This window comes from Meles meles, chromosome 4, assembly GCF_922984935.1.
Source record: "Meles meles chromosome 4, mMelMel3.1 paternal haplotype, whole genome shotgun sequence".
NCBI classification, from domain to species: Eukaryota; Metazoa; Chordata; class Mammalia; order Carnivora; family Mustelidae; genus Meles; species Meles meles.
The window spans coordinates 78,605,257-78,749,435 of NC_060069.1; the positions used below are offsets into that span (position 1 = coordinate 78,605,257).

Genomic DNA, 144,179 nt, shown 5'->3' on the forward strand with positions numbered 1-144,179 from the left:
CTCCCATTCTGTCAGTTGTCTTTTGGTTTTGTTAATTGTTTCCTTTGCTGTGCAAAAGCTTTTGATCTTGATGAAATCCCAATAGTTCATTTTTGCCCTTGCTTCCCTTGCCTTTGGCGATGTTCCTAGGAAGATGTTGCTGCGGCTGAGGTCGAAGAGTTTGCTGCCTGCGTTCTCCTCAAGGATTTTGATGGATTCCTTTCTCACATTGAGGTCCTTCATCCATTTTGAGTCTATTTTCGTTCGTGGTATAAGGAAGTGGTCCAATTTCATTTTTCTGCATGTGGCTGTCCAATTTTCCCAGCACCATTTATTGAAGAGGCTGTCTTTTTTCCATCGGACATTCTTTCCTGCTTTGTCGAAGATTAGTTGACCATAGAGTTGAGGGTCTATTTCTGGGCTCTCTATTCTGTTCCGTTGATCTATGTGTCTGTTTTTGTGCCAGTACCATGCTGTCTTGATAATGACAGCTTTGTAATAGAGCTTGAATTGTGATGCCACCAACGTTGGCTTTCTTTTTCAATATTCCTTTGGCTATTTGAGTTCTTTTCTGGTTCCATATAAATTTTAGGATTATTTGTTCCATTTCTTTGAAAAAAAAATGGATGGTATTTTGATAGGGATTGCATTAAATGTGTGGATTGCTTTAGGTAGCATAGACATTTTCACAACATTTGTTCTTCCAATCCAGGAGCATGGAACATTTTTCCATTTCTTTGTGTCTTCCTCAATTTCTTTCATGAGTACTTTATAGCTTTTGCATATAGATTCTTAGCCTCTTTGGTTAGGTTTATTCCTAGGTATCTTATAGTTTGGGGTGCAATTGTAAATGGGATTGACTCCTTAATTTCTCTTTCTTCTGTCTTGTTGTTGGTGTAGAGAAATGCAACTGATTTCTGTGCATTGATTTTATATCCTGACACTTTACTGAATTCCTGTACAAGTTCTAGCAGGTTTGGAGTGGAGTCTTTTGGGTTTTCCACATATAGTATCATATCATCTGCAAAGAGTGATAGTTTGACTTCTTCTTTGCCGATTTGGATGCCTTTAATATCTTTTTGTTGTCTGATTGCTGAGGCTAGGACTTCTATACTATGTTGAATAGCAGTGGTGATAATGGACATCCCTGCCATGTTCCGGACTGTAATAGAAACGCTTTCAGTTTTCTCCATTGAGAATGATATTTGCGGTGGGTTTTTCATAGATGGCTTTGATAATATTGAGGTATGTGCCCTCTATCCCTACACTTTGAAGAGTTTTGATTAGGAAGGGATGCTGTACTTTGTCAAATGCTTTTTCAGCATCTATTGAGAGTATCATATGGTTCTTGTTCTTTCTTTTATTAATGTGTTGTATCACATTGATTGATTTGCGGATGTTGAACCAACCTTGCAGCCCTGGAATAAATCCCACTTGGTCGTGGTGAATAATCCTTTTAATGTACTGTTGAATCCTATTGGCTAGTATTTTGGTGAGAATTTTTGCATCTGTTTCATCAAGGATATTGGTCTGTAGTTCTCTTTTTTGGTGGGATCCTTATCTGGTTTTGGGATCAAGGTGATGCTGGCCTCATAAAATGAGTTTGGAAGTTTTCCTTCCATTTCTATTTTTTGGAACAGTTTCAGGAGAATAGGAATTAGTTCTTCTTTCAATGTTTGTTAGAATTCCCCTGGGAAGCTGTCTGGCCCTGGGCTTTTGTTTGTTTGGAGATTTTTGATGACTGTTTCAACCTCCTTACTGGTTATGGGTCTATTCAGGTTTTCTATTTCTTCCTGGTTCAGTTGTGGTAGTTTATATGTCTCTAGGAATGCATCCATTTCTTCCATATTGTCAGATTTGTTGGCATAGAGTTGCTCATAGTATGTTCTTATAATTGTCTGTATTTCTTTGGTGTTGGTTGTGATCTCTCCTCTTTCATTCATGATTTTATTTATTTGGGTCCTTTCTCTTTTCTTTTTGATAACTCTGGCCAGGGGTTTATCAATCTTATTAATTCTTTCAAAGAACCAGTCCCTAGTTTCCTTGATCTCTTCTATTGTTTTTTTGGTTACTATTTCATTGATTTCTGCTCTGATCTTTATGATTTCTCTTCTCCTGCTGGGTTTAGGGTTTCTTTCTTGTTCTTTCTCCAGCTCCTTTAGGTGTAGGGTTAGGTTGTGTACTTGAGACCTTTCTTGTTTCTTGAGAAAGGCTTGTACTGCTATATATTTTCCTCTCAGGACGGCCTTTGCTGTGTCCCACAGATTTGGAACCGTTGTGTTTTCATTATCATTTGTTTCCATGAGTTTTTTCAATTCTCCTTTAATTTCCTGGTTGACCCATTCATTCCTTAGAAGGATGCTGTTTAGTCTCCATGTATTTGGGTTCTTTCCAAATTTCCTCTTTTGATTGAGTTCTAACTTCAGAGCATTGTCATCTGAAAATATGCAGGGAATGATCCTAATCTTTTGATACTGGTTGAGACCTGATTTGTGACCCAGGATGTGATCTATTCTGGAGAATGTTCCGTGTGCACTTGAGAAGAATGTGTATTCTGTTGCTTTGGGATGAAATGTTCTGAATATATCTGTGATGTCCATCTGGTCCAGTGTGTCATTTAAGGCCTTTATTTCCTTGTTGATCTTTTGCTTGGATGATCTATCCATTTCAGTGAGGGGAGTGTTAAAGTCCCCTACTATTATTGTATTATTATTGATATGTTTCTTTGATTTTGTTATTAATTGGTTTATATCATTGGCTGCTCCCACATTAGGGGCATAGATATTTAAAATTGTTAGATCTTCTTGTTGAACAGACCCTTAGAGTATGATATAGTGTCCTTCCTCATCTCTTATTATAGTCTTTGGCTTAAAATCTAATTGATCTGATATAAGGATTGCCACCCCAGCTTTCTTCTGATGCCCATTAGCATGGTTAATTGTTTTCCACCCCCTCACTTTAAATTTGGAGGTGTCTTCGTGTCTGAAATGAGTTTCTTGTAGGCAACATATAGATGGGTTTTGTTTTTTTATCCATTCTGATACCCTGTGTCTTTTGATTGGGGCATTTAGCCCATTAACATTCAGGGTAACTATTGAGAGATATGAATTTAGTGCCATTATATTGCCTGTAAGGTGACTGTTACTGTATATTGTCTCTGTTCCTTTCTGATCTACTACTTTTAGGCTCTCTCTTTGCTTAGAGGACCCCTTTCAATATTTTCTGTAGAGCTGGTTTGGTGTTTGCAAATTCTTTCAGTTTTTGTTTGTCCTGGAAGCTTTTTATCTCTCCTTCTATTTTCAATGATAGCCTAGCTGGATAGAATATTCTTGGCTGCCTGTTTTTCTCGTTTAGTGCTCTGAATATAACATGCCAGCTCTTTCTGGCCTGCCAGGTCTCTGTGGATAAGTCTGCTGCCAATCTAATATTTTTACCATTGTATGTTACAGACTTCTTTTCTCGGGCTGCTTTCAGGATTTTCTCTTTGTCACTAAGACTTGTAAATTTTACTATTAGGTGACGGGGTGTGGACCTATTCTTGTTGACTTTGAGGGGGGTTCTCTGCATCTCCTGGATTTTGATGCTTGTTCCCTTTGCCATAGTAGGGAAATTCTCTCCAATGATTCTCTCCAATAGACCTTCTGCTCCTCTCTCTGTTTCTTCTTCTTCTGGAATCCCAATTATTCTAATGTTGTTTCGTCTTATGGTGTCACTTATCTCTCGAATTCTCCCCTTGTGGTCCAGTAGCTGTTTGTCCCTCTTTTGCTCAGCTTCTTTATTCTCTGTCATTTGGTCTTCTATATCACTAATTCTTTCTTCTGCCTCATTTATCCTAGCAGTGAGAGCCTCCATTTTTGATTGCACCTCATTAATAGCTTTTTTGATTTCAACTTGGTTAGATTTTAGTTCTTTTATTTCTCCAGAAAGGGCTTTTATATCTCCAGAGAGGGTTTCTCTGATATCTTCCATGCCTTTTTTGAGCCCAGGTAGAACCTTCAGAATTATCATTCTGAACTCTAGATCTGACATATTACCAATGGCTGTATTGATTAGGTCCCTAGCCTTCGGTACTGCCTCTTGTTCTTTTTTTTTTGTGGTGAATTTTTCCACCTTGTCATTTTGTCCAGATGAGTATATGAAGGAGGAAGTAAAATACTAAAAGGGTGGCAAAGACCCCAGAAAAATGCGCTTTAACCAAATCAGAAGAGACCCCAAATTGTGGGGGTGACAAAAGGGATAAAAAGAGGTTCAGAAAAAAAAAGAAAAAATTTTAAAAAAGAAAACAAATAAAGAAAAATATATATATTAGATAAACTAGTTAAAAAACGTTAAAAAAGAAAAGGGTGAAAGTTTTTAAAAAATTAGCAGAAGAAGAAAAAAGAAAAAAAAATTGAAAAAAAAATTAAATTAACTGCAAGGCTGAAGAATCATGGGGAGAAATCCATGAGTTCCATACTTTGCTTTCTCCTCCTCTGGAATTCTGCTGCTGTCCTAGGTATTGAACCTGCTTTCCTTGGTAAATGAACTTCATCCTGGCTGGATTTTTTGTTGATCTTCTGGGGGAGGGGCCTGTTGTAGTGACTCTCAAGTGTCTTTGCCCGAGGTGGAATTGCACCGGCCTTACCGGGGAGCCGTACTAAGTAATCCGCTTGGGTTCGCTTTTGGGAGATTTTGTTCCCTGAACACTTTCCGTAGAGTTCCGGAGGACAGGAATGAAAATGGAAGCCTCCCAGTCTCCAGCCCAGAGGAGCCGAGAGTCCAGGGCCCCACTCCTCAGTGCGCCCCCAGAGAACAGCACCCAATCACTCCCGTATCCCAGGGCTCCAGCCGCGCTCCGAGCTCACCCAGCCTGCAACCGGTTTAAGGTAACCCCGAGCTGAGAGCTCAGTCCTCGGCTCTGTCTCTGTAGCCGGCTTCCCCATTCTAATACCTGCAAGCTCTGCGACACTCCGACACCCCCGATCCTTCTGTAACCCTGAGGGACCTGGGGCCACGCTTACCCCGTGGGGGCTTCACCCCGGTTTAGCCTCTGGAGCAATGTCCCTCAGTGGAACAGACTTTTAAAAGTCCTGATTTTGTGCTCCGTTGCTCTGCCACTTGCCGGGAGCCGGCCCCTCCCTTCGTGGTCTATCTTCCTGTCGTTTTGGATTCACTTCTCCGCCAGTCCTACCTTTCAGAAAGTGGTTGATTTTCTGTTTCTAGAATTGCTATTCTTCTTCTCTTCGATCTCCCGTTGGATTTGTAGGTGTTTGCAATGTTTAGATAAGCTATCGAGCTGATCTCCTGCTACCTGATGAAGTCTCAGCCTGCTACTTCCCCGCCATCCTGACTCCTCCTTTCTGGTTGCTCTTTTAAATCTGACTTTTTTTTTTTCTGTGCCCCAGGGTGACCAGGGCTATATGGGCTGGGGACTTAGGGGTTGCTAAGTTGACAGACTGGCTATGGCACCTGGACCCTGCTCGCATCTGCACTGTCAAGGTGGAAAGGGAACATAAACTGTGGTGCTCATCAGCTCTCCTGAACCTGAAAGAGTTTCAGAATCTCCCCTGCCATTTGCCAAGGTTCTAAGGATGGTTGCTTTATATTCTAGTTGCAGCATTTTTTTCTGTGCTGCAAAGCAGATGAATTTACTCATGGTCCCTAGGTACTGTCCTTCCCCACTGCAGTTCACGGCATCAGGCATGGGGGTTTCCTTCATTACTGTGTCTCCATCTCTTGCCATTCTCTATGTGGTCTCTATCTTTGGTTGTGCACAAGCTGTTAGGTCAGCACCCAGTTCTTTTTCAGGAGGAATAGCTCTATAAATAGAGCATGTGTCCATGGAAGTGGTAAGTTCAGGGTCTTCCTACGTCACCATGTGGGACCCTCCCACTCAACCATAGAGGCATTTTAAATATAAAAACACAGAAATATTGAAACTGAGAGATTGGAAAAGAGTCACTATGCAAACATTCACCACAAGGAGCTATTATAGCTATCCTAATATCAGACAGAGTAAATTGTGAGGCAAAAAGCATCACCCAAGAGAAAGAGGGACCCTTTATCATAATCAGGGAGTCAGTCCAATAGAAAAATAGCACAATCTCAAATTCTTGCACACCCAATAACTTAGCTTCAAAATACAAAAAGTTAAAAAGACATCTGAAATTGATGGAGGGAAATTGTTGTTCAAGTTCAAAACTGATCTGAAGAGTGAGTTACCACTAATTATACATTTGCCCAACTTTAACCTTCAAAGGATTTGCATCATCCTTTTGGGGTATCTCCTCTCCTACTGCTTCCATGACTTGGGGCTTTGGCCCTGGAGTTCATCCATTTCCTTTCACCCAAGGGGGGAAAAAAGCCTCCCCTTACTTTTCTGTAGTCCCTGGGACCTCCCTTAGGGACTAGCTACTCCTGTCTCCCTAGAATTCTTTGTACTTCTGCTATCTCTGTAGGATGCTGTATAATATGCCTCTAGTGGTTCAGGAAGTAAACTCAGCCTCTCTTGCTGAGGGTAGGACTGGGGGGATGGGTGCAACAATGGGCAGACTGTCATTAACAAACCTAGAAATTACTATCTTGAGATACTAATCTGTGGAGTTTTTCCCCCACTTCCTTATACAATAAGCAAGTAGCCCCATGGAAGAGTAAAGTTAATAGAGAGGGATTAAAAGAGCTGAGAATAATTCATGCTGAGCTTTGTTACTCTGAAACAGCTTTTGAGAATCAAAAAATGAGGTTTGAGTCAGGAATCACATGAAAAAACATGGAGCAAGGAGAGAGACCAGAGGAATTGCCAGACAACCACATCCCAGTGTCTCTAGGGGCACCAGCATAGGTCTATTGAGTGGGCAAGGGGAGGAACAGGGAAGAACACATGGAGAAAAGTAGGTCAGCATTGGGAACCTGGGGAGCATCTTGGAGCATTTCCCATTACCACTGCTTCCCCCAGTAGGCCCTCAGCAGGCTATGTACCCCTGGAGGTGTTTGCCAAGCCCCTTCCATACTCCCCTGGATTGTCATCCTTTCCACTTCAGTGTTTTAGGGTTCTCATGGGCCGCATGTATATGTTAGGAATGCTTGCAGCTGCAAGCAACAAAAAATAATAGCAGTACCTTAAACATTAGAGGTTTATTTTTTCATGTAATAAAAAGGCTAGGGGTGGGTAGTTGCTTTGTAAAAATACAGATTCCCCAAGAATCCTGAGAACAGGATTCAGTTAGTTCTGGAATGATCTCCAGGGATATGTAATTCTAGACTCTTCCCGAGTGATCCTAATTTGCAACCAAATGTGGGAGTCACTCTTCCCTAGTTAACGCACCTGCTGTGCTACCACCTGTTCTCAGTTTTCAGAGTCCTTTAGCTTCCAAAGGAGTCAGCAGAAATACCAGTGAACACTTGATTCATTTATTCATTCAAATGGTCAACAAACAGTAATTGTTCACTTTTTATATGACAGACACCAGCTCTATGAGAGGCTGTGAACTGGGCTTAGAAACATGAAGATTTATTAACATTCTCAAAGTAGGTAGAATTTCTATAGAATCTATTTTTTTTAAAGATTTTATTTATTTGACAGACAGAGATCACAAGCAGGCAGAGAGGCAGGCAGAGAGGGGAAGGGAAGCAGGCTCCCTGCCGAACAGAGAGCCCAACGTGGGGCTCGATCCCAGGACCCTGGGATCATGACCCGAGCTGAAGGCAGAGGCTTTAACCCACTGAGTCACCCAGGGGCCCCTCTATAGAATCTATTTTAAGTACTTTTCTTTTCCCGTTGAGGAAAGATGGGGTAACTATCCAAGTAAACATGATGTATTAAACACCTTTTTTGTCTCCATTTCCTCTCAAAACCTCTTCCCACAATATAAAGATTGTGTTGAAGGCAACAAGAGTGGAAAGGGAGATGTGAACACATCTCCCTTGGCAATTGAAAAACAGATAACCAGTGATGAGTGACTCAGAGACTGTGTGGGGTGCAGAGAGGATGCAGGAAGCTAACAGATTGGCCCCATAAAGCTCCTGAAAGGCACAGGATTGGAGGTACAAGGAACTGTTCCAGAGCTGGGGTGTTGGTTAAAAGCCTATACTAAATGCAGGGAGATCCCTAGATCCCTTCCCCAACCTACCCCATGAGGCATCTCCATCGTCCAACAAAAAACAAAAAAACAACAAAAAAATCTCCTTCTGGAGAAGGAGATTGAGAGCCAGTCCGCATGCTGAATGTATGGTGAGAACCACCAGTAACTTTTCCCCCATTGCTTCTGAGAATCCTAGTGGCCTAGCTTAGACACCTGAGGCAGCAACCTAGGGGAACTGAGTTCTTCAAAGGAAAAATTTATAGATAATGATTACTGGGAATCCTAATAAAACATAGAAATTCAGAGAAAACTGAGACAGCACAAAGAACAGAATAAGCTGTCAGACAAATCATATCTTCAGGGAGGTAATAAAAGATAATTCTATCAACAAAAAAAGAATGGATGGACTCATAGAAAAAAATGAGTTCTCAGTTTTAAAAAATATAAAAGCAGAAAAAAAATTCAGTAGAATCCAAGCATGCTTTAAGTGAAACTACCTGCGGGTGTATTCCACCAAAATGAGGGAATAAATCAGGAAAAAAGAAGACATGGGATTCAAGAAACAGGAATCCAATGCAAAGAAGTTGGATGACACGTCAGAGCAGGAAGCCAGTGGGCTCCAGAGGGAATATGTTAAAAATTTAAAAATCAACAGAATACTTGACATACTTTAGTTATTCTTTTAAAGATTTATTTACTTATTTTAGAGAAGGGGGGACAAAGGGCAGGGGGAGAGAATCTTCAAGCAGACTCCCCACTGAGCACAGAGCCTGATGCAGGGCTCGATCCCATGACCCTAAGATCATGACCTAAGGGGCGCCTGGGTGGCTCAGTGGGTTAAGCCTCTGCCTTCAGCTCGGGTCATGATCTCAGGGTCCTGGGATCGAGCCCCGTATCGGGCTCTCTGCTTGGCGGGGAGCCTGCTTCCTCCCCTCTCTGGCTGCTGCTCTGCCTACTTGTAATCTCTCTCTCCCTCTCAATCTGTAAAAAAGAAAAAAAAAAAATTAAAAAAAAAAGATCATGACCTAAGCCAAAACCAAGACTTGGACACTTAACCGACTAAGCCATCAAGGCGTGCCAAATTTGAACTATTAAGAGGAGAGATTAACAGTTTTGGCAAAGAGTTGAAGGAACATTAGGGATAGGTATAAATCAAAACTTAAGATAATTTTGTACTCAGGGAGGAAAAAAAATTATGTAACAAAGGAAACATTATTAGTGCATGTTGCACGACTTAGCTGGGGAAGATATTTACAATAATCAAAACAGTGTTAACTTTGAATACTGATTTTACCAAATATTATGATATATTTATGTTGGAAGAATGAGGAGAACAAGGGTGCTGAATCTTCATCTTTTATAGGAGGAAGTCAAGAGTTTAACTCTGAAAAGTCAATAGAGAAGCATATTATTTAGATGCATGGAAGAAGGATCCAGAAGAAAGCAGCTTAGCCGGTTGAAAGTGACACTTCCATGTCTCTGATGAGTAGGGCCATGTGGGAAATGGTAGTCTGTCAGACCACAGGGAATTTTTCCGGTCAACAAATCCCAGACTTTTGTGATTCTTTCCCCCGAGTTCACTGGGTTCAGCCAGAGTCCTCCCTTGAGGTTTGCCAAGTGTAAGCTCTAAGGAACACACAAACACACACAATGAACTTCATCTGAACTTTGTTCATCCTTTTTTTCTGAGCCAAAATTGTCATAACAAATAGGGAAAGGGCCAGAGCCCACACAGATAGGTGGAGTGTTAGCAGGTCTGTTTTCTGAGCCTCTTGCATCTGTGTTTTCTATCAACATGAACTCTGAGTGGCTTCACTAGCAACCCCAAACACCAGGCACTCAGTACACATTTGAATGAACGAATGAGTGAATGAATGGACAACAAATGAACCCATCATTTTTCATACATTATGAATGCCTACAAGCTAGGACCAACACTATCTTGCCTCTAATGCTTTTTTCTGATTCACTCAGATTTAATGGCCTATTGTGTGTGTCATTATATATGAAGTGGGCACCTCTAATGTACAAGGAACTCTCCTGCCTTCAAAGATTACGATCTGTTTGGGGAGGCAAAATGTGAATAAACAAGTTTAAGTATACAGCCACGGATAGCTGAGCAGAGGGTGCAAAGAAGCTACTATGGGATTTGAACTCATAACCCGAATATGGCTCTGGTTCAGGCAGGTGTGACTTTCCCAGTACTGGCTGCAAAATCCCTAGGGTGGTTTCCAAGCATTTTGCTCACAGTGGAGATGGGAAATGGGAAGATGGGAAGAAAGTGTCCTACCAAGTAACACTCTTGTTGACAAAAGACAGCAAAGCACATATTTGGTTGGTATCCCACAAGCATTCTCATATTTGCTTTAGTACTTTCACTCTAAAGAAGAAAAATAACAGTTCCTCTGGTGATGAAGTCTCAACAGTCTTTCCCTCCCACCACGAGAGAGGTACCACTGTTTGCCTGCTCTGCTCCCTCCATGACTGCAAACGTCAACTGATTTCCCCATTTGGTTATTTCTTCCCACTGGCACAATGATCAAAGACTTTTTTAAAAAAGATTTTATTTATTTATTTGACATAGAAAGGGAGAGCACAAGCAGGGGGAACAGCAGGCAGAGGGAGAAGCAGACTCCCCACTGAGCAGGGAGAGTGATGTGGGACTCGATCCCAGGACCCTAGGATCATGACCTGAACCAAGGCAGATGCTTTGCTGACTGAGCCACCCAAGCAACCCCAAATGACCAAACCATTATACAGGAGTAGCTAAGAAAACTTCCACTGCTTTGGGCTTCTTTTGTTTTCTAGTTCTGGAACCCTTTGTCTCAACTCTTATGTTCTCCTGTGGCACCACATTCATGGCCAGCCCCACCAATTCGTGTGAGAGTAGCCCCTTCCGTTTTCTAGGAGGAATATCCTGATAGAGTAGAAGTCTTTCTCTTACTCTGCACTTCAGATTTAGAGGTTCAGACCTCAAAACATAAAGTCTTCATTTCTGTAGCTCTGGCTGCTTTACTTTTATTTACTTGTATAGAATATCCAGAGATGCAGTATTCTTTCAGTTTTGTAAATATTTCTTTTTAGCAAAATGCACACTTTTGGCATTTAAATGTCCCTGCCTTTGGGAAATAAGATAATTACAAGAGGAGCTGAACCTTTAAAAGGTCCTTAAACTCTATAGGATGGTTCCTACTGTGTGTGTAGAGTGCTCAGTTCTAACTATGTGCATCCAGAACAGAGCCTGGCATAGAGAAGTCTCTGGATGAGTATTTTTAGATGAATGAAAAATCAGAACCGGGCGCCTGGGTGGCTCAGTGGGTTAAGCCGCTGCCTTCGGCTCAGGTCATGATCTCAGGGTCCTGGGATCGAGTCCCACATTGGGCTCTCTGCTCAGCGGAGAGCCTGCTTCCCTTCCTCTCTCTCTGCCTGCCTCTCTTGTGATTTCTCTCTGTCAAATAAATAAATAAAATCTTTAAAAAAAAAAAAAGAAAGAAAAATCAGAACCTTTCATCTGATGGCCATAAGGTCATCCTATCATAGTATGAGAGAATTAGTTCTATTCCATGTTCTCTTCAAGTCTACTTGGCCATCCTGCAAACTCACATTGATTCTACCTATTTTGTTTGAGGCTGCCCTGGGAACCAGCTTATGATGATTAATCTAGTGCCTATATATCTCAAGTGTAAGGGGAAAGGACTCTGTCCTGGCTCTTTCCAAATAATCTTTTACATAAGGCCAGCTCTAGGAGGACAGGGCTGTAGCTACCACTTTCCATGAACTATACAGGCCATTAGCATGGTTTATCACATAGAAAAATCTCTGTGTAGGAGAAAGCGGCTGGAGGTTTCACCTTAGAATTCACAGGAAGAAGGTCCCCAAAACCCTGGCCCAGTCATGCTCCATTTAAGGATTCTGCTGTGGGGGCTAAGCACCTACTATGTCAGTGGGAAGTGACAGACATGATCTGTGCTTTTAAGGAACTTGCAATCTCATAGAAGAGGCCAGAAGTTAGAGTCCGTGAGGCACCTGAGGTACACTTGTCCCAGACAACCACAGAGAGTGTCCTCCAAGAGCTAAAACCAGGCCAAATCAGGTGGACAACAAGATTGTTCCAGCAGGGGAACAGCAGGTGTTAAGGCTCATCAGTGAGAAATGCTGTAATATATTGGCCTAAGCCTGGAATAGAGAAAGCAACAGGAAGAAGCAGCTGCAGATGAGAAAGGGTGAGGGAAGCAGTGGGCAGATCACAAAGGAATCATGTTAGGAGATTTGGGCTTTATCTTGAGAGTAATGGGAAGTCATTGAAGTATTCCAAGCTGGTTAGAAACATAATTATATTTGCTATTTAGAAATATCAGATAGTGATTTAAACCAGCAGAGCAGAAGTAGAGAAAAAGAAAAGCAACAGAATTTAACAGTCTCTAAGGAGACAGAATATATGGGGGTGGGGGTGGGGACGGGATGGATATGATGGATAAGAAGCAGGGGAAGTCAGGATGAAGCTGCAGGCTCCCAGAATTAACAGCTGGGTGAATGGAGATGCCATTTCCTGACCTAGAGCTCACAGAGGAAGAAGAGATTTGGAGAAGGTAGGAAGATGATTGATTCAGTATGAACCAGTTGAATTCGAGTTACATGTAGGAAAGCCAAGTATAGATAAATAGATAAGTGTCTATTAGATGGTTATGTATTGGGTTGTAGAGTTCATCAGAGAATGTGGGCTGAAGACAAGGATTTGGACAGCATCAGCACAAACATGGCAACAAAAACCATGGAAGTGGATGAGAGTGTGTTAAAGGAGAAGAGAAAACAAGAACAAAACCCTGAGGAGCACCAATATTTAAAGGCAAGATTAAAAAAAGAGAGAGAGGAATCTATAGCATAGATTGAGAGGACACAGCCAGAGTGTTGGGAGAAAACCCAGGAATGTGGAGTCACGGAAACAAGAGAGCTAGAGTTGTAGGTGTGGGTGGACAGCATTGTCCAGTGATGCTGAGAGATTAAGCAGCATAAAGGTGGAAAAGTATGTGTTGGATTTAGCAGCAAAGGAACTCTGTCCCCCCAAATTCATATGTTCTTTTACCCCTAGTACCTCAGAGTGTGACTGTGTATGGAAATAGGATCTTTAAAGAGATAATAAGTTAAAATGAGGTCATATAGGTGGGCTTTAATCCAATATGACTGGTGTCCTTATAAAAAGATATTAGGACACAGACACACACCGAAGGAAGGCTAAGTGAAGACAAAGGGAGAAGGCAGCCATCTTCAAGTGAAGGAGAGGTCTCAGAAGAAACGCACCCCTCCAACACTTTGATCTTGGACTGCCAACTTGCATAACTATGAGAAACTAAATTTCTGTTTACCACAGACTGGGTGGTCATTGTGGTGGCAGCCCTTGCAAACAAACATAGCAGTCGTGGTGACTTTGATGAGAGAAGCTGCTTTGAGAGTAGCATGATGGGAGTTCAGGGGACAGGAACCAAGGAGTGAGTACGTGTGAGAAAATGTCCAATAATTATAGAAAATATTTAAAAATTCTGTCTGTGAAGGGAAAGAGCAGGCATGGGTGATACCTGGAGGAAGCTGTAGGTTAATGGAGGGGAGTTGACTAGTTAATTGCTGGATTAGTTAGTTGATTTTAAATGACAACTAGTCATTAATAGGTCTCCAACTGAAAAATCAGAGCACATTTCAAGAAGGTCAGTTTATGATTCCAAGGCCAGAGTTTAACTAAGACCAAGCCAACACATCCATTCTGGTCAGGTCCCTAGAGCAGCACTCTCTGATTAAGTAGCCACTGGATGCATGTACTTATTGAAATTGAAAATAATTACAATTGAATAAAATTTACAATTCAGTACTTCAGTCATACTTGCCACCTTTCAAGTGTTGGATGGCCGCAAATGGCTAGTGGCTACCATATTAGGCAGTACAGATATCATAGGACATTTCCATCATCATAGAAAAGTCAATTGCCAATGCTGCCTCAGAGTTATAAATTTTTATGAAGTGAAGGGCTGATGCAAGCTCCATTGTTGGCACATGGTACAGTTTAAACGGATGGGGGAAGGTCAGCAAGAGATTGCATATCATTCCCAAGTCATGTGTCATTCAAGAAAGATATGCTTAGGCTAGACACAGATGGACAGAGCCATCCTTATGCTCCAGAACAGAGAACCACTGTGGCTTTTTTTTGCTGTGGACTTTGAGATTGAGAGCAGGTAGTAGAACCTGACGGAGGGTATGACTGGAGATTTTTGTGGTCAGAAAGCCTGGTAGTGGAGATAAACTCCTACCAGCTGACTGGAGGTCCCTCTGCTGGAAGCCAGGAGGGAAATTGAGCCATGAAAATCCCATGAAACTGCTGCACCGAGCAGCTTGTTGCCAGGAACCAAAAAAGACCCTAAAAGGTCATCCAACGTACAAGCCTACTTGGGTCTCCTCACTAAGTCTCTTTATGTTACACAAGGATTAGTTTCCCTGGAATTCCCAATCACTGTCTTTGTCACTAGAAAGGGTTAAATGTTTTAATTTTCTTTAAGCATTCTACTGTACTTGTTGTTGTTAAAATTGATTTATTTGTTCCTTTTCATTGTTTAAGACATAGCCATGTCTGTATTTTTTTTGGTTGAAATACACATAACATAAATTTTACATCTCAACCATTTTTAAAATTTATTTTATTTTTTAAAGATTGTATTTATTTATTTATTTGACAGAGAGAGAGAGCACAAGCAGGGGGAGCAGGAGAGGAAGAAGCAGGCTCCCCACTGAGCAAGGAACCCAATGCGGGATTTGATCCCAGGACCCTGGGATCCTGACCTGAGCCAAAAGCAGATTCTCAACCCACTGAGCTACCCAGGAGACTTTAAATTGATTTTAGAGAAAGATGGGGGAGGGTGAAGCAGAGGGAGAGAGAGAATCCTCAAGCAGACTCCCCAATGAGTCCAAAGCTGGATGAGGGCCTCAATCCCAGGACCCAGACATCATGACCTGAGCCGAAATCAATAAAGAGCTACTTAAACCCACGGAATGGGAGAAGATATTTGCAAATGACAGTACAGACAAAAGGTTGATATTCAGGATCTATAAAGAACTTCTCAAACTCAACACACACAAAACAGATAATCATATCAAAAAATGGGCAGAAGATATGAACAGACAATTCTCCAATGAAGACATACAAATGGCTATCAGACACATGAAAAAATGTTCATCATCACTAGCCATCAGGGAGATTCAAATTAAAACCACATTGAGATACCACCTGACACCAGTTAGAATGGCCAAAATTAGCAAGACAGGAAACAACGTGTGTTGGAGAGGATGTGGAGAAAGGGGAACCCTCTTACACTGTTGGTGGGAATGCAAGTTAGTGCAGCCACTTTGGAGAACAGTGTGGAGATTCCTGAAGAAATTAAGAATAGAGCTTCCCTATGACCCTGCAATTGCACTGCTGGGTATTTACCCCAAAGATACAGATGTAGTGAAAAGAAGGGCCATCTGTACCCCAATGTTTATTGCAGCAATGGCCATGGTCGCCAAACTGTGGAAAGAACCAAGATGCCCTTCAACGGATGAATGGATAAGGAAGATGTGGTACATATACACAATGGAGTATTATGCCTCCATCAGAAAGGATGAATACCCAACTTTTGTAGCAACATGGGCGGGACTGGAAGAGATTATGCTGAGCGAAATAAGTCAAGCAGAGAGAGTCAAGTATCATATGGTCTCACTTATTTGTGGAGCATAACAAAGAACACGAAGGACTTGGGGAGATGGAGAGGAGAGGGAGTTGAGGGAAACTGGAAGGGGAGATGAACCATGAGAGACTATGGACTTAGAAAACAACCAGAGGGTTTTGAAGGGGCAGGGGGTGGGGAGGGAGGTTGAGGAACCAGGTGTGGGAAATAGGGAGGGCATGTACTGCATGGAGCACTGGGTGTGGTGCAAAAACAATGAACACTGTTATGCTGAAAATAAACAAAAATAAATAAGAAAAAAAAATAAAGAGCCACTTAACTGACTGAGCCACCCAGGTGCCATACTCCATTTTTTAAGTGTACAGTTCAGTGGTATTAAATTTCACATTGTTGCGCAGTCATCACCATCCTCCATCCCCATAACTCTTTTCATCTTGTGAAACTGAAACTTGGGGCATCTGGGTGGCTCAGTGGGTTAAAGCCTCTGCCTTCAGCTCAGGTCATGATCCTGAGGTCTTGGGATCGAGCCCCACATTGGGCTCTCTGCTCAGCAAGGAGCCTGCTTCTTCCTTTCCCCCTCTGCCTGCCTCTGCCTGCTTGTGATTTCTGTCTGTCAAATAAATAAAATCTTGGAGAAAAAAAAACTGAAACTCTATATTCATTAAACAATAACTCCCTGATTCTCCTTCCCCTAGCCCCTGCCAACTACCATTATACTTTCTATCTTTATGATTTTGACACTCTAAGTACCTTATATAAGTGAAATCCTACAATATTTGTCTCTTTGTGACTGGCTTATTTCACTTAGCATAATATCCTCAAGGTTTGTCCATGTTGTAGCGTATTTCAGAATTTCCTTCCATTTCAAGACTGAACAGTATTTCACTGCATATATACACCACATTTTGCTTATCCATTCATCCATGGGTGGACACTTCAGTTGTTTCCATGTTTTAGCTATTAGGAATAATGCTGCTATAAACTTGGGCGCACAAATAACTCTCAGTCCTCTGCTTTTGATTATTTTGGGTCTATATGCAAAGTGAAATTACTGAGTCATATGGCAATTTTATCTTTTTAATTTCTTGAGGAACCTCTCTACTGTTTTTCCACAGCTGCTTATCATTTTACATTCCCACCAACAGGAGTTCCAATTTCTCCACATCCTTTCCAGCTCTTTTTTTTTTTTTGTCTTTCTTTTCTTTTCTTTTTTTAAATAGTAGCCATCATAATGAGTGTGTTTTTTGCATACTCTAGTTTAAATGTGTCCACCCAAAATTGACTACAGAGCTGACCAGACCAAGGTCTGTTACCTCAGCTCATGCTATCAATAGGGCTTGCAGCAGCACATCATACTAAAGGGGCCTGTTAAACCGTCTGGCTCTTTTCTAGCTGAACATTGATCTACGTGGACACTTGGACTAGAACTACACTACCAGCTCCCCTGGGTCTCCAGCTTGCAGAGGGCAACTTTATTAATGATTCCTCATAAAATTCATGACCTATTTTCACGGTCCTGACCTCAAGCTGCTCAACATTTTCATCTAATTAGTTTTCTCTCCAAGAATGGGTCTTACCTCTGTGTGGATCATCACCTTAGAGAGGTCACCCTCCGAGCTCCTAGAAAGGCCCCCTGGGGAGAGCAGAGCAACCTACTAATGATCTGCTGGGGAAGTAGAGCTTGGGCAAGTGGAAGGACATTCCAGACAGACTGCCTTTGTGCTATAAAGGACAGGTCAGAAGGAAGGACCCTAATGTGTTGCCCTCCCCTTAAGGCTTGTAGTCCATTGTTTGTCCCTCCCTACACATCAAAATTTGACATCTTTTGTTTTTTTTTCAAGAGTACCAATGCACAATTTTATTTACTTTTTGGTAAATTTAAATCCTTGAGAGGTACAATATTGCAAGGATTCACTGTGCAGTGGCCTTCGCAGGAAGGCTGCTTCATGGTTTGGCAAGAACCGTGCCACTATTTCTATGGCATGAGTTGTCTTTCTCCAGATCCTTCTGGTTTTGTTTGGTTTGCCAGCAGGAGTCACTGTGTTTTGCTTTATGCTCATAAGCACATCTCTCGCCCAAGTAGAATTTAATTTCATGTCAGGCATAAGCAAACACCTTCAATTTTAAAGAGAGTTGTGTGCTCTCTCTGGTTCTGAAGACACTGCCAGCAAAAATAGCCCTGGACCACAGGCTCCCTGACATAGTTACCACTTTAGAAGTCCTATTCCCAGTGGGTTTCCACAGGCTCCAGGATGATGGACAGAGTAGATTTGATCTCTTCTGATAGCATAAGAATCTCTCGCTAATTAGAGAAGAACAAAGTACTTTTTCAATAGTTTGTCCCTAAATAAACTGTGTTAATTGCTGAAACTAAGATGTAGTGTAGCCCTAAATCTTACTCAGTATGTTTAAAAAAAATAAAATAAAACTAGCTTTAATTTGTAGAAGGTTGATATTGCATTATTTTGTTGTTACTATTTATTTTGTGATAAAAATTAACATTACAAAAAATTAATAGTTCCATTAATAATCACCAGAGAAAAATAACGTCACTTCTCCATATTGTGGTTTGAAGGAGCACATCATTTCACATTGGCATTGCCTCAAAATTCATAATTAATCCTGAAATGATGTAAGTAAAAATTCTGCGGGTCAGTAAAGAGAAAAAGAGAAATGATTTTCCTAAAGTATTAAGATTGCTCAAGGCATGGCCAAAAGCCATGCCCCCTTGGGTTTTGTGGGATCATTTTCTCAGGCAAAGTGGAGTTAGGATTGGCAAGAACTCAAGCGGGACAAAGAGCACACAGGGTATAGCAGGACATGGGAGTTACGATTTAGGAGGGCTCATGCCCCTTGAGTCAGTAATAACAATATTTAGCACTCCTGGGGTGCTTTTGAATCCTTGGAAGCCCCTCAAAGTCCTACCATGGGCCCCAGGCACTGGGTGCCTGAGAAAGGTTATTGTTACAAGTATCATGTAACCTGATGTCCTTCACTAATGGGCACACTGGGGGGATGAAGAAACCAATACTGAGCGCCACATGTTACAGTCACACCCTCCTCACTGACACCTCACCGTGCCGGTTTCCCTATGAGCTCAGCAAGGAAGCCAGAGTGACTCCTTGCCCACCGAGTCTGATTATGTCATACCTCTGCTTAAACATTCAGGCCTCCTGTCAACCTTAGAACAAGACAAAATCCTAATATGGTCTTCAGGATTTGGTATTGACTCCAGTCTACTTCACCATCATCTTCCACTTTTTGCTCCTGCACTCTGGTCTTCTGCAAGCTCCTCCAGCTTTCCATGAGAGCACTTTGATGCCACAGAGCTCTGTCCAGGCTCTTCCCTGCCTCCCACCCCCACTCACACTAGTACTTGAGATCTCAACTTAAACGTCTGTTCCTCAATAAACTTTCTGCTCCAAACTACTTTACCTCTTCCAGACCAAGTACCTTTCCCTCAAGAATCTATCACATATGTGATTATACAGTCATGCGTGTGATTATGTGATTAACATCTTTATCCTCCACTTAAGCTGTCATCTCCATAAGGGCAAGGCCCATGTATGTTTTGCTTACCATGTTTTTTCCTAATGCCTGGTAGAGGTACATCATAGACTCTTAATAAATGTTTGGTGCTTGAACAAATGGTAGAGTGCTGCCCCATCCCTTATAAATGTAATATTTGGGTCCACTCCCCACCATTCCAGCACAAGGTATAATCAGCGTACAAACTTTAATCCCAAATACGGTAAAGGTTTATTCACACCCTATTCTCTGGAATTTAAGAGCATATTGATTACTTCAGTTTGTGACTCTCCATCTTTTAGAAGAAAGAAAATCATCATAGACTCATGGTTAAATGGGACTCACTTGTTTTAACTGGATGTTTTAAACATGAAACAAATGTTGAGAAGCCTAGTCAAGATAACTGAGCTTCCTAATTTCTTTCTACTGTTAGAGATTCTCTTCTTGCCCCAGAAGTCTAGTGGATACCACTTGAATATTTATTCACCTTAATAGACAAAGAAATGTCTCCTTGCTTTTCATGTGTTATATCCCTTTGACTGGGAAATGAAGATCAAACACGTGTAGCTCTGGTGTGTTCCTCGTTCTTCAGAGCTCTCTATGTAGCTGATGGATACCAAGCCCTTTTTTCCCAACCACTCCCACTTCTAGCTTAATTTCTTTATTTAAAGGGGTTTTTCTTCTCAACTTTTGTAGACTTGTAGACTCTCAAGGAAAAGACAACGTTGTTTGAAAAGAATAGCAAGAATAAACCAGCTCTGTCAGGGATTAGATATATTTTAAGACTGTGATAACTGATGTGACAGGTGCCAGGACTTCTGTATCCTCGGGGCACCAGAGTAACTGGCATGAATGGGAAACCCATAATGTAAATCCTGCACAGTGCCTGACCAAAGCTGTAATCCACTGTGGCTCCTGGGAAGTAGTTTTTCACTTGACCCACTCAAGGCTGTCTCTAGGCCAAGACCCCTATTTACGGATCACAATCACAGTTTGAGGGGGCCTGGTTACCCTGACTTCTGTGGACTTTATCCTCTCTTGGCCACTACCCCTTTTTATTCTCTGAGCCAAAGCCTTTGTCTCTTCTCTCCCTCGGATTATCTGTGGTTGGCTTATTATTGGGAAGACTCTGAATCACCCTATCAGTGCCAAACCCCAATTGTTAGCAACTGACATCATCATGTTAGTCCTCAAGGGCTGGGGATGCTCATTCTTCATCAAATCCAATAGTGTAATCTTCCCTCCATGGAGAGAAGAAAGATGTTGCCTCTCATCCCTGGAGAATGTTGCCCTCACATCCTGAATGGACCAAATAGCTCTTTACCATCCAGAAAGAAAAAGACAATAAAATTTGAGTATTTGGGGGTTTTAAAAAAAGATTTTATTTGTATTTTTGACAGAAAGAGACAGTGAGAGAGGGACTTTATTTGTATTTTTGGCAGAGAGAGACAGTGAGAGAGGGAACACAAGTAGGGGGAGTGGGAGAGGGAGAAGCAGGCCTCCCGCTGAGCAGGGAGCCCGATGCAGGGATCATGACCTGAGCTGAAGGCAGCCGCTTAACAACTGAGTCACTCAGGCACCCCTTGAGTATTTGTTTAAAGAGAAAGTTTATATCCTGCTTTTAGGCCATAATCCATTTAATACTCGTAAATATCTCTAACACATCCACACACACAAAAAGAGGTGATCACATTCATTATATCTAAGAAATCTCCATAGAAAGAACACTCATTATTTTTATTTAATGCTCAATGTATTAAAGCCTACAAGTTTAATAAACAAAACTTTGAGAATCAAATTTTCTCATACATTTGAGCATTTATTATTTATTTAAATTACCTAAAATTATTTAAGCTATAATGAAATTCTAGCATAACTAATTTCTGAGCAGTTCAGACACAAACATGATGACAACAAAACACGTAAAACTATTTTAAAATATCAACCCAACTTATTTTCTAAGTATTTCTATACTTCTTATGCCTTTTCAACTTCAACTTTGTACAAAATGCAGTATTGCTCATTTCAATTCCTTCCAAGTACTATACAATATTCCAGACCAAAAAAAGAAAAATAATAATAATGGCAATATCACTTGGTGTCCAGCTGGGAAGACCAAACCCACTCAGGGTATTTCAGACATCAGAAATTTAACACAGAGATTGGCAGCAGCAGCAGCAGGAGCACACCATCACTCTCAAGCCCCTGGGAGAACAAGAGGAAAGTGGTGTTACCAGGGTGCATAACGTGGTGTGTGCAAGGCTCCTGATCGCCCCTGCTGCCACCACTGCCTTTCAGGAGCTTTGAAGTCTACTCCCACCAACACACAGAGCCCACCCATCCCATCAGTGTTAGAGCTGAATCCAGTGGTGCTCTTTACCCTCTCTCCTCACTGTCAGTAACAAGCACACATCCATACCCAGTATTGGTAAGGAAATGCAGCCAAGAGGAGAAACAGAAAGCTCACATGTTATTACTGTTTTCCTACTTATTACTACCAACACAAAATTAAACATTCATGATTATCTTCACTCTTCTACTATAACTTCCTTTTGTTCACTCTATATTAACTTTTCTCTTTTACATATCTAACTTTACAAATTCAATAATTTCAATGAACTGTAATCACCATTTTCTTTGTGATATTCATACTGCCAAAGGCAGACAGGAACCCCTCTTAGATCAACCTCTATGTTCTTTCAGCACAGCTCCTCAAGTCCTGGAAATCATTCTTGTTTTGCTCCGTATCAGTCCTGAGGATTTGGCAGGCCAACACATGGAATCAACTACCCCTGGTCTTGGATCCTCAGAGAGACCAATTCTGGGCAGAGGAGTTGTACAAAAGAATGTTGGGGAAAGTACCCCTACTACTGTTCTCCAGCATTAGCTCCAGAAGTGACTTAAATACTTGTAGTCCCAATAATGCTCCAGTTCAGCATATCCTACTGTTAAAACCTACTTTTCTTGGAGTATGAGATTTCATTCACCATTAAAACTTTTTTTTTCTTTTCTACTCTTTGTTTCTTCAAAGCAGCTGAGGTTGTGAGAACATATGTAATATGTCCAGGATGACAACATAAGTTAGCAGCACATGCCATTTCAAACCTGTTTAATCCCAAAGCTCATATTCTCTCCACTACACCGTACTTTGTGAAACAGAAGCTACAGTTCTGGTCATTTGTTAATTTACTCTGTGAATCAGTCCTCCCTTATAGCTTAGGACTTGTCTTTCCTTCTCCATCTTCTGTCATGTGGTTATAGGGTGATTTAAGTATGTCTTGTCCATTCTGGACAAGCTGGTAATGACCAAGGGAAGAAAAACTCCTGTAATTGCATCAGAGTGAGGAAGAATTATTTTAAGAATTATTTTTATACCTTCAAGAATTATCCTTTCAAGGCAATCAAATTACCTTATATTTCAAGGTCAGCATAAAGAGTAAAGCACAACAAAAGGAATTCTCTGAACAGTGCAATCCAGTAGAGCTACAGTAAATGAGAACTGAAGCCTTGCTGAGCTCTAAATTTAAGAATAAAAGATTTGGTGCTGGGGAAATGGTGCTGGGAAAATTGGACAGCCACGTATAGAAGGATGAAACTGGGCCATTTTCTTACCCCATACAAAGATAAACTCAAAATGGATGAAAGACCTAAATGTGAGACAGGAATCCATCAGAATCCTAGAGGAGAACACAGGCAGCTACCTCTTTGATGTCAGCCTCAGCAACTTCTTGCTAGACACATCTCCAAAGGCAAGGGAAACTAAGGCAAAAATGAACTGTTAGGACTTGATCAAGATATAAAGCTTTTGCAGAGCAAAGGAAAACAGTCAACAAAACTAAAAGGCAACCTACAGAATGGGAGAAGATATTTGCAAATGACATTACAGATAAAGGGCTAGCATCCAAGATCTATAAAGAACTTTTCAAACTCAATACCCAAAAAACAAATAATCCTGTTAAGAAATGGGCAAAAGGTGTGAACAGACATTTCTCCAAAGAAGACATACAAATGGCCAATGGACATATGAAAAAATGCTCCACATCACATAGCATCAGGGAAATACAAATCAAAACCTCAATGAGACCACCTCATACTAGTCAGAATAGCTAAAATTAATAAGACAGGAAAAACCGAATTTTGGCAAGAATGCAGAGAAAGGGGAACCCTCTTACACTGATGGTGGGAATGAAGCTTGTACAGCCACTCGGGAAAATAGTAAGGAAGTTCCTCAAGAAGTTAAAAATACAGCTACCCTATGACCCAGCAATTGCACTACTAGGTATTTACCCCAAAGATACAAATGTAGAGATCTGAAGGAGCACCTGTACCTCAAAGTTCATAGCAGCAATATCCACATTAGCCAAACTGTGGAAGAAGCCAGCTAGTATCTTTATAATCATTATTATGAACTCTAGTTCTAACATCTTAATTATATCCACATTGTTTAGGTCTCTGGCAGTCAGCACTGCCTCTTGTTCTCTTTGTTGAGGTGATTTTCTCTGTCTTGTCATTCTTGCAGAAAGTGGTTGCTTTTCTATTTGTAGAATTGCAGCAATTCTTTTCTTGGATCTCTGGTTGAGTTCACAAGTGCTCAAAGTGATTTTATAGCTATCTAGCTGAATTCCTGGGACAAGACAAAACTAAGATCTCCTACTCTTCCACCACGTTGGACTCTTCTGGCTAGGATTTTTTTTTTTAATTTCATGAAAGAACACCATGAACGATATGACATTAAATTATTAGATGTAATGGACAATTTTCTAGTAAAATATAAAAAACCAAAGGACTCAAGGAGAATTAAAAACCTGAAAAGATCTGTACGCATTTTTTAAAAAGTTGAGTCAGTAATTAAAAAAAAAATCAGGGATGCCTGGGTGGCTCAGTTGGTGAAGTGTCTGCCTTTGGCTCAGGTCATGATCCTGGGGTCCTGGGATCAAGTCCTGCATCAGACTCCTTGCTCAGTGGGGACCCTGCTTCTCCCTCTGCCTGCTGCTCTCCCTGCTTGTGCGCTTGCTCTCTCTCTCTCTCTCTCTCACACACACACACAAATAAATAAATAAAATCTTAAAAAAATAAAATTTAAAAATTTAAAAAATCAACCCCTGAAAACAACAGTCCTTCAAAATAGCACAGCTACTTTGGATGTTAGTTTGGTGGTTACTTACAAAGCTATAAACATACTAATATGATCCAACAGTCATGTTCCTTGGTATTCACCCAAAGGAGCTGAAAACTCTTAGCTACACAAAAATATATTCATGAATGTTTATAGTAGCTTTATTTATTATTACCTAAACTTGGAAGCAATTATTAAAACTTGGTAGGCAAATGGATAAATAAAATGGTGCTTCCAGACATGAAAAGACATGGAAAAAAGTTAAATGCATATTACTAATGAAAGAAGTCAATCTGAAAGGGCTATATACTGTACAATACCAAGTATATGACATTCTGGAAAGGGCAAAACCAAGGAGACAGTAAAAATATCAGTGACTGCCAGGGGCTAGGGATAGGAAGTGTTGAAGAGGCAGATCATGGAGGATTTTTAGAGCAGTGAAACTATTCTGTATGAGACTAAAATGGTACATACTTGTCATCATACATTTGTCAAGACCCATAAAGAAATGTAGGACCTCACAAGTGAATCCTAATGTAAACTAGGGACTTTGGGTGATAATGATGTGTTCATGTAGGTTCATCACTTATAACCAATGTACCATTCTGATGTGGGATGTTGATAATTGGTGAGCCGGTGCTGGGGGTCTGCAGATAGAGACAAGGAGTATAGGGGAAATTTCTCTTCTTTCTGCTCAATTTTGCGGTCGACCTAAAACTGTTCTTTTTTTAAAAAATGTTCTATTTAAAATGTAAAAAGGGGCACCTGGGTGGCTCAGTGGGTTAAGCCTCTACCTTCAGCTCAGGTCATGATCTCATGGTCCTGGGATCGAGCCCCACATCGGGCTCTCTGCTCAGCAGACAGCCTGCTTTCCACTCTCTCTGTCTGCCTCTCTGCCTACTTGTGATCTCTCTCTCTCTCTCTCTCTGTGTCAAATAAATAAAATCTTAAAAAAAATTTTTTAAAGCAACAGTATTTGATGGTTTCACAATTGTTTTATCAAACTTTTGAAGAGAGGTAACAAAAATTTAAATAAAACATTAACAAACTAAATCCAGCAATGTATTGAAACTTAAACACACACACACACACACACACACAAGGCTTATTCCCAGAATGAAACAAAGGTTTAACTAGAGAAAATCTATCAATATAGAACACAGACTAATAAAGAAAAAAATAAATAATTTCAAAAGAGAAAACATATAATTATTTGAATAGATCTAGAGAAACTCATTTAACAACTTTAAAGTCCATTAATGATCAGAAAATAAACTTTTAGTAAAGTAGGATTAGAAGGGAAACTCATCACCCTGCAAAAGATGTCCTCCAAAAAATTACAGCAAACATTATACTTTTTTAAAAAAATATTTTATTTATTTATTTGAGTGAGAGAGACAGTGAGAGAGAGCATGAGCGAGGAGAAGGTCAGAGGGAGAAGCAGACTCCCAGTGATCTGGGAGCCGGATGCGGGACTCGATCCCAGGACTCCAGGACCATGACCTGAGCTGAAGGCAGTCGTTCCACCAACTGAGCCACCCAGGCACCCGCAAACATTATACTTAAGAATGAAATATTAGAAGCATTTCCTCACAATCAAGAAAAATTCAAGGATTTTCCAATATTACCACTTCTATTTCACTCAAGGTTTTAGTCAGCACAAGAAGACCAGAGGTGAATATAAAGTGTATAAGGAATGGAAAAGAAGAAACAGCCTTTCCATTAATTGTAGACAATATATTGTTAATGTATATATTTGTCTTCTGTTTCTAGATAAGAAATTACCACAAATTTAGCAACTCCAAACAGCACACATTTATTATCTTACAGTTCTGTCGGTCAGAGCTCTTGTTCTCTGCTCAGGTTGGAAGGAGGCAGAAACCAAAGCGGGGCTCTGCTGCTGTTCTCAGCTGGATCGTAGGGTCCTTTTTCAAGTTCACATCGGTGTTGGCAGGATTCAGTTTCTTGTGATTGTAGGACTGAGGTTTCTCTTTCCTTGACGGCTGTCATCTGAGAGCTGCTCTCAGCCCCCTGAAGCTGGCCACATTCCCTTGCCACATGCTTCCCACTGTGACAGCATATTTATTCGAAGCCACCAGGAGAAACTCTCCTTTCTGTGGACTATGACTGAGTCTTATATGATATATCGTAATAATGGGAGTGACTATCGGATCACCTTTGTCATACGAAATAACCCAACCAAGGGAGTGACCATTCTATCAATTCTCAGGTCCTGCCCACACTCAGGGGAGGGGATTAGATGGGGTTATGTACACCAGATAATAAAAGTCTTGGGGGAGTTCTTAGAGTTTTGCCTACCACAACATGGTACATCCAAGAGATTTTTTAAAACTATTACAACAAATGTGACAGTTTAACAGGTTGCTAAATACACAGTCAACAGACAAAAAGCCAAGGTATTTAGACAGAATCAACTAATAAAAATGTAATAGAAAACAAGATTTCAGTATTAATACAAAATAAAACCACCAGCACCTAACTAGGACAAAACATCTAACAAAAACAGAGCAAGGTCTAGGGAAGACTCTCAAACTATAATGAAGGACATGGAAGGAAACCTGAGCACATGGTCCTGTTTACCACAGTTACCCTTTTTAAGATCTTTAAAAAGTCAGTTTTCTCCAAATTAATAAAAGCAGAGCAATTTAAACAAAACCCCAGCGGACTTTCTTCATGGAACTTGTCAAGTTCATCCTCAAAGGAATAGGAATAGAAAAGTACAGCTAAGAAAAAACTGATGAGGGAGAAGGAGACTCATGTTTCTGGATAATGTGACTTAATATGAAGCTAGAAACTCTGAAATAATGAGTGCCAAGTATTGACCCAGACAAATAGAGCAAGGAGCACATCTAGATACAGGTCCTCACACATAAAAACGCCATTTATGACAGAGCTGGCGTTACAATTTAGGCCAATAAGTGATACTGGGACAACTGGCTGTTGATTTGGGAAGAAAATCACTTTCACACACATATTCAGAATTATGAATGATGAAGACTCAATGTGGAAAACAGCATCTTCATATCTTTAGAAGAAAATAGGAGATTATTTTCATGATACTGAAGTAGGAAAGACATTTCCTAAATGGAATATAAAAGCACAAACCATGAAAGAAAAAAAAAAAATTTAAAGACTTTATTTGACAGAGAGAGAGAGATCGCAGGTAGGCTGAGCAAAAGGCGGGGAGGTGGGGAAACGGCTCCCTGTTGAGCAGAGAGCCCAATGTGGGCCTCAATCCCAGGACGCTGAGATCACGACCTGAGCTGAAGGCAGATGCTTAACCCACTGAGCCACCCAGGCACCCCAGAAAATTTTGATTACATTAAAATGTAAAACATGGGATGCCTGGGTGGCTCAGTGGGTTAAGCACCTGCCTTCATCTCAGGTCATGATCCCAGGGTTCTGGGACCAAGTCCTGCATTGTTCTCCCTGCTCAGCAGAAAACCTGCTTCTCCTTCTCTCTCTGCCTGCTGCTCCCTCTGCTCATGCATGCCCGCTCTCTCTCTCCTTCTCTCTCTCTCTTTCTTTCTGAGGAGTAAGTAAATAAAATATTTTTTTCTTAAAGATTTTATTTATTTATCTGATTACGCTGAGTGGGCAGCCTGAAATGACACTCAATCCCAGAACCTGGGATCATGACCTGAGCTGAAGGCAGATTCTTAACCAGCTGAGCCACCCAGGCACCTAATAAATAAAATCTTTAAAAAAATGTAAAACTGGGGCGCCTGGGTGGCTCAGTGGGTTAAAGCCTCTGTCTTCAGCTCAGGTCATGATCGCAGGGTCCTGGGATCGAGCCCCACATCAGGCTCTCTGTTCAGCAGGGAGCCTGCTTCCCCCTCTCTCTCTGCCTGCCTCTCTGCCTACTTGTGATCTCTGTCTGTCAAATAAATAAATAAAATCTTTTAAAAAATGTAAAATATATGTAGAACAAAAGTCAGTAGACATAAAGTGGAAAAAAAAAAACGATGCACAGACTGGAAGAAGGTATTTTCTGGGCATATAATTGACTATATCAACAGGGTCCCCCACTCTCTTGCTTCCATTGGGTTTATCAGTAAAGAGCCCAATAGACTGGAGGCAGGCAAATATTATGAAGCCAGAGCACCTGTTCTCCCAGGATCCATGGATGTCCCCATAACTGTCTGTGACTCTCAACCAAACACCACAACTCCGAAAGAGCCCTCTTTGCATAGCCTCACTCTCCCTAGGTTCCTTCTCTATCCTATCAGCATAGGGGTACAATGCCCCCATATTAGGAGTCCTTATGGTTTCCCTGAGTCCTGCCCACACTTTTATTATACTCACTTCTAATTGCTCAACTTAAGTTTGCCATCTGATCTCTTCCTGGACACTGGCATACCTAGTACAAATTCTACTTTCAACCTATTAGGCAAGTTACTTAACCTGTCTGACTCCAATTACTTCATCTATAAATGGTTCTACTATGGGAATTAATTTAAATGATCTACATAAGCTACTCAGTGTAGTTTTCAGCATGATGAGCAATCAGTAAATCGTTACTATTATTATCATGATGGTTGGTGATAGTTATTACTATTGTTTCTAATCTTTCTTTTCTGCTACCTAGTGATCTGAGTATCTCATAACCATCTGGGCAAAAACACCAAAGCTGAGCCTACACAGGATAGCTAAAACATAATTTGCTATCAGGCTTAGAGAACTTCTCAAGATTTTCCTAAAGTCACTGTTGTTCTATTAAGTGGGACACACTCTTTATCAACCGGAATTACAGAGAGTTGTCTTCTGTCCACCCACGATGAATGGGGCAGTCCAGTTCTCCCACCTTCATTATCTGCAGACCAGTTGGCACCAATCGCTCACATTCCACAGACACCTGCAGGTGTGTCAGCAACAGAAGTCAGTGATGTTCTTGCCATTGCAGGTCTCCATAAACAGCAGCCAACTCAAATCAGTGGTGGAGGCAGGCCAGCACCCACTCATGCACCTGTGTGCACCTGTCCCAGCTAGAGACCTCATGAGTCAGTTCTGCCAAGCAATTACCATGAAGGTCCTTACATACCTAATGACATTCATGACCAAGCAGGGAGATGGTCTCCATTTCAATTCAATTTCATATGCATATTTGAAAAATACTGCAAGTTAGAACACAGAATAAATTATTTAATTGGTATGACATATTGAACTATTTAAAGAAAATTATGCAATGGAAATGTGGGAAAACTATTGTTAACACTTGGTTACTTGTCTCAGGGAGGGGGATAGGGAATTTTAAACTGTAGGTATTTGTAAATCATGTACATCTGTCTCATTTTATTTTTATAGGATATTTGTTCTCTCCCCCATTATATTTGCATAGGGTCTAAGACCTATTAGAGTTAGAGCTGTAGGACATGTGAGGGATGAGGAAGGAGACCTTTCTAGGGTGATGGACACGATCTGTATTCTGATCAGGATGCTGGCTATGTGGATCTATTCATTTGTCAAAACTCATGGACCTGCACGCTTAAGATCTGGGCATTTCTCTGTAGGTATTAACTCAGTTTTAATTGACATTACGGGAATATGTAGAGGAATAAAAAAGTTAAAACACAAACTCTAAAAGGTTACACTTGAAGGTATATCCCACCAGTTTCTTTATGACGGAATAAAGTCTTGAAGTTTGATAAATAGTTGAAGGTGAGAGGAGGTGACTCAGGGACCTCAGAGTGGCAAAGGGAGTCAACTGAAGATTAGGCCTTTGCTGGGAGTATACCACCAGCATAATTACAGGGTCAATGCCTCAATTATCTGTGCTCATTCAGAGTGGAGTTAACCCGATGACACCCTGGGCTTTCTGGGAAAGGCTTTAACCCCTAAAGGATCCCAATTTTTCGTGAGCATGTGCTCAAAGGCCTCTAGGGTTTACCCCTGGGGGCCCAAACAGAATTCGATGCATTCCTAAGTGGCTTGAGAGGAAAACTATAAATGATGGACTGACAGATCCTCAAGGTTCTTAAACACTTTAATCAACAATTTGGATGAGGGCACAGAAGATGCATTTACCTAATGTTCAGAAGCCACACAGAGGGGTGGGATCACCAGTAAGCTGGGCCACAGGCTCACAATTCATATCACCTAAGTAGGAACACTGACTGGGCCCAAGCCAAAAAGTTAAACTAGAATAAATTAAAAAGTAAACTGCCATTAGCTCCAGGAATGAATTGCCAAATCCAGGGTGGAAGTGGGGAACCTGACCTGAGAGTGGTTTTCACGGATCACATGTGCAGTTCTATGCCAACAGTGGGGTGCCGGTGGTGAAAAACTGAACACACATGGACAGATTCACTAAATTCAACGTTGATTATCTCTTTGGTTACAGATGATGCATTTTAAGAGTGACCTTGACAAACAGAGTGTCTGCCAGAGAGGGGGTCAGGTAGAAGTACATACCTCATTCTACCACAAACATTCTAGGAAATGCATTGCTTAGGCCGAAAAAGAGTAAAGAGGTAGAAGGTAGGTGACCGGCCATCTTGGTTTGCCTGAGACTGAGGGGAGTTTTCAGACACAGAACTTTCAGGTTCAAAACAGGTACAGACTCTGCTCAGCTGCAAAAGGCCACCTTCTCACTGCATCCTCACCTGGTGGAGAGAAGGAGCATGCTCTGGTCTGTCTTCTGCTTATAAAGATACCCTTCCGTCATGGAGAATGGTGTCACCCTCATAACCTCATCTAAACCAGATTATCTCTCCAAGGCTCCACCTCCAAATATCATCACATTGGGGGTTAAGCCTTCAACATATAATTGGGGGTTGGGGGGGGGACAGAAAAGTCAGTTCATAACAGAGAGATATGATCTGTGGGAGTCAGGGTCATGAACCCTGACAACCAACTCCAGACACCGAAGGCAGAGAGGCCTTGGATCCAGAGTTGGAGGGGTTAAGAGTCATGATGGGGAGCAGGGAGCTCAGAGACGCTCAGGCCAGAATCCCAGCTCCATCACTTGACGACTATGTGATTTGGGCTCATTACTAAAGCCCTCTGAGCCTCAGATTCATCGTCAGGAAAATGACCTATCTAGAGCATGGCATTGTACCCACCAAGAAGTCCTCGGGAACAGGTGTTAACACTTGTCTACATCAGCGTCATCAGTGTCGGGAGCACTCTCTTGTACTCTCCCAATGGCTTCTCCTCTTTCCCAGACCTCATGCTCCCTGGGGCAGGCAGAGCCCTCACAAGTACCAACCTGACAGGAAAGGCTCTGTCTAGTCAGAGGTTTGTTTTCTCACATAAGAGGGTCTGGAGTCCTGCAGCTACTCAGGGACGCCGTCAAAGAGGCACATCCTTCTTTCTCCTGCTCCAGCTTCCTTGGTGCATAGCTTCTGTGGTGGCAGAGAGGCTGCTGTGCCTCCAAGCCTACCATCTGCATTCCAGAAAGAAAAAAAAGAAGGGGGTGAAAGGCAAAGGTCTATAAGAACACCCTGGCTAATCCAAAACCCCTTTTTAAATTTTATTTTTTTAATTTAAATTTAATCAACATAAAATGTGTTATTGGTTTCAGGGGTAGAGTTCAGTGATTCATCAGTCTTATATAATACCTGTAATACCCAGTGCTCATTACATCACAGGTTCTCCTTAATCCCCATCACCCAGTTACCCTATCCCCTCCGCTCCCATCCCCCCCCCCCCCCAGCAACCCTCGTTTTGTTTCCTGTGATTAAGAGTCTTTATGGTCTATCTCCCTCTTGGATTTCATCTTGTTTTGTTTTTTACTCTCTTCCCCTATGATCTCTGTTTTGTTTCCTAAATTCCACATATGAATGAGATCATATGATAATTGTCTTTCTCTGATAAGCCAAACCCCTTTTAAAAGCCATTCCCAGAAGCCATGTGTGAAAACTCCTTGGATGTCATTGGCCAGAGTCAGGCCACACAGCTACCCCAGCTGCAGGCCACCGGTGCTGTATTTAGTGGACACACTGCCACCCTGAACAACACTGGGGTTCATTTAGTAAGGAAGAAAAGAAGAACGGATATTGGGTTGGCAGAGAGCAGTGTTACCCCCCACCACCAAAAGCTACCTCCTTTGGGAGGTACATTCATTCATTACCTTCCCACCTTACTTCTCCTTGGGAAACTGAAAAATCAACAGACCTAATGGCACAGCCTGAGTGTGCAGCCCCAAACAGGGGAGCACAAGGCCATCAAGAAGAGAGTGAGTGCGGGTTATCGTGCTGTGTCCTGACAAGGAGCTCTGTGACTACCAAAGCATTGGTGGTCACAGTTAAAACCAGGCCCCAGAGATTTTCCTTTAATAAAAATAGTGCAGTTGGCTTGGAAAAATGATTGGGTAAGTTTTTTTTTTTTCCTCAAGACTCTGGCGGCATTGGCATAGCTATTAGAAAGAATGTTCTACCAGGACCCTCTGTTCTAAAAACAAAAACAAAATGACTGAAGAGTGCGCCAAGAAGAAGCAGCCTTGTGCAGAGTGGGTAAAATTACATGGGTTGTGTCACAATTAAGAAATACAAAAGAAAATATGAAAGAGCTAGACCTGGTTAGATAATTCACAATTCTGAGTCTCTTGCTCACTGTCTGCCCATGTCTAGAAGGTACCAATTAGTATATGTACATTAACCGAGTTGCCTTCTGGCATCCCCCATGCAGGCACCCTGAGACAAGATGTATATGAAGGTGGTTCTCCATTATGCCAACTGCAGCTTCCTGAACCTCTGGTGTTTGATGTCTGATCCCTGGGCTGGTACCAGCAGCTTCCACATCTCCTGGGAACTGGTCAGAAATGCAAAACCTCAGGCCCATCCCAGACCTTCCAGGATTCTGAGACATACACATATTTGAGAACCACTAGCCTAAGCCATGTCCAGCAGGGACATATTCAATAAGAGCTGTCAGTCTGTGGTTTTCCAACACATTTCGTAAGAGACTTATTAAAACCAGTAAAAAGTTAAATCAGGACTCTGAACTATCTAATCAATTCAGAGAATTTAAGGTGGAGATGAATGGGGGAAACCATCCATAGGCCTGTAATTAAATTTGTATTTAATTTTTTTTGTTCTAATCACAGCATCTTTTTATATCTGTCTCAAAAGTTGTAGTAAAAAAATGATTTATTTACAAAAATTGCTCTCATTAGTGTTTTAGCACCAGGTATAGGGATAAAGATGTACTGAAAAGTTTTGTATATTCCTGTCATTGTTAGAGCCTTATTTAATGAGACAGTCTCCAATTTTAGCATCGTTTCTATTATGGCCTGAATTGTGTCCCCCCAAAATTCATGTTGAAGTCCTAACCCCTAGTACTTCTGACTGAATTTGGAGATAGGACCTTTAAGGAGGTAATGAGATAAAATGAAGTCATTAGTGTAGGCCCTAATCCAATATGACCAGTGTCCCTATAAAAAGAGGTGGTTAGGACACAGACACACACGGAGAGATGATCATGTGGAGACACAGAGAAGGCGACCATCTTCAAACCAAGGAGAGAGCCCTCAGATGAAACCACACCTGCAATACCTTAATCTCCGACTTTTAGCCTCCAGAACTGTGAGACAATGAACTTCTGTTGCTTAATCTGCCCAGTCTGTAGTAGTTTGTTCTGGAAACCCTAGCCGACGAACATGACATACAAAAAGACTTATGACTAAGTGGGGCCTTGCCTGATAATTACTGTTGTGGTAGACATTTGTTGCTGTTCCAAATATTTCCAGCTTGCCACCTCCTGGGGAACATAATGTCATTGTACCTCCCCACCCCCTGAGAACTTAGGCATGGCCACATGACCTGCCTTGGCCAATGAAATGTGATGGGAACTTTAATAGCCTGAGCAAAAGCCCCCCCGCCCCGCCCCGGCTCCTTTTTCCCCTCAGGCACAGCAAGGACCCATGCTCCCGAAAAGGCTGTTCTCTCAGCCTGCTCCCTGGAACAAGGGACACAGGCATAGCCCCCAGCCAAACCTCAATGGACTCATAGTGAAAGCAACACTGTTTTAAGTCCTGAGATGTAAGCCTTGTTCCTTATTGCAGCATATCCTAGCCTATCCTGACTGCTAATTCAGTTTATTCACAATCTAAAACATGAGTCATCTCATTAATCAAATCCCAAACATCTGATTATCTCATTTAATCTGGATAACAGGTGTAAAAATTAAACTATGAATCTTTTTTTGGTTTGGATTTTTTAAAATCCAAAAATAGCTGAGAAATACATAAAAAACATGTAAATTAAATAAAAAAGAAGCACTGAAAAAATAACAAGATCAAATATCAGGTAAGTCCATCTGTGATACCTGCATGCTGGCGAGAGAGAATGGGGGCTTCTTGGAGAAGGTAGGACAATATCACTGAGACTAGTCCCAAGAAAGGACAAACCAGCAAGCCTCTCTGCCTTGGGTAGGCGCAGCTAAAGAAGAATATAATCACTGTGTTCCAAACTGGCTCTTCTTTCTGATTATTATCTAATTATCACCCCAAACCCAGCACTTTATGCAGAGGAGACTGAAGCCAGTTAGGGCAGCCTAACTGGGCTAGAACTCTTTCCTCCTTCCTTTCAGATCAGAGCCCTTTGCACTCTTCTGTACTTGTTAGTCCTTTAAGAATCAAAAGATAGAATTTCATATTAGCCCACCCTAGTACTCCTTATTCTAAAGTCTGATTATATTTCTGTTATTTACCAGTGAAGAGAAAATCATTTTTGCCCGAGCATTTCTTTCCAAAAAATAATGATCATACAATCGAACTCACCTTGTGCATTGTCCATTCTTTTCAGCCTAGGTGTGTGGGAACTTCTGGGGAACCTCTAAGAACATAATGCCTCTTTCTGGGCTCAAATCTCCCATTTTTTTCCTTTACTTCAGGTACCCTCTGGCACCATGCCAGCCAGTCTCACTGCTGTCCTGTGCTTGGCCCTCCCTACAATTCATTCAGGCCACCCCTCCTGCCTGGGATGGTCCCCTACCTTGATGTTCTCACAACTTGGTGATTCTTCTAAACCCACTACAAATGCAGTTTTTCTTGAATAACTGCCCAACCTGAAAATCCACCCATGGCATCATTACAAGAAGCTCAACCAACTCTGTAGGTATATAAGTTGTCTGGGTGGTTGCATCATCTATCAGGAAGATGATTTACTTATCAGTACTTTGTTCTATTACATGCATGCCTTGTCATGTCTGTGGAAAGAATGGTGAGAAAGAAAAACAATACAATGTGGGTTTTATAACACATTGTCTTATTATCAAGGCTGCTGTATGTGGGCACATACATTCTTTTTTTTTTTAAAGATTTTATTTATTTATTTGACAGAGAGAGATCACAAGTAGACAGGAGGCAGGCAGAGAGAGAGAGGAGGAAGCAGGCTCCCTGCCAAGCAGAGAGCCCGATGAGGGACTCGATCCCAGGGCCCCAAGACCATGACCTGAGCCAAAGGCAGAGGCTTAACCCACTGAGCCACCCAGGCGCCCAGCACATACATTCTTCTTCTTTTTTAATTATTTATTTCTTTTCAGCGTAACAGAATTCATTGTTTCTGCACCACACCCAGTGCTCCATGCAATACGTGCCCTCTGTAATACCCACCACCTGGCTCCCCCAACCTCCCACTCCCCTGCCCCTTTAAAACCCTCAGATTGTTTATCAGAGTCCATAGTCACATACATTCTTTTGCAGTATGAGGAATTGATTTTAGTTTGCCCTGATAACATACTCTGTGAAGTTTGATTCGTGAACACTAGTGTTCATAACTAGAGTTTCATAAATTAGTCATTCCAGGGAGTTCATGGTATACAAATATTAACAATTACTAGGGATTTTTCTTTGAAGAACATAAAAGTCTAAGTATTACTGCCAGGAGGAAAAACTTTAAAAATTTATTTCACTCTGAATAAATATAGCATCTTTTCAAATAAGAAAGAATAAACTTTACAATTTCAAGCTTTACTTGAATATCCTTTGCTTGGAAAATTAAAACAGTCCCAACCTGTAATTTACTTTACATCGCAGTTTGTAAATCAAGTAGAATGTTAATTCATTCTTGGAATGGCAAATATCCTGTCTTAAATGATTGATGGAAGAACAAAATGCCATGCCAGATTTCTCAGGAAATGTATAATTGATCTATAAAGATGTTGCTTTCCTAATGAGCATGACATGCTAAAAATAAGGGTTTCGTTTGGAAAATTGCAAAATCCAATACATTGGGTACTGACCATGTTCATTACATTTTAAAAACATCTGTTGGCAATTATGTGTCAAAATGGATTTGTCAAATCTTTGCAAGAGAAGAAATTTTTGTCAAGCCACACCGTCTAAATTACTTTCAGTTTTAATTGTGAACACATGGTGGATTTTAAAAGAATTGTTTCATGCTCACAGGTAAGTGGACAGGGGATTGGGTAACAGTTTTATTCATCTGCTCAAATGTAGCAATGACTCTGAATCGAGAGTAGTCAAGCAAATAGGTTGTACCCACTCACTATGTACCATAGCTAACTACCAGTGTTGTGATCACCAAAAATTTTGAATATAGGAATATAGGAATCTTTTTTTAAAAATTTATTTGTCAGAGAGAGCGAGAGGGAGCACAAGCAGGGTGAGCAGCAGGCAGAGGGAGAAGCAGACTCCCCGCTGAGCAAGAAGCCTGATGCAGGACTTGGTCCCAGGACCTCAAGGCAGACACTCAACTGACGGAGGAGCCACCCTGATACTTCTTATCGTCTTTAGAAGCCACCGGTTCTGGTCAGCCCAAATGCTACCCATACAGGGTCCAAAGGCCCAAGCTGACTTCCTTCTGGGACCTCAAGTCTAACCAGGCTTACTGAGGTACAAAGAGAGATGCCCACACATCAGAACCAAAGCTATATTAATTCCCCCATGTCCCAGAGAATAACCCAAATAAATTGAAGCTTTCATTACTGGTAACAGAGACAGCCCACTTACTGTCCTCTAAAAAACCTTTTAATTTAGCACTGAAGATTGAGTAGCTCCTTCAGTATTCTCTTGAAATAAAGTAATCCCAACTCTTCTATTAAATTGTATTTTCACACTCTCCTTTAGCTTTGTTTTTGTGATCTAAACCCCTCCATCTCAAGTCTCTCCTTGTGGAATATACCAAACAGTGCTTGGAGAAATCTTGGGCACACCTGACTGTGGACCGCTTTCCTGATCCTTGCTAGTAAGGCAACCTTGGGCAGGTCATGGAACCTCTCTCTGGCCTGCAGTTTACTCCTCTAGACTGTGGAGATTGAATGAGATAATTCTGTTACAGAAAGCATGTAGCATCGTATCTGAAACACAGCTCCCCAAAATATTTTCCCTCTTTCCCCAAATTACTGCTGTAGTGAAAAGTCAGTTGTCTATAATTGTGCTAATATGACAATCCTCAGCCACACGTGGCTATGTATATTCAAATCAATTAAGATTAAGTATAATTAAAAATTCAGTTCTTCAGTTGCACTAACCACATTTCCAACAGTCAGTAGCTACATGTAACTAGTGGCTACCATATTAGATAATGCAAATATAGAAACATTTTCATTAGAAAATTGTATTGGGTAGTGCTGGTTACCTTATCCACTTGATTTTGAGGCTTTCCAAACACATCTGTGTCAGTCTCTAAGCTATGTTGTGTAAAATCTTTTCTTGGTGACAGGAATAAATGTAACTACTCTATTTTTTTTTTCAATTTTATTTTTTCAGTGTTCCAAGATTCATTGTTTATGCACCAAACCCCGTGCTCCATGCAATACGTGCCCTCCTTAATACCCATCACCAGGCTCACCCATCCCCCATCCTCCTCTACTTTCTATCACATCTCTTTTTAGAAAGAACCTGTCTCCAGTTCTGCATCTCAAAGGATTCATTCTCACTGGTTCAATCTAGAAAGACTCCCTTCTTAACCTCACAAATTCAGAAAACTATCATAGGCCCATCACAGCAGAGACCCATATTCTAGAGCCCTTAGCTCCGCAGGTGCCCCCTTGCTCTTTGCCTTGCTGTTGAGAGTCTGGCGGGGTATAGGTGTGATGCTCCAAGCCCTGGGTCTTGTTACCATCTCTGGGGACTTGCTGCAGACAGTGTGAGCATCAGGTAGCTTATGGGTCCAATGTTGAGGAAAATAAATTCCTCCATGAGTCCTAGGCACCTTCAAGGAAGAGATCAGGAAGCCAAATGTTCTAGGAAACAGTTCCCTCCAACAAACAGGGTTTCTGATCTTTCCATGACCAGCAAAGTGCCTTCCTCCAGGGGTTTTAGGACAAATGTTACAGGCCTGAAGACATAGCATGGACAATATGTAGGTCTCCAGGGCTTAACTGAAACAAAAGCTCAAGTCACCTCAGGGCATGCAAGATGCAGACCCAAGGAACCAGGTGAGCAGTACTTTGTCCACAGGTGCTCCTGGTTCAAAGTCTCCGAGAGAAAGGATCATCTCAGTCATACCTGAGATTTGGTTAATCAGGTTTCAGTAGTCAAATGCTGATTATCTATATTCTCCCAATCCCACCTACCTTCACTTTCACCGGCCAAGAAGAATAGAAAGAGGATATAGATTCACATTTTCTGACTTGCTAATAGCTCTGCTAAAAGGGTGGGTTAAGAAGGTTAAGATTTTATTTGATGGCCCAACATATTGTAGTCCCTGCCATCCCCTCTCATCATTCATGAAAAGAAATCCACAGCTGACTGCATTAGTTTCAAGATTATATCTGATTTTTTAGGTTAATAGCTATAATAATAATAGCAATCACTCACATAGCTATTACTGCACACTTTGCATATGTATAACTATTAGCACAAGCAAACCATTAGGAGGCATTACAAAAGTGCAGAGCAGTCCAGTAACACTGGTGAAGCTGCTCCTCAGACCCTGCAGTCTGGCTCCAAGTCCACACCCCTCGCTGCTGTTACAGAGCTGAGAGCAGGGAATCAAAGACTTGCAGTTCCAGTAATCTCCTCCCACCCCAGCTCCCTCTTCAGAGGCAACTGCTGTTCCCAGTTTCTGATTGTCCTTCCAGATGGTCTGTGCAAGCATCAGCATGTAGGAAGGGGTTGTGGTATTACATCCTGCAGTCTCACTCGTGTATAAATAGGAGTTGTTTTTACCAGTTTTCTAATAATTGATATCATCTGTGCTTTCCAAGCCCCATGGGGGGTGGGGCTTGCACTGGCATGATCAGGTATGAGAGGAGGGGAGAAACCCAAGTTATCAATAAAGAATACTCAGGCCTTTACAAAATATTCCATCCACCCCAGTGATTCCATCATCCCTGGGTGGGACTCAACCCTGGCCCAGGTTCAAGTCTCGAAGGGATTCCTTCCTCTCCTGCAGGGTCTTTTTCCCCCTATCTTCCTCCTGCCCCTGCTTTTCTTAAAGAGCCCGAGAGAGTAGCTGATAGTTGTCCGACTTGGGAGCAGTCACTTCTCTAGGCTCCCAGCCTGGCCTGACCCTTGTGGCTGGCTAGATTGCACAGCCCTAGCTGGGAGTGGATGTGAAAGATGTCCCTTCACCAGCTGGTTCAGCCCAGCTGGTGGGATCTGCCAATATGGTCTTCTCCAGGTAGGGGGCTGCTGAGGTATTCCCAGACTGTGTCCCCCAGTGCTGGTGCAAGCAGACTTCCGACACCGACACACACACACACACACACACACGACAGCCTTGTATCTCTGGTTCCTGCTTCAGCAATGCATTAGGAATTTTTCCACTGGTGTAACAAAATCACGCCCAAGTTGGCTTAAACAATAAATGTGGGTTATTGGTTCTTGTAACTGTAAAGTCTTGAGATAGGGCAGGTTTCCGGGGGGTCCTGAGCCAGCAGATAATATCCCCCAAGGTCTTTCCGTGCCTCATTTCTACCTTCCACGGAGCTGGCTTCATCCTGATGCCTACTTTCTGAAGGGTGGCATGAGGGAACCAGCAGCTTCGGGGCTACAGGCTTCCTCTCAAAGGCGCGGCAGGGGGAGGAGAGAGCACGCTCTCTAGAGAAGCATGGCAGTTCCTCTTCAAGACCTCACCAACAACTCGTGATTCGCTCACGAATAGGGTCCCAAGCCTACACCTGAACCAACCTCCCCCGCAATGACCAAGGGGTGAAGGGCCTTGCTGACCACTACAATCTCTTCTCCAGCCTCAGCCATCCAACGACCTGTCCCACTCCCAACGTCACTGTGCCACAGGGGACCCCCCCCATCAGTGTTGGCTGTGTCCCGCCTCCTTATCCGCGGTCCCCAATTCCATAGTCTGGGAAACCGAAGTTCCAAGCCTTGGAGAACTGAAGCAGGTTCGCTCTGAAACCCAAAGGATTTCGAAATTGAAGCAACGGCAGAGAGCAGCCGGGTCCCCGACTGGGCTGGGGGCGCAGGGCGGTGGCGGGCAAGCTGCGCTCCCTCGGAGGAGGAGTCTCCACTGACCCCGCACCCCCCCACCCCGGTCCCTCTGCCCGCGCAGCCTGGGCCAGACGCCCCGGCCCCGCGCCGCAAAGGCGCCGCCGCGTCGGGGCTTCGAGTCGGCGCAGCTGGGGGCCCAGGCAGAGTGGGGCGGGGCGGAGGGGCCCCGGGGCCGGAGGAAGCGCTGAGAGGGCGCGGCCGAGCGAGGACCCGGGCTCCCGGGAGCGGGCCGCCCCGGGGGCGGAGGGGAGGAGCCGGTCGCGGCCTTATTTCCTCGAGCGCCGGCACAGCCCGCCGGGAACTCGCTCCGTCGAACGCCGCGCCTGCAGTCCGCGTCCATGCCGCCCCGTCGGCAACCGCCGCCCGCGTCTGGGCCCCGGGGCCCGCGCCCCGCTGCCCTGCTGCTCGCGCCGCTGCTGCTGCTCGCCCTGCAAGGGGTGGCGGCGGCACCCGCGGGGGCCGAGGGGCCGGAGGACTCCCCCGGGCTCCAGGACGCGGAGTTCCCGCGCGGACTCCTGCAGCAGGCGGCGCGCGCGGCGCTGCACTTCTTCAACTTCCGTGCGGGCTCGCCCAGCGCCCTGCGAGTGCTGCCCGCCGTGCTGGAGGGCCGCGCCACGGTGAGTGCCCGAGTGACACGGCCGCGCAGCGCGTGGGCAGGACACCTGTGCGCGCGCGCCCGTCCGCCCCGCGGAATACGACGCTGGGGGAGATCCGGCGAGGGCCTCGGCGGCCCCGGAGTGGTCAGGCGGTGCAGGGGCCCATGGTTGCGCAGAGTCCACGGAAAGCCGGCTGGCTCGTTCGCCGTTTATGAGGCCGTAGATTTTTCACAGGGCAGCTCCCATTCCTGGGAAAGAGGTGCATGGGGAAACTGAGGTGCAGGCCCCAACGGCGTGGCTTGATCTTGTCTGGGACTATCCAGAGGTGCTTGCCAAAGGAGTGGTCACTGCGAGACCCACCTGGCTCCAGCAGACGTCCTGGGCGGGACTTCTAAAATCTGTGCCAGTTCCCCTGCAGACCGTGGACGCACTGTCTCTTAACAGCAGGCAACGCTGCTAGGGCCTCGGGATGATGTGGTTGGAATTGGTGCGTTGGCCGGAGGGCAGGAACCTTCCTAATGCTGGCTTCTGGTTTAATGGGCGTGAACCAGGGCTGCTTTCCATGTGAATGGAATGGATGAGAATTTGGCTGCTCCTGATTTGGTTGATTTCCAGGCACTGGCGGTTGGACCCTTATTTCTTTGTGTCTGTGGAGCTACTTTGCTTTCTTCATCAAACAGAAGGTTGCAGAGTTACAGAACTCCACTCAGTCTGTCCCCAAAGTAGCGACGCTCTTTCCAGTAATCCCCAAATACCCCACAAAGCCTGCAGACTCGGTCACATAAAATCTAGAATTGAGTGTAGAGTGTAAATACATAGAGTTTTAAAGAGGGGCAGTAGGATTTTTGTTCTAGACTTGGTGTCAGATACAGGGGTGGGGAAGGCCTTTTGGAAACACAGTCTCTGTTGCTCAGAGACTTAATCCTGTACCTCAGGTGGTTAAATTTATTGATGGATGAAATAAAATTTTTCTTAGAAAAAGTCATCCTACTTTTCTCACCTGTTTTAACAATCTTTGCTTTCTCACGGAGAAAAGAAGTTCAGTGTTACTAGTTCATCAGAGAAGTGAAGAAACAGAGCTTGAGAACTTTCTATCAAAGTAGGAGAGTAACCGCCTCCTAGAGCTCAAAGAGAGGGTCCATGATTTGCTCCCTCGTTATCACTGAGGAGGATTCCCTACAGAAAAGTCAGTTTTCAAGTTCTGGGAATTCTTTTCTTCCTTCCAAGGCCATAAAAAACTAAATAATAATACTTTGCTTTTTTTATGCATTTAGTCCTCCCCTTGAAAGAAAATTAAATACTTGGTGTCTTTCATGAGATAACTAAGCTCTCTCGAAACCCAAGTGCATTCAGTAAAAATTCTCCGTCTCTTCCACACGGAGCTCAGTGTATTTCATCTGTAATAGTATAGTGTTCCTGAACTTTAAAGGTTCTCCTTTGACCAAAAAAAGGGGTGGGGCAATAAATCAATACATTAGAGGCAGATGTGCATGGGTGGGCAGGGATGGGGAGGGGAGTGGTAATTAATACGCAGAAGAATTCAGGGTATTGACTCTAAAAAAAGATAACTTCCTATTGTCATTTGGTTTACCTTTACATTTCTTCTGAAAATGGTTATAAATGTTTTTAAATCGAGGAGCCAGGAAAGAGAGCTCACTGACTTTCAGGGCCAAGAATCTCCTAAAAGTGAAGGGGTTTCAGTTTTTCTGCAGGAATTCAGTGAAATTTTTTCTCCAATTCCTCTACCACCTTCAAACATCACCACTAAATGAGAACCCACCTTCAGGGGTGATCAAGGCAGCCTGGCGCAAGGTGTGTCTTAATTTATGGCAGTGGCCTGCCAGGATCCTGAGGGTAGCAGAAGTCTAGCAGGGGGCCCCTGAGAGTGAGTGCCCTTTCCTACTAGAGAGCTGCCATCCCAGAATATGGGTGACCAGTTGGCATGGTGTTGTTGGGAACCCAGATTCCAGCCCCTGCTATGCCTCCAGTGAGCCACACAACCCAGAGAGGAAAGATCATGTCTTTTCTGATTATTTCCTCATTTGAAGAAATAATCCATGTTCTGCCAAACACCTAGGTGTTTTTAAGAATTCTGTAAGAGGATAGAAGTACCAATTGTAAAATATAAAAATGTGAGTTACCATTATACTGTCTAAGGGGTGATCCATTTATCCATGAGTTATTTCTTGAGTACTTACAGTGTGCCTGGCACTGGGCTAGATATTATGGCCCCAATTCAGATTGGGGTGGGATTGATGGGAAAGCCTCTTTGAGATTCATTCAGTTTTGAAGCATTCTCTTGGCCACCTGAGTGAGGAGCACAGACATCACCTGCATGGACCTTTCAGTGTAGTGGCTTAAGGAATTTCTGCTCTACTTCCAAGAACAGTCATAGTATTGACAAGAAGTGAAAAATGGTACATCCCCCAAATGGGTCTGCATTCTTTATTAAATTGGTGCATTTCCAGAGTGAGTGATCAGTTGCTACACAATGTTTGTCACTCATCCAGGACTGCCCCTAGGTTGAACAGGGGGCTGGGTGCGTGTGTGAAAAGTAGAGCTCCTAGGGAGCCCTCTTCACCCTAAGGGTCTGTGCAACCCTTTGTAGATGAGAGGCTGAAGCCAAGTCAGGGGTTTTCAAAGTAATGGCCCACTAGTGGGTTAGGAAATCAAGCTGGTAGGTTGCAGATGTTTTGTGGTTTGTTGGTTTATTTTTAACAAAATTTGTTGGAATACAAACTATTAGAAGTGCTTTGCAAATGTAAGAGGAAATTGTACCTAAAATGAATTTCAAATATATATTTATGAACTAGTTCGCTATGAAGAATGCAGTTCTTGCTGTGGGTTTCAGCCAAAAAGATTTTGAAAACCGGTGAACCAAGTGATATTAAGACCTCTTCGAGCCCTGATAGGATTGATTTCTTGGTGTGCAAGAATCTCTCATTTTTAGAAACACTATCGCCCTCTTGTGGTGAAATCCAGTAATAGCTGTGGTAGTCAATGTAGCTAAGTTTTGAAAAGAAATCAGTGATACAGCTGCGGAAAGAGCCAAGTGTTTTGTTTTGTTTGCTAAATTATAGGGAGAGATTGCAGGCCACAGCTTGTGTTCCCTCACTGTCCTGCCTGGTGCTGTCTTTCTTCTGGCTTTACCCTCCACGTAGCATGTGGCACAGCCTCATGACCCGCAGTGCAGAGTGGTGGGAGGTGTTGGGTGACGCTGATACCCAGGGGATCCTAGATCAGCCCCACTCCCAGCTCCTTCCTCCCTTAAGAGGCTGCCCCTTTCACTGAGTTGGGTCTTAGCAAGTCCTGAGACCACTGCCCCTAGCAGATGAGAGGCCAGCCCTTCCCTTGGCATTTAGAGATTGTGTGCACGTACTTCATGAGGAAAGCAACCTACTCAGGAATCCGCTGTTGTTTGGGGATTGGACACTTCAGGTGAATGTCCGCTGCACTCCTTGGCTTCTGTGTTGGGGAAGAGAGGTTATGCCCATACCTCACAATGCTTCAATTTAAATTAAAAACAGTAAATGTAAATGTACCACCTATTTAGGTATAGGGCCAAGGCCATTTCATTGTCACCCCTTGCAGTTTTCCTAGCAAGAAAACTCAGCCTCTATGGATCATCTCATTTCTCTTTTGGTTTACTTACAGTGCAGGGAGCACTTGCAAAAAATACAAAGTATAATCCTCTGCTTTTACCCTTTTATCTTCTTGCTCAACCTTGACTCATCCACACCGAATTCAAATTTAACTTGGATTTTGTGGACATTTTATGTGTTATGTATGTATGTATGTATATATATATATATATATATATATATACATTGCTTCCACTCTTCACAGTTTATGTGACACTTTGCATGCAATTAGGCAATAGGTACCACTGGCGAGTTTGGGAGCAAAACAATGGACTTCTGGCAAACCTCAGGCCACTGTCGGCACAGACAGGCTGGGCTACTATGGGCACCCTCCCACGTGTCTGACAGCTGAACAGAGCCTGTCCACTGAGCCACAGGCTTTTAGGAGAGCACTTACTCTGCTAAGGAAAACCTTCCTCTATCTCTGTCCAATCTTTACTTTCACTCAAGGAAGCCTCCAAGCTGCTTTTATAGTCATCGCAGAACAGGGTGGAATTTGCAAGATGAACATGGTGTCTCTCCGTGTGCCCTCCCACAGCCCTGGGGATGGAACCTAACCCTAGAGCCCAAAACAGGCATACCCTCTCCTTGCCTCCCAGGCATTGCTCGTGCTGAAAAAGCACAGGTGCACCCAAGGTCTGTGCCCAGCCTCCCACCACAGCACCCGTCTGGTCCACAAAACCCTAACTGCAGAGTCTGGGCCTAGCACGGGATGGGAAAAGGCCACCTGGCCCTGACGATAAGCTTAGGCCTTGGCCTCTTTGGCACTTAGCCCCACTCACCCAAGCCAACTGCACCCAGATGAGCTAGGAAGTAGGAATGCTTAGGACTTCCTTGTAATAAATTGTTTTGAACCACAAATTTTTTTTTTAGCAGCCCACAACACTTTTCCACTTGTCTTGCCACGTGTGGTGTCCTAGACAGGGGTGTGTGTGATCACAGATTATGAGCAGTGGCCCCGACTAAAAGCTCGCTGGTGGAGGAGGGTTGTGAATCTAACCGCCAGGACTCTGCCTTAGTTGCACGCTCTTCCTGGACCAGCTTACGTGGTTCTGTTAGAGATGGACTATTAATACTCAGCCCTGGCATGGAATCAGTGAAGCTGGAATGTTAAATACACGCAGTAGCTCCCCAGTCCTACCTGCCCTTTGATCTCTGTCTGTGGACAATGAGTCACTCTAGAGATTTCTCCTCACATATGCAGCTTTGGCACTTATTTGCCTTTGCGGTGGTGCCTCCGTTGGAGAGGTTTTTCAGAGCTGGTCCCACAGGAGGGGCTGGGGATGGTAGCCGTAGCAAGTCTCCACCTGAAATTACATCTTGTGGTTGGTCAGCACATCTTGACCCAGTAAAGTCGAGTTGTCAAAGGGGGTCTTGTACCATAGCTGTGTGCAGGATGGACATAAAACCACAGTGGTCCCCAAAGACCTGCCCGCTCGGCGCACAACAGTAAGAATCGCTACCATCTGTAATTAGTTCCACTGCTGTAACAAGTTACCACAAACTTTTATAGGTTAAAAGCCTCTGCCTTCGGCTCAGGTCATGATCCCGGGGTCCTGGGATCGAGCCCTGCATCGGGCTCTCTGCTCTGCGGGGAGCCTGCTTCCTCCTCTCTGCCTGCCTCTCTGCCTAGTTGTGATTTCTCTCTGTCAAATAAATAAAATATTTAAAAAAAAAAAAAAAGACCCCAGAGGTTTATTCTCTTACAATTCCGGAAGTCGATGGTCCAAAGGAGTCTAGATCAGGGTGTTGGAAGGGCTGCCTTTCTTCCAGAGGCTCTAGGGGGGAAACTGTTTCCTCCCCTTCTTCAGGTTTCCGTTTTGGTTTCCATCTTCCATGTTCAAAGCCAAGAGCACAGCATCTCCTGGATGCAACACTACTTTCTCCTCCTTAAAAGGACTCTTGTAAACACGTTGGTTAAGGCCACTGGGATAATCCAGGCTCTTTGCCAATCTCAGGATCCTTAGTTTGAGGCCCCTCAGTCCTCACATTGGTGAAGTTCCCTTTGCCATATTAAGTAACATATTTATAGATCTCCGGAATTAGGACGTGGACATCGTTGAGGACTGTTATTCAGCCTACCTCACCCAGTTTCTGGGGTGGCTATGGGCTCATGCAAATACTCCCCACACTGCCAGACACGTGACTGGACCCATGAAATAGCAGCTCTCGCTCACGCCTCTTGTCTGGCTCATCACTGCCTTGGTAATCTCCTCGCCTCCAGACATGTCTGTCCTCCACCCGCTGTCTTGGTACTTGATGGGGGCTGCCTTGTGCTCACTCCTCAACAGGACCGTGTCTGTTTCTGTACTGTGGAAGACCTCAGGCCTCTTTGTTTCTCCATTCCTCTGACACTGAGCCCTCTAAGGAAGAAATACTAAATATTAATATTTGTTCAGCGAATATAAAGGTAGCTGGAAGGGTGCTGGGGCCATGGGGCATCCGGAACACAAGCTGAACCTGGCCCAGCCCTTCTAGAGGGATGAGGGAGACTCAGCACCTAGTAACCCTCTCGTAACCAGTCTTGTCCAGTGAGCCCCACCCTGAGCTAGAGGGGAAGGGGAGGGTAACACTGCCTCTGGCCATTTCCAGTTTAGCTTCTTTCTAAGGGTCCAGAACTTGGAATCAGAGTTGGCTATACGCTCTGTGTCTTTTTGTCTACTGGTACTTAACCTAATAAAGCAGAGTGTTCATGTACAAAGGTCTCCTTGGACCCCACGGGATGGAGCCTGAGAAGGTCACAGACTTTCGTTCAGTAGACTGCTTTATCTGGCATTGCCTAAGAGAAGAAAATGCGGTATGATAATTCCCGGGTTTAATGGAACACACTGAAGCTCTGTCCAGAACATAAGAACAGCACAGCAATTTTCATCCACAAATGATTCGTTTCCTTCTCTGTCACTGAGCCTGACTCATAAAGTTAACCTTCCAGAATGAAAAAGTTTGCTTTTACTGAAATGGCAGGACATTTATATTTTCTTACCAAATGTGAAGGCTGGAGGGGACATTTAGAAGCTGAGTCTGTCAGGCCAGCGGGGCCCGGTGTGTGTGGGAAGGGAGATTAGAATCACCCGGGAACTTGATGCCCACGGGAGTTGTCCCCACTACCCACCCCCTCAACCTGAAAGCATGAAGCTGGAAGCTGTCACGAGTTCTCAGGCAAGATGAAGGGACTGTGCTGAGCAACCGTCCACAAAGAGAGGAAAATCAAGGACCGTGTTTCCCCCTGAGCACAGGGTTTTCTTTCTGTAGATTAGCTTTTGGCAAAATTGTGTCTTTGGAAACAGAGTCACAGCATTTCCACGGTCTCCCTGTGGCAGCCAACAGCAAGCCCTCTTGGGGACGCGTTCCTGCTCTTTCATTGGCTCCAAGTTTTTGAGTGAGTGTAAAGGGGATGTTAGGTTTCTAAAATGAAATAAATATCTATTCTCTATCACTCATTAAGGTCCTCAGGTTTATTTCCAATATTCTCACCGATATTTCAGTGACTTGTCTTCAAACACTGTATTGTATCTAATGTAAATATAGTCCAGACATTTGCTGGGAGAAGAACCTTTGATCCGTTGACATGAAAACAAACCTTTGTTTTACAGTAAACAGGTTTGTTGTACTGGAAGTAAGCCATGACATTGTAGAGTTGCTATTAGAATGGGCAGTTTTAACTTCTTTTTAAAATTTATTTTTAATTTTTAGATTTTATTCATTTATTTTAGAGTGTGCATGAGCGGGCAGAAGCACAGAGGGAGAGAAAGAGAGTGAGAGAATCCTCAAGCAGACTCCCCACTCAGCCTAGAGCCTGACGCGGGGCTTGATCCCATGACCCTGAGATCATGATATGAGGTGAAATCAAGAGTTGATTGCTCAATTGACTGAGCACCCAGGCGCCCCAGTTCTAACTTCTTTTTTTTTTTTTTTTAAGATTTTATTTATTTTGACAGAGAGAGATCACAAGTAGATAGAGAGGCAGGCAGAGAGAGAGAGAGGGAAGCAGGCTCCCTGCTGAGCAGAAAGCCTGATGCGGGACTCGATCCCAGGACCCTGAGATCATGACCTGAGCCGAAGGCAGAGGCTTAACCCACTGAGCCACCCAGGCGCCCCCCCCCCCCCAGTTTTAACTTCTTGATGGATATATAAAATGTCTTTACCTGGCAAAGTAGTTCTCCATGTAATAGGAAGCAAGGAGAGAATTTTCGTCAGCATTTTCTGTATTTGAACTGTTCGGTCCAAAGTGCTGCCTTCAGGTGCCCCCGCTTGCACAAGAGCCTGTCCTGTGCTGTCATGGAGTTTACTGGTCGGGCTCCCTGAAGCAGAGGGTACTTTAACCTTCTGAGGCCCCTAATGGCCAGGGACACCATGTCAACCAGACTTTGAGCTACATTCCTCCATTTCCTCCATTTTGTCCTCAAGAAAGCCTTGGGCCCTCAGAATTGTCGTGTCCTCCATCTATCGGTCATCTGTATACTGGTGACTATCACTGGAGCTACTTGTCACCTCTGCCCCTCCCTCAGAACTTCATTGGTTCCACTCAGCACCTCGAGAGAAGGTCTCAAGTGGTGGTCAACCAGACCACCTGGCACGCCTTAAAAATGCTGATCCCCAGGGCCCTCCCCCGGTGCTGACCCCACACTCCGGAGGGGCGCCCCACCACAAGGGGTTTTAGCTGGCTCTCCAGGAGATTCTGTTGCCGCTTAAGTTGGAGAGTCACCACTCTAGAATAAAGTCTCTGTAAGAGGCCTTCTCTAATCTGGCCCCAATCCACCATCTTAACCTTTACTCCAAGTATATCCGCCGGTTAACTTGCCAACCTCCCAGCCTGGCTGCTCACCTCCATGCCGGGGCTCACACTCCCTTCCTTGTGCCAGGCTCCTTGCCCTTTCTCTCAGCTTCTCGCAGTCCCAGGCCTCCCTGGAGATTTCCTCACCTGCGCCGGCTCCTGTTCCCCTATATACCTTACCTGAAATAGCGCATCCCGGGCTCCTTACAAAAGCTCAGATCATCTTTACTTACGCACTGGTTGGGGGTTGTTGTGTCCTCAAAGAAGATGCACTGAAGTCCTAACCCATGCACGTGTCTGACCTTCCGTGGAAATACAGTCTCTGCGGATATAATCAGATTAAGATAAGGCCGTGCTGGATTAACATGGGCCCCAAATCCAAGGACTGATGTCTTAGAGGAAGACCACATGAGAGAAAAATGCCATTTAAAGACAGAGCCCAGAGGTGCCTGGGTGGCTCAGTGGGTTTAGCCTCTGCCTTTGGCTCAGGTCAGGATCTCTGCTTTCTGGGATCGAGCCGCGCATCAGGCTCTCTGCTCAGTAGGGAGCCTGCTTCCTCCTCTCTCTCTGCTTGCTTTTCTGCCTGGTAGTGATCTCTCTGTCTGCCAAATAAATAAAATCCTAAGAATAAATATATAAATACAGAGCCGAGGCTGACTTGCTGCAGCTGCGAGCTGAGGAGAAGTCAAGGACTTCTGGCCGCCACCAGGAGCCAGGGAGAGGCAAGGAGGGATTCTGCCCAGACCCCAGAGAGGGCACAGCCCTGACAACACCTTGATTTTGAGCTGTAGCCTTCAAAGCTGTGAGAGTATCCGTTTCTGTTGAGGCAGCCAATTTGTGGTACTTTATTATGGCTGCCCTAGGAAACTGATACACATGTCTGGCCCTGTCGTTCCAGAAGGTTTGGGTGGTCTTGTCTGTAGGAGCCATGGTTATAAGCACCGTCTGTCTCCCTCCCTTCCCTCCAGCCCCTCAGGCACACGTTCAAGAGCTTTCTTTCCACCCTCTCTTAGAGGTTGCTGGCCCGGTACAGCTTCTGTGCCGGGCGAAGGCAGAGCAGCGGTTGGAAGCTGGGCGTTATTGCTTACTAGCTCTTGACTGTGGGTGGTTAACTCCATATCTTCATCCTTAAAATGGAGCAATGACTGTATCTACCCGAAATGGCTCTTGGATGTGCGAACACACAGATGGTGTGTAGAACCCCAAGGAGCATGTAGTGAGAGCCCGTTATATGCATCCCGCCTTTATCATTTGTTCTTTCCCCGTGGCTCGCAGGATGCCTTACCTACAAGCATGCAGTCAGTGCTTGAGACCGATTGGCTAAGGATTTGAGGAGTGTGTCTCTTGCCTTCTCTCCCAAAATGGAGTCTACCGAGCCCAGTCCTCCTTCGTACACTTTCCTTTGAACACTTTCTCAAACAGGACTTTAAAAGCAGCCTGTTTGCCTCCCTACTGCAAGGGAAGCCCAAAATCCAAGTGCTGCTCATTCCCCTGAGAGCCCGTTGTGAGGCTCGGCATGTGGAAAGTGCACATGGGAGGGGGTCGCCTTTCCTCGTGGCCAGTGGGGGCAAACCAAGAAACCTGGAAAACAAAACAGATTAGATTATAATCCACGTCATTAGTGGTCCCTGATTATAAAGCAGTTAGTTCTAGGCTACAGCCCATAAATCCTCTTTTATACATAATTTAAAAATCTGTAGCAAAGAACTACTAATTCATCCCTTCGGGTTATGCATTCACACTGTCATTTGCTTTGTTTGTGGACTTTCCCTTTATATAAAGGGCCAATATTCTGGAAAATATTAGAACAGCATGTGGTACCTCTTGCTGTGTTTGAAGAAACTGATAAGACTTCCAAATTTGTCTCCCACTTGGGCAGTTTAGCAGTGGGGGAGGGGATTGGGTGGGGGAGGAAGGGCATAAGCACCATGACCTGCTATATTCCAGGAACACTCCTTCCCGCAGGGGAGCCGGAACTGTTGTCACCTTTCCCAGAAGCAAACGCTTTCTTTTTCTTTTTTTTTAAGATTTTATTTATTTATTTGACAGACAGATATCACAAGTAGGCAGAAAAGCAGGCAGAGAGAGAGGAGGAAGCAAGGCTCCCCACAGAGCAGAGAGCCCGACATGGGGCTCTATCCCAGGACCCCAGGATCATGACCTGAGCTGAAGGCAGAGGCTTTAAACCCACTGAGCCACCCAGGCGCCCCCAGAAGTAAACTCTTTCAAAAAAATATCTATTTGGCTTTTTTTTTTCTTTTTAGTAGCTATGAATGGATGGATTGGCTTTGCCCCGTGCAGCTGTAGCGAGCCAAGAGCCAGCTGTGGAGGGAGGATCACCCAATGGGGAGAGTTGGGCTCCTTATTATGGGGTGAGGACATCCATGCTCAGCTACTTTGGACTTAACATTTTTAAATGACTTTCTATCTTTTTAAAGGCCTGTTCGTGGGCTCTCAGTCTCGGGTCCAAAGCTGAGGGAGAACCACACCTCATTTCGGAAGCCATTTTTTTCTTTGGTCCAAGGAGGCTCCTTCTGGAATTTATTCTTTTATCCCCATTCCCCCACCTTCCCATGGGCCACCATCAAAAAAGTCAGATGTGTATTCATCTGTTTGTCTGTATTCTTACAAAAGATATTGTTGGATTTGTGTGCAAATTTTTATTTAGACAATTTTTTGCAACTGGTTTTATGCCATATGTTTTTTTGTTTCTGTTTTCACTCTCAGAATTTTGGATCCATGTACATTGCTGTATGTTAGCGAGTTTGCTCCCTGTCGCCCCGAACGGCACTCTGTGGCCGGCACCCCCATTTTACTGCCCACCCTCCAGGGATGGACACCAGAGTGCCTCCAGCTCCCCCTTACACATACGGTGCCTCAAGGAACCTCCTGCTGTGAGGCCCCAGGAACCAGCATCCCAGTTCCTGCGGGCTGTGAACCAGAGGTGGGTTAGCTAGATTGCAGGGTGTGTGTAAGCGTGATGTGACCACGCCAGCTAGACTGTCCCCAAGCCAGGCTACATCAGACTTCTCTCGGTCAGCCCCCAAACCCGTCCCACAGGTAGCCCTAGACACTTTCTAATGTATTGCCAGTGATGTTTCGGAGATACCTCATGGCTTCTTTAATTTGCATTTCTCTGATTACTCATGAGTTTGAACCAGCTTCAGAGTTCTGTTAGCATAGTTAGGACATGTGGGGTGCTCAGAACAGTCCCCCGCACAGACCCACTAGGGTAGCTGTTGTTCTCTAAATACAAGCATTGTTTAAATGATGGTTGGTGTGATAGTGTCCTAATATAAAACTTCCATTCTAGTGTTTATTTCTGCTCTTGAATTACATTCAATGTTTGCCTCCTGCTATGGCCCTCCTTGCTGTCCACCATGTACTTCTCTCCATTTCCACCATCCCCACCTTGGTTCATCCACGACCCTCCGCTCACCTCCTGCAGTCTCTGTGCCCCGTGCTCACTCTGGACATCTCCTCACTCCAGCTCCAGCTCTCCACACTCCAGTAGAAGGATCTTTTTAAAAAATCTCTTCCATCTCTCCTGGCTTCCTATTTCTCTGCTGATAAAATCCTCACCATAGCCTGTGGGGTGGCCGCTCCTTATCCTGGCTCCCGTCTCCCTGCCCTCTGGCCCCAGTGGCAGCTCCTCCGGGAACTTCCGCCCCACTGTTGCTTCCCCGTGGGATGACTGGCCTGAACTGCTTCCCCTGCCCCAGTGAATTCCTTCTTAATCTTCACAGTTCCGTGTAGAGGTCACTTCCCCAATCCTGAGACTGGATCAGTCCTCCAGGTATCCTTTCATAGCTCTGAAGTCATCTATAATCACATGGTCAGTTCCAAAAGGATCTCTTTGAAGTCCTTCTCCTCCTACACAACCTCCCCCCACCGCCGCACTGCGCTGAGGGCCCAGGCTACCACTGCCCTGTCGCCCCGTGTTCCAGCACCTAGCCCTGCACTCCGAGCTCCTGCGGTGGGTGTCCAACAGAGGCCTCTTTACTGCAGAACAGTTGTAATCAAAGAGAGCCAGAGGGAAACACAGCCCTGCAATGGCCAGGGGGCACGAGACATTCACTCTGTCCCCGATGGAGCCCTGGCTGGCTGGTGCTGCTCACGGGGCTTATCTCCGGAGGACCAGCAAAGTGGCCTTGCAGGAGCTGTGACTCATGCAAGGAAGGAGGGAGAGGCCCTTGTGGGAGATAAAAGCTCTGCGTCTTGGTAACTGATAAAGTATAACCAAAAATACAAAAATCTTATTTTGGACCAAATGTAGATGCTTTTAAGAGTGCCTGATTAAAATAAGGAAATCAAATCAGCAAGGCAAATAACTCTTCAAAAGGCCAGGCTCCATTCTGACTCAGCTCATAGCCTTTGTTAATTGAGTTCTGTTTCTTTCCCTACACAGAGTATGTACTGATACCTCCTTTTGCCTCTGTGTGTTTTCAAAAAACTGTTTTCAAATATTATCTTAAGTAGGTCATTTAAAATATGCACAGTTTTATCAAGGATGAGGAAGACTTTTGTTAATCCTTTCCTATGGCAAATAATCAGCACTCCCCATGTATTATTGATAAGAAGTTTGATGGTCCCTGACCCTCCTATCGGAGGCCGTCATTTCGTGGGGGTGGGGGAGCTGGAAGTGGGTGCAAGCGAAGGTCCTGCATGGAGCAGTGAGAGGGCCCAGGGCTGGCACGATCAGCATTTCAAGGCTTAGAACCTGCTGGCAAGCAGAGAGGCTGCCTTCTCCGAGTTCTAGTTCATGGTGGGTCCCACTGTGGTGTGAGAGTCATGGGCAGCAAGCCCACCATTCCTCACGTTCCTTTAACTTGGGGAGCGAAGACCCCAAAGTTGAGGAGTCTCAGAGACAGGGGCCATGGAACGCCTTATCCTGTGACTTCCGTACAGATCTCAGACCACTCACCGGGAGCTTCAGGTGGAAGTAAACCAAACAAAGCAACCTTGAGTCCATGTTGCGGTTCTTCCCTAGCCTGGAACTTGGGCCAGACTCTAATTTCCAGCATGGTTCTTTCTCTCCCTCAACTCTATAGATTTTCCTAATGATGAAAATAGTGAAGTACATTGACCTTTTACCCTGACCCTGTCTAAGCCCTTTTAATGCCCTTATTCTTGACAATACCCTAAGTACTATAGTTATGTTTGCTGGGAACTTCCTCCCTCTCTGAGTTCAGGATGAAGTTCTGAGTCCTCTTCATTTGGAAAGAAAAAAAAAAAAAAAAAGGCTTTCCAGGACCTTGTGCCCGTCTCCCCATACAGCCTTTTTTCTGGCTTCATTGCCTCCCCTGGAATGGCAACCCCTACTATTCCCACCACTTGGCCAGCCAGTACCTGCTCCTCAAAGAACGAGGTCAGGCCTCCCTACGCTTAGCGCCCTGCACACGCATAGCTTTCCGCCACACTGATGAGCACGCTATGTCTCAAGTGACTTGCCCGTTGCCACAGTAGCAGTGGGTTTCTGGTAGGGCTGGACTGAATGTTCTGTTTCTCTGTATCCCCCACTCTGTGCTTGGCAGGGTCGGTGGCAAACAGGGAATGAGGGAGAAGTCAGACTTGTGTGTGTGAATGCTGAACATTGACGTCTGTGTTTCAACTTACACCAGAACTTTTTCTTTTTTTAAAAAAGATTTTTATTTATTTATTTGACAGATCACAAGTAGGCAGCGAGGCAGGAGGCAGAGGCTTTAACCCACTGAGCCACCCAGATGCCCCCAGAACTTTTTCAAAATTGAAAACGAGTCCTAAGCAGATTGCCCCTGCACCCTACTCTGGGGGCTTCCCCACCCCCGACACAGTGACATCCTACATTCACATGTTTCAATAGTCTTTATGTTAATAATTGCCAGAGCATCCTATCCCTCTGTTCTCTAGCTTTCCAGAATTATTTAAGGATCTAAAGTAGAAATGGATGATATCTGGCGTATTTAAAATAACTATCCTGTTTGGTGGTTGTGTTTCTGGGCTAAGATTCAAAGGAAATCGGTGTTTGCGGAGTCTTACTTGATGGCAAATGGCATGAAGTCCTTCTAAACAGTTGAAATTGCCTCAGTGATATGACTTTGTCAAGTCTAAAACTGTGCCTTGGAGTCGATGACAGTTGAAAAGGCCTCATGTGCATTTCCAGAGTTTAGAAATCCACCTGCTGGTGAAGCCGCCAGGGAAGGAGGGGCATACGTCTGAGGGTCTTCAGTGTTTACTCCCTCCCAGACCTCCAGCCTCAGGGGCAGGTCCCCTCTGCCTGCAGGGTCTGGGGGTGCATTGGAGCTGAGGCATCCTCCTGGGGCACCTTAGTGAAAGTAGTCACTTCTGCTCACCCCCCCATCTTCATTTACCACCATCTGAAAACCATTGTCTATAATGGGGCACACCATTGTGCCGTCTTCTCTGTTGACCATGGCCGCCAGGAGCATGAGGGCTTCCCCTGGCTGGCACCCTCCTGAATGCATGAATGTATAGCCTTCCCTCCACCCATCCACCCACCTCCGTGTTAGGGCAGAGAGAGGCGCTCCCTCCCAGCCTGACCTTTACACATCCTGTCTCACAAAGCCAACCGGCGCCTTCTGTACAACCATTTCCCCTCCTCAACCCCCTTTTGTGAGTAGATGTCACACTAGCAAGCATAATATCATGACTGGAGCAAAATGTGAACTCTTTTCCCCTTGTAAAAAATGAATTTATTCCAGTATAAATGCTAGGGCTACTGTTTGCACGCCCTGCTATCCCAAGAGAGTGATTCTTCAATAGCAAGATGTTAACAGAGCTTCTACTAGGCTAAGATTCCATTTCTCTGTTTCAGGTTAATCCAAAGAAGGGATGTCAGGTGGACCTGGTGTTTACCACAGATCACTATAACCCAGAGGTAAGCTGCCACAATCGCTGAAGAATTCAGTTAGCAACTCCTATGGATTTATTTTTTTAAAAAGGTGAAAATCTGAATGTATAGTGACCTGGAGGTTAGCATCTGGTTTGGGTTTTTTTTAATGCTTTGTTTTGTGTTCTCAAGAATTGAAGAGCAGAGCTAACAGGAACCCACAATCGAACGCCTTCAACTCCATGGCCTTATGCAAGACTGCGTTTAAAACAGTCCCAGAGCCACTGTCCCCTCCTTCCTTTGCCCCTGGGAGGGAATTTCACAGTTCCTTTGGTACCCCCTCCTCACACCTCTAAATGCTTAGATTGACTCACTCCCAAATGTCAACCTGTTCCTCTTCCTGTCAGCTCTTGACATTTTCTTAGCAGGCCGGCTTTACATGAGGCCCATTCCATGAGCTCCCATACAGAAGTATTCTCTAAAACACAGAGCAATGTATGCCTCAGGCATTATTAATGTCTCTACAGTCCTGACCAAGCCAGGCCATGGTCTGCCAAGTTTCCTTTACCTGATCTTAAGAAGAGAGTAAACAGAAGACTCATACACAAATTAGGACCAGATGAGCTGCCATGTGCTGGGCTGAGCTGGAAGTCAGCAGCTGGAACTTGGGTGGAGAGACCAGCCCAGATGCTCTCTGCGTGGTGCTGACTCAAAGCAGGCAGCATCCCATTCAAGTGTCTCAGAGGGCAGAGCTTCCAAAGGGAAGGCATGACCCCGGCCCCCAGCCCACAGGGAGGCTTCTGGAAGAATGCTTACCAGTACATAGAAATAAGTTCTGACCACATAGCCATGTATTCTGACTTTGCTGCTTCGCTTGAGAACAAAACATCTTCTTTTCTTTTTTTTTTTTTAAGATTTTATTTATTTATTTGACGGACAGAGATCACAAGTAGGCAGAGAGGCAGGCAGAGAGAGAGGAGGAAGCAGGCTCCCCGCTGAGCAGAGAGCCCGATGCGGGGCTCGATCCCAGGACCCTGGGGTGATGGCCTGAGCTGAAGGCAGAGTCTTCAACCCACTGAGCCACCCAGGCGCCCCGAGAACTAAACATCTTCTTAAAGCATAAGGAAAACTGCATTGATTTCTAGCATTGCAAACCGAAAGTGTTAGATTAAAGGTAAAGGGAAAATAGATTATGCTGACCAACAATGTTTCTGGGAAGAGTGCAGCTAGCTAGTTGAAATGCTCCATTTCAGGGGATGAGGAGAGTGCTTTGCTTTGATTCTGTGGAGCTGTTTCGGGGTGGGAGGGTAGGAAAAGGAAGGAAAATGAAAGGAGACAATACTCGGTTTCTTTTCTCTTTCCTGGAAACAGCTTAGACATCAAAAGAGATTATGTGCCAGCTCTCTCTTCTGCCTTTGATAAGCCTCTTCTGGGACGTCCCCTTCACCTTTCTTCCATGTTGCAGCCGATAATTAGGATTTTAATGCACTACTGAAATTTCCTCTCATTCCAAGTAGCACTCACAGGAGGAAGGGTCTCCCATTGTAAAGCATAGTTCAGTTTTTTGAGTTAGTGCTAGAAATGGACTTACTAAGCAGATCCAATTTTCATTAAAATTGTCTCCTTGTGAGCTTTTTAATTTAAAGTTTCTTTTTGGTTGTTGTCTTCTAGTTTCAATGACTGTAAAAGTGAAAAGAACTGAACTGCTCAACCAACCACTTTGTAACAGGAGTTCTTTTTTTTTTTTTTAAGATTTTATTTATTTATTTGACAGAGAGAGAGATCACAAGTAGGCAGAGAGGGCAGGCAGAGAGAGAGGAGGAAGCAGTCTCCCTGCAGAGCAGAGAGCCCGATGCGGGGCTCGATCCCAGGACCCTGAGATCATGACCTGAGCCGAAGGCAGGGGCTTAATCCACTGAGCCACCCAGGCGCCCCTGTAACAGGAGTTCTTAACTTAGGGGCCCATGAATGGGTTTGGGTGGGGCCATAACTAGTGGCCCATGAACTTCCTCAAATTCTAGGCTTAGTGGTGATGGTCTGAGCATACGTGCATTTTTCTGGCTTTTTTGTTGTTGTTGGGGTAAGGAATCTGTGACCGATGAGGTTGAAGAATTACTGTCCTGTGGTTGAGTCATACATTTAATGTTTATTTGAAGCATCTGACTGTCCACCTCCAAGTGTCTCTGGCCTGGAAGAAAAGTGAGGGGATGATCCGAGAGTATTCAGTATGTCTGTGTTTAAATACAAATGCAAACAGGCATCCCTTGGATTGGTCCTATTTGGGTGCCATTTGTCTCCATTCCTTCCAAATTAGATCTTGGAGTAGAGAGATGGAGTTAGTATAGAGCCAGGGTTTTGGCATCAGATAGACATGAGCTCAACTCCTGGCTTAGCATTTACTAGCTGGGAGACCTTGGAGTAAGTTCCTCCTTAGATTTCAGTATCTTCATCTGTAAAGTTGACATCAGAGAGCCGAATTCATAAGGCAGTATGAAGATGTTGTCACTTCTGTTAATGGGAACGAACTTCATCTTTTGGTTCAAATTAGCAAGCTTGAGGTCCAGCTAAGCATTATGTTGGTGCACAGTAGAAAAAGTACCTACTGTCCTTGAGGTTGGAACCAAGCAGTACTCAACAGGCACCAACAATCTTTCTTTCAGATAGGCCCAGCATTATTGTATAAGGGCATTGTCGGAAAGCAGGAGTTTAAATGACAGCAAAGAGGAAGGCCCATTGTGTTCAGCGGTAAGCACAGAAATCACTTTCCACAAAGCCAAGACCACTGCATCTATATTGATGCCACATACGAGGAACTACTCCATCCTGTGTGTAGCTGTGTATTGGGGTCAGTGGGCAGTGATAAGTAGCCATTCTGTTTAATTCCAATATCTTTATTTCAGGTTGGTGAGGAGCATTTGGGGAAATGTTCTGCTCGGGTGTTTTTCAGGAATCAGAAACCCAGACCAGCTATTAACGTGACTTGTACACGGCTCATTGAGAAGAACAAAAGACAAGAAGAGGATTACCTGCTTTACAAGCACATGAAGCAACTTAAAACCCCCCTGGATGTCATCAGCATACCTGGTATGAACCAGTGTCTGGAATTTCGGTATTAGGGAATGTGTGTAATGACTAAATCCTAAATAGAATGATCATGTATATTTTTATCCCCAAAGAGGCACTTTAATTCTTCTATAAAATGTGGTGCACCTCTTTATTCAAAAAAATCTCAGAATTATCATTTTCCTGTTCTTCGTCTCCAGGACAATATGGTAACTCCCTCAAGAGCTCTCGGTGCCCTTTTAATCTCCCCACTTTGCATTCCAGACAAGGGTCCGGGTGAGAGCTCAACCTTCAAAGAAGAGGTAGAATTGCTACAGGAGAGACACAGAGGGGGGAAGTTTTCAGGGCTGAACCCAGAGCCTGAGGCGACATTTCTAAAGATTTGCAGTGTTGGCCTTGGAAACGTACTTGATGAGGCACCATCGCCAGACCCCCATGTCTGCTCACCGCAGACGTCCGCACAGAGCTGGGCGAGCCAGCTGTCTCGGGGCCTTGCTGGGAGGCTGCAGTGGAATCAAGTTTGTCTCACTTAGGTCAAGAGCTAATGGGCAGTGGTGCCGTCTTTAATAAGAAATGAGCCCAGCCCTCCGAAGTGACTCAGCTGAAGTGAAGCAGAACTCATGCTTTCTGACCTCAGCACTATTGAGTGCGTGTGTGGGCAGCAGCTGAGACTCAGCACTTACCGGCAAATCCAATTTGCAAAACCACAAAAGTCATCTCTGGACTTATGCTCGGGTATTAAGCTTGACATCTGACCAGTGTAGCGCTCTGCATCCCTCGCTCTCTCCCAGCTCCCTCGTTTGCCCAGAGACTGTAATGGACCCATGTCCACATGGCAGGACCTGTGGTCTCCACTCCTGAGTGCATCTGTGCCCCCTTCATTTCTCAAGACTAAGTGTTCTTAAAAACCTGCCTATAGAATACTGCTCCTTGCCTTTCTAAAATTCAGAAACTTGGGTGTTTGCCATAGTCATTCTCTGACAACTCAGCTTAAATTCTGTTCCAGAGAATTATGAGAGACAATTCAAAATCTTGGAATTTCCTTATGTTTAGTACTGTCTGAAATAAATGGGCTCATGACTGATGCTTACAATCTACATTTATCTAGGGATTTCCTCCCTCTCGCCTTAGCTGGGGAAATAAGATTTTTTTTTTTAAAGATTTTATTTATTTATTTGACAGAGAGAGAGATCACAAGTAGGCAGAGAGGCAGGCAGAGAGAGAGGAGGAAGCAGGCTCCCTGTGGAGCAGAGAGCCCGATGCGGGACTCGACCCCAAGACGCCGAGATCATGACCTGAGCCGAAGGCAGCGGCTTAATCCACTGAGCCACCCAGGCGCCCCGGGAAATAAGATTTTATATAGTCTCCTTAAAACACAAATTTTAGAAACTGTAATAGGACCTTTTCTTTGAATATTTGCTACAGGATCACTAGGTTTTGGATACTTTTTAATCATGACGTAAACTGCATTTTGTTCAGTTAATACATCCTACATGCCCACAAGGTCATTCTGTAACAATCTAACTTAGTGTGGCATAAAGCTCCAAAAACTTACTTTAATAGAGGGCACCTTTTTGTTAACAATTTACAAGTTCTGTTGTCACTCTAAGTTCAGTGGAGGCATGTAATGGTACTATTTATAGCCAATCTCTGTATACAAAATTATTTAAACTGGAAGGGTTTGGTTTTAGACAAGAGTGAGTCAGAACTGAGGCGCTGTCCTCAGATTGGCCGGTTCGGATCTCAGCAGCCTCTGTTCCATACGCAGTCAGTCCGGGGTGCTGGGCTTCTGGAGGGCAGCATTCTCTACAACTGATGGGTGAGACCATCTAATCCGTTTCAGGATATCCTCGCTCCACACTATTTTTCCCCTAAAGAAGTGGTCGTTTGGTTTTTATGACAAGTACAATTTTCACTTTTCTAATGAATTTACAAATTTCCTTTAGTTGAGCCCAAGTATGCTACAGAGGAAAATACTGAAGACGTGGGAACAAACAGCCCGGGTCCAGCCACCTAAACGAGTCTGTAGCAGGGTTGTCTGCCATCCGCATTCTTCCCAGCGTTCAGTGTAACTAACTTGCCTATTAGCAATGGCTTTGTTGAGCCCACAGGGGCACTGTGAGATGAGTCCTGTGGTGGGTGGCTGGATGAAAGAAGCTTTCATTCTCTCTCACTCCCACCCCCACATGCACCACAGGAGTCTGAGACTCCGCTCAAACCTCTTCTCTGTGAAGCTTTCCCCAGATTCCTCCCGCCCAAAGAAACTACTCCCTTCCCTGTGCTCTGTCAGCATTTTGATCCTCCTCCTCTTAAGGCAGGTATCAGCTGTGTTTCTGCAGTGTCAGCAAGCGGAGGATAGGGACCCATCTTTGGGTCTCTCACAGCACCCACACAATCCATGAATGCTCCTTGAATTGACTAGCATTATAAACCAGCCAAGTCAAGTTCCACCTGTACAGAGAAGAATTTGTGCTAAAGATTATTCTTCCGAGAAGGATTAGTTTCCTGATAAGTTTGTTCCTATTCCTCACATATTATATTATTATTGAGCCTTTATTTAAACTAAGAATCACTCCACCAAATTGCATAAAAGGATGGTCCATGAACAGTTATCTTATAAATTAATTACATGCTAAAATTTGAGTTCCTAAAAGTCACAAAAGGTGATTTATTAATCATTGTATCCCCACTTCTAGCAGTGTCTGATAAGAAGTAGGTTTTTATAAATGTGTTGAAATGAAAAGATTGCAGTTCCAAAAACAATACCACAAGGGAAAACCCACTTGATTTCTTCATGTGGTCAAAATCAGGGACAAAGATACTGGCAATTCACTGATTAGCTTTAAAGCCAATGATTAGTGAAGGACAAAGACATTTAGCAATCGGCTAAGACCATTGCATGGACTTGTAGAGCCAGACCAGAAGGTAATGTGGAGAAGATAATTGATAGACTTTTCAATCTAATTTAAAAATGCTTCTCAACTAACAAGACTTTAACTTTGAATATCATTCTAGCTCTTACTTTGCATTAATATGGTACAACAAATAGCCCTTCATTTTTTTAGAGTAGCTTTACCCAGTAGGTTGAATGTACTGAAGCACGGGAATCTGTATGGTGTAGAAACAGATAAGAACAAATCATGTGTCCAGCACAAGGTCTTGCTGTAAGAGAGTGCTGATGTGGCTGAGTTTATGCTCCTATTCATTCCTAAACATATGAAATTGTGTCTCCAAAATGCCATAATGAAAAGTGCTTTTTCTTTTTTTCTTTTTTCTTCCCTCTCAGATAGTCACGGACATATTGATCCCTCTCTGAGACCCATTTGGGGTTTGGCTTTTCTTGGCAGCTCTTACGTGATGTGGGAAAAGACAACCCAGTTTTTACACTACTACATGGCACAGATCAGCAGTGTTAACCAATGGGTAAGGAAAAAAACCCTGAAAATTAATTTTATGTCATTAGAGATACAAGCAATGCAGAGTTCTAAGACTAAGTTATTTTGAATTTCTAGTTTTACAGAAACAGTTTTACTTGCTGTCATTTACTTGCATGTCATTCATTCAGTAAATATGTCCATGCCTGCAATGGACCAGGTATAGTTTTAAAGAGTGTGGATTTAGCAGTGAACAAAAAACACGGTAGAGCTGCCCTCACTGAAATTAATTTTGGTGAGGGAAGAGAAAGATAGTGAACTAATAAACAGTTATTATGTGTCAAATGGTGGTATTAAGCAGAATGGAAAAAATCAGGGAGAAGGGAATGCAAAGGAGTGATAGAATTGCTACTTACATTTTCTCAAGTAAGTCCCCTCTAACTTGAGCAGGGGTAACAGTGAAACAGAGGCCTAGGGACAGTGAGTGAGCCATGCCTCCATAAGGGAAGAGGATTTCAGGCAGAAGGACCTGAGGGCAGCAGTGTGGCTGATGGGTTGTAGAAGTAGCCGTGAGCTACTGTGACTGGAACAGAGTCAGCAAGGGGAGTGTGCCAGGAGAGGAAATCAAATGAAGAGGACCAGTTCCTGTAAGGCCTCACGGGCCAGTAGAAGTAGAAGAATCTTTTACTCATTAGAGCATTTTTAGCCTAGGAGTGACATGATCTGACTTATAATACCATCATTCTGGCTGCTGTGTTGAGAACAGACCAGAGAGAGACAAGAGTGGAAGCAGGGAGACCCCCGAAGTGTTGGCAATAATCTAGGCAAAGCCTGGGGTGACTGGGACCAGTGGCCACAGTTGAGGTGGTGAGAAGTGTTTGCGTTCGTTCTTCATATAGTTTGAAGTTAGGCCATCAGTTTGTTGATGGGCTGGATGGAGATCTAGCTAAGGAGAAAAGTCAGGGATGAGTCTTGGGATTTTGTCCTGAGTAACTGGAAGGATTGAGTTTTCATTCACTGATTGCGGAAGACTGCAGGGGAACAGATTTGGGAAGAAATGAGCTTGATCCCGGGCATATAGACTAAATTCTAAATTACCATATAGATGGTATTCAAAGCTACAAGAGTGGATGACATCACAGAGAATGTGTAGATAAAGAAAAGTTCTGTGTGGAGTCCTGTGACACTTGTAACTTCAGAGTTTTTGGATAAGAGAAAAGATGTTTCAGGGATGAAGCTTGACTCTATCCAGTGCTGCCAGAGAATCCTGCCTAAAGAGGCCTGAGATTGATGATTTGACTTAGGTGGTTGGAAGTCACTGGAGAGCTCATCCAGAGCTAGCTCACTGGCACAGTGTGGGTAAAGACCCAAGTGAAGTACGTTGGGAACGACGGGGAGAAGGGAAGTGGACACTCCATGTCTCTCAAGGAACTGAGCTCTAAAGGGACTAACAAGAAAGCAAAAGGCCATAGCTGCAGGATGGGTAAGCACAGGGTTGAAAGAGAGTTTGTTTTCTGTTGTATTTTTAGGTTGGAAGTTTAACAACCTATTTATATGTTGATGAGAAAAATCCAGTAGCAAGGGGCAAAGGTGGACTTGTAGGAAAGCAAAGGAGGAACTGTTGGAGCTCGTATCTTTGAGTAGGCAAGAGGATAGGATCCATCCAAGAGATGCTCTTAGAACATGGAGAGTTCACCTGGGGGGGCGGGCGGAGGCGCAGCGTCACTGTTGCTGACAGGAGGCCAGCTATCGTGGTGGGAGGCGTGAAGTTCTTACTGCTTCTGTGTTCTCAGTGAAGAATGAGACAAACGCATCTTGTGGGAGCGAGGATAAGAGTGGAGGTGTTGGAAGTGTGGGGGGTGCATGGACTTGGCATTCTGCAGCCCTACGGGCTCCTGGAAGGAGCTGCGCTTATGAGTATAGAGGGGGGCCAGTCATGCTGAGCTGTCTGGGCCTGGATAGAGTGAGGTGGGCTTAGCCCAAGCTGGGGTTATTGTCAGGAAAGTAAGACGTAGAGAGAGAGTGGCATTTCCAGTCAACCAGGGCAGTTGCTTTTAAGAGAGGCAAGATGAACTAACCTTAAGGACAAATTTCTAAAATCCATTTTCTTGTGCTCGCTTCGGCAACACATATACTAAAATCCATTTTCTTCACGGATGGGTGAAACAGTGGATTCACCCGTGGATGGATCATTAGTAAATATCTTCTGAATGCAAAGATTTGCCCATCATCAAGTAAGCACTTCTTAAAAAAAATTTATTTCTTTAAGTATGTTGATAGTCAATGTTATATTAGTTTCAGAGGCACAACATAGCGATCGGGCACTTCTGTGCATTAGCTGGTGCTCACCCAAAAACTGCCATTACCATCCATCACTGCGCAACATTGTTACAGTATTATTGACTATATGCCACGTGCTGTACATTTCATCTCCATGTTTTTTTATTTTATAACTGGAAGTTTGTACCTCTTGATTCCCTTCACCTGATACACCCATTTCCCCTATTCCCCGCCTTTGATAAACATCAGCTATCTGGCTTTATAATAATTTTATAATTGTTAAATTAGAAGTAATTTACTTGTAATTATATAAGTAATATATCACTTATATAATTATTATTAAATAATTTTATATTAAAAGTAGAAAATATTTTTCTAGCTTTTTGTAGCTGAGTAATATAGCATACTATATATGCTATAATATTTTATAGCATATATCGATATGCTACTCCATACCATATCTTTCTTATCCATTCATCTACTGATAGACACTTAGATTGCTTGCATATCTTGGTTAATTGTTAAATGATGCTGCAGTGAACAAAAGGTGTGGATATCTTTTCTAGTTAGTATTGTCATTTTCTTTGGGTGAATACCAAATAATGGGAATCCTGGGTTACGTGGTATTTCTATTTTGAATTTTTTGAAGACCCTTCATACTGTTTTCCACAGTGGTTGCACCAATTGACATTCCCACCCGCAGTGTGTGAGGGTTCCCTTTTATCCACATCCTTGCTAGCCCATGGTATTTCCTGTCTTTTTTATTTTAGCCATTCTAAGTGCTGTAAGATAATATTTCATTGTGGTTTTGATTTGCACTTCCCTGATTATTAGTGTTGTTGAGTGTCTTTTGGCCACCTGTTATGTCTTCTTTGAAGAATGTCTTCAAGTTAAAATTAAATTAAAATTAAAATTGGGTCCTCTGCCCAATTTTAATCTGTGTGTGTGTGTGTTGGGTCGACTAAGTCCTTTATAAATTTTTGGATATTAACTCCTTATCTGAGAAATTATTTTTAAATATCTTCTCCCACTCATAGGTTGACTTTTTGTCTTATTGATGTTTTCCTTTGCTGTGTAAAATGTTTTTATACTGGTGTAGTCCCAATAGTTTGTTTTTGCTTTTGTTTCCCTTGCCTCAGGAGATATATCCATAAATATGTTGCTAAAATCAGTGTGCAAAACATACCGTCTATGGGTTTTTTTTTAAAGAGTTTTATGGTTTAAGGGGCGCCTGGGTGGCTCAGTGGGTTAAAGCCTCTGCTTTCGGCTCGGGTCATGATCCCAGGGTCCTGGGATTGAGCCCCACATAGGGCTCTCTGCTCAGCAGGGAGCCTGCTTTCTCCTGTTTCTCTCTGCCTGCCTCTCTGACTACTTGTGATCTCTGTCTGTCAAATAAATAAATAAAATCTTAAAAAAAAAAAGAATTTTATGGTTTCAGGTCTCACTTTAGGTGTTCAACCTATTCTGAATTTTTGTGTGTGGTTTAAGAAAGTGGTCCAGTTTCTTTCTTGTATGTCGCTGTCCCATTTTCCAAGCACCATTTGTTGAAGAGACTGCCTTTCCCCATTGTATATTCATGATTCCTTTGTCAAAGATTAATTGACCATATAGGTGTGGTTTTATTTCTGGGCTATTTTATTGCATTGATTTATGTGTCTGTATTTCTGTGCCAGTACCATACTGTTTTGATTACTTTGGCTTTGTGGTAGTATATCTTGAGATCTGGAATTGTGATACTTCCAGTTTTGTTTTTGTCAAGATTGCTTTGGCTATTTGAGGTCTTTTGTCATTCCATACAAATTTAGGATATATGTTCTAGTTCTGAGAAAAAACTGTTGGTGGTTTTTTTTAAAGATTTTATTTATTTATTTGACAGAGATCACAAGTAGGCGGACAGGCAGGCAAAGAGAGAGAGAGAGAGAGAGAAGGGGAAGCAGGCTTTCCGCTGAGCAGAGAGCCCCATGCGGGGCTCGATTCCAGGACCCCGGGATCATGACCTGAGCTGAAGGCAGAGGCTTTAACCCACTAAGCCACCCAGGCGCCCCTGTTGGTATTTTGATAGAGCTTGTATTAAATTTGTGGATTGCTTTGGGCAGTATGGACATTTTAATAATCTTCTAATTCATGAGCATGGTATACCTTTCCATTTGTGTTGTGTTTAATTTCTTTCATCAGTGTCTTGTAGATTTCAGTATATAGATCTTTCACATCCTTGGTTAAATATATTCCTAGGAATTTTATTCTTTTTGATACAATTGTCAATGTTACTGTTTTTTTTTTATTTCTCTTTCTGCTACTTCATTATAAGTGCATAGAAATGCAACAGATTTCTGTCTATTAATTTTGTATCCTGGAAGTTTACTGTTTATTCTCATCATTTAGAATTCTAATCATTTACAATTAGTTTATTCTAATCATTTTTTGGTGGAGTCTTTAGGGTTTTTTTTCTATATAGTATCATGCCATCTATAAATACAAAGTTTCACTTCTTCCTTACCAATTTGGGTGATTTTATTTCTTATCTTATTGCTACAAGTAAGGCTTCCAGTACTGTGTGAATAAAAGTGGTGAGAGTGGACATCCTTGTCTTTCTCTTGATCTTACAGGAAACACTTTGGTTTTTCACCATTGAGTGTGATGTTAGCTGTGGATTTTTCTGAGGGATATTTCCTTTAAACTCACTTTGTTGAGAGTTTTTAATCATGAGTGGATGTTCATGTAGGATGTATCATGTGGGATGCTTTTTCTATATCTACAGAGATGATCATGTGAACAACTTTTCCCTTGTTGATATGATGTATCACGTTGGTTGATTTGCAAATGTTGAACCACTGTTGCATCCCTGGAATAAATCCCACTTGATTGTGTTGAATGATCCTTTTAATATATAGTTGATATCGGTTTGCTAATATCTGGCTAAATATTTTTACATGTATATTCACAAGAAATATTAGCCTTTGGTTTTCTTTTTTTCTAGTGTCTTTATCTGGTTTTGGTGTCAGGATAATGCCGGCATGGTTCTGACTTTTATAGGGAGTTTTATTACTACTGATTCAATTTTATTAGTAGTTATTGGTCTGTTCAAATTTTCTGTTTCTTCCTGGTTCAGTTTTGGAGAATTGTATATTTCTAAAATTTTATCTGTTTTTTTCTAGATTGTCTAATGTTTGGCACATACTTTTTCATAATATTTTCTTCTAATCCTTTGTGTTTTTGTGGTGTTCGTGGTTATTTTGCTTCATTTCTGGTTTTATTTATTTGAATCCTCTTTTTTATTGATGACTCTATCTAAAGAGTTAGAAGTTTTGTTTATCTTTTCAAAGAACCAGACCTTGGTTTTATTGATCTTTTCTATTGTTTCTTTATTAACTATTTCATTTCTTTCTGCTATAATCTTCATTATTTCTTATATTAGCTTTGGCTTTGTTCTTTTTCTAGCTCACATAGGGGTAAGCCTATTGTTTGTGATTTTTCTTTTTTTTAAATAATTGTTTTAAAAATTATTTTCCATATGAATTTCCTTTTTTAAATTTTTTTTTCATCAAGAATGATGGTCGGGAATGCCTGGGAGGCTCAGTCAGTTAAACATCTGCCTTCTGCTCAGGTTATGATCCCAGGGTGCAGGGATTGAGTCCCCCATCAGGCTCCCTACTCAGCGGGGAGTCTGCTTTTCCCTCTGCCTGCTGCTGCCCTGCTTGTGCTCTTTCTTGCTGACAAATAAATAAATAAAATCTTAAAAAAAAAAGATGGTCTGTTATTTTATTGACAGTAGTAAGTTGACTCAATAAACTTAACAAAACTTTTTAAGAACAAAACTTTAAAAACAAAGCAAGACATTCCCTTGTAGTCATTTTGTTAATTCCTTTATGCCATTTAGTAACTCTAAATAAACTTCTTTATTAACCCCCAAAATAAATCATTTCTTTCGGGAAAGGTTATTCAAGAGATACCAATTGAATTTATCTCAGATATTTGTTTATGCAGATATTCTTTCTAGTTAGCTTACTGTGAAAGTTCTTTGTATTTTTTAAATTATAATTTTAGTATAGTTAACAGTGTAATATGAGTTTCAGGTATAAAATGTAGTGATTTAGCAATTCTATACGTTACTCAGTGCTTATCATGATAAGTGCACTCTTAATCCCCATCACCTGTTTCACCCATCCCTGTACCCACCTCCCCTCTGGTAACTATCACTTGGTTCTCTAGAGTTAAGTGCCTTATTTTCTTTTTTGCTCCTTTGTTTTTTGTCTCTCAAATTCTACAAATGAGTGAAATCATATGGTATTTGTCTTTCTCTGACTAACTTATTTCACTTAGCGTTATACCCCCTAGGTCTAATCATATTGTTACAAATGGCTATTTCATTTCTTTGTGTGGCTGAATAATATTCCACTGTGTATATATACCATTCATCTATCTATGGACACTTGGATTGCTTCTATAATTTGGCTATTGTAAATAATGCTTCAGTTAACATAGTGGTGCATATATCTTTTCAAATTAGTGTTTTTGTATTCCTCCAGTAAATTCCCAGTAGTGGAATTACTGGATCATATGGTAATTCTATTTTTAATTTTTTGAGGAACCTCCATAATGTTTTCCATAGTGGCTGCACCAGTTTGCTCTCCCACAAATAGTGCACAAGAGTTCCTCTTCTCCACATGCTTGCCAACACTTGTTGTTTCTTGAGGTTTTGATTTTAGCCATTCTGAGAGATGTTAGATGATATCTCATTGTGGTTTTGATTAGCATTTCCCTGATAATTACCAATGGTGAACAACTTTTCATGTGTCTGTTGGCCATCTGGATGTCTTTTTTTGAGAAATGTCTGTTGATGTTTCTGCCCATTTGTAATTGGATTATTTGGGGTTTTTTTTTTTTTGTTGAGTTGTAGAAGTTCTTTATATATTTTTGATACTAACCCTCTATTTGACATGTCATTTGCAAATACCTTCTCCCATTCATTAGGTTAGCTTTTAGTTTTATTGATTCCTTTACTGTGCAGAGGCTTTTTATTTTGAAGTAATCCCAGTAGTTTATTGTTGCTGTTGTTTCTTTTGCCTCAGGAGACACACCTGTAAATATGTTGCTATGACCAACATCAGAGAAATTACTGCCTATGTTCTCTTCTAGGATTTTTATAGTTTCAGGTCTCACATTTATGTTTTTAATCCATTTTTAGTTTACTTTTGTGTATAGTGTGATAAAATGGTCGTTTCTTTCTTATATATAGCTGTCCAGTTTTCCCAACACAATTTGTTGAAGAAACTGCCTTTTTCCTATCGTATTTTATATTCTTTCTCCTTTTATAAAAGATTAATTGACCATGTAATTATGGGTATATTTCTGGGCTCTGTATTCTGTTCCATTGATCTGGATGTCTATTTTTGTGTCAGTACCATACTGTTTTGATTACTACAGCTTTGTAGTATATCTTGAAATCTGGGAGTGTGATCCCTCCAGTTTTGTTCTTTTTTTTTTTTCCCCCTAAGATTGCTTTGGCTATCCAGGGTCTTTTTTGTTGTTGTTGTTGTTCCATATGAATTCTAGGACTGTTTGTTCTAGTTTTGTGAAAAATGCTGTTGGTGTTTTGATAAGGATTGCATTGAGTGTGTAGATTGCTGTGTGTAGTACAGATATTTTAACAATATTGTTTCTTCCAATCTATGAGCATGGAATATTTTTACTTTTGTATCTGTCGTACTCAATTTCATTCACTTATTCTTTATAGTTTTCAGAGAATAGGACTTTTACCTTCCTTAATTAACTTTATTCTTAGGTATTTTATACTTTTTGGTACAATTATAAATGGGATTGTTTTCTTAATTTCTCTTTCTGCTACTTCATTATTAGTGTATGGAAATGCAACAAGTTTCTGTACATTGATTTTTGTATCCTGTGACTTTATGGAATTAATTTATCAGTTCTGTTAGTTTTCTTGGTGGAGTCTTTAAGTTTTTCTATATATGTATATAGTATCATGTCATCTGCAGATAGTGAAGTTGTATTTCTTCTTTACCAATTTGGGTACCTTTTTCTTGTCTGATTGCTGTAGCTAGGGCTTCCAGTACTATGTTGAAGAACGTGGTTATAGTGGACATCTGTCTTATTCCTGACCACAGGAGGAAAGCTCTCAGGTTTTCACCATTGAGTAAGATGTTAACTGTGAGGCTTTCATTTATGGCCTTTATTATGTTGCAGTGTATTCCCTGTAAACCTACTTTGTTTTTCTGTACCTATTGAAATGATCATACAGTTTTTGTCCTTTCTGTTGTTGACATAATGAATCAGTTTGATTGACTTGCAAATATTGAATGGCCCTTGCATCCCAGGAATAAATCCCACTTGATCATGATGAATGCTTTTTAAAAGGTATTATTGTGGTTCTCTTTCTTTGTAGTGTCTTTATCTGGTTTTGGTATCAAGATAATGCTTGTAAAATGAATTTGTAAGCTTTCTTTCCTCTTCTGTGTTTTGGACTAGTTGGAGAAGAATAGGTGTAAACTCTACTAAAGATTTGGTAGAATTCACCTGTGAAGGCTTCTGGTCCTGAACTTTTGTTTGTTGGGAGTTTTTTGACCACTGATTGGATTTCCTTGCTGGTGATCAGTCTGTTCAAATTTTCTTTTTCGGGGCGCCTGGGTGGCTCAGTGGTTTAAGCTGCTGCCTTCAGCTCAGGTCATGATCTCGGGGTCCTGGGATCGAGTCCCGCGTCGGGCTCTCTGCTTGGCGGGGAGCCTGCTTCCTCCTCTCTCTCTCTTCTCTCGCTTCTCTCCCTACTTGTGATCTCTATCTGTCAAATAAATAAATAAAATTTAAAAAAAAAAATTTTCTTTTTCTTCCTGATTCAGTTTTGGGAGGTTCTGTTTCTGGGAATTGATTTCTTTTAGGTTGTCCAGTTTGTTGGCATATAATTTTTCATAATATTCTTTTATAATCCTTTGTATTTCTGTGGAGTCAGTTGTTACTCCTTTTTCAGTTCTCATTTTGTTTGAGTTCTCTCTCAATCTCTCTCTCTCTTAATGAGTCTGACTAAAGACATTAATTTTGTTGATCTTTTAAAAGAACAGCTCTGGTTTCACTGGTATGTTCTATTGTTTTTTTTTGTTTTTTTTTTTTTAGTTTCTACTTTGCTTATTTCTGCTCTAATCTTTATAATTTCTTTCCTTCTACTGGTTTTGGATTTTTTTCTTTTTCTTGCTCTTTAGATGTAAGGTTAGGTTGTTTGTTTGAGATTTTTATTGCTTCTTGAGGTGGGCCTGTATAGCAATAGACTCCCTCTTAGAGCAGTTTTTGCTGCATCCCAAAGATACTGGATTGTTGTGTTTTCATTTGCATTTGTCTCCATGTATTTTTTTATTTCCTCTGTGGTTTCTTGGTTGACCCATTCATTGTTTAGGAACATGTTCTTTAACCTCCATGTATTAGTGCTCTTTCCAGATTTTTCTTATTGTTTATTTCTAGTTGCATAGCATTGTGGTCAGAAGAGATGTATGGTATGGCCTTGATCTTTTTGAATTTGTTGAGACTTGTTTTGTGGCCTACTATGTGACCTATTCTAGAGAATGTTTCATGTGTACTTAAAAAGAATGTGTATTCTGCTGAGTTTTTTAATTTAATATTTTCAGTGTTCCAAGATTCATTGTTTATGCACTACACCCAGTGCTCCATGCAATATGTGCCCTCTTTAATACCCACCATTATCCCCGTCTTCTCCAAAACCCTCAGTTTGTTTTTCTCAGAGTCCACAGTCTCTCCTGCTTTGTGTCCCCCTCCAATTTTCCCCACTTCACTTTTCCTTTCTCCTAATGTCCTCCAATTTATTCCTTATGCTCCACAAGTAAGTGAAACTGTATGATAATCGACTCTCTCTACTTGACTTATTTCACTCAGCATAATCTCCTCCAGTCCCATCATGTTGATACAAAAGTTGTGTATTCATCGTTTTTGATGGAGGCATAATATTCTGTTGTATATTTGGACCGTATCTTCTTTATCCATTCGTCTATTGAAGGGCATCTTGGCTCTTTCCACAGTTCGGTGATTGTGGCCATTGCTGCTATGAACATTGGGGTACAGATGGCCCTTCTTTTCACTACATCTGTATCTTTGGGGTAAATAACCCAGTAGTGCAATTGCAGAGTCATAGTGTAGCTCTATTTTTAATTTCTTGAGGAATCTCCACACTGTTTTCCAAAGTGGCTGCACCAACTTGCGTTCCCACCAACAGTGCAAGAGGGGTCCCCTTTCTCCACATCCTCTCCAACACTTGTTGTTTACTGTTTTGGTAATTTTGGCCATTCTAACTGGTGTAAGGTGATATCTCAATGTGTATCTCAGTTGAATCTCCCTGATGGCTAATGATGATGAACATTTTTTCATATGTCTGTTAGCGGAGAAGTGTCTGTTCATGTCTTCTGCCCATTTTTTGACATGATTATCTGGGGTTTTTTTGAGTGCTGAGTTTGAGGAGTTCTTTATAGATCTTTGATATCAGCCCTTTGTCTGTAGTGTCATTTGCGAATATCCTCTCCCATTCTGTGGGTTGCCTCTTTGTTTTGTTGACTGTTTCCTTTGCTGTGCAGAAGCTTTTTATCTTGATGAAGTCCCGTAAGTTCATTTTCACTTTATTCTGCTGTTTTTGATGAAATACTCTGAATGTATGTGTTAGATCCATATGGTCCAATGAATCATTCAAAGCCACTGTTTCCTTGCTGGTTATCTGTCTGGATGACCTATCCAATTTATGTAAGTTAGGTGTTAAAGTACCCTACTGTTATTGTATTATTATCTTTTACTTCCTTTATGTTCGTTATTGGCTGGTTTATGTATTTTGGTGTTTCCATGTTTGGTGCATAAATATTTACAATTTTTATAACTTCCTGTTGGACTGTTCCTTCAATGATTAAATACTGTCCTTGGTGGTCTGTTAGTCTTTGCTTTCAAATCTACTTTGTCTGATACAAGTATTGCTATCCTCCTTTCTTTTACCCTCCATTTGCATGATAAATACTTTTTTATATCTTCACTTTCAGTCTGCATGTGTCAAGGACTGAAACTAGTCCCTTGTATGCAGCATAGAGATGGATCTTGCCTTTCTTTTTTTTTTAGAAGATTTATTTATTTATTTATTTGACAGAGAGAGAGAGAGAACACAAGCAAGGGGAATAGGGGAGGGAGAAGCAGGCTTCCTGCTGAGCGTTGTGTGCCTTGATCCGAAGACCCTGGGATTACGACCCAAGCCGAAGGCTGGTGCCTAATGAGTGAGCCACCCAGGTGCCCTGGGTCTTGCTTTTTTATTCATCCCATCACCCTATGTCTTTTGATTAGAGTATTTGCTCCATTTACATTCATAGTACTATTGATTATTGAGGTATGTACTTATTGTTTTGTTACTTACTCTATGGTTTTTATATTTTGTCTCTGTCCCTTTTTTTCTCTTGGTCTCTTCTCTCATTGCTCTTTGGTGATATACTTGGATTCCTTTCTCATTTTTTGCATATCTGTTACTGATTATTGATTTGTGGTTACCATTAACTATATATAGACTATTTTATTCATATAGCAGAGTATATTAAGTTGATGGTCACTTAAGTTTGAACCCATTCTTTTCTCCTCTTCCCCCTACATTTTAGGTATATGGTGTCTCATTTTACATTCTTTTATTTTGTGAATCCTTGATTGATTTTTGTAGATCTACTTAATTTTACCACTTTTGTACTTCCTACTTTTCTTTTTCCTACTTATGGTCTTTCCTTTCTATACAAAGTGTCCCTTTCAGCATTTTCTATAGGGCTGGTTTAATGGTGATGGATTTCTTTGATTTTTGTTTGTCTGGGGAACTCTTTATCTCTCCTTCATTTCTGAATGAAAACTTGCTGGATAGAGTATATATAGTTTTTAAAAGATTTATTTATTTGAGAGAGGGAGAGAGTGAGCACACACATTGGAGATGGCAGAGGGAGAGAGAATCCCAAGCAGACTCTGTGCTGAGTGTGGAGCCAGAGGTGAGTCTTGATTTCACTACCCTGAGATCATGAACTGAGCCAAAACCAAGACTCAGACGCTCAACCAACTGTGCCACTCAGGCACCCATGGATAGAATAGTTTCGGCTGCAGATTTCTTTCCTTTAGCATTTGGAATATATCATGCCACTCTGTTCTGACCTACAGAGTTTCTCCTGAAAACTCAGTTGATACCCTTATGGAGTTTCCCTTGTACACAACTGTTTTTTTTTTTCTTTAATTGCTGCTTTTAAAATTCTCATTTACCACTTATTGCCATCTTAATTACTGTGTGTCTTGGCATGGACCTCTTTGGGTTGTTATTATTGGAGGCTCCGTGTGACTCCTAGATCAGGATTTCTTTTTCCTTCCCCAGATTAGAGAAGTTTTCAGCTATTATTTTTTGAAATACATCTTCTTCTCCCTTTTCTCTCTTCTTCTAGGATCTCTATAAAGCAAATGGTACTATGCTGGATGGTGTCGCTAAGTTCCCTAAGTCTATTTTCATTCGTTTCTTTCCCCCTCTCTCCTTTTAGGCTTGATTGCTTTCCATTTTCCATCCTCCAGGGCTGATCCATTCTTCCGCCTCCTCTCGTCTACTATTCCATCTTGTGTATTCTTAGTATCAGTTATTGAGTTCTTCATCTGTGATTCTTTTTTATGTTTCCTATCTTTTTGTTGAAGGTCTTACTGAGGTCCTCCACTCTTTTCTCAAGTCCAGTGAGTATCTTTATGATGATTACTTTAAATTCTCTATGAGACATATTACTTATCCCCATTTCATTTAGCTCTTTTGCTGTGATTTTGTACTATTCTTTCATTTGGGACCTATTCCTCTTTATTTTGTCTACTCTCTGTGTCTGTTTCTATGTTAGGAAGGTCAGCTACATCCTGCCAATCAGTGACATCATGCAACAGCTCTCTCTGCCTTTTGTGGGCAGGTTTTGTCCCTGTGTTGTTAGTGGGCTTGAGTTGAGTCTGATCAGGCATTTGCCAAAGATGCAGTAACACTGAACTGCAGGGAAGTCCCTCCCTGTATTGTCCCCTGAAGCTTTCATTGGTGGGTGGGGTCTGCAGTCAGACCATATGTCTGCCCCAGCCTGCTGGTGGGGCTGCAGTTGGACTGGTGTGTGTGGTTATCTTCCCCCTCAGGGCAGGAGCCGCCTTGGAGTGGTGCTGGTCCCTGTAAGGGCTGCTTGCACACTGCCAGGCTTGTGGCACCGATTTGGATGGGCTCTGGCCAAGGGTGCATTAGATGGTGCATTGGATGGGCTAGGTCTGCAAGAAAACACCAGTGCAGGGTATGCAGAGCCAGCAAGGTCCGTGTGGTTCCATGGGAGGGGTCTTGCAGCCACCTGTAAAAGCCCCTACTGAGGGGCGCCTGGGTGGCTCAGTGGGTTGGGCCGCTGCCTTCGGCTCGGGTCGTGATCTCAGGGTCCTGGGATCGAGTTCCGCATCGGGCTCTCTGCTCGGCGGCGAGCCTGCTTCCCTCTCTCTCTCTCTGCCTGCCTCTCTGTCTGCTTGTGATCTCTCTCTGTCAAGTAAATAAATAAAAAATCTTAAAAAAAAAAAAAAGCCCCTACTGAGCCTGGCCTTGTTGGAGACACGGAAACATGTGGTGTGCTATTACCAAACTAGATTGAGAGTGTTGGCACTATGCTGGTTCCCATAGGTATCTGTGTATCTTGGCTAGGAGGCAGGGGAGGGATATGGTGCCTGCCAGCTCTTTTATTCTTGGAGAAGTCTCCCGGTGATCCCTGCCCCTCCAGGACACGGTTCTGAGATTAGTAAATACTTCTTCCCATAAATCCCAGGCATTTTTCAAACTGTTGTTTCCATGCTGTATCTCAGTAGGGCTGTTGTGGTGTCTCTTTAAGGGTGGGGACTCCACCCTCCTGGTTTTCCCAGAGATGAGCCTGTTTTAAAGTTCCAGGCGTTAAGCCCTGCTAATTTTTAGGCCCCTCTGGTTTTCAAAGCCAAATGTTATGGGAATCCATCTTCCTTGTGAGGGTCCCCCATGCCTGGGGTGCCTGCTCCTCACTCCTCCGTGCCCAGTGCATACCTCCCCATGGATAGTCCCATGAGTCTGTTTAACTCCCCAACCCATCTCTACCTTTTCCACCCTCTTCAGTGTAGCCTGTTCCTCTACTGCCAGTCTTTGGGTCATTTTCTGGGTTATTTACACCAACGTGGCTGTTATTTAGTTGTATCCATGGGATGAGATGAGCTGAGGATCCTTCTGCTCTGCCATCTTTTCCAGAAGTCCCAAGATTTTTCTTATTTTTTTTGTGGTAGACCTGTATCACTATAAACTTGTCTCTTCATACTGTTTTTGCTAGGTCCCAAAGATTTTGGACTATTGTGTTTTCATTTTCATTTGTCTCCATATATTTTTTAATTTCCTTTTGATTTCTTTATTGACTCTGGTATTTTAGTAGCATGTTGTTTAGCCTCTCTATGTTTGTGGGTTTTTTTCCAGTTTTTTTTCTTACAATTGATTTCTAATTTCATACCATTTGGTTAGAAAAGATAATTAATATGATTTCAATCTTCCCAAACTTATTGACACTTGTTTTATGGCCCAATATATGTTCTGATCTGGATAATATTCCATGTTCACCTGAAAAGAATGTGTTTTCTGCTCTTTTTAGATGGAATGTTCTGTACATATCTTTTAGATCCATCTGGTCTAATGTGTTGTTCGAAGCCTCTCTTTCCTTGTTGGTTTTCTGTCTTTATGAAATATTCTTTGATATAGGTGAGCTGTTGAAGTCCTCTACTACTATTTTATTGCTATTCATTTCTCCCTTTATGTCTGTTAATATTTTCTTTATGTATCTAGGTACTCCTGTGTTGGGGTCCAGAGATGTTTACAATTTTTATCTACTCTTATGGGATCAATCTCTCTATCATTTTGTAGTGCCCTTCTTTTTCTCTTACTACAGGCTTTGTTTTAAAGTCTTTTTTGTCTGGCATAAGTATTGCTGTTGTTATTTCATTTTTTTTTCTTTGTTTCCATTTGAATTGGAAATGTTTTTCCATCCCTTCACATTCAGTTTGTATGTGTCTTTCGGTCCAAAGTTAGTCTTTTTTAGGATATATGTATGTGTATGTATGTATATATATATATATGTCTTTTTTTTTTTAACCCATTCAATCCACCAGAGTCTTGAGTGAAACATTTAGACCATTTACATTTAAGATAATTAGTAAGAAGTATGTACTTACTGTTAATTGTTATTTTTAATTTTTGTCTTGTTGTTTTTGTAGTTCCTCTCTGTTGCTTTATTCTACGCTTCTCTTACTTTCTGGTTTGACGGCTTTCTTTAGTATGTGCTTGGAGTCCTTTCTGTTTATTTTTTGTGTATCCATGATAGGTTATTATTTGGTTCATATATAATATCCTGTGTTTCTCAGTCTATATTAAATTGATGGTCACTTAAGTTCAAACATATTCTAAAAGTATTAATTTTTTTTCTCCCCTCTCTACATTTTATATACTCAAGATAATATTTTACATATTTCTATGTATTCCTCAACTAACTTTTGCAGATACAATGGATTTTACTGTGTTTGTGTTTTAACCTCCATACTGACTTTTTAAGTAATTAATCTACTACCTTTACTCTGTGTATTTTTACCTGTAACTTTTTTTCCTTTCATGATTTTCTTACCTCTAGTTATGGCATTTTCTTTCTCTCTTTTTTTTTAAAGGATAGTTTAATGGTCATGAACTTTGGCTTTTGCTTTGGAAATTCTTTCTTGCCTATTCTGAACGATAACATTGCTGGGTAGAGTATTCTTGGTAGCAGCTTTTTTTTTTCCTTTTAGCACTTTGAATATATCATGCCACTGCCTTCTGGCCCACAAAGTTTGTGTGGAAAAATCAGCAGAGAACTTTATGGGGTTTCCCTTGTACTGTTTTCTTTCCTCTTGTTGTTTTTAAAATTATCTCTTTATCACTACTTTTTGCTACTATAATTATGTGTCTTGGTGGGGGCCTTCTTAGATTCATCTTATTAAGTGTTCTCCCTGCTTCCTCTACTTAGATGTAGTTCCTTCTCTAGGGTTAGGAAATTTTCAGCTATTATTTCTTCAAATAAATTTTTTGCCTTTTTCATCCCGTCTTCTCCTTCTGGGATCCCTGTAATGCAAGTAGTAAGCTGTTTGTCACTTAGTTCCTTTGATCTATTCTCATTCTTCACTGTTAGTTTTCCTTTTGTTGTTTTGCTTGTTTGCTTTCTATTACCCTATCCTCCAGAATGCTGATCCATTCTTCTGTAGTCTCTAATCTGCTGCTGATTTCCTGCTAGTCTATTTTTTGTCATTGAATTCTTCATCCCTGACTGGTTCTTTTTTAATATATTCTCTTTGTTGAAGTTTTCACTGAATTCATCCAGTCTTTTTTCAAGAACAGTGAATATCTTTATGACCATTACTTTAAATTCTTTTTCAGGCATATTACTTATCTCTGTTTTATTTAGCTTTTTTCCCTTAATTGTGTTGTTCTTTCCTTTAGGACATATTTTTTGTTCCCTCATTGTCTCTGCTTGTTTCTTTGTAGAAGATTGGTGAGCTATATCTCCTAGTTTTTGAAAGTAGTGGTCTTGTGTAGAAGGCGTTTTGTGCCCTGTAGTGCAGTCCCCTCTGGTCACCAGAATCAGGCAGTCCAGGAGTGTCCCCTATGAGGGCTTTGTGTAGTGGCTGAGCCCCCATTTGCCTTCAGTCCAATCAGCTACAATGTTCCACCTTGCCTGCTATGGACAGAGTTTGGTTCCTGTACTGTTCAGAGGCTTCTCTGAGGCCACCACAGGCATATTGATGAATTGGGCCAGCAGTCAGACTAGGTGTCTGCAGTCTGCTTCTCTGTCGCACCTGCAGGCGCACCCAGCATGGCAAGATTTGATCCCTGGGCAGGTAACAAAAAGGATTGGCTGCGGGAACTGTGGGCTTACAGTTGTGTGGGGTTATCTCACTACCCCTCCAAGGCAGGAGTCACTTTGGAGTGGTACCAGTCCCTGCGAAGACCTGCTTTGGGGATCCACCTGCATGAGCAGGTGGGTTGGAGCAGTATTTTAGTATAGCAAGAAAGATGGGGAGTGCTAGCTAGCACTGGCTCCCACAAGTGTCCAGCTGTCTAGGCTGGAGAAGGAGTGGAGAAATGGCACCCGCTGCACTTTTGTTTCTGGAGAAATCTCCTGAAGATCCCTATTCCTCCAGGACATATTCTTGGATTAGTAAATAAATGTTTTTTACATATGCCCTCGGAACTTTTCAAACTGCAGATTCTTTGTTGTGTCTCAGGCCAACTATTACTGTATTTCCATCCTTATATCTTAATATTTGTCAGTTTCTCCCTTTCTCTGTTAGTATTTGTTTAATGTATTTAAGTGGTCCTATGTTGGTTGCATGGGTATTTATAGTTGTTTTCTCCTCTTATAAGATTGATCTCTTTATCATTATGTCATGCCCTTCTTTGTCTCTTGCTATACAGCCTTTGTTTTAAAATCTATTTTGTCTGATAAAAGAATTTTTATTCTGGCTTTTTTGTTACTTCCATTTATATGGAGTATCTTTATTTGATCCCTTCACTTTTGGTCTATATGTGTCTGTAGGTCTGAATTGAGTCTCTTGTAGGCATCATATCGATGGGTCTTGTTGTTCTTTCTATCCATTTATTCACCCTATGTCTTTTGCTTGGAGTGATTAGACCATTTACATTTAAAGCTATTATTGATTGGTATATACTTACTGCAATTTTGTTAATTGCTTACTCATTATTTTATATTTGTTCTCTGTTCCTTCCTCTTATTCTCTTCCTTTGTGGTGACTTTCTTCACTGTTATGCTTGGCTTTCCTTTTTCTTTCTTCATGTATGGTTACCATGTAGCTCATATATAATATTCTGAATATATAACAATCTGTGTTTAGTTGATGGTCACTTAAGTTCTCACACAGTCTGAAAGTACTATATTTTTACTCCCCCCCCTTTTTATATTTATGTTTCCATAATTTACATCTTTTTATTTTATGAGTCTCTTAACAAATTTTTTTTATGTAATTGATTTTACTACTTTTCTTTTAATCTTCATACTATTATTACATGTGATTGGTCTTCTAACTTTATTGTTTGCTTTTGATCATGAAATATTTCCTTTCATATTTTACTTCTACTTATGACATTTTCTCTTTTTTTCTTCTTTTCTTTTTTTTACTTGTGACCTTTTCTTTTCCACTTAAGGAAGTCCCTTTAGCATTTCTTTTAAGGCCAGTTTAATGGTGGAAAACTCCTTTAACTTTTGTTTGGAAAACTGTTTATTTCTCCTTTAATTCTGATTGATGACCTTACCAGATAGAGTATTTTAGGTTGTACGTATTTTTTTCTAATACTTTGAATATATCTTCCCACTCCCTTCTGGCCTGCAAATTTTCTGCTGAAGCCTTATGGGATTTCCTTTGAACATAAGTAGTTCCTTTTTTCCTGCTGCTTCTAAGATTCTCTGTCTTTATTTTTTTTTATTTTTTTAAATTAATTTATTTATTTTCAGTGTAACAGTACTCATTGTTTTTGCACCACACCCAGTGCTCCGTGCAATACGTGCCCTTTCTATTACCCTCCACCTGGTTCCCCAATCTCCCAACCCCTGCCCCTTCAAAACCCTCAGGTTGTTTTTCAGAGTCCATAGTCTCTCATGGTTCATCTCCCCTTCCAATTTCCCACAACTCCCTTCTCCTCTCCATCTCCCCATGTCCTCCATGTTCTTTGTTATGCTCCACAAATAAGTGAAACCATATGATACTTGACTCTCTGTGCTTGACTTATTTCACTCAGCATAATCTTTTCCAGTCCCATCCATGTTGCTACAAAAGTTGAGTATTCATCCTTTCTGATGGAGGCATAATACTCCATCGTGTGTATGTACCACATCTTCCTTATCCATTCGTCCGTTGAAGGGCATCTTGGTTCTTTCCACAGTTTGGCAACCGTGGCCATTGCTGCAATAAACATTGGGGTACAGATGGCTCTTCTTTTCACTACATATGTATCTTTGGGGTAAATACCCAGCAGTGCAATTGCAGGGTCCTAGGGAAGCTCTATTTTTAATTTCTTGAGGAATCTCCACACTGTTCTCCAAAGTGGCTGCACCAACTTGCATTCCCACCAACAGTGTAAGAGGGTTCCCCTTTCTCCACATCCTCTCCAATACACGTTGTTTCCTGTCTTGCTAATTTTGGCCATTCTAACTGGTGTAAGGTAATATCTCAATGTGGTTTTAATTTGAATCTCCCTGATGGCTAGTGATGATGAGCATTTTTTCATGTGTCTGATAGCCATTTGTATGTCCTCATTGGAGAAGTGTCTGTTCATATCTTCTGCCCATTTTTTGATATGATTATCTGTTTTGTGTGTGTTGAGTTTGAGGAGTTCTTTATAGATCCTGGATATCAACCTTTTGTCTGTACTGTCATTTGCAAATATCTTCTCCCATTCTGTGGGTTGCCTTTTTGTTTTGTTGACTGTTTCCTTTGCTGTGCAGAAGCTTTTGATCTTTATGAAGTCCCAAAAGTTCATTTTTGCTTTTGTTTCCTTGGCCTTTGAAGACATATCTTGAAAGAAGTTGCTGTGGCTGATATTGAAGAGGTTACTGCCTATGTTCTCCTCTAGGATTCTGATGGATTCCTGTCTCACGTTGAGGTTTTTCAATCAACAACAAATCAAACCAACTCCACATGCAAGAAGGGAAATAATCAAGATTAGAGCAGAGATCAATGAGGTAGACACCAGAGATACAGTAGAACGTATCAATGAAACTAGAAGCTGGGTAGATCGATAAACCATTGGCCACACTAATCCAAAAGAAAAGAGAGAAAGCCCAAATTAATAAAATTATGAATGAAAAGGGAGAGATCACAACTAACACCAAGGAAATAGAAACAATCATCAGAAATTATTACCAACAGTTATATGCCAATAAGCTAAGCAACCTAGATGAAATGGATGCATTCCTGGAAAACTATAAACTCCCAAAATTGAACCAGGAAGAAATCGACAACCTGAATAGACCAATATCTAGTAACGAGATTGAAGCAGTGATCAAAAACCTCCCCAAAAACAAGAGCCCAGGACCTGACGGATTCCCTGGGGAATTCTACCAAACTTTCAAAGAAGAAATAACACCAATTCTCCTGAAGCTGTTCCAAAAAATTGAAGCAGAAGGAAAACTTCCAGACTCTTTTTATGAAGCCAGCATTACCCTGATCCCCAAACCAGGCAAAGACCCCACCAAAAAGGAGAATTTCAGACCAATATCACTGATGAATATGGATGCTAAGATTCTCAACAATATCCTAGCAAACAGGATCCAGCAGCACATTAAAAAGATTATCCACTATGACCAGGTGGGATTCATCCCTGGGTTGCAAGGATGGTTCAACATTCGCAAATCAATCAACGTGATAGAACAAATCAATAAGAGAAGTGAGAAGAACCACATGGTCCTCTCAATTGATGCAGAAAAAGCATTTGACAAAATCCAGCATCTGTTCCTGATTAAATCGCTTCAAGGTATCGGGATAGAGGGAACATTCCTGAACTTCATAAAATCTATCTATGAAAGACCCACAACAAATATTATCCTCAATGTGAAAAAGCTTGCAGCCTTCCCGTTGAGATCAGGAACACGACAAGGATGCCCACTCTCTCCACTCTTGTTCAACATAGTATTAGAAGTCCTAGCAACGGCAATTAGACAACAAAGAGAAATAAAAGGTATCCATATTGGCAATGAAGATGTCTTTATTTTTTTATAAGATTTTATTTATTTATTTGACCCAGAGAGAGAGAGATCACAAGTAGACAGAGAGGCAGGCAGAGAGAGAGGGGGAAGCAGGCTCCCTGCTGACCAGAGAGCCTGATGTGGGGCTCAATCCCAGGACCCTGGGATCCTGATCTGAGCCGAAGGCAGGGGCTTAACCCACTGAGCCACCCAGGCATGCCCCCCACAGATTCTCTCTCTTTAATCTTTGATATTTTAATTATTTGCTTTGGTGTACCTCCTTGGCTTTATCCTGTTTGGGTCTTTGTGCTTCCTGGAACTAGATGTCTGTGTCCTTCCCCAGATTAGCGAAGTTTTCACCTGTTATTTCTTCAAATAAGTTTTCTGCCCCATTCACTCCTTTTTCTGGAATCCCTATAATGCTAATGTTAGTGTGCTTGATGTTGTCCCAGAAATCCTTTAACCTATCCTGATTTTATTTTCATTCTTTCTTTTTTTTAGCATCTTAATTTTATTTTTTTCACGTTCCAAGATTCATTGTTTATGCACCACACCCAGTGATCCAGGCAATATGTGCCCTCCTTAATACCCACCACCAGGCTCACCCATCCCTGACCTACCTACCCTCCATAACCCTCAGTTTGTTTCTCAGAGTCCACAGTCTGTCATCTTTCATCTCCCCCTCCAATTTCCTTCAATTCACTTTTCTTTCTTTCTCCTCATGTCCTCCATGTTGTTCCTTATGCTCCACAAGTAAGTGAAACCATATGATCATTGACTTTCTCTGCTTGACTTATTTCAATCAGTATAATCTCCTCCAGTCCCGTCCATGTGGATAAAATAGTTGGGTATTCATCCTTTCTGATGGCTGCATAATATTCCATTGTATATATGGACCACATCTTTATCCATTTGTCTGTTGAAGGGCATCTCGGCTCTTTCTACAGTTTGGCGAATGTGGCCATTGCTGCTATGAACATTGGGGTACAGATGGTCCTTCTTTTATTTGGGGTAAATACCCAGTAATGCAATCACAGAGTCATAGGGTAGCTCTATTTTTAATTTCTTAAGGAATCTCCACACTGTTTTCCAAAGAGGCTACACCAACTAGCATTCCCACCAACAGTGTAAGAGGGTTCCCTTTTCTCCACGTCCTCTTCAACACTTGTTTCCTGCCCTGTTGATTTTGGCCATTCGAACTGGTATAAGGTGGTATCTCAGTGTAGTTTTGATTTGAACTTCCCTGATGGCTAGTGGTGATGAACATTTTTTCATGTGTCTGTTAGCCATTTGTATGTATTTGGAGAAGTGTCTGTTCATGTCTTCTGCCCATTTTTTGATATGATTATCTGTCTTTTGGGTGTTGAGTTTGAGGAGTTCTTTATAGATCTTAGGTATCAACCCTTTGTAGTGTCATTAGCAAATATCTTCTCCCATTCTGTGGGTTGCCTCTTTGTTTTGTTGACTGTTTCCTCTGCTGTGCAGAAGCTTTTTATCTTGATGAAGTCCCAAAAGTTCATTTTCGCTTTTGTTTCCTTTGCCTTTGGAGACATGTCTTGAAAGAAGTTGCTGTGGCCGATGTTGAAGAGGTTACTGCCTATGTTCTCCACTAGGATTTTGATAGATTCCTGCCTTACGCTGAGGTCTTTTATCCATTTTAAGTTTATCTCTGTGTATGGTATAAGAGAATGGTCGAGTTTCATTCTTCTATACATAGTGTCCAATTTTCCCAGCACCATTCATTGAAGAGACTGTTATTTTCCCTCTGGATATTTTCTCCTGTTTTGTTGATTATTTGACCATAGAGTAGAGGACCCATATCTGGACTCTCTACTCTGTTCCATTCGTCTATGTGTCTGTTTTTGTGCCAGTACCATGCTGTTTTGGTGATCACAGCTTTGTAGTAAAGCTTGAAATCAAGCAACGTGATACCCCCAGCTTTTTCTTTTTCAAAATTTCCTTAGCAATTCAGGGTCTCTTCTGGTTCCATAGAATTTTAGGATTGTTTGTTGCAGCACTTTGAAGACTGCCAGTGGAATTTTGATTGGGATGGCATTGAAAGTATAGATTGCTCTGGGGAGTATAGACGTTTTAATAACGTTTATTATTCCAATCCATGAACATGGAATGCTTTTCTTCAATTTCTTTCATGAGTGTTCTGTAGTTCCTCAAGTACAGATCCTTTACCTCTTTGCTTAGGTTTATCCCAAGGTATCTTATGGTTCTTGGTGCTATAGTAAATGGTGTATTATATCATTTAGTAAATTACCATATAGTAAATTAGTAAATTACCATATAGTAAATCAATTCTCTAATTTCCCTTTTTATATTTTCATTGGTAGTGTATAAGAAAGCAACCGATTTCTGTGCATTGATTTAGTATCCTGCCACATCAGTGAATTGCTGTATGAGTTCTAGTAGTTTGGGTATGGAGTCTTTTGGGTTTTCTATAAAAAGTATCATGTCATCTGTGAGGAGAGAGAGTTTGACTTCTTTGCCAATTTGAGTACCTTTTATTGCTTATGTTGTCTAATTGCTTTTGCTGTTTCCATTCTTTTTTTTCTTTTTGCTGTTTCTTTTGCTTAGTTGCTTTCCATTTCTGTGTCTTCCTGATCACCAATCCATTCTTCTGCATCTACTAATCTCATGTTGCTTCTCTCTAGTGTATTTTTCATTTCAGTTATTGTATTCTTCAACTATGATTGGTTCTATTTTATATTTTCTACTTGTTGACAATCTCACTAAGTTCATCCACTCTTCTCTTCAGTCTGGCAAGCATCTTTATGATCACTACTTTGAACTCTTTATCCAATAGAATGCTTATCTCCTTTCATTTAGTCCTTTTTCTGAGGCTTTATCTTGTTCTTTCATTTGGAGTATATGCCTTTGTCTTCCCCTTTTGCTTGACTTTCTGTATTAACTTCTGTGAATTAGAACCTACTTCTCCTAAACTTGAAGGAATAGTTTTATATATGGTCACCACCCCCCACCCCCCCACCCCCCGTTATAGACTGTGTACCTGGTGACTTTGACTGGCCAGATAGAACTGTGGCTGGTGGGCATGATGCAGTTTGTGCTGAGGCTGTCCTGGTGGGATGGCTGGGAGAGGAGACAGTACCTTTCTGCATAGAAGGCATCTTGGTGGGAGAGCTGTAGCTGAAGTGGGTACAAGCCAGGGGTGGTCCCAGGGTACTCAGCATAGGGCACTCAGGCAGGGCAGCTGAAGTTGTGGTAGGTGTGGGCCAGGGTGTCCCAGGGTGCTACATGCAGGGAGTGCTCTGGCTGGGTAGCTAGAGCCAAGATGGGGCACATGTCAGGGTGTCCTGTGATTATTCCATGCAAGGAGTGCCCTGGTAAGTCATCTGGAGCCAACGCAGGTGCAGGCATGGCATGTTTCAGGGTGTTTTGCATCTCTGCTGTAGTGGGTGCTGTCCTGGTGTGTCTGTGGTGTGTGCTATACTGGGGCCACCACGGTGGGATGGCTGGAGCTCAAGCTGTTGAGGGGACCCTTTTGGGGGGGGTACAGCTGGGGCTGGTGTGGCTAGGAGCCCTGGGCTCAGTAAGGCAGTCAACTCAGCAGTCAACTCGGCCAGGGTTCCTGTACCCTGCTCCTATCCTCACGATCAAGGTGGGAGTGTGCGGATGTATACATTGGTGTGTGCCAGCCCCTCTGACCCTGGAGAGCATTCCTGCAGCTCCACTAGGGCTTCTTTATACTCTAGGTTTTTTTAATCCATGGCTTTTTTTCTGTCTGCTGGGAAGCTGGGATGGAATGGTGCCAACTAGGGTGCTGGATGGTACTCCCATCTGCACTAGCTGCACTCTCACCAACCTCTCCAACCCCAGAGAATGTTCCATGGGTTCCCTGGTGTTTGGAAGACACTCAGGGGCTAATTTCTTTAAATTCTAGTTGCCCTTTTAAACCATGGCTTTTTTTCCTGTGACCCAGGGCATATGAATTTGTTCCCACTCCCTCAGTATCATTCCTCCTCACTGTACTTTGCAGCCTTGAGGATGGGGTTCCCACGGTTACTGTTCTCCATCTTTCCTGCCATTCTTTATGTGACCCCTTTATTCTTTGCTGTTCTGAAGCTGTTCAGTCAGCTCTCAAAGTTCATGAAGAGGAACTCTTCTATATGTAGGTGTTGACTCAGTGCATCTTGTGGAGAGGAGTTCAGGGTCTCCCCATATTGCCATATTGGACCTTTATATCATGTCAAGTAAGCATTAATAATGCCATTATTAATGCCAGGTGTGTTATTCAAAAGCCATTTGTAAAACAGGTGAGAAATACAGTTTTTTATTAATTATCAAAAATGAACACATTTCTTTCTCTTTATAGAATGCTTTTAATAGAAACTACCATTTAATTGATTGTTGCTATATTTCAAGTCAGGATGCCACACAAAAGTTCCTCTACCTCTTTCTGGCTCTCTCTTTTATCTACCAAGATGATTATATCCACAAAAGACTTTTACCTTAACTGGAAATTTAGGTGAAACTTGGTTTACAGTGTAGGAAATGATGTCAAGATAATTCAGAACTAATTGTAATGAATGTGAGAGAAAAAAACAATAAGAATACAGCAATACAGATACAACAGAGGAAAAAATGGATTTTTTCCCAAACACTTTAATTATTTTATTGGTTTATTTTACTTATTATCCAAGAATAGTTGACATACCATGTTACATTAGTTTCAGGTAAACAGTATGGTGATTCCACAAGTCTGTACATTAGTGCTCATCATAGTAAGTACAGTCACCACTTCACATTATTTAATATTATTGACTGTATTGCCTGTGCTCTACTTTCCATTTCTGTGACTTATTTATTTTATAACTAGAAGTGTGAACTTATTTTTTTTAAGATCTTTTTAACTGTATTAAAACATAGTCATGGTGAAAATTTCTATTCACATTTATGGAATACATTTAACAGTATTACTGATAGTTATATTTATAGTGGTGAACATCATGTCTAGCTCTTAAATTATATAATATGACTTTGACTATGTGACTTGAAAAAACAGTTTAAAATATAGAAATGTTTTTATGAAGGGTCTTGAAATGTAAAAAAAAAAAAAAAAGGTCTAAGTATTACCATGGGCATTTCTTTTCTTTCTTTTTTTTTTTGGTAATTTGTTTTATTATGTTAATCTTAAGGAGGACATGTATTGCACAGAAGTTTGTACTTTTTTAAAAAACACTTTTTGGGTTTTTTTTTTTTAAGATTTTATTTATTTATTTGACAGGGAGAGAGACATCACAAGCACGGGGAGCAGCAGCAGGGGGAGAGGGAGAAGCAGGCTGCACAATGAACAAGGAGCCTGATGTAGGACTTGATCCCAGCACCCTGGGATCATGACCTGAGCCAAAAGCAGATGCTTAACTGTCTGAGCCACCCGGTGCCCCAGAAGTTTGACTTCTTAATTCTCTTCACCTATTTCCCCATCCCTGCACCTCCCTCCACTCTAGCAATGAGCAGTATGTTCTCTGATTTTATGAACCTCTTTTGTTTGTCTTTTACATTCCACATATAAGTGAAATCATACGGTATGTGTCCTTCTTTGCCTGACTTACTTGCAGTAGTACTCTTCTAGACTCATCCATGTTGTTACAAATGCCAATTGCATTCTTTTTTATGGCTGAGTAAAACTCCCTGGTATATGTATATACACCATATCTTTATTATCCATTCACCTATAGATGGATACTTAGGTTGAATCCATATCTTTGCTATTGTAAATAATGCTGTAATGAATATAGGGGTACATTTATCTTTTCAAATTAATGTTTTCATATTCTTTGGGTAAATACCTAGTAGTGGAATTATTGGATTTTATGGTATTTCTATTTTTAATTTTTGAGGAACTTCCATACTGTTTTCCACAGTGGTTGTACCAACTTACATTCCCACCAACAGTGTGCAAGTGTTCCCTTTTCTTTACATATTTACCAACATTTGTTGGCATTTTAGTATTAGCCATTCTGATAGGTGTGAGGTTATATCTTATTGTGGTTTTGATTTGCATTTCCCTGATGATTAGTGATATTGACCATCTTTTCATGTGTTTATTGGCCATCTGTAGGTCTTATTTGCAATATATCTATTCATGTCTTCTGCCCATTTTTTTTAACTGGAATATTGGAGGTTTCTTTGGTTTTGTTGTTTTTGTTGTTGTTTTGGTGTTGCATGAGTCCTTTATATATTTTAGATATTAACCCCCTATTAGATAAATCGTTTAGAAATATCTTCTCCCATTCAGTAAGTTGCCTTTTCATTCAGTAAGTTGATGGTTATGTTTTCTTTTAGTAGTTTTATGGTTTCACGTCTCACATTTTTGGCTCTTTAATCCATTTTGGGTTTATTTTTATTTATGGTTTAAAAAAGTCCAGGTGTCATTCTTTTGCATGTAGCTGCTCAGTTTTCCCAGCATCATTTTTTTGAGAAGACTGTCTTTTCCCATTGTGTATTCTTTCTTTGTTGTAGATTAACCATGTAAGTATGGGTTTATTCCTGGGCTCTTTATCCTGTTCCACTGATGTAGGTGTCTATATTTGTGCTAGTATCGTACTGTTTTCATTACCATGGCTTTGCTGTATATCTTGAAATCTGGAAGTGGGATACTTCCAGCTTTGTTTTTTCTCAAGACTGCTTTGGCTATTAGGGGTCCTTTGTGGTTCCAAACAAAATTTAAGATTACTTGTTCTATATCTGTGAAAAATACTGTTGGTATTTTGATAGGGATTGCATGAATTGGTAGGTTGCTTTGGGTAGTAGGGACGTTTTAATGATACTCATCCTTCCAGTATTCATGAGGATGGTATGCCTTTCCATTCATGTTGTCTTTAAGTTCTTTATCAATGTCTTGTAGGTTTAAGAGTATACATCTTTAACCTACTTGTTTAAATCAATTCCTAGGTACTTTATTCTTTTAGTGCAGTCGTCAATGGAATTGTTTTAATTTTGCTTTCTGCTAATTCATTAGTATAGAGAAAATGCAACAGGTTTCTATATATTAATTTTGTATCCTGCAGATTCACTGAGGTCGTAATTATAAGTCATAAGTTCTAATAGTTTTTTGGTGGAGTCTTTAGGGTTTATTATATAGAGTATTATGGCATCTGAAAATATTGAAAGTTTTACTTCCTCCTTACCAAGATGGATGCCTTTTATTCTTTTTTCTTTTCTGATCACTGCAGCGATGGCTTCATGACTTTTGTTGAATTAAAGTGGTAAAACTGCATATCCTCATCTTATTCCTGATCTTAAAGAAAAACTTGTCAGTTTTTCAATATTTAATGTGACGTTAGCTGTGGGTTTTTCATATGTGGCCTTTATTATGTTGAGGTATGTTCCCTCTAAATCTACTTTGTTGAGTTTTATCATGACCAGATGTTGAATTTGCTAAATATCTTCTCTGCATCTATTGAAATGATTGTATGGTTTTTATCCTTCCTCTTGGTAATGTATCATGTTGGTTGATTTGCAAATATTGAATCATCCTTGCATTCCTGGAATAAATCCAACTTGATTATGATGAATGATCCTTTTAATATGTTGTTGAACTCAGTTGGCTAATATTTTGTTGAGTATTTTTATATCTATATTCATCAGGAAATATTGGCCTATAGTTGTTGTTTTTTTCCTTATAGTGTCTTTTTGTGGTTTTGGTATCAGGATGATTCTGGACTCAGGTGAACTTGCTAGTTTTCCTTCCCTTTCTGTTTTTTCTAATAGTTTGAGAAAAATTCTTATTAATTCTTCTTTCAATGTGGTAGAATTCATCCATGAAGACTTCTGGTCCTGGACTTTTGCTCATGAGATTTTTTTTTTTTAACTGATTCAATTTTGTTACCAGTAACCAGTCTCTTCTGATTTCTCTGATTCAGTTTTGGAAGTTTTTTGGGTTTTTTTTGTTTGTTTGTTTGTTTTTCTTTTTTTAGGAATTTGTGGTTTCTTTTAAGTTATCCAACTCATTGGCATCTCATTTTTCTTCGTATTCTCTTAGTATACCTTCAAATTTCTGTGGTGTCCTATTATTTCTCCTCTTTCATTTCTAATTCTGGGTCTTCTCTCCTTGTTAATGAGTCTGGCTAATGGTTTATGAGTTTTATCTTTTCAAAGAACATGGTCAGTGTCACTGATCTTTTCTTTCTTCTTTTTTTTTTTTTTTTTTGGTCTCATTTCTATCTAATCTTTATATCCTTATAATGACAGCAAGCTTTGTCTGTTCTGTATACACAGAATATTTCATCCAAAAACAGCAGAATATACATTTTTCAAGCATACATGAAACATTTTCCAGGATAGACCACATTTTAGGCACAGAACAAGTCTCAACAAATGTAAGTCCCATCTGGTCTACTATGTCTGATATGTTGATCAATACGTTGTTTCTTTAATTGATTTTCTGTCTGAATGATTCACTGATGTAAAGAGGGTGTTCCCTACTATTATCATGTTTCTCCCTTTATGTCTGCTAATATTAGATTCATGTATTTACGTGCTCTTATATTAGTTGCATAGATGTTTACAATGTCCTATACTCTTGTGGAATTGATTTATGATTATGCAGTGCCCTTGGTTCTTGCTACAGTTTTTGTTTTAAAGTCTATTTTGTCGAGTGTTTTTTGCTGCCTGGTGTTTTTATTGCTTCCATTTGCATCCAGTGTCTTTTTCCATTCCTTCAGTTTCAGTCTGCTTGTGTCTTTAGGTGTGAAGTGAGTCTCTTGTAGGCAGCATGTAGATGGGTCTTGTTTTTTTAAACATTCAGTCACCCTCTGTCCTTTGACTGGAGCCTTTAAAGCATTTATATTTAAAGTAATTGTGATGGCAGAGGATTATTGCTATTTTGTTAATTATTTTCTGGTTATTTTTGCAGTTCTCCAAGTTCCTTTCTTCTCTTGCTCCCTTCCCCTGTGGCTTATGGGTTCCTGAGTGTTATTTTTGAATTGCTTTCTCTTTACATCTTACATGTAATAGATACATCTGTATCTATTACAGGTTTTTGATTTATGGTTATCATGGTATTCATGTAGAACATCCTATGTGTATAGCAATCTATATTAAGTTGATGGTCACTTAAGTTTGAACATATACTAAAAGCACTAAATTTTTACCCTTATTTTGCATATTTTTGAGTATTCTTGATTAGCTTTTGTAGATAACATTGAATTTACTGCTTTTACATTTTAGCTTCCATATTGGCTTTATTACTGACTAACCTATTACCTTTACTATTTATCTGTTTTTACCAGTGAAGAATCCCCTTTAACATTTTTTGTAAGTCTGGCTAGTGGTAATGAAATCCTTTTATTTTTGTTTGTCTGGGAAACTCTTTATCTCTCCTTCAGTTCTGAATGATGACCTTGTCAGGTATTCTTGGTTATAGGCTTTTTACCTTTCAGCACTTTGATGCATACCATCTTCTATTTGTGAAGTTTCTGCTGAAATATTAGCAAGCAGCCTAATGGGTTTTCCTTGTGTGTAACTATTTTTCTTCTCTTGCTGCATTAGAAATTCTCTTTCTCATTATTTTGTCATCATAATTATTATGTGTCTTGGTGTGAACATTCTTTGTTCATCTTGTTTGGGGTTATCTGTGATTTCTGGATTTGGATGTCTGTTTCCTCAGATTAGGGAGGTTTTCAGCTATTTTCATAAGTTTTCTACCCCCTTTTCCCTCTCTTCTCCTTCTGGGATCCCTGTGATGCTAATGTTATCATGCCTGATGTGGTCACAGAGGTCCCTTAACCTACTCTCATCTTTTATTCTTTTCTCTCTTTGCTGTTCAGCTTGGGTGCTTCCTATTCCCGTCTTCCAGATCACTGATCCATTCTTCTGCTGCCTCTAGTCTGCCATTTCCCTTTAATGTATTTTTCATTTCAGGTATTGACTTCTTCGTCTCTGACTGGTTCTTTTTAAATTTTTTGTCATTTTTGTTGAAGTTCTGAGTTCATCAGCTTTTTCTCAAGTACAGTGAATTTCTTTACAGCTATTACTTTGATCTCCTTTTCTGTGATTTTGTCTTATTCTTACATTTGGGATATATTCCTTTGTCTCCTCATTCTATTTACATCTTCTGGTCTTGGAAATTAGTGGTTTTGTGTAGAAGCAGTCCTGTGGTGTCCTGTACACAGCCCCCCAACCCGAGTCTTCAGAACTGGGTGCTCCAGGGATGTCCCCTGTGTGAGCTGCATGTACCCTCCTGTTTTTGATGAACTGTGATTGCTGTGGCTTTGCCACTGGTTGGAGCTGGCCCTCAGCACACTTGTTGTAGACACACAGGGCAGGGTTTGCTCTCCATGCTGTTGAGGGTCCTGTCTAGAGCAGCTGTGGGATCACTGGTGGGCAGGGCTGGCCCTCAGCATGACTGGATGCAGTTCACCACTGCAAAAGCTGTGGGCACCCCAAAGTACAGGGCCTGCACAGCCAGTGAAGAGGCCTAGCCCCAAGAACTGTGGGCATGCTGGTTTGTAGGGTTATCTCTGCCTCCTGTATCCAGAGCAGGAGTCGCACCAGACCTTACCAGTGTTGCCTGCTGGGTTTGGTGGGTCTGTAGGGGACACAGGGTCCTAGCAAGGTAGATGGAAAAGTATTAGAACTTGCTCCATAAGCATCTGGCTGTCTAGGCTGGGGAGAGCAAGAAAATGGCATCCACCACTTTTGTTCCTGGAGAAATCTCCTGTAGATCCCTGTCCTTTTGGCACATGTCCTAAAATTAATCACTAAATCCCTTCACATATACCCCAGGTGTTTTGCCACTGTGCTGTGCTGCCTTCTGGGCTGTCTTGGGCCTTATTATTTGGGTCCTGCCTCTTGAGGGCCTTCACTTCCTGTAGCCCTCCCTCTCTCCCAGAGATAAGCCCCACAGACCTCATATTTAAATATTATGGGGACTCATCTTTCCAGGGTGGATTCCTAGGGCCAGGGGTTCTGGTGTGGAATCTGATCCTCTCACTGTTCTGTGATTGTGATATCCCTCCCATGTGTGGTTGGTCATGTCAGGGGTCTGGTTCCCCACCATGTCTCCACCTCTTTCTGTTGTGACCTTCTCTCTACAACGAGCTGTGGGAGATCTCTGCCAGTCTTTGGGTTGTTTCCAGAGTTAGCTGCAATCCATGCCATTGTTGCTTCAGTGTGTCCACAGAATGAGATGAGCTTGGGATCTTCCTATTGCGCCTTCTTCCTACTCCGTAGTATCTCTTAACGTCAGTGCTTTCATTTGCAATTGCACATGACCCATTGCAAAACCAACCACCACCAGGACACAGTATGGTCCAAATCCAGCAGCTCCATTTCTGTCTTGTTCTAGCCAGTCTTTGATGCCTCTCATCTGTCCATTAATATCACTCACCCAACCTACAAATGGGAAAATTGGTATAAAAGTAATTGTAGAGTTAAGAAAACAAAAATGCAGAGGGAGTATGGTCACGTAGTAGAAGCTTTAGCTTTTATTTTTATCCTGTGAGGTTTGGGTTTTAGATAAATAATAATTGAATATGCATCTGGCTTGCTGAGTCACCCAAGGCAAATCACTTGCATCTCTTAGGGCTTATTAAATGAGGATTAACAAACTTACTAAAGTCATTGAAATTAACATAACTGAAGCAACTGGTAAATTTGGTTTCAAAGTTGATACACATTTAGACTCTCCTTAAAGAAAAGTATGCCCATATCCACACAGATTTCCAGATTCTGCTATTGTGTAGCCACTAAGGACTTGCATGATCTCTCAGCAAAAGAAGCAACCCAACAACAAGCAAAACAAGAAACAATATTTTAAAAGTCACGAAGATCAGATCTATATACTGTTCTAGAAGACTAGATAGAGGATGGTGGAGCTAGGTGCTCTGTGGCTCACGGTGGCTCAGGGAAGTAGAGAGATTATAGTTTTTCTAGAAGCTTTTTGGGTGGAAATTACTTTCTTTACACTTGGGATTAAAGTCCCCCTTTAATGCAATCATGTAAGGAAGGGCAGGCTTACAAACTCATAGCTCCAGATGAACAAGATCTGAGAGAAACAAGGCTAAAATGCAGATATAAATAAAGTAAGACCCACCTAACCGGCACAATTATCAGTTTAGAACTGAGGCCAGATTCCATTCCTAATGCCATGAGGATGTACCAGGCACAAAGGAGAGATATTTGCTGGCAAGAGGGGAAAAAAAAAAAAAAAAAAGATGAGGTCTTTCCTCACACCCTTAGCCCTTAATATGAATTGAGAAAAGTAAAAGCGAGCATTGTTTCAACTCTTAGAGTCCGTAAAAACTGCCAGTGCCCCAATCATCCCGTGGTGATCAGCCCTCCTACCTGGAGGATTGCATTATAGAAGCCTTCTTACAGACCTTATTATTTATTCAACTAAGTCTACTTTGGGTAGTATATATTAATAATTCAGGCCTACTTACTCTGAACTAAAACCACATGGGTTCTGGTGGGGATCATGAGTAATAAAAGGGAGCAAACAAAACGCTCTAGTATGTCTCTAGGAAGATTAAAGTGCTGAATTACTGGAAAATGTAACAGTAAATCATCAATTTGGATTATAAGGATTTGGCATTTGTGATAAATTGAACAGAAGCCAAGGAGATTATTTCTGAATAACATTAAAAGTAACTACTTCTTGGCAAGCTTGCATTGATGAGGGCAGCCCAACCCTGGGATGCTTTGCCAGGCCAGGCTGTGCAGTGTCCCCTTCTGCAGGTTTTGAATAAGCTCTGTTTTTGGGTTGGGGTAAGGATGCTTCCTCCTGGAGGGGGAAGAATCTATAAAAACAAAAATGGAAAGGTTTAATAGTTACTGAGGAAGGTCTTAATTAAATGGGACAGGGTTTACAAACATTATAATAACCCCAATTTTGGTATTAAATATGTAACACTCAGTGTATTTAGCAAAGTAGCTTATCAAATGGAGTTGGAAACCCATCATTTGTTTCAGACTTTCCTATTTTATGCCTAAAATCTAGAGACTGCTATGATTTCCTCCAGAAATGCTATTTTCAAAAATGGAGTAAGAAGGCATTGTCCTGAAAAAATACTTCAAGTTTATAAGTAAAACCAATTTATACATCAGGGCTAATATATCAAATGGAGGTGCAGAGACAGTATCTAGATTCCAAAGGTTGTCAAAAACATTCTCCCTATTCCCATAGCACTTAGCCTCTACCAAAACCATACTTATTAGAGAGCAAAAGTGAGAGAAAGATATTCAACTAGATTTTCATCTTACTCGGTGACAAAACAGTGAGAATCCTTGACTTTCATGTCTCAATGCACGCTGCTACCAGAGGAACTGGGGCTCGAACTGAAGAGGCAGCAGGAGATTCAAGGGGCTCATCCAAACAGGAATTTGATAGAAGCCCTTCCAAACTCTGAGCTAATATAAATCTACCATTTTTTAGACTCACTCTTTTTTTCTTTCCTCTAGAAAACCAATGACGATGCAATTGATTTTGATTATACCGTTCTACTCCATGAATTCTCGACACAGGTAAAACAGAACTGTATGTGACAAGGTGGGGGAGGGGCAGTAAAGTATTGTCCAGACTGAGAAGGCACCTAGAGACCAAAAAGCGAAGCGGGCAGCTCCACCACACAGTTTACACAGAGTCTGATTCAGGGTAACTTATTGCCAAGGGGGGTCAGCAGGAAGGGATCAAGACACCGTGCAGCTCTTCTCTGCAAAGTCCAGATAGTTCCACAGATTTGCTAGAACAAGGGGATGTGCCAGGGCCATCACGGTGAGTTCAGGGGTCTGATATTTTAATGGACCTCGTCGCACCATCTGTGCGGGGTTGAGGGAGGTTTCTCTACTAGTGATCCAAACAAGCCTTCCTGCATTCGTGTCAGGGCACACATTACCTCCGAGGGGCCAGGAACATGTTTCCAAGGGAGGTCAGTGCATGGACATTGAACAAGATAGAGGGCCAGAGGCGGAGTCACTATGGCCAGCTCTCCTGCAATACACAATGGCATTCACCAGAAACTTCTGCAGCTCATAATATTTTAGAACTCTTATTTTCTAGGAAATCATTCCCTGTCGTATTCACTTGGTCTGGTACCCTGGTAAACCACTTAAAGTGAAATACCACTGTCAAGAGCTACAGATGCCAGAAGAAGCCTCTGGAACTGAAGAAGGTTCAGCCGTGGCACCAACAGAGCTTAATAATTTCTGAAAAGAAAAGAGGATCTGCTTATACCAAATTCTAAAGTGAGGATATTTAAATAGCCTAAATAATTACTCTGGTAAAATAGGTAGGGTAGTCTAATATTTGAGAAAGCCTGAAAATACAATACTCAAAAATTAAAAATTATTGAAAAGATGCTGGGGTTTTGTTGTTCGATTAGTTTGGTTTATTTAATTCTGGGAACATAGACATACACTGAACTCTGCTTAGTGCTTAACAGTTTCCTCCATGGGTTTCTCAGGGTTTTAGCCCTAAAATGTAAAAAATACTCAGTATATGCTATAATTAGATCAATAAGTGCTTAGCAAAACAGAACAAAACATTGATGGTCTCACCTCTGTATTTCTCATTACTTTGAACGAAGTATAGCCAACTATTTTCTAATGCTGACTTCCTTCTACCTAGGATGTAAAAAAGATAATATATCTCAATGAAAGCAAATTATGGGGAAAATGTTATCAATTTAGAAGAAACTTTACTATTTTTTATCACTTCAAGCAAGTATTCTTTTTTGATATCTACTTTTAAATAAATGTTTACATTTCTATATAAAATGTGTTCATTATGTGGAGATTTATAAACATATGCAAAATTTGTGCTAAACTGAATTAACTATTAAATTGCTTCATTCAAGTATTATAAATAAAAGTGTTTCACAGATAAAGCCAAGTGTCTGCAAATGGAATTGTGATGTAACTGAAATTCTATCAAATATGTACAATTTTCATTTCTAACAATTTGTACCCAGTGTTGGCCTAAATTAATTTATAAAAGTAAACACACTATGTACCATAATCAAATTCAGTAGAGTATCTCTATCTCCCTAAGGCAGGAAGAAAGGATCCAGGAAACATGGCCATATCATTTGTAGGGGAGGAATTCAAATTTTCTTCTACCTGTCAAGATTCTTCTGTCTGGCCTAAGATTTTAATTGATATGAGATTTACAGGAATAAAAAACAGAGAGGCCCAGTAATGCAGTTGAGACCTAAAGAAATGACCAAGGCAGGAAGTTTTTAGAATTTATAAACAGTATAAATCTATAAGGAACTGGCAGGACAAAGAAAACTTTGGGAGCCTCAATTAGTAAGGAATGCTAAACAGAACCTGGACTAAGGTAGTAAATTAATAACAAGTAACCAGGGTTGTAGACTTTTTTTTTTTTAAGATTTTTTATTCATCTATTTGATAGACCGAGATCACAAGTAGTCAGAGAGGCAGGCACAGAGAGAGAGGAGGAAGCAGGCTCCCTGCTGAGCAGAGAGCCCAATTCGGGGCTCGATTCCAGGACCCTGGGATCATGACCTGAGCCGAAGGCAGAGGCTTTAACCCACTGAGCCACCCAGGTGCCCCAGGTTGTAGGCTTCTTAGCTCTAAATTTCTCTTTTTAACCTTGTGGTATAGAAAGGGTACCTTTTCACATGGGATACTTGTTTCCTGCTTTCAGGAAGACAGAAAGGGATCTGAATGTCTCTCTTGTATAGTCTGTCTCTTACATAACTTTTTTTTTTTTTTTTTTTAAAGATTTTATTTATTTATTTGACAGAGAGAGAGATCACAAGTAGGTAGAGAGGCAGGCAGAGAGAGAGGAGGAAGCAGGCTCCCCGCGGAGCAGAGAGCCCGACGCGGGGCTAGATCCCAGGACCCTGAGATCATGACCCGAGCCGAAGGCAGCGGCCTAATCCACTGAGCCACCCAGGCGCCCCTACATAACTTTTACTTAAAAGAATCAATATGCCAAAGGGGACATTTTGGGGTGGACTGCCCTTGGCCTCTGTAGTTCCCACCACTGGAGGTTTCCTGGAAGTTTCACACATTACAAACAGCTGGTAGATTGTTGCTTCTTGTTGAATCTCTTAGTTCTGACAACAAGTCAGTTGAGTTAAACTCATTTCAGGACACAGTGATCTAGGTGTCTTCTCAAAGTTAAGCCTATGGTTCAGACAATCGGATAGTAAGAGGCATTTCTATGGAAATAAAAACAGTGGTTAAGGATCAGATCAAATTATAAATCAGTTTCTGAGTACTGAGAGTAGCTAGCCAAGAGGATTTCCAAATGCAGGCTTAGAGCAACTTCAGATATGTATTTTTTTTTTTTTAAAGATTTTATTTATTTATTTGACAGATCACAAGTAGGCAGAGAGGCAGGCAGAGACCGGGGTGGGGGGGAGGGAGGAGGGGGGGAAGCAGGCTCCCTGCCTATCAGCCCAATGCGGGACCCGATCCCAGGACCCCGGGATCACGACCTGAGCCGAAGGCAGAGGCTTTAACCCACTGAGCCACCCAGGTGCCCCCAGATACGTACTTTTAGGGGTGGTGGTTGTGATCTGATTTTCTTTGTAGTTTGAGTATTTCTGGTGATTGCTCTGAGTGGCCTATTGAAAAACAGACATGAAGAATGTCTATATATGAGCTGTTGTGATTTCTCTGAATTTTACACCAAGTTGTTCATATTCAGTTTGCAGGGCTTCAGGGAAAAGGCCAGTTTTAGTTCTCAAATGATTCCAAGTCAAAAGGATGGCAAAAAATTTGAAGATGTTCATTTGGAGAGTTGTAGCCAGGCACTAGAGGAAACTAAAAGAAATTAGGATCTAGTCCAGTTTAATGTGTTAGAATCTAATATCCACAAAGGTGTGTTAGTGAATCAAAATTTTTCTCTCTATACTAACCCTTTTTTTTTTTAAACCAAAGATAGCCAGATTAAGGCTAATTTGTTTGCAAAATAAATCTAATTTCAATAAACTTGGCCTGATTATATAAGTACAGCAAGAATAGTGATTGAGGGGCACCTCTGCCTACTTGTGATCTCTGTCAAATAAATAAATAAAATCTTTAAAAAAAAAATAAAAAAAAAGTGATCATAAAGGCTTTTTTTTTTTTTTTTTTGCATTTCTTTTTTCAAAGATTTTATTTATTTATTTGACAGAGAGAGATCACAAGTAGCCAGAGAGGCAGGCAGAGAGAGAGCGGGAAGCAGGCTCCCCGCAGAGGGGAGAGCCCAATGCAGGGCTCGATCCCAGGACCCCGAGATCATGACCTGAGCCGAAGGCAGAGGCTTAACCCACTGAGCCACCCAGGTGCCCCCATAAAGCTTTTAAATTTGCTTTGTGTGAACTTTTTTTTTTTTTTAAAGATTTTTATTTATTTATTTGACAGACAGAGATCACAAGCAGGCAGAGAGGCAGGCAGTGAGAGGGGAAGAGAAGCAGGCCCCCCGCCAAGCAAAGAGCCCGACGTGGGGCTCGATCCCAGGACCTGAGCCGAAGGCAGAGGCTTTAACCACCCACTGAGCCACCCAGGCAGTCCTGCTTGAACTTTTTTAAGGAATCTACTGACTGAAATTTTAACAGCCTCTGAAGGCTATAAGCCAAGCCAAATACTTGCGATGAGACTTGGCCTGTAATACCTATAGTTTTGGATTAATTCCTCTCTTCTCGAGGTCCCCAGAATATCCTGAAGTTCTTGCACCCACAATGTAGTAGCCATGCTTACTCACCTAGTAAGGTTGCTTGGATCCCTGTAAGCAAGACTTTCCATAAAGTCAACTTTAAAGTTCTGTGGGCATGTCTGAGTCTACCCATGTCTCCCTCAAATACATTCCAGTGAAAACCGTGGTAATATAACCAGTGTTTCCAATTATGTCCTGTTATAAGGAGAACAAATTTTTATTAAACTTACACAAATAAAAATTGTTATGAAAATGTAAGAATACTCACTGAAAGTTGAGGAATTCTGGAAAGATCAGGTAGCTCCGGAGAAAAAGATAAAATATACCTTTGTGAACAAATTAAAATATTTATCAAATTGCTATAAGTCATAGTATAAGAGAAGAACTTTCCCTTAAATCTGAAAAAACATATTTAAGAAAATCATTAATAGTTCCAACAGAAATGTCATAGAAATTAAAATCATCCTCTTCAATTCATTCAGTCCCAATTTATTAAGGCTTGTTCTGCTTGAATCTAGTTTTTCCACTGGTTCCAGAAATTTTTACCCAGTTCAGTTTTATAATCAAGGTCATCAAAATAAATCCTGTAAGTCTCACCAAAGATGAAGCATATCTACAGGGAAGCTTTTGGGAAAGCATCTGAGTAAAAGTGTATGTGTCTGTAAATGATAAAAGACTTAAAAAATGGCCGTGGTGAAATAGCTGATTAGAATGAATTATAACTTTGGTTGTTTCTGTGACACATAACACATTGAGATAACAACATACTAGGACATACCAGGTTTCACAGAATTTTCTAAACACTTATTTTAATAACCTAACTACACAAAATTAAGAGCATTTAGTATCACTTACTGACAGTGCTTCCCATGTAATCGAACATAACAAGCCTAATTAGTGTAACATACCTCCCTTTGTATAAGAAGAACAAATCTTTAAATGTTCCATCAGGCCTCTGGAATATTTCTGTTAGAATATGGTTAAAAGATTTCATTTTAGACTTTGATTTTGGCAGGTTTCTCAAAAAATATCAGAAGGTTTAGACATTTGATTAAATAGGCTCACAGATCAATCTGAAACAATAAACAAAACTGGTAAAAGATTTCAAAAGCAAGTACAGAAAGTTATATAGTTGTGAGCAATAAGGCTCAGGTGTTTTGTTTTGTTTTGTTTTTATAAAGACCCAACATAGACAAAACATAGCATCTTTGTGTTTCTAGGCAGATTACATGAAAGGTAAAGGAAAACTTTGTTTACAAACTCTTATAAAAAGCAATAGCTGAAGAAAATGTGTTCCTTTTAACAGAGAGAAAAAAACAAATTCTAATTTTGTACCACTGTACTTTTGATAGAACTTATTTTGTTTTTTTTTTTTTAAGATTTTATTTATTCATTTGACAGAAATCACAAGCAGGTAGAGAGGTAGGCAGAGAGAGAGAGGAGGAAGCAGGCTCCCCGCCAAGCAGAGAGCCCGACGCGGGACCCATTCCCAGGACTCTGAGATCGTAACCTGAGCCGAAGGCAGAGGCCCAACCCACTGAGCCACCCAGGCGCCCAGAACTCATTCTTAAATATTAATCTTAGCCAGTAATGACCATAAATAAAATTCCTTTCCAGGGGCACCTGGGTGGCTCAGTGGGTTGGGCTGCTGCCTTCGGCTCGGGTCATGATCTCGGGGGTCCTGGGATCGAGTCCCGCGTCGGGCTCTCTGCTCGGCGGGGAGCCTGCTTCCCTCTCTCTCTCTGCCTGCCTCTCTGCCTACTTGTGATATCTCTCTCTCTCTCTCTCTCTCGCTGTCAAATAAATAAATAAAAATCTTTAAAAAAAAAAAAAAAATTCCTTTCCAAAGGTTCGTTTGCTATGAAGCTTCTACAACTTTTTGACTTTCAGAATTTGTCCTAAGTTTTCCCTCTTCAAATAATTAGCCTCACTTTAGGACAAAATTGTTTTCTCCCTCAATAAAAATGTATTTTTTATATCTCACACTTTTTCTTACCAAAAACGTGTACTTTACTTTCCTTGCATACAGAGCTGTTTCTCTTATTTCTAGTACATTTAATACCATATATTAATTAGAATTCCTCACCCTTAGGAAATTTAATTTCTAGGGAAAACTAAGTAGTAAGCAATTATGAACTGCCTGTTATACCACCAATTTTTACATGACAAATTTATGAATGCATTATATAACTTGTAGAAACATGAGTTTTGTCATAATATTTTAATAAAGCACAAAACATGTTTACTAACAGACCCAAATTGATTTTTAGTTTCCCTGTAATAAGGAAACCAAAAGTAGATAACCTTATGTTTAGTAATTGTTTCTTATTTTGTCTTATTTGGAAATAACCTAGATATTCAATGAATTCAACATAGTTCATCACTTAAACTTAGTAAAACTCCAAAGTTCTAGAATTACCAAAAAGATCTGGGGGAAACAATTTTAAAAAGTTCACCTAAAAACTTTTTTCTTATTTTCCTCTATTCAATTTACTTGTTCTTAACAAGTATGCGTAAGTTACCCATAAAAACTTAAAGAGATAGCAAAGTCAGTCATCCTCTCAAGCTATGGTAATTATTTTTTAAACATTTTTTAAACATATTTTTAAACATTTTTTAACATTTTTTAAACATATTTTTAAACATTTAAACAGAAATAACACCAACTTATTTGGCTGTAAGTAAACACAAGCAGAATAAAAGTTTTAATTTTAATGCTGGTAATCTTAAAAACCGGTCTCTTTTAAACCAACAACCTTAAGTTAGCTTCAGTACAGAATATTTTTTCAGATCATGTGAACTTGAAAAACATTTGGGTTAGTTTCTGTCTTTCTAAGAGTTTTACAATGCCCAGTCCTTAGAAGTGCTTGCCTTCAAACCAACTAAATAGAGGTCTCTCACAAACTAATTTTAGCAAGACAGATAGATGATAGATAGGTAGAGAGACACAAAAACAGATACAAACAAAAATCTTATAGCTTTTATTTTTACTAGTATTTGCAGTAAGGACATTATAGACCTGATTTCCAACCTATTTTGTTTTTCTGATGAGAAACTTCTTTAAGTTTGTATTTCAAAGGATGGCTCTTAGGTTCCAGAGAAGATGGGGGTAGAAAGTTTACATCACAAAGACATAGAGAAAGAATCCAAGTTTTCTCCAAGATGGACTTTTTGGGACATACTGGCTTCTCAGAGGTGCTAGTCTGGACATATCAGCCCTTTTAGCAATCTGTGTTTCGAAAAAGCATCTTTTCCCTTTTTAAAATTCCACGTCATGTGAAATAAAACCAAAAATAAACTACTGGGACTATATCAAAATAAAAAGCTTCTGCTGAGCAAAGGAAACAATCAATAAAACCTAAAAGACAACCTATGGAATGGGAGAAGATATTTGCAAATGACCTATCTGGTAAAGGGTTAGTATCTAAAATACATAAAGAACTGCTACAACTAAACACCCCAAAGCCAAATAATCCAATTAAAAATGGACAGAAGACATGAACAGACATTTCTCCAAAAAAGACAACCAGATGGCCAACAGACATAGGAAAAGATGCTCAATATCACTTATCATCAGGGAAATACAACTCAAAACTACAATGAGATATCACCTCACATTGTCAGAGTGATACACAAACAACAGGTGTAGAAAAGGTTGTGGCAAAAAAAGAACTCTTGGGTACTGTCGGTGGGAATGCAAACTGGTGCAGCCACTGTGGAAAACACTATGGCGATTCCTCCAAAAGTTAATATTAGAGCTATCCTATGATCTAGTAATTGCACTATTGGGTATTTACCCAAAAAAATACAAAAACGCTAAGTCAAAAGGATACATGTACCCCTATGTTTATTGCAGCATTATTTATAATAGCCAAATTATGGAAGCAGCCCAAATGTCCACTGGTAGATGAATAAAGATGTGGTGTGTGTGTGTGTGTGTGTATACACACACTAGTTTTATATATATATATATATATATATATATATATATATATATATAACTGTTTAATATATATGTAAGTATATATACACTATTATATTAATATATATTAATAGTAATCATGCTATTTATACATACTATTTATACTTTTTTTAAAGATTTTTTTTAAGATTTTATTTATTTATTTGACAGATAGAGATCACAAGTAGGCAGAGAGGCAGGAAGAGAGAGAGAGGAAAGCAGGCTCCCTGCTGAGCAGACAGCCCGATGCAGGTGTCGATCCCAGGACCCTGAGCCACCAGGCGACCCAAGATTTTATTATTTGACAGACAGAGATCACAAGTAGGCAGAAAGGCAGGCAGAGAGAGAGGGGGGGAAGCAGGCTCCCTGCTGAGCAGAGAGCTCGACGAGGGGCTCAATCCCATGACCCTGAGATCATGACCTGAGCCAAAGGCAGAGGCTTTAACCCACTGAGCCACCCAGGCACCCCTATACTATCTATCTAAATGGATAGATAGATACGGAATATTACTTAGGCACAAAAATGGAATGAAATCTGTCATTTGCAACAACAAGGATGGAGCTAGAGTGTATTATGCAAAGTGAAATCAGAAAGACAAATACCATATAATTTCACTCATACATGGAAACCAAACAAAGGAAAAAAATAGACAAACCAAAAAAGACTATAGTAAAAAAAAAAACCCAGGTGGTTACCAGAGGGACGTGGCAAGAAGATGGGTAAAATATGTTAAGGGAATTACAATTACAGGGCCCCCCGGTGGCTCAGTCTACTAAATGGCTGACTTTTTTTTTTTTAAGATTTTATTATTTATTTGACAGAGAGAGAGATCACAAGTAGACAGAGGGGCAGGCAGAGAGAGAGAGGGAAGGAGGCTCCCCACAGAGCAGGTAGCCTGATGCAGGGCTCGATCCAAGGACACTGAGATCATGACATGAGCCGAAGGCAGAGGCTTAACCCACTTAGCCCCCCAGGAACCCCTAAATGACTGACTCTTGATTTCAGCTCTGTTCATGACCTCTGGGTTGTGAGATCAAGCCCTTTGCCAGGCTCCACGCTCAGTGGGGAGTCTGCTTCTCTCTTTCTGTCTCTCCCTCTGCCCCTCCCCCGACTCATGCTCTCTCTCTAAAATAAATAATCTATTAAAAAAAAGAAGAGTCTACTTATCATATAATGAGCACTAAGTAATGTATGGAATTGTTGAATCACTATATTCAGGTTTACACCTGAAATTAATATAACCCTGTATATTAACTATACTGGAACCAAAATTTAAAACTTAATTAAAAAAAAAAAAGTGAGAAACAAGATGGGATCGGGAGGGAGACAAACCGTAAGAGACCCTTAATCTCACAAAACAAACTGAGGGTGGCAGGGGACGGGGGGTAGGGAGAGTGTGGTGGGATTATGGACATTGGGGAGGGTATGTGCTATGGTGAGTGTTGTGAAGTGTGTAAACCTGGTGATTCATAGACCTGTACCCCTGGGGCTAATAATACATTATATGTTTATAAAAAAATTTTAAAAATTATTAAAAAAAAAAAGGTGGGCTTGAAAGATTTCTAGAGTTGCATTTCTGGTTTTGTAGCAATTTGTAAGACAAGGACAGTTGTTTCCAATCCCCAAAGAAATGGATTATAGGCTGAATATCTATGGATTGACATGCTTTTTAATTAAACTTTTACATTTTTTAAAGATTTATTTATTTTAGAGAGAGCGCGTGAGAAGGGGGAGGTGCAGAGGGAGAGACAGAAAGACAGAGAAGCAGACTCCCCAGAGGGTGGAGCTTCGCGATGCAAGTGCTCAATATGGGGCTCGATCCCACAAAGCTGAGATCATGACCTGAGCCAAAACCAAGAGTTGGACACTCAGCACACTGAGCCACCCAGGTGCCCCAGAAACTTTTAGTTTTTCTAATATCAGGGAGATTTTCGACTAAAAAAAGGAATCTAAAGATTTTTCCCTTTGTAAAATCTGTGTCAAACATTTTAACAGAAGTCTTTTTTTCTGAGTACAGAATTTAACCTTGGCTTCCATTAGTGTCTGAATATTGGCCTTCCCCAATTTCATTTGTAGAAGTAGGAGACATTTTGGCCTTCTGTTTTCCCTCTGTGAAGGGCTTCTCCATGGGCCTGTGTGCCCGAATAACCATAGTATAATCATGGTGCAAGAACTCACCTTAGCAGCCAGTCAAGGTCTCTCGGAGTGGAACTGGGAATAGCCATTAACCTAATTCTTCTCTGAAGTTGGTTGGATCTTCTGAAAGTGGAGGAAAAGAGGCTTTTTATTTCAAAAGATTGCTGCTGTTCAGGAGACTTGGGTTTTGCAGTGGTGGGGTCTTAGATACATCACGATAGTACTGCCCAGAATTCCTGTAGCTGAAAGGGCCTGATTACAGTGAAGCAGCCCTACTGTCTGTCCGGGGTGCTTCTGCTAAACTCACTTTCTGGCTTTCAGCATGTACGCGACTAGCCTGAATAGCCTGTTCCCTTTAAACCTAGAGATTAGACCAGCATGTTCTCTGTGGATCTTCCAGGGAAAGTTAAAATAGTCAGATGGGGTTGGATCTTAAGAGGAATTTATGTTAGATGTGGACATTAATATCTTAGGTCTATTTTTTTTTTCATCTCATTCAGGGAGTCCCTAGTATAGTGATTATACTAATCAGACAACTGAGAGCTCTCCATAAATAATTTTTTTCCTTGCAAATACAGCCAATTTAAAGGAACCCTCTTCCGGCCACTGACAAGTAGGATCTTATTAATTCCAATAGCAACTCAAACCACTAAGCCCTTTTATGGTGTGATCAAATATGCAAGAGGTGTCCCTCTCTAGGACAGATAAGGCAGCTCCTATCTTACAAAAGTTTACTCCCAAAGATTGTCCAAGAAAGCAAAGGACTTTGTTGCACAGGCAGTAAGGATGGTATAGTGAAAACAGTGTCAGCACTCTCCCACAAAAACGAGTAGATCCACTAATGTGTGATGGCAGCCAACACTACTGGAATGGGACTTTCCAACACTAACAAGCAATGAAGGATGACATGACAGAGGCCCTTGTGGGCTAGGGCATTTTATGACAAACTCCCTTGAGGACAGGCATGCCCGGACAAAGTGTGCTGCTCGTAACGGCAGGTCTTGGAACCCCAGTCTATTTGGCCACCAAGGTGCACACCAGTAAGTGCATATCTAGACAGTGAAGACCAGAGAGAAGATTCTTTCTGATCACAAAGCCAGGCTCTTAGGACACATAACAAGATAAAAGGAAAAACCCCATGTGCACATTGACAGCTTTAGCTAGGTGCTGGGTCTCTCAGATACGGGTCTCTCTCATATCTAGGAGGGTGTACTGTGGGTTGAGATTGTGCGGTGTTAGGCAGGTAACCTATTGTTAATCTAACCTGTTCTGTGACCAACTGATCCTAACACCGGAGTCCCTGAGTTAGGCAGTAAGCACTCTAATCGCTTTTAAGTGCTCAACCCATGCCCACCAATCTTTAGGCTCTGGCTTCCAAGATTGCCTATGGCAACATCCTTTACCTCCTGTGCACATTAATCCACAGGGCAGTTTGTCTCAGCAGACACCAGTCTGCTGAGAGCCACCACTTCATGAGTCTTTGAGGCTGGCTCCAACGGTGCACTTCTAGAGCACAGGCCTGCTTTCTGCCCCCTGGAAATTCCTTTTTATGACAAACAACACAAAACACAGAGACAAAGGAAAAGAAAAGACCATCTCTGGGAGGAAATGGATCAAGAATGGTACTCAACCACATTTTTACCAAGACTTGCTAAGTCCAATGTATTAGTTCCATAGTATTTTCTCTTGCTAATCTAAATGTAAAGAAAAAAGATTCTCATTACTCTCACTCCACCAGATTCCGCAGAGATTCCGGGAGGCAGACATGGAAAGAAATCTTACCTTCTGCTGGTTTTATGTCAGATGTCCCAATACCTTAAAACTGCAGAATCTTCGGAGCAACTACCCCATGGAAGCCAACTATAGAGGAGGAATTTAAATTTTGGTCTACCCATCAAGATTCTTTCACTCGTCTAGGAACTGAATTGGTAGGTGACAGGATTAGTGACAGGATTGGTAGGTGACAGATTAACAGGAGAAAAGAAAATTTTATTATATGTGCAGAGAGACCCAACAGTGCAACTGAGACATAAAAAACTGGGTAGTTTATAGATAGATAATCTGTGAGGAATAGATAGGACAAAGAAAACTTAAATTTGATTAACCAATTAAAGAATTCTAAACTGAATTAGGGCTGAGGCAGTAAATTAGTAACAAGTTATAAGCATTGTTTATACAGCTTTCTTGGCTCTAAATTTCCTATTTCTGATAACAAGGATGTTTGTTTACCTTGTGGTACACAGATGGTGCCTTTTCACATCGGAGATTCATTTCCTGCTGTTGGGGAGAGAGGGTGTGGTCTGAGTGTCCTTGTGCACAGTCTTGTCTCTTATGCAATTTTTATTTAGAATAATCAATATTCCAAAGCGGGACATTTTGGGGTGGTCTGTCCTTGGCTGCTACACATTTAATGGAATGCTTATATGAGTGTCTCAAAACCATTAACCATGTTCTTTGGCCAGTAACTGATTAGGAAGCATCAGCCTTAGAATACACCAAAATACTACTTTTAAGTCTATACTGTAAGAAAATTAGAAAAGTTTACACTGAAGAGAAAAATTTTATAGACATAGACCACAACAAAACAAAAATGAACAGATACCTTTTAGATCTAATTTATGTATTTTTCTATTTAAACCCCTTTGTTTCATCTTCCCAATATCCACATGATTTAAAAAACCATTAAGTATCCTAAATCACTGGAAACAATTATTTAAATGAAACATCATATCTCCCACCTATGTAATAATGCAAAGAAAATACTTTTCCTAAAATACCCATCTACAAGGATTAAATCAGGTCAAAACCAAGCAATAAGCTCCTCTAACTGAAATCCCCTAAATAATCAACAAAAAAGATACCAAGAGCATAATAATGTCAATGTCCTGTGATCTTTAATCAACATTTTAGTATCGCATTAAGGGCTAAGAAAGGGCTTTCAGCTTTCTAGTCTGGCTTATCTCAAAGTCCTCTTCTTCATGAAAGTTTTTTTTTTTTTTTTTTAAGATTTTTATTTATTTGACAGAGAGAGATCACAAGTAGGCAGAGAGGCAGGTGCAGAGAGAGAGAGAGAGGGAAGCAGGCTCCCCGCTGAGGAGAGAGCCCGATGCGGGACTCGATCCCAGGACCCTGAGACCATGACCTGAGCTGAAGGCAGCGGCTTAACCCACTGAGCCACCCAGGTGCCCCATGAAAGTATTTCTTAATTAATGAGATTAGGCTCAGATATGACCATTATTCAATTTACAGATTTCAGTGTAACAGATTATGAAAAGGAATTCTACACATAGACAACACACAAACACAATTGTCTACATTTATAAAACTTCCAAAAGTAAAACCAACTAAATATTTCTTACTAATATCATCATTAGAACATCTTTTCTAGCACAAACTCTAAAGTTGCTGACCTGATTTTACTAATATTGATTTTGCCAGCTAATGCAGAGAAAAATTACTTCATTAGCCTTAACATAAAATGAAAACTCTAAATTCCATAAGTCTTTCATTAGGAGCCTAAACTCTTCTGACTCACTGAGCCAATGGCAGGTATATACAGCATCACATTTATCTTCCTAATCTCTAGAACTTTCAAAATTTTAGGATATACAAAATAATACCAGGACTTTGTCTGTATTCCACTGCCTTCCACTGTTTCATTTTTCCTACCTGAATTATGAATTTTTAGAAATTAAATAAACTCTTCTGAAAGTCATTTGGAAGCTTCTGTATTTGCCCTTGAATGATAGTTCTTTATGACATGAGTTTATTCCACAAATTTCTCCTAGCTTAGAAAATTCTATGACCTGTTCTATATATGACCTTGCCTAGATTTCAAAGTACTACAACCACCTAATCACTGCCTAGCACTTATTTGAATGGATAAATGAATGAATGAATGCTCACAATAAATTGTAAATACAACAAACTATTTCAAGGGTACATTCCAGTGTTATTTGAAGACACTTTAAGCAGCAATTAAAGCTCTCATTCACCAATTCCAGTTTTAGCAATGCAAATAGTTGTCTTCTTACAAAAGGATATACTTCTGCATGGTCACAATTTACTACTACCTGGTGGTGGCTAGTAGTAGCCACTGGCATCAATTTTAAAACTAATCCAGATTTCAAAAATACTACAATATGAAAAATTCTAAGACTTCAGTATTAAAAAAAATTTTTTTTTAAATTTCTTTTCAGTGTAACAGAATTCATTGTTTTTGCACCACACCTAGTGCTCCATGCAATACGTGCCCTCCTTAATACCCACCACCGGGTAGTATTAAAATTTAATGATTTTACAACTAAATAATCTAAGAGTGAGCAGGGAGAAAAGGAATGACAGCAAATTGACCACATTTCTTTAAAGACAAAGTTATCAAACTAAGAACCTATATGGCCCAAACTCTAACATCACACAAGAGAAAATGAAAAATATGACACAAATAAACAAATCTTCCATTTCATGTCTTGGAGGTGCAGGGAATACTGGTCTTTAAACTTTCCTGTATATTAAAAACAAGTGGAAAACTTTTGGTCTTGATCCAAAGAATCTGAGTATCTAGAGGTTGGACGGGGCATTTCTTTTTAAAGTTCCCCCTATGATTTTTAAAGTGCAGCCAGATTTAGTGGGTTGGGAATCACTGCAATAGTGTCTGCCTAGTGCTGTTATTTTTCTCCAACACAATACTGTCTTTCTTTAAATTAGCCACAAATTATCCTCGTAAGAGTTAAAAAAAAAAAAAAAGAATTCTTATTTGTGAATATTCTAATTTTTCTTTGCCACAGACCTTGGTTGCTATGTGGTCTTTACTAATTATAACCAAACTAATTAGCAAGAGATGCAGGTTCTGGTCCTAGATCTATCCCTATGTCATCCTACTGTTGTTACTCCCCCACAAGCCAGGGCTGTGTTTTTGTCTATGAAATGCTGGTGTTGGATTAAATATCTAGGTTTTTTTCTGATGCTCTATCTTTACAAGCAGAATGTTTAACAAGTTAAAAACACATCAAAACTTACCTGTCTTAGTTCCATTTTCCTAACTGTTGGCAATAGCCAGAGAAACTGCACTAAATTCTAGGAAGGTATTTCCTCATCAGGAACAATTTTCAAAATCATTGTCAATAGCATGAGATGCTGATGAAATGCTAAAGCCAATATTATTCAGGCTTCATGCTACTCTAGCAACAAACATATTCATGGGGAAAATACATTTGGTTTCATGAATACAACTAATTATCAACTTGAAAATTTAACAAGCTGTGTGGTCTCAGACAAGTTATTTACCCTCTCTGTGCTTTTGCTTCTATTACAAAATGGACATAGTTATAGTACTGGCTTTCATAGGGTTGTGAAAACTAAATTAAATGCACTTAAAGCATTTGGCAGATACTTTGAAAACATGCTCAGTACTTCAAAAAAATCTTTTTCTAGAAACCTTAAGTTATAAAGCCCAACCTGTAAATCAAGAAAAAGAAAGGAACCATTATTTTATTTCTATTATCCACGAAGAGAAAGGACTAGGAAATGCCTTTCCCATCAGATGATTTGGGGATGAAGTAATCCTCAATGATATGGTAGAACTGTCCAGGAAAGTCCAACCTAGTCTAGAAACAAAACAACATTTGTTCTTTCAGCATGCCAAGGAATACAATATAGGATAAACTCCCAACAGACTCAAATTCAGCTAGTGTTTACCAAGTGAATGAAACTGACCAGACAGCAACTATGTAAATTCTATTTTATTATTCAGAGTTCCAGAAACATTAAAATAAACATAGGTAAAAATAGCAATATGCAAGGGTCTGCTTTTCATTTTAACATATCCACAAGAAACTAACATAAAAGTAGGCATTTACAAATTTGCAGAAGCCACAAGTTGAAGCAATCACCTATATATAAAACAGCTAGAAATCTACTAGCCATTGTAATATCCCCATGAAGAATCTGAAAAATGTTCTCTATTAAGAACATATGAAATCCACCAAACAAAAAAGTCTTGTTCAAGTGTGCGTTGGTGGTACAGTGGTGAGCATAGCTGCCTTCCACAAAAGCCTGCTCATTAAAAGAGGACACTTCCCCCAAGAAGTGTCATGATATAAGCAATTCACTTTCAAATTGTTGCTTAGCAAAACAATAATTTAAAAAAAATTAGAGAGGTATGAGACACAAAGAGATGAGGCAAGTATGATAAAATAAATTATTATGTGATAAACTAATTGTTAACAAGACTGTTCATTATTGAGTCCAGATGGAAGATATAGGCTATTCTCTGTACTGTCTTTTTCAGCTTTTCTGTGTTGAAAATTCTTAGAATAAAAAATTTGGAAAGGAAGTTTACATACCATTCTAAACTTAGAAGTATAACTGAAGTCAGTCTCTTCTTCCCTTAGATAGTAAGTGTATTTCAGTAATAATCATATTTTATTTGAGGTTTTTCAATGAACTGTAAAGCCAATCCACAGATTTGGGATATATATAGAATTATCTTTGAATATGATAGAAGCTCCTGAATGTAAGAGGAAGGGCTTCTAAAATTTGTTTTAGCCTGAACTCATTCCACCAGAACCCATGAGAGTATATAAATAAATCTTGCAGATTCAGTTATAGCTAGTCAACTTAAAGTGAGGGAAGTTAGTTCTTGGCTTTTCCTTTTTTTACAGGGAGTTGACCTGTAGCTTCTAAGTACTTATTGATGAGGTCTTCTTGTGTGGATGGTGAACAGGGCTGATATCTGCAGTACTCCATTGTGTATTCTCCCTTTCCCTAAGGAGTTAAAAAACAACAGAGATTTTGTTTGTTTTGGTACATCTACCAAGCAAAGACAGGATTTCACACATTTGAGCACTGTGTAGAGTGGTTTCTTAAAGAGCACCTGAGTAAAGTTTAAATATCTGCTTACCTCTGTGCATGACCTAAGTTCAGTGGAATAACCAAACATATCATTTAGAGGGACCTGAAAACAAACACAGGATATTCTGGTATTGCTTACTGAAAAATATTTGAGAAAAGTAGAGAAAAGCCTTAGGCATTTAATTCCTTTAGTCTTAGGTTGCTACTAACTACTCTTGATTTAAAAGAATTAAAAGCCAGAGAAGTATATATTTGTTTTACTGAAAGTAAAAATCTTATTTAAAAATAATTTAACGTGGCAGTCACAACTAGAAACCAAATCTTTCTGTTTCACAGGGTGGACACCACTCTCATACCCACTCCACACTCTCGCTGCAGCTCCAACATGGAGAAGTGTTTCTTCTGTGAAAATGTTAATACAACTTTCCTCTGGACACCTCAATAATATGCTGATAGTAGTGTCTTTTAGGAGGCCTTATGTAATGTGATATATACTTTCTTCCATGAGATTTAAGTAAAGCACAGGCAATGGAACTCAGTATTATCCAGTAAATAAGAGATAATGTGATAAAGCAGCTATGCAAATGAAACTTGTAACAAGAAATAAAGACAACTTCTATACACCTAAGAAAATGACATATTCATAAAGGCCCACATAAATCTTATTTTTAGCTTTTGCATTTAAGAGCTGCCCTAACAGCAAATTACAGAAATTGCCACAAATACAATACTTGAATAGCTAGGAAAATGTGTCAATTCGCTCTACACTCTCCAAAACAAACTCTCCAAAACCAAAAACTAACTCTCATTTCTATCTGCGATTACTAAAAGCAAGATTGTCAATGATCAATTGTACTTACATCAGCATACAGTGTAAAATAGTCCTCAATCCCATCTTGTCCTGTGATTACCCCATGGCGTCGGTTAATTCCCGCAATCACAGGTCCATGAAATTCATTTGGGGCTATAATTTCCACAGACATAATAGGTTCAAGAATACATAATGTTGCATTTGCCAGAGCTGGGTTAAAAAAAAATACACAAATCAGTTTATTAATCTTTAAACACACAGGAACTCTTCCCTACCCAGACATACAAAAGAGAGAGCGCTTCCAAAGGTACACGCAAGTGATAAGGTTCAAGTATTTGATCTGGACTCTTTTTTTCTAGTAGCTGTAACAGTCACTCTCCTAGATGGAAATTCCAGTAAGACAACACATGATTACAGTATTAATAGTTCTAAACTATATTTTTATCTTTAAACATCACTAAGCTGCAGAGAATATAAAAGGGGTCTTCAAATGACATTCAATCAAGTTCTTTAGCATCTAAATTATGCAGCTGAGGGTTACTTATTTTCTTTCTCTGAACACTTTGAGGAGTAAAAACTCTCACTGTTAAGTCTTTGTTTGAGTAGGTAAACCAGTTCCTTCTGGTTGGTCCCTGGAATACAGTTATTTTTAACCATAAGAGAATAACTGATCATATATTTGGAGACAATAAACAAGTCACACCTGAGTTCTGTCTTTCCTTTTCTAGGCTAAACATTTTCAACACGTGATTGAGAATCAGAAGACCAAGTTTCTAGTTCTGCTCTGACCTCATCAAGTTATATATGCCTTTTAGAAAAACAAAATGTGTCCAGCTCTCAAGTTTCTTCACCTATAAAATAAAGACACTGGATGTGAAGAGACATTTAAGCACTGAAACGTGTGTGTCCAAGCTTATTTTTATTCCCCTTAATATATAACCAGAACACTTCTTAATGTGACAAATGCCGACTGAGGGTTATATTTAACAATGTGGAGAGAACAGAGTAACATTTCAAACATTCTTATCTAATTTGTATGTTATGATAGTGTAGAATAATACTTCAGCCTCAGACTGGATGAATTATCTCTAAATAAAAACTTTAAGCAAAACCTAGAGAAGATGACAAAGAAAATATTTTAAGATAATCACAACTTTCCAGGCATCAATTTGTTTAATCAATTAATTAATTAATCGGCAATCATTCTCATATAGTCATTAAAGCACTTCTCCTAAAGCCACTAGTAGCTTAAGTGCAACAATTATAAGAACAGCAACTTAATATGCTTGGATTTCTTTGAATTATTCTCTAATTCAAATCATAGCTCAGACCCACCTTTGACTAATTAGTCCTCATTAGTGAATTTTGTTCTAAAAAAGAGAAGTAACTGAACTTTGCAGACTCCAAAGCTTCTTCAGCTAAGCCCCCCAAAACCCCGCAAAGACGTGGAAGGCAGCTAACAGTTTGGGACTGTAGAAACGGCTCTAGCTCTTGCAATGTCTGGGGTTATCCCAACAGCAGAGCTTCCCTGGCTCTAAAGAAGTGCAATCCATGCAGAAGAAGACACCCAGAAAGACAGATATGAGCAGATGTATTAAGATTTAGAACACATTACCTCGTGCTTTCAATAGGTCAGTAATATAAAAGAGCGAGATTGTGAAAGGGTCATATTTTTAAGGGAAGAAAGGGCCAGGTAGACAGTGTCCATGACTTAATTGCTGAGGATGTCTTGTCCAGTTCTCAGTTTCATATTCTCTCATCCTGCTCCTTTCCCTTTAAGTTCCTCTTTCTTCCTCAACTCATCTCCTGACTCACTTCCAAAGAATTCATGCCTTCTTCTAAGCCGCTGTGGCAAGACTCTGGAATGAATTCACCCTGCTGTATTCAACAGTCACATGGCAGCCCACTCCTAAAACCCATGTTTCCTCAAGCAGATCCGTGTGGTCTATGGCTTTTTAAGATAGCAAGTAAAAATACCAACATTATCACAGGTACTTTTAAGCCTGTGGTGGTGAGAAGAGGTGGTAATTTTTTTTTTTTTTTTGATATTTTATTTATTTGACAGAGAGAAATCACAACTAGGCAGAGAGGCAGGCAGAGAGAGAGGAGGAAACAGGCTCCCAGCGGAGCAGAAAGCCCGATGTGGGGCTCGATCCCAGGATCCTGGGATCATGACCTGAGCCGAAGGCAGAGGCTTTAACCCACTGAGCCACCCAGGTGCCCCGAGGTGGTAATATTTTTATATCAACCACTAGGAATAATGCTGATAACACCAGGCCAGGTTTTGAAGAGGCCGTATGAGGTGGTGTTCAAGGGCTAGAACTCTAGGCTGGTTTAGCTCTCAGCTCCACCACCATCATGTAATCTTGAGCCATTCAATTAACTACTCTGAGTCCTATTTTCTCAACTGTAACATCACTGTGAACATAAGATACGATAATTCATGCACTCAGCATAAAACACCGCACATAAGTGATCAATAAATGTTATTATGAGTACTCGGAGACAAGAAGCTAGGAACAGCGGCATGGCACAGTACCAGGTCAAAGGCAATCCGAAGGAAAGCGTGACTAGCATTCACTGCCCAAGTATGCACGTGTAAGTTTTCAAAGACGTTCCTATAAATTTTACATTCTCTCACACAGTGTTATGGAATTACTATTTCCAAGCAGCCTGGGGGAAGTTTCCACACAGTAAGTATGGAGCAGAGCTGGGATCTAATCCCCAAGCCCATCACATAATGGGGCAGGAGCTCCAAGAAGGGGTGCTGTCAAGTTAACTGAGCTAACCTTTACTTCTAGGCCTTTATTTCTCTTGTTGGGTGGCTACAAGTTTGAGGTTTCTGGGAAGACCAAGCATAGTGCTCTAAAACCTGGCCACAGAAGAAGATGGCAATGGTCGCATTTGTAAGGGGAAACACGCCCAAAGAGAACATTCAATTTTGGATTCAGTTTTAGTTATATCACTGATTAATCTCAGAGACAAAGTTTAAACTGTGACCCAACGGTTCCAGTTTGCATTTGTTTTGAAAAAAATGACAATCCAAACTACTTTTCTTCCAATTTTGAATAGAAAATGGCTAATAAATCTAAGCTATTCTGATACTGGGCTCATTTCACGACATTTTTACCCCAAAACTCTCATATGGCATTCAAGAGAGGTTTATGCATGAAAAGCTGATTTTCTTACTGAGCTAAGGAAAACTTCCTTTTACCCTATACACTTGTCCTTCAATCATGGATGACTGAATAACAGATGAAGAAACAGAAAAGTAATTCATTTTTCATGCTAGCATCCTGATTTGTACATGATTATCTGGCAAAAAAAAAATCTCAATTACTATCTAACTATCTAGTGTTTTTCCTTTGCACACATACCAGGCAGTTTTCATACTTAATGTCTGTACACTTAAATAATTAAAAAGTCAAGGTCAAATATTCACCTGTTTAGCTAATATTCACAGATGTACAGACTGTTCTCATGGATGCACATGTGTAAATTATGGGCATATATGTCTGCATTTAGTTATATCATAAGAGCAATTAAAAAAGAAGATGAGGCTTTTTGTTAACTGACAACCATACCAATTATCTGGCTTTGTGTAAACTCTATCTCCAGGAAAGCTACTAATTTCCAGTCAAGAAGCAGCATAAAATAATTGGTGATTTCTAATTTAACTATACTTGTAGAAGGTATCAACAAGGATGGAACTGGAAGAGATTATGCTGAGTGAGATAAGTCAAGCGGAGAAAGATAATTATCATGTGGTTTCACTTATTCGTGGAGCATAAGGAATAACATGGAGGACATTAGAAGAAGGAAAGGAAAAATGAAGTAAATCAGAGGGGGAGATGAACCAGGAGAGACATGGACTACAAGAAACAAACTGAGGGTTTCAAAGGGGAGGGGAGTGAGGGGATGGATTAGCCTGGTGGTGGGTATTAAGGAGGAGAGGGAGCACAAGCAGGCGGAGTGAAAGAGTGAGAAGCAGGCTCTCCTCTGAGCCGGGAGCAGCAAGTGTTTTTTTGTTGTTTGGTTTTTTGTTTTTTTTTTTTTTTTAAGATTTTATTTATTTATTTGACAGACAGAGATCACAAGTGGGCAGAGAGGCAGGCAGAGGAGGAAGCAGGCTCCCCGAGGAGCAGAGAGCCGGATGTGGGGCTCGATCCCAGGACCTTCCTGGGATCATGACCTGAGCTGAAGGCAGAGGCTCTAACCCACTGAGCCACCCAGGTGCCCCAGCAGCAAGTGTCTTAATGTGAATCATGCCTTAGAAAATCTTTCTTTGTGACTTAATTTCCCTTTTTGCTATTAACACAATCTTCAGATTACAACAAGATTTCCAGATCTCAGATTTCAACTGCATTTTTAACAGAGCTGGCAAAAGAAAATGAAGGATTTTCTCTCCCTTTCACAACTGAGAAACTAATACGCAAATTATTAACAGCTGCCATTAGTTTAAGTAATATAAGGAATTAGCAACCTAGTCAAGAAATGAGCAAACTGGGCACCTGGGTGGCTCAGTGGGTTAAGCAGCTGCCTTCGGCTCAGGTCATGATCTCAGGGTCCTGGGATTGAGTCCCGCATCGGGCTCTCTGCCTGCCTGTCTACTTGTGATCTCTCTCTGTCAAATAAATAAATAAAATCTTTAATAAAAAAAAATGAGCAAAGTTTTCCAACTACTGCCCCACACCTGGTCACAGATGCAAACAGAAAAACAAAACGAAGTCCAAAATTCATGTAGAATCAACAAAATTGTGATTTACAGAATGCTTAAAAAATATTATGATTAATTTTTACTGTCCATTTTGACTGCCTCTGATAAAAATGTTTCATAAATCATAATTCTCCTGTCTAAAGATACTTATGGACATTATTAATAATATGGAAGAGATGACAAAGAGAATACATTTTCTGGGTCCAGGACACAGGTTTCAAGTTCCTTTGTTGAATAATCCTGATGTCAGATTGCTGTGTTATTTACTTTTCCCTCTTAAAAGCAAGAATCAGATATACTTGCAATTGCTTAGGTTTCTGGTTCATCAGGGTTTTTAATACACCGGTTATTCTGTGTGGAAAAGGTTGACAATTCCAGAAGTTTATCAAGAGGTCTGCACTGTGAATAAAGTTTACTGAATTCCTTCAAAATATGTTGCCATCCACAAAATGCCAAAAAGCCTAAAATGTCACACTTTACAAAAAGTACTTAAAATTTATGGATTTCCTGATATCTGAATAAGTCACTAAAAAGAGCATGACGGCAATGTTTCTATAAAATATCTCTTAGTACTCCAAGCACATCCATCTTCTTTATTAAAAACACAACAGCCAAAATATGGAAAAAGCCCAGATGTCCTTTGACAGAGGAATGGTAAAGATATGGCATGCATATCTCTATCTATCTACATACACACATACACACACACACACACACACACACACACACAGGAATATTACTTAGCCATCAAAAAGATTGAAATTTTGCCATTTGCAATGATGAGGTTGGAACCAGAGGGTATTATGGTAAGCAAAATAAGTCCATCAGAGAAAGACAAATATCATATGATTTCACTTATGTGGGATTTAGGAAACAAAACAGCTGAACACAGGGGAAGGGAGGATAAAATAAAGTGAAATCAGAGATAAACCCTAAGAGACTTAACTCTAGGAAACAAATTTGGGGGTTGGTGGAGGAGAGGTGGGGGGGATGGGGTACCTGGGTGATGGGCGTTAAGGAGGGCACTTGATGTAATGAGCACTGGGTGTTATATGCTACTGATGAATCACTGAACTCTACTTCTGAAACTAATACTACACTATATGCTGATTAACTGATTTTTAAAAAGTGGCAAAAAAACAGAACTTACAGGTTATCTCTAAATTTAAGCATATGACAAATATTAGGTCATTTAGGAGAACAAGGTAGGCTTTCAGTTTTGTAAGGAAGAGAATACAGTAAGCTACCCTCACTTCAACTCTAGATTTGCTCACACCTGCCAAGTGCCCCGGTGGGCTGCCTGGGACTCTGGGATACAAGACTAAAATACAGCATTGCACTCGGAGTCTCTGACGGTCTGTCAGGGAAACAGACACCGTGCTGCAGCAAACGCAGGACACAGTACCTTGTTTAAGAGCGCCTTCTCCCGCACGGATGAAAGAGATTTCGTTGGAATCAACCATGTGGTGCGCCCCATCTTGCAGGACAAACCGGAGCCCAGAGAGCTTGTGACCAGAAAGAGGGCCTTTCTCACAGGCATCCAAAAACCCCTGTTAGTGAATGAATACAACTTCTGGAGTCAGTGGATTTCACTTCCAGGTGAATTATCAAAAATACTCACACATTTTACTGTTCAGAAATTGAACATTTTTATGAATACTACATTTTACTCCTCAGAAAAAGAAGTTTTAAAAAGCTGAATAGCTTAACTACGTAAGTTTTATTATTGTGGCATCTAGATGAACAATCCCTTGGAAAAGCATATCACTTAAAAGTGCGAGCTGGTTTGAAAGTGATGCTGAGAGTGCCAACACTTAACATCTTCAGGAATTACTTACCCCTTATAACCCATTATACAGACAGCCTGCTCTTAATTTTATAAGGAGGAAACAGGAAAAGCAAGGAAGAATACTTCCATCAAACTTGGCATTGATTCAATAGCTATGTCTTGAGCTCCCACTATACACCTATCGGGGCTTTGCCTTACTGGCAGATCACTACATTATGGCTTTGGTGTTATACATGCCAGAAAGAACTGGAATTCAAAAGTAAATTCATTTATCCTGATGCAGTTCTTAAAAAGAAAAAAAAAAACCAGCTTCATTGACGTATGACTGATACACAATAAACATATTTTAAAAGTATAATTTGATAAGTTTGCAATTCTTTTTCAGCCACTTCAACATTTGTAGAGCTCCCACAATTCAAGTTCGTTTTTCCTGACAATCACATTGCTGCACATAGAGTACAATATATTTCTGACACTGCAAAACTAAACTATAAACTCTATATGCTGAAAAAAATAAACCCTCCTTTACCTACATTAATATTGAAGAATACAAGATAACTTGAAAGTATAAGAGTGACAAAACACTCTCCTGAAGTAAAGTATAGTGAACGAAATACAGTAATCACAAAATGCTACCACCACTAAAGTCAAAATTGTAATTAGCAAAGATTTCTAAGCTAAAAGGGTAAAAGAAAACCTAAAAATCTCAATGTAGGAAGACAGTTGCTGAAGGTTTACAAGAGTCTTAAAGCCAGTGACCTAGAAAGCAAACAAAACACTAACCTCTTACATGTGCAAAGCACTTCACACTTTACAAAGAAATGTCAGAGTATTATCTGACCCTCAAGCTGGTAAGGGGTTCAAGTTTAGTTTTCTATTTACTCACACTTTACAAATGAAGAACCTGGCTCTGAACACCATGATTTACCAAAGAGTGAATTAATCAGTAGCAGAGACGATGGGAGAACTCAGATATTGGGAATCTTGGCAAAAGAGCATGCTACTGTAACAGTAAACTTAAAACCTTCATAAAACCTACTGACTGCTACAAATTTTAACTGTTGATTGCTATTTACAACATAGGCTCAATTTATCAAAAGAAATAGAATAACTATGATTAAGAAACAGAATGAGGGATACCACTCAAGTATCTCAGTCGGTTAAGCATCCAACTCTTGATTTCAGCTCAGGTCACGATCTCAGGGATGTGAAATCGAGGCCTCTATTAGGCTCTGCCCTGGGCACAGAGCCTGCTTAAGATTCTGTCTCTCCCTCTCCCTCTGCCCCTTAGGAGAGTGCTTAAATATGAAAAGTGCTTAATATATATTTGCTAAGTGCATGTCTCTGAAAAGCTGGCTACAATTTGGAGACGGCTGGACTATGAGAAGGAAAGTAAGTCCTCTTAGAGAAAGAACTACTGCTTTGTTCTGGAAAAAAGAAAGGAAAAAAAGAAACAGAATGAGTTCCCCCTCGTTGTCATAGCATATATTTATAGCTCTTCCACCTAATGAACTGAAGATTCTAAATCAGATGGAAAGCTTACCAATCAGATAAAGAAGCAGGACTGTAACGGAAATGAACCACAGAAGACAATGTAATAGAAACAGGATCTGAGGGGCGCCTAGCTGGCTTAGTCAGAAGAGAATGAGACGCTTGATCTTGGGGTCGTGAGTTTGAGTCCCACATTGGGTATAAAGATTACTTAGATAAATAAAAAAAAAAAAAAAAGAAGAAGAACATGGTGCATAAACAATGACTTGGAACACTGAAAAAATTAAATTAAAAATATAAACACACAAACAAAAGAAATATGATTCGATACCACCGTATAAACTGGTTGGAAAAAATGTAATCAAGTTATTTTTGTTGTTACCTTTTCTACTGCAGGCACAAACTGCTTTGGAACATTTGCCCCGAATGTTTCATCTGAAAACTCCAACTTAGTGTAGTTCTCTGGGTCCAGAGGCTCCAGTACACCTATCACTCTTCCAAACTGGCCTGCACCACCCGATTGTTTTTTATGTGTAAATTCAAACCTGAAAGTGATTTAGGAGGGGGAAAAAAAATCAACATGGCATTAACATAATTAATTACCAAAATGAAATAATTCCTACCAATTTAAATGAAAAACCACATTTCACCATTTTTACTTACTTGTTCCTTTGAATTTACTGCCATAAAATTTTACTGTAAAATTTATTTAAAAGGTAATTCTCTCTTTCATGTTTTTACTTGGAGGTGAGGGTGAGGTACAACACCAAAATAATCCATGGTTTTCTTTCATTCTGCCAATTCTTTACATCACAAGTAGAAATGTAAAAGTGTTAAAAGTCAGCCTAAGGTTCTTGCTCTAGTAACCTACATTCAAAGAGCTCAGCCTCTTCTTTTGGAATGCCTCCCTTCCCTGGGACACAGCGTTCTCTTCTTAAATCTCTACAGCTAGAGACAGTGACTTGAAAATGGGAGCTCTGCAGTTAATTTATTCAGATAGTTCCTATCTAAGTTAATTTACCACTTGGACTTTATGGAGTGATGCAATACAAGGGAAGGGAGTTTCAGGTGGATTAAGACCTGAAGAGAGTAATGGCAAAACAGTGACTAACGTAAGTCACTCATATAAATAGACACATATACAGAAAATATACAGACACGGCAGTGTTTACTTCAAACCACTAACGGCCACATAAACAGAGTAAGCACTTTCTATATACTTATTAAAACATTTGTAAACATACGCTATTTCCCTGGGAAAAAAAAAACAACAAAACACCATTTCATGAGTATCTACTGCCTGCAAAGCATTTCTTCCTTTAAAGTGAAACCTTCCTCAAGTCCTCAAGATGAAAGAGGCCACCTGCTTTCAAAATAATCAGACAACTGCAGGTAAATGGACGTGAATGAGCATGTCCCTACATACAGATGTGTGGTGGTTTGAAATTACTAAATACTCATTTTTGTAGCAGACACCAGCTTGGAGTATGCGGTTTCGTAAGAAGCCTAAATGTGAATGTGCCTGCTGAACTGCCTGTCAACAGTCTCCCAGCCACCAGGAGACTCGGGATGGGCTGAGAGAAACAAAATGCTGACAGAGACACTATTCTGGGAGGGAAAACAACAGCTATCAGAACTAAGAGAATGAAAGGACTTGCTGCAGGGATTCCATAACCATGGGCCCCTGACAAGTCTTGGGTATGCACAAGTTCTCTGAGATGTTTACAGTTTTGTTTTCAATCTGACAATAATATGACATCAATACAAACATATGCTCTGTCTGTTGTCTGTAGGGTAATCACTAACCGGGGATGTTTATAGTTAAGTTAAAATTTTTTAAAAATTTAAAATTCAGTTCCTCAGTTGCACTAGTCACATTTTAAGTGGTCAACAGTCAAATGTGGGAAATGGGTACAATATAGGACAGCACAGAGAACACTTAGAGCACTGCCCTGCAGGACCAGTTCACAAACCATTAAGTTTCAGGGGTCACGTCTGAATCATCATCAAGTGGAGGCCAAATAATGAAACATGGAGGTACCAGGCTTGTGCTAAGCAGTTTTTACAGATCATTTTATTTGTTCTTCCCCACAAACTATGATTGTGTTCTACTATCACCATTTTACAGATGAGAAAGTAACTTGCCAAATATGATGCCGTTAAAGGCAGAGCCAGGATTATACCAAAATCAATGCTCTTAAACATTTTTCTAGAAGGCTAATAAGAACATAAGCTGACATAACCTGCAAATGATGATTTCACTGAAAAAGCTGTTAGAGAGCGGTACGTGAAGACAGACTACAGCAGCTTACAAGAGGTAGAAGAACTAAGACATCACTTGGTAGGCAGCTAACAGGAGTGCTGCAGGTAAAAGAACCCATGCCCCAGTCATGTTGGAGAGGCAATTTCGTTTTGGCAAAACATCATCTCTCATGATAAAATTAATGTTAATTACAACAGTGTTGGTTTGGTTGTTTTTTGTTTTTTTTTTAAGATTTTATTTATTTGAGAGAGAGCATGAATGGTGGGAAGGGGCAGAGGGAAAGGGAGAAGCAGACTCCCTGCCTAGCGGGGAGCCCAATGCAGGGCTTGATCCCAAGACCCCGAGATCATGACCTGAGCAGTAGGCAGCCACTTAACTGCCTGAGCCACCCTGGCACTTCAACTGTATTGGTTTTATCTCTATTTTGCACATTTATTTTGATTTTATAGTTGTACCAAAATTTCAAGATACAGATCTTTTTACTTAGTTTTCATTCATATTAGTTTTCATTATCAACAAAAAGCTCTTTCAGCATCATCAGAATGTACTCAGCCACTCTTTCCTGGACACTATCAAAGAAACACACTATTCAAACCACACACACGCACGCACACACACACACAATGATCATCTAAGAGGTTGGCTGATACATGAATGACTCACCCTCTCACACCCAAAAAGAAAATCTTTTTTTTTTTTCCAGAAAAAAGCCTTAAGGAGAAAAACCCTGTCATCCTCAACTCACTTGACAATTGGTTGACTAAGTAACTAAAAAAGGCAGAAATGCCTTATTCCTTACATTAAAAAATATATATACTTATTGCAAATAAAGACTATGAGTAAATTAAGGATATTTGAGGGAGAGAACACATTAAAAATACATTTTTAAGTTTATTTTTTAAAGCACAACACATATGCCCACCCAAGGAACTTTCAAAGAACCTTCAAAAATCCATTTTGAGGGAAAAAAGCAAAGAATATTTTCCAAGCCAATGAGCTTGGAAAGTTTGGCCATTCGGATAAAAAGGAACCTTAGCTTCCTGATCTAGAGCAAATCCAAGGCCTAAATTATAGTCCCTTCAAAGATAAGACAAGGTAATTAAGAAACCTGGAGAATGGAAATGCACTACCTACTAAAAGTCTGTGCTTGCTTAAGCAGCTATAAAAACTCTCATCTTTGTTAGAAGTTTCTTCAATGTAGTGCTTGAAGTTCAGTTCTTAAATGTTTTAATTCTTAAACTAAAAATTTCAAAGTGATCAGAAGGTCAGAAGCGTGGTTTTACAGCAAAACCTCATTTTTCTAAGATTAGCAACGGGAGAGAGGGGTGCAGGTGTATTTATTTCTCTTGATCTAATAAATTACATAGTCCCCCAAATTAATGGTAATTTCTCATACACTGATTTGGGCAGCATTGGTCCAATCCCACAGAAAAGGGGATTAATCGAGAGGGCTCCTGGACCTCAGAAGGGGAAAAAGAAAAGTAACCAACCGACTCGCTACCTGGAGCTCCTTTTGCACTTTGCCCTGGGCCTGACACTGTGAGTAGTGTCTGAGGAAGGTGTGCTCTGAAGGGCATGTGAAGCAACCAGATTTCTTCCATGAAGAGGAAACTGGAGGCCGGAGAGGCACGCTCCAGAAACGAAAAGGCCACAACGCCCCTCCCTGCACTTCAGTAAAGGTTAATGAAAGGAAGCACAAAGTCCCAGCCAGCCTAACCCACCGACTCCCTCCCCACACCTCTATCCTCGCCAACCGGAAAGGCCAGGGCTCTCCCCTCGCAGGAACAAGTCGGTACTGTGGGTGGCAGTGGGGCGGGGCCACAGGAGCAGCGGCGGGAGCCAGCGCCCCTGCGGCAGCTTCCTGAATCAGAAGGAGGGAAGAAGGAAGAGAAGAAGGGTGGGAGCTGGCGATCCCGCCCACACCCGGTCCGACCTCGGTGTGCGACTCTTCCCTCGCAGCTACCAGGCAGAAGGCTGAACCAGCGGTGCGCTGGGAGAGTCTGGTCCCCGCAACTTGAGCAGCCGTAAGCTCCCACCAAGAATGGAAATTCCCCCGACCCATTTCCCAGCCTCCAGGGCAGCCTCGGTGGCGGAGAACTGCATCAACTACCAGCAGGGGACCCCCCACAAGGTGTTTCTGGTGCAGACTATCAAACAAGCCAGCATGGAGGTGAGTCCGACAGAGGGCAGTGGGTGGGTGCCTGCACCTACTTGCTTTCCCTCCACTCCCGAGGGTCTCAGCCTCGTTCTTCCCGCGACTTCCCTTTCACTCCACCCTTGCCTGTTTTGGGACTCGCTGTTGACGTCAGGTCTAGGGAAGTTAACATTTCTGGGGATAGCTGACACTCCAGGACAGCCACAGCTGTTTGTTTTTTCTTGGAAAGTTAGAGACATCCATACAGGTTTTAATGGGCACTTACAAAGAAATGGAAAAGCGTTCTAAATGTGGGGCAGCATGGGCGCCTGGGTGGCTCAGTGGTTTAAGCTGCTGCCTTTGGCTCAGGTCATGATCTCGGGATCCTCGGATTGAGTCCCGCATCGGGCTCTCTGCTTGGCAGGGAGCCTGCTTCCTTCTCACTCTCTCTGCCTACCTCTCTGCCTACTTGTGATTTCTCTCTGTCAAATAAATAAATAAAATCTTTAAAAAAAAATAAAAAAATAAAAAAAATAAATGTGGGGCAGCATTTAACCATTTTCTGAATGAAACCTGTAGAACCATTCAAAAGAATCTCAAAACTGCTACTGCATTTCTCATCTGCTACTCCAATCTGAACCAACAAAACATCCCGTCTTCCAAACAATACTTCTTTGCCGAAATTTTAAGAACAATCTTTATCAGACCCTTTGACCAAAATGAAGGGGGAAGCAAAGAGCAAGACAAACTGACAACCAAAGTCAGAGAACAAAAGCATTGTGGGCTGAAGCTTTAACTACCCAAACACCACTACCACTGATTCCTGTAAAAGATAATGCTCCCTCTGGCAAAGGGTTAAATTAAATGCTTAAGACCACAGCTGTTGCTAACTAGGCTTGTTTCTGTTTTACTAAAATATAAGATTTGAGATTGTCGCTTAGTTATCTGACATGAACTTAACAGTCTGTAAGAGCTGACAGGGAGTAGATGTTACTTCAGAACTGCACCAGATAATTCGGTATACACTCTTAACTGTATCTTGATTCAAAAGTGAAATACCTACACAACTGTCTTACAGTTATAAAATTTGTTAAAATATCATTTTGCAGGGGCGCCTGGGTGGCTCAGTGGGTTAAAGCCTCTGCCTTCGGCTCAGGTCATGATTCCAGGGTCCTGGGATCGAGCCCCGCATAGGGCTCTCTGCTCAGCAGGGAGCCTGCTTCCTCCTCTCTCTCTGCCTGCCTCTCTGCCTACTTGTGATTTCTGTCAAAAAAAAAAAAAAATCTTTAAAAAAAAATATCATTTTGCAGGTCCACTAATGGACAAATAAAAACAGTATTTAACATCTCTAAACACTTCACAGTAATCTTTCCCCAAATGGATTTGACCTTTCTTGAACAGTGTTTGGAGGGTACACAGGGCTTTTTGAAAATGTTTTCAATGGTATATCCTGTTTTTCATCTTAGAATCAAAAGGTGTTTCACAATTTCTTTTGTAGAGAATTCAGGATCACAGATCCAGAGGTTGAAGTCCTCTGATGAATGAAAGTGAATTACAACTTATTTTATATATGCTTTTATCCCACTTTTCTGTTCTCATCCAAAATAAATCTCATAATGGACCCCCTAAATTAGATGTTACATACATGGTGACATGCCTTTTTCTAAGTCAAAGGCTTCAATCATTTACCCTCACCAAGTCAGCCCTCTGCCCCAACCAAATGAGAATGTATTTTTCTAATAACACAAAGAACGGAGTTATTCTTGTAATAACTCACCACATTTTCTTAATAGGATATTCCGGGAAAAGGACACAAGTATTGCCTTAAATTTTCTGTGGAAGAAATTATCCAAAAAGTAAGTAAAATGTCCTTTATTATGAAATAAAATTTGACTTTATATTTTAGATCACCTTCCCTAATCAAATCATAGGATTAACTTTTTTTTTTAAAGTTGTGAAATTCCTGCCTTGGAAAAAAATAACAAGCATTCAAGGGTCCAATTATACTCTTTTAAAAACATACTCTGAGATACATGAAGTAATTCTATTCAGCTATTTAGAAAAGACTACCCATATCAATTCAAATAAATTCTCTTAAATATATTCTAAGGGCAGTCTGAACTTACGCCTGATACAAACAAATGAAGTAATTTACTCTCCAGTCATCATCACTTTCTTATGTCTGCCTTTCTCATTCTATTTTTTATTTCTTCCATTTAAAGAAAGCTGGTGCATTTAGATATTCATGAGCAACAAAACGATCAAATGATACCAGTATGTTCATAGGAATCTTTCAGTAATGTGGCAGGGAGATTTTTAAATATTACATACCTGCCAAATTATCAGTGAGACAAACTTAAAAAAAAAAAAGGAACTGCAGTTTGTACCATAACCATCTTAAAACTTTTAAAAAAGCTTGCTCTTCTGTTGAGCATAATTCAGAAGAGACACAGGCTAACATGAGAGATTTATTAAGATTATCTGAGTTGTTAGACAGCCATCTTCCAAAGCAGAACCAATGCTACTATTTGCTACTATTTTCTAATTTTACATCTAGATACAGATTAATTTATCTGGGCTTCAGGATATTTCTGTTGTTTCAGAAGCAGAGGGTAGAGTAAGACTTAAAAAGTAACTGAAGTCTAGAGGTAGTACATAAAGTCAGACTAAAATCTGGCCTCACGAATGGGATACCCCTTTAACACTGACATAATAAAGTTTCAAGATGAACTGTAAGATTATGATACTTGATAAGTTATAAAATAAGTTATCTATTTTAGATACCTTCAAGAAAACTCTAGGCCACACCCAATTAAGATAGCTCTGTAATAGACACTCTGAAGTCAATGAATCAAGAAACATGATTAGGGGGCCAACACTTTAAATGTCGCATCTCAAGAATGACAGCTAGGAATGGATGGCCATTTACATGTAAAGGTATTTTGCAAAATGTTTCAAACAGCAAGTTACACTGAACTGTACAGCGGAAGTACTTTACCCTCTAATGGGACAAGATACTGCACCAGAAGTCAACTTCACATTTGAAGGAGAAATTGGAAAGAACCCAGATAAAGAAGATAACACATTTTATCAAAGACTCAAGTCCATGAAGGAACCACTTGAAGCACAAAATATTCCAGGTATATAAATATGGCATGGAAAAAATTTTTTCAATTTTAGATCAGTATAAATTATCTGTGCTCAAAACTGTTAGATGTTAACAATATGTTGGAAATATACTGGCTTTTTCAAAAATATTCATTACCAATCTAATTCAACAAAAAAGGGGCTTACTTATATTCTGTACACATTTGAAGGAAACTAAAACATGACTTAGAATTTAGATTTCTTAAAGGTTAACACTGTATGTATAAATAATTCCATTTACCATATAAATGTTTCCTCACCAGACAGTTTTGGAAATGTATCTCCAGAAATGAAGCCAGTTCGACACTTAGCCTGGGTTGCTTGTGGTTATATAATATGGCAGAATTCTACCGAAAACACATGGTATAAAATGGTAAAAATTCAAACTGTCAAGCAAGTGGTAAGTGATTTCTATAAAATATACTATTAACAGGGTTGTATTTTACTGAAAGTGTGATCATTCATAATTGGATAAATAGTGCCCATTCGGTCGTTTTGTATTTAAAATAGTGAAGCTGGTATTTTGAAGGAGAGGTCAGTTACAACCAAGGTTTAAAAAAGTTGAAGCTATGGTTTCAAGAGAGTAAAGTATTGAGTTATAAATAATTTGGCATTCAGTTTTTGTGCTCAGCTTAATACAGAGTATATTCTTTGGTGATCTAAATTTTGTACTGAAGTCTTTATAGCTATGCAAATGAAACTACCTGTTTTTTTTCCTCTACTGAAATGGTGGTGCCAGAGCTCCTCAGAGACATGGCTGGCATTTTTTTGCCCCAAGAATCAGCTAGAACATATATCTTAGCATCTTTTAATCTTTGTGAAACTTGCTGTGTATCATTTTCTTTTCTAGTCATAATCTACCACCTCATATCTTACTGCTAGCCTGCTAGTCTTTTAAGTCTGATAGGACTAGAACCTCCTCTTTCTAGTCTTTAAAGACATAAAGTCAACTTCACACTTTAGCTTTATGAAGAAGTTAAAAAGAAAAAAAAGTCAACTGTTGATATCTAATGGATATGAAGAAAAACAGAGTACAAAGAAACCACAACAAACAGTTTTAGTTCTATAAGAGAAAAGGACTTTCCAAATGACTTGTTTCAGCTTGCTGGAAACAAACTGCAAGGCAGCTGGAGCACCTTTACTCCACAGGCTTTTGCAACCACCTAGTAGACACCTACGGGCACTGGCGGCCAGGACTCCCAATCACAATAATTAGAATATGATGTCAATATCTGACATAAATACACAACTACATTTTAAGAAACAGAGCCTTTTGTTTGTTTGTTTTTTTTACATTGTTAAGTAGGCTCTGCACCCAGTGTGGAGCCCAACACAGGGCTTGAACTCACGACCCTGAGATCAAGACCTGAGCTAGATCACAAGTCAGACGCTTAACCCTCTGAACCAGCTAGGCATCCCAACAGAGGATTCTTCTTAATGCATTTCTGCAGACATCTACTTTGGTTACAAATTCCTATTGGGGTAACAAGGCTCAAATAACTGAGTAAAAGATCCAGGTTACAGAGGTTATACAATCATAATCATGGTTTTCAAGGCATGATCTTGTAGCAAAATATGCTCAAGACAGTGCTAGAAGTTTGATGACAGAGAACTACTATAACCCTTCATCAAAGTTTTAAAGCATTATTAAACTTTCAGCAGAAAGGTTTATTGCACATTTATAATTGCTATTAACCGAAGAGGCCACAGCAGCTTGTGCGGCCCCTTGGAGGCCAGGGATGGTTTCAACACATTGATTATAAACCGTAAAAAGCCTTGTACAGCAAATCTCTGGTGAATGTAGTTTTAAACGATATGGATGCAGTATTTCTGTGTAGCTGGTGGTCTAAATACTTTATATGCCCAAAACAATAAGCAGCACAGATCAAAGCTTTAATTGCAAAATCATTTAACTACATTGTTTCCCTATTTTCAGTTTTTAAAAAGATTATTTCCATTATAAAATTGGTTTCCTTTAATGTAAACACTCATTTCAGTAGTTTATCTCCTAAAACAATGCTCTTCTGAAAAATAGAAACATTAAGGAATCAATCTTTGACAAACTTTAGATCGTAATGTTCTGAAGTAACTATCACAACTCAGGAATACGACTTTTAGAACAGGTGAAAAATCATGATTTCAAAACGTAGTTTGAAAGAGGGCTTTTTTTATAAGAACATAGTTTTTCTTTTTCTTTTTTTGTGTGTGTGAGAGAGAGTGTGAGCGAGCATGCAGGTATGGGTACTGAGTAGTAAGGGCCGAGGGAGGGAAAGGGAAGCTCAAGCATGCTCCAGGCCCAGTGCCGGCCCAGTGCAGGGCTCCAGCTCACAACCAGGAGATCGTGACCTGAGTCAAAACTAAGAGTTGGATACTTAACAGACTAAGCCACCCAGGTGCCCCAGGAACACAGTTTTTCTGATCAGGCTAAATAAATTATAACATTCCATTTTTGTTTTTACTTTTTAAATGGAAGTATTATCATCTAGTAATGAAAGCTGAATTTTAAAATGAACATACCATTTTTGCCAAAGATATTGTTTCAAACACCAGATTTTTATTTTTTATGATAGCAAAGAAATGATGACTTCATTGAGTTAGACTACACCGTTCTACTTCATGACATTGCATCTCAGGTAAAGTATCAGCTACTTTTCTTTGATGAGTCTTTGAAAACTGAGACTTGTTTTAGAGCCACAGTGTATGTATGCCTTATTAATTTTGACCCTAAATCAGAATTCCTGTAAATTAATATAGACACCAGGTTAAAGTATATTATACGTGTAGCCAAACTTCTTTTTTGCTATTCTTTGTAAGGACTGTTTTGTCTCTAACAAAATCTAAACCAACATTGTTTTCTTACATGTTTTCTGAATTTTTCATGTTTCTTACATGTTTCTGAATTTTATCACAGCATTAGTTAGTTTCCTTTACTTGCAGGAGATTATTCCTTGGCAAATGCAAGTTCTCTGGCACCCGCAGTATGGTACTAAAGTCAAACATAACAGCCGTCTGCCAAAGGAAGCACAACTAGAATAACAGAAGACCCTAACACTGACGTGTCAACGAATTACTGATGATGTGTGTATGCCAGTCTTCACTGATTACCTAGTTTATGGGGTCAAGCAAATTCCAAAATGTCACTTTGTATAAATGTCTTCGTGACAGTATAGAACTATACAGATTCCAAAATAGAGACTCACATGATGTAAAAGTGTCCCAACACTAATAGTGGTATGTATATCCCATAATAAAAAGCTTCAATTCCGGCCTCACAGTATGTTTAATTCTGCTGCATACTTACGGGACAGGGGCAGTAATGGTTTCTCTGAAAGCAACTTTTGGCTTTCCTGTGACACAAGGACAGCCATATTCTCTTTCCATCCTCTAAAAAGAAGAGGGGAGATAATTTTTTGGTATACTTAAACGAACTGAAAGAAGGAAAATCAAAAGAATCTTAACTACATTTGAAGCACTCATTTAAATATGATAAAAAATGATAAATCTTAAATCATTTAAGTATCTTACAAAGGTTAGATACATGATTTAATACAAATGACTCAAAGATTTTATAGAAATGAATTCTAATTTAGACTGTTTAACTTACACTTACCTCTAATTAATCTATCCACTAAAACTTCACCTTTATTTCATATTATTATATATTCTCTGGAATAGCCTACAAATCTGTTGTCAGAGTTTCTACTATCTAAATTTCAAAAATATGGTCACAACCAGAATTTTTAATCATAAGTCAAATAGCTTTTGTTTTCATTCATAGATACAGAACACCTTTCCTAGGGAAAATATAAGGCATCTACTCTTCCTATTACCTAAATTCTAGTACTAAATCTATCTAAACCTTCAAGTACTGACTTGAGAAGAAAACAGATAAGAAATGGTTCCAAGAGCGGGTACTGGTGGGCTAACTACCTCAGCAGGTCTCTCCCTGCAGGTTGTCTCCCTAAGGCTGGCACTGGGATTTGCAATGACCCAACTAACCATGACCTAGTGTTGGATGAACGATCTTATTGCAAATACTTGGGAGTCTTGATTCTAGGAGTCTGCAAATGTTTTACAAATATAAGGATTTAGAAATAAAAAATAATTAATTTTTAAGAGATGGTAACATTTATAACATAGTATACCACATTTGGATACAAACCGGAATGAAGTCTGAAGAACCACTATTAGTTTACAGTCATTAGACTGAGAATTATTGACTTGTAACAAAACAGAGACATAAATAAAATGAATTTAAGTTAACTTCCATATTATTCATTACCTGAGCATAGATTTCTAAGTGTAATTCTCCCATTCCAGATACAACTGTCTCTTTGCTCTCATTGTCAAAGTGGACTTTAAATGTGGGATCTTCTCTTGTAAACCTGCCAATACCTTTTGAAAATTTTTCCAGATCATTCTTAAAAAAAAAAAAAAAAAAGTCATTATACATTTTAGTAAGCATGATAAGCAATGGGATTGCTGAAAGAACTTTACTAAATGAAATCAAATACATGAACAGTTAAGAAATAATAATGATCCCCATCTAGTTCCTAGGCCAGACCCTTTCAATATGTAAGCTTGGACACCACACAGTCAACAGAGCAAGGAATGGCTGGCTGACAGAATTTTCTTTCCACAAGACACAAAACAAGAGTCTAAGGCTTAACTATACCCTTTCCTATTTTATTCTTGGATATACATAGAAATTGTCCATTTGTAGAAAACTTTCTCCATGAAGGGAAAAGAAGAATCTGTGTTACTCTATCACATTTTAGAAATTTTACACATAACCAAATTCTACACATAACATAATCCACATGTTTCCCAAGACCAAATTGTAGAATCAAGTAGGACAGTTAACACCAAGAGTAAGGCAAATGCCACAGTGAGACTTCTTCCTTTCAAAACAGCCTGCTTGGATGTGATTGCATGTACCTTTATTCTCCTTAGATATAATTCCATACATGGTAAATAGAATTATGGTCCTCTAAGGATATGCCCTAATACCCCCAAACCTGTGAATGTTACTTTATGTAGTGAAGGGGATTGTGCAGTTATAATTAAAGTTACAGACTTTGTGACGGGAAGATTACCATGAAGAATCTGGGTTGGCCCAATGTAATCACATGGGCCTTTAAAAAGGAAGAGGAAAACAGAAGGGTTAGGTTAGAAAGACAGAATGAGGGAAGAGGCAGAAGATATCTGAAGCACAAAAGTGACTGATTTCATGGTTGAAGGCACTGAAGACAAGATGACAGGGCCACAAGCCTATGAAAATGGATAGCCTCTCAAACTAAAAAACAACGAACAAACAAAAAAAAACCCAGGCCCCAAGTGACAGTCATCAAAGAAATGGGGGCCCCAGTCCCAACAGCCACAAAGAGCTGAATTTTGCCAACAATTTAAGTAAGCAATAAATAAAATGTCACCAAGAGCCTCCAGAAAGGAACAGTCCTGTCAATATCTTGATTTTAGTCAATTAAAAACTACGTCAGATTTCTAACACTGTATAATAATACATTAGTGTTATTTTAAGCCACCAAGCATGTGGTACTTTATTCTTATGGCAGCAATAGAAAACTAACACACCCTGAATCACCAGTATTTAACACCGATAGGTGTGTGCATGGAACTGTGGTATATATTTTGAATATGTACCTCAAATTCTAACCAAAATGCTGCAAGACGGAATTATCCACATTTCACAGGTGAGGAAACTAGGTGTAGAAAGGCTCCTAGGCCACAGAGCTAGTGCATGGCAAAGCTGAGATGGAATCCTCGGTTAGTCTATCTCTGAAGTTTTTTGGCCTTTTCCCTACATTAGCCGAGTACCCCCGACTTACTAGAAGATCATCCCTGCCCCCACTATCGAGATTCACAGCTTTATGCAGTGATTTCATTGATTTAAATTTACTCCAGCAAACAGACAACCCTGAGATACCAAAACACTTTTAGATACCGATGGCTTTGATTTTCCTCCACTGTTGTGAACTATCAACAGTTAAATATCTTTAACTTCTCTTCCTGATTATTCAGAAGGGAAAAGCAAGCGATTTTAGCAAAGCACCTGGAACTGTGGCATTTCACTGTATGGTAAGATGTAAGGTTTGCCTTTCCTCAAATTTCTGAGATGGAATGATATAATGTTTCTTGCTCCCTCAACATTTTTTTCTATACTGAGAAGGGTCTGGAAAACCTCAGTTCCTCAAAACAGAGGAAGAAGTACCTGTTAATGTATCCACAAGACAATACATCAGTGTATGTTTTGTAAATAATAGTTCCCAGATGACAAGAGATTATAAAATATTCACTCAATGCATGAATGAGTTCATTTCAATTGATCATATTAACATGACTGCTATGAATGTCAGACCAACTTAAGAACTCAATTATGCGAGCAATGCAAACTAATTCCAATGGTAGTGATGCAAGTAAGAACCCATTCAAGAAATTCTGGTTTCATAAAAAGCTAAATGACATCAAATCCAACCATAAAACTATTCTATTTGAAACTGACAAAGAGGTGCCTGGGTGTTTCAGCTGGTTAAGATCTGACTCTTGATCTCAGCTCAGGTCTTGATCTCAGGGTTGTGAGTTCAAGCCCCACATTCACACCCAGCATGCAGTCTATTTAAAAAAAAAAAAAAAAAAAAAAAGTGACGCAGTGCCTGGTAGTTCAGTCAGTTAAGCATCTGTCTTCAGCTCAGGTCATGATCCCATGGGCCTGGGATCTGCCTTGCATCGGGCTCACTGCTCAGCGGGCAGTCTGCCTCTCCCCCTGCTCCTGCTCCCTCTCCTTCTCTATCAAATAAATAAATGAAATCTTAAAAAAAAAAAAGGGGGGGGAGGAAAAGTCTTGTTTGCAGGCTTTCCGTGTTATAATAAGATATATACTTCATAACTACCACAAATTCAGAGATGTATTATAATCCATGAGGCAATTTACCTATGTAGTATTCAATAGGTAGTATTGTAGTTCAGTGAGGTTTTACTATGACTTAGGACAAATGTCCCTATTTCCCCTATTCCATTCCTTTATGATCTGAATATAGGAAATATTCTTACCACTTTAGAGCCAATGATACTGTAAAGAGTTAGAAAGCACAGTCTTGAGCCTACTTTAATACCCTCAACTTTTTCAGGTATAATGAGAACTAATTACTACCAAGAGACTGGTAGTTTTAGAAGGTGATTTCAATACCAAAAGAAGAAATAGAGACCATAAGATTGCTAGGTATCACAAGATACTATGTGCATTGTGTAGAAAGATGAAAAAGGGCTCAAGTTTTTATTGTGCTATACTGAGATTGAAACCAAACTCCTACCTTGTTAGAAGGCTTCATTGCTATTGAAATGACAGGATCAGGAACATGAATTGACTCCTAAAATATTTTTTAAAAGAACAAAGAAGAATTCAAGTACACTACTATTTGGGTCAGGGATGGATTAATTTTAATGTGCTACTTACAAAAGAACAAAGGACAAATACTAGTCAACGTGTTTATGCTAGACAATATATATCTTGGTCTGTTTTGTATTAAATATATTAATATAGTACATTAATAAATGAATGCATATACTTACATGATCTCCTCCATCCCAAAATAACAAACAAACAAAAAAAGATTATTCACTATTTAAAACCCCTAAGTTTATTGACACATTCATTTTAAACATAATCATAATGAACCCAAATGCCAAAATGTGAAATTCTTATTGGCTAGTGGATACACATGCTGTTGCTGTCTTTTGCTAAGTTACTTTATTTAATCAAAATATACCATGACTGATAAAACAGAGAAAGGGCAATAGATTCATTATGCATATGATACCTCATTCAATCAGTCACACCTGTGACAAGCAGATATTATTATCCCCATTTTACAAATAAAATCATTAAAGGCTTGGAAAGACAAAATAACTTGGCAGAAGTGAGACTCTAATCAAGGTGTATTTCCTTCAAAGCCTAAGCATTTCCCATAACCTCCAGTCCCTCACATTACTAATTACAGGTTTTTAGAGAAGGCCTTATCAACAATATTTGTTTACAAACTATGCCCCTTATCTAGATCTCCCAAAAACCTGTACAGACTTTGATTTTCTGTAGTATCTTAAATCAACATGGAAAGCCATGGACATTAGAGAATATCTTATACAGAAAAGCTAAATTATAAAATTATGAATTCATCACACAATATTACTGTATATAAGGAACTATTACAGTGCTCATCTATTAGGGTTGGATCAGTTCTTAGGTAAATGACCCACTGTAAATTCCTTCACAGTAAATTACTCATGTGTGTTCAGTCTTTCTTTACTAAATTCAGGAGAGGGACCACCCTCATGAACAGATGGTCATACTTTCGGAGAGCCTACTCAATAAAGGGAAAAGTGAGTGAAGGGGGATTCAAAGGCAGGAAGTGCCCAAGTATGCTCTTCCCTTTGGGATCCTTCAGTCATGAAAAGGGACCTCTGAGTTCCACAGAACAGGCTGTGTACAGTAAGTCAGACTGCCTAGTTGCACCTTGCCTTTGAGCAACGTTCCATTCTCTTATACCCTAGTCTATATGTTACAGTTCTCTGGGGACTGAGGCAAGGGCCAGGGCTGGCTGTTAAGCTAGTAAGTGGCTGCCCACTGGGACTAGCCTGATTCTGGTGATAGGCAGTCGAGAGGCATCCGCAAAGGGGAAGCAGATCTCAGAGTGCAGGAGTCAGCGCTTCAAGTTTAGGTGTATCTAGTGAAGATTTTTCCCTCCATGCTAAATCTTAGGGGACTGTGGAATTATTTAACTAAGAAAAATCAGATAAGTTAGGTCACACAGAGCACTTGCTTAACTGACATCCAAAGAGCCACGACAAATCTACACTGATGCCTGTGGCAATAAACGAAAACTGTGACTGTTTTTCTTAAGTATTAAATATACTATATAAACACAGACTTCTAAAGTGGTAACTTTGAAATTAAATCACGTACCATAGAAAGGCCACTATTACTTTTGTTTGTGAATGTGTCTCCACTAGCACAGTCAATGCCAAACAATGCACAGATGTCTCCGGCATACACTTCCTCAACATCCTAAATAAAGAAATAACACAAAGTAATACTTGCAAATAATACACATCAGGACATGGTAATCACACGATGAACACACTGGATATAAACAAACATGACAGAATCTCACCGTGAATTCTACAGAGAATGAATTACCTAGAACCAATATAATACCAATAATAGCCAAGGCGAGATATACCTTGAATAGGGCCTTTATTTAAACCACATCTCAACTGACAAGAATTGACTTTACATGGAAACTCCGAGTTGTGGCACCATGAGTTGGAAGATCTGTAGTACTGGCAGAACACAGAGCCTCACACTTTTAGAGGTATTTCTATGGATTCAAAAGGATGTATTATGTGTGCTGGCACAGTCCAACAATGAGTATATGACAAAGATGTACAAGGAAAAACTGCACAGGAAGTTTTGAAAACAAAGGCGGGCGAGTTCAGCCCATTGTACTTAAAATAGTCTTAATTTCTCACAGATGCAAGCAGTCAAGTAAACACAGGAAATCTAAGAACAAAGCACTGGTGCCTCTTAAGCTTCCTAGTTTTTGTCCATTTATACTGACAGTTCATTCATAACAGCTGTGGCTATGAATGACCAAATGTGCCTGAGTCTTTATCGGTTCCACAGATGTAAACCTCTCATAGCCTCTGGCCCATAAAAACATCTGTGACAATCACTAATTCCTATATCATGCCCCCTGCTGCCTATCTCACAAAACAGCAATAACACCCAATTTTGAAAGACTGCCTATTCATCTTCCAGGAGAGACAGTATGGCTACCACAAATTTCTGTACGTCTTAAGATTTTGTTCAGAGCAATAAACTTCTCCAGCAATAGAGCTAACTGGGGAAAGAGTGTGAGCAAGAGACAACCCCACCCACATGGCATTTCTACTAAGGCCTAACCCTAAAAGACCATATAGAAGGCTAGGACAGGTTCGGACCCAATTAAAAAATTCAAGCTGTAAGCCAAAGTTTATTTCCCTAATTAGACTTTGAGAGGTTCTAAATCTTCAGATGGATTCTAGCACTAATATGGTCCTTCTGGGGGGAGTTGATTCTATGACAGGAGTAATAAACTCTAGGGCTAAACAGGGCTTTCACACAGGGCCATCCCTGTGCAAGTAAATTCACTCAACAATGTGGGACACTGTGTGTGAACTGATTACACTCAGTTACCTTTGAGAACTACAGTTTCACTGTCCCAACGCCTGTTATACTCTTTGTAATGACAGCTCTTGAGAAAGGTGCTGAATCTTGGGTTCTAAGTCAAGAACTAACTGTCCCTTCTCCTTAACCCGGCCACTGAGGAAACACAGCTGATCGCTAATAGTATATAAAATGTGTCCTTAACATTTGCTAATTTAGCCCATACCAAAGAGCTACACCAGAATTATACCACATCTAAGAAAAAGAAGCAGAGGTACATTCAAATATAAGTGATTTTCTTGTGGGGCTCAGGATACCAAGGCAGAGAGAAGGCAGATCTATTTCACCTGCATTAGAGAAATTTCTGATCTGCCAGGAAGAACCTATACTTGCCTCCATCATGTCAGCATGCAGGCGAACCAGCCGCTGCACCCGCACCTTCTTTCCTGTCCTCGTGTTATAGATGGTGTCACCCTTCTTCAACTCTCCTTGGTAATTGCGGACATAAGTTAACTGTCCAAATCGTCCAGCCTAGAAGTCAAGATTGGGTAAGATGGAAAGAAGAAAAAAGAAACATAAGAATCAAAATTAAGGGGCGCCTGGGTGGCTCAGTGGGTTAAGCCTCTGCCTTCAGCTCAGGTCATGATCTCAGGGTCCTGCTTGGCAGGGAGCCTGCTTCCCCCATCTCTCTCTGCCTGCCTCTCTGCCTACTTGTGACCTCTGTCAAATAAAGAAATAAAATCTTAAAAAAAAAAAAAAAGAATCAAAATTAAGAGAAAAACTTCACAACAACCTCCAATCATTCCCTATCAATTGTGGTAGTATATTTTATACACGTTTTGGTTTATTGTCTAAAATACTTAAATACTAGCTTTGCATGTAAATGAGTTAAATGGTTGTTGTTGATCTTTTCAGTACTACTTCTGATTCCTCTGAAATAAAAATTAGAAAATAATTTTAAATTGCATATGCAATAAGGAATTATCCTTTTGCCTTTTGTTATTTAAGTTTGGTTTAATGCAATTAAGATATAAAACACAAATATAATTATTGGAAAGACAACAAAACTATTATTAGAAATGGTAAGATCGTATTACACATCTAAAAAAATCCTTTGATAAGTACCTGCAAAGCTATATAAATAAGCATTCTTTAAAGTAACTGAATATAAAATAAATAACGAAGGATCAATTCCTCCTCAATACTAACACTAACCAACTGGGTATGTTTTAAAAGTTGCCGTTTAACATTTAAAAATTCCCATACTGATTTATAGGTTTAGCACAATAACAATAAAAACCCCAAAAGGAATTTTTAAACATATTATTAATGATTTTAAAATTCATTTTGAAAAATAAATGAAAAGAAAAAGCAATTTCTTTTTTTTTTTATTTTTATTTTTATTTTTTCAGCGTAACAGTATTCATTCTTTTTGCAAGAAAAAGCAATTTCTTAAAGTATTCAGACAATAAGAAGCTAACATGACTGATATAAAAACATTTTAATACTCCAAACTTAAAAAGTACAGAAGGAGGATAAATTAAACTCAATAGCACACAGAGGAAAAAAAAAATCTAAAACTCAGAATAGAACACATCTGTCAACAGACAATGATGACAAAAGACATGACAATGGATAAGTACAGCATGTTCAATAACTGGGAGCTGGACAACTGGTCCTCTATGTGGAGGCAAAGGAGATACATTTAGAGTCCACCTCACAGCACACAGCAAAACAAATTCCAGCAGGATTAACAATGAAAATAGAAAACATTTATGAAATATATACAAAGAAGAGGATGTCTAAGGTTAAAAATGAGAGAAGTAAAAAAGATGAATACATTTGACTATAAATTTAAACTGCTGACTGTTTTAAAAAATAAGAGAGCATTCAAATAAGTAAACACTTTGACACTAATTTTTAAAATAAGAAATGAGACAACTGCAAAAGAGGAATTATAACTGCATAATCAATATATGGAAAAATGTTCTGTACCATTAGGAATTAAAGCAAGATGTAAAAGCAAGATGAATTACTAACTTTCACTTATAAAACTGGCAATTTTTAAATAATACTCAATGCTGATAAAGATTCATTGAAATAATTTAATATATTAACTCTGACTATGAAAGAAATCTGATAATAACCATTAAATATTAAAACATTCCATTCCTGGGGCACCTGAGTGGCTCAGTGGGTTAAGCCTCTGCCTTCGACTCGGGTCATGATCTCAGGGTCCTGGGATGGAGCCCTGAGTCAGGCTCTCTGCTCAGCAGGGAGCCTGTTCCCCCCCACCCCGACTGCCTCTCTGCCTACTTGTGATCTCTGTCAAATAAATAAATAAAATCTTAAAAAACAAAACAAAACAAAAAAAAAACAGTGTTAAAACATTCCATTCCTTTAATTCAGTAATCACCATTTCAGGAATCCTAAGAAGATATTCCTAAATGTATATTTTTAAAAGCTTTACCCATAAAAATTGTCACAATTGTTATTCGTACTTTTCAACTTAAGTTTTTCAGAGTAAGTATACTGTAAAAATTTTACAATAAAAACTAAAAGCCCCCCAAATAGAATCCCATCCCAGAAATAACCACTTTTTTTAACACTTCTATCTTAACCACTTTCTTTCCCCGTTAAAATAATATGAACACCAGCAACAACAACCTAACAAATCTTGGTTTCTAATACCATTCTCGGTTTCTAATACCATTCTCGGTTAAAAGGAATGGAACCAAGGCACCTAAAATGGTTGATTCTAGGGTGGAGACAGGGAGGATAAGCCTGGAGGATCCTACAGTGCCAGGATCAGGAAATACTCAAAAGAACAAAACACTGCTCAATGTCAAAAGGGCACAGGAACAACTCGAAGAGCTCCAATGGCCAAACCTGGCCAACCTGCACAACA

The 144,179-nt window shown here is 40.5% G+C and overlaps 3 protein-coding genes across 3 annotated transcripts in view; 2 read left to right on the forward strand and 1 right to left on the reverse strand.

Moving 5' to 3' along the window:
* Nucleotides 1–40,845: 40,845 nt before the first annotated feature.
* Nucleotides 40,846–98,967, forward strand: RARRES1 (retinoic acid receptor responder 1). Its single transcript, XM_046001446.1, has 6 exons — nucleotides 40,846–41,384; nucleotides 56,593–56,655; nucleotides 59,508–59,691; nucleotides 62,957–63,093; nucleotides 97,544–97,606; nucleotides 98,142–98,967. The coding sequence occupies exons 1-6, from the start codon at nucleotides 41,106–41,108 to the stop codon at nucleotides 98,289–98,291; spliced, it is 876 nt and encodes a 291-aa protein (XP_045857402.1). The 5' UTR covers nucleotides 40,846–41,105; the 3' UTR covers nucleotides 98,292–98,967.
* A 14,607-nt stretch (nucleotides 98,968–113,574) lies between these two features.
* GFM1 (G elongation factor mitochondrial 1) overlaps nucleotides 113,575–144,179 on the reverse strand; it is a 44,069-nt gene continuing 13,464 nt past the window's right edge. The window contains exons 9-18 of the mRNA XM_046002960.1: nucleotides 141,665–141,802; nucleotides 140,030–140,131; nucleotides 138,381–138,437; nucleotides 135,335–135,472; nucleotides 134,354–134,436; nucleotides 123,891–124,053; nucleotides 121,634–121,778; nucleotides 115,561–115,721; nucleotides 114,750–114,803; nucleotides 113,575–114,613 (exon numbers count right to left, since the gene is read on the reverse strand). Coding sequence (XP_045858916.1) covers nucleotides 114,482–114,613; nucleotides 114,750–114,803; nucleotides 115,561–115,721; nucleotides 121,634–121,778; nucleotides 123,891–124,053; nucleotides 134,354–134,436; nucleotides 135,335–135,472; nucleotides 138,381–138,437; nucleotides 140,030–140,131; nucleotides 141,665–141,802 — 1,173 coding nt within the window. The 3' untranslated portion in view covers nucleotides 113,575–114,481. The remainder of the gene's footprint in view (nucleotides 114,614–114,749; nucleotides 114,804–115,560; nucleotides 115,722–121,633; nucleotides 121,779–123,890; nucleotides 124,054–134,353; nucleotides 134,437–135,334; nucleotides 135,473–138,380; nucleotides 138,438–140,029; nucleotides 140,132–141,664; nucleotides 141,803–144,179) is intronic.
* On the forward strand, nucleotides 127,594–134,326 carry LXN (latexin). Its single transcript, XM_046002961.1, has 6 exons — nucleotides 127,594–127,941; nucleotides 129,699–129,761; nucleotides 130,868–131,045; nucleotides 131,316–131,452; nucleotides 133,623–133,685; nucleotides 133,990–134,326. Exons 1-6 carry the CDS (start codon nucleotides 127,813–127,815, stop codon nucleotides 134,086–134,088), a joined length of 669 nt encoding a protein of 222 aa, XP_045858917.1. The 5' UTR covers nucleotides 127,594–127,812; the 3' UTR covers nucleotides 134,089–134,326.

What these genes read in the sequence shown, in the direction of transcription:
- RARRES1 (XM_046001446.1), top strand. Translation starts at nt 41,106, where the DNA reads ATGCCGCCCCGTCGGCAACCGCCGCCCGCGTCTGGGCCCCGGGGCCCG. An exon ending in TGCTGGAGGGCCGCGCCACG is followed by an intron (nt 41,385 to 56,592) that starts GTGAGTGCCCGA and finishes TCTCTGTTTCAG; the next exon opens with GTTAATCCAAAGAAGGGATG. An exon ending in TCCATGAATTCTCGACACAG is followed by an intron (nt 97,607 to 98,141) that starts GTAAAACAGAAC and finishes CTTATTTTCTAG; the next exon opens with GAAATCATTCCCTGTCGTAT.
- LXN (XM_046002961.1), top strand. Translation starts at nt 127,813, where the DNA reads ATGGAAATTCCCCCGACCCATTTCCCAGCCTCCAGGGCAGCCTCGGTG. An exon ending in TGGAAGAAATTATCCAAAAA is followed by an intron (nt 129,762 to 130,867) that starts GTAAGTAAAATG and finishes TGTTTCAAACAG; the next exon opens with CAAGTTACACTGAACTGTAC. An exon ending in TTCATGACATTGCATCTCAG is followed by an intron (nt 133,686 to 133,989) that starts GTAAAGTATCAG and finishes CTTTACTTGCAG; the next exon opens with GAGATTATTCCTTGGCAAAT.